This window comes from Lagenorhynchus albirostris, chromosome 9 (genome assembly GCF_949774975.1).
Source record: "Lagenorhynchus albirostris chromosome 9, mLagAlb1.1, whole genome shotgun sequence".
NCBI lineage: Eukaryota > Metazoa > Chordata > Mammalia > Artiodactyla > Delphinidae > Lagenorhynchus > Lagenorhynchus albirostris.
Genome location: NC_083103.1, coordinates 9,976,192 through 10,111,705, shown reverse-complemented (window position 1 = coordinate 10,111,705; position 135,514 = coordinate 9,976,192). Strand labels below are relative to the sequence as shown.

At 50.9% G+C, this 135,514-nt stretch overlaps 6 protein-coding genes across 18 annotated transcripts in view; 3 read left to right on the top strand and 3 right to left on the bottom strand.

The window, feature by feature from the left end:
- LOC132526124 (pregnancy-associated glycoprotein 2-like) overlaps window positions 1-8,277 on the top strand; it is a 22,272-nt gene extending 13,995 nt beyond the window's left edge. Inside the window, exons 4-11 of the mRNA XM_060159982.1 lie at window positions 566-716; window positions 1,671-1,788; window positions 1,888-2,006; window positions 3,192-3,385; window positions 4,756-4,872; window positions 6,342-6,483; window positions 6,571-6,669; window positions 8,125-8,277. Coding sequence (XP_060015965.1) covers window positions 566-716; window positions 1,671-1,788; window positions 1,888-2,006; window positions 3,192-3,385; window positions 4,756-4,872; window positions 6,342-6,483; window positions 6,571-6,669; window positions 8,125-8,277 — 1,093 coding nt within the window. The remainder of the gene's footprint in view (window positions 1-565; window positions 717-1,670; window positions 1,789-1,887; window positions 2,007-3,191; window positions 3,386-4,755; window positions 4,873-6,341; window positions 6,484-6,570; window positions 6,670-8,124) is intronic.
- Window positions 8,278-31,042: 22,765 nt separating this feature from the next.
- Window positions 31,043-39,607, top strand: LOC132525137 (pepsin A-4-like). Its single transcript, XM_060157661.1, has 9 exons — window positions 31,043-31,098; window positions 31,538-31,697; window positions 33,649-33,766; window positions 34,232-34,350; window positions 35,050-35,249; window positions 36,770-36,886; window positions 38,038-38,182; window positions 38,276-38,374; window positions 39,458-39,607. Exons 1-9 carry the CDS (start codon window positions 31,043-31,045, stop codon window positions 39,605-39,607), a joined length of 1,164 nt encoding a protein of 387 aa, XP_060013644.1.
- A 7,440-nt stretch (window positions 39,608-47,047) lies between these two features.
- VWCE (von Willebrand factor C and EGF domains) lies at window positions 47,048-77,450 on the bottom strand. Its single transcript, XM_060157660.1, has 20 exons — window positions 77,341-77,450; window positions 74,273-74,367; window positions 74,062-74,151; window positions 73,603-73,731; window positions 69,838-69,954; window positions 67,168-67,284; window positions 66,144-66,272; window positions 64,045-64,487; window positions 63,869-63,962; window positions 62,559-62,641; window positions 60,802-60,889; window positions 58,954-59,039; window positions 57,288-57,405; window positions 56,606-56,691; window positions 55,170-55,266; window positions 53,493-53,575; window positions 52,347-52,437; window positions 52,182-52,264; window positions 51,731-51,821; window positions 47,048-47,813 (listed from the first exon to the last, which is right to left on the bottom strand). The coding sequence occupies exons 1-20, from the start codon at window positions 77,448-77,450 to the stop codon at window positions 47,182-47,184; spliced, it is 2,862 nt and encodes a 953-aa protein (XP_060013643.1). The 3' UTR covers window positions 47,048-47,181.
- A 3,847-nt stretch (window positions 77,451-81,297) lies between these two features.
- DDB1 (damage specific DNA binding protein 1) lies at window positions 81,298-113,103 on the bottom strand. The gene is made up of 27 exons (XM_060159019.1): window positions 112,886-113,103; window positions 111,556-111,704; window positions 110,390-110,506; window positions 109,834-110,055; window positions 107,419-107,533; window positions 106,481-106,578; window positions 105,315-105,473; window positions 104,615-104,698; window positions 103,888-104,004; window positions 103,181-103,283; window positions 99,459-99,534; window positions 99,255-99,363; window positions 95,971-96,149; window positions 95,711-95,874; window positions 95,525-95,632; window positions 95,157-95,364; window positions 94,264-94,359; window positions 94,044-94,155; window positions 92,395-92,518; window positions 91,924-92,088; window positions 91,105-91,199; window positions 85,536-85,706; window positions 85,121-85,230; window positions 84,696-84,865; window positions 84,398-84,500; window positions 82,737-82,860; window positions 81,298-82,146 (listed from the first exon to the last, which is right to left on the bottom strand). The coding sequence occupies exons 1-27, from the start codon at window positions 112,944-112,946 to the stop codon at window positions 82,063-82,065; spliced, it is 3,423 nt and encodes a 1,140-aa protein (XP_060015002.1). The 5' UTR covers window positions 112,947-113,103; the 3' UTR covers window positions 81,298-82,062.
- Window positions 113,104-113,212: 109 nt separating this feature from the next.
- TKFC (triokinase and FMN cyclase) lies at window positions 113,213-124,949 on the top strand. Of its 8 annotated transcripts, none has more exons than XM_060159023.1 (19): window positions 113,213-113,544; window positions 114,701-114,816; window positions 115,636-115,810; window positions 116,788-116,977; window positions 117,935-118,045; window positions 118,120-118,301; window positions 119,588-119,666; window positions 119,944-120,033; window positions 120,809-120,843; window positions 120,920-121,004; window positions 121,097-121,186; window positions 121,718-121,834; window positions 122,174-122,293; window positions 122,466-122,603; window positions 123,377-123,483; window positions 123,588-123,691; window positions 123,804-123,837; window positions 123,941-124,027; window positions 124,387-124,949. In XM_060159023.1, exons 3-19 carry the CDS (start codon window positions 115,730-115,732, stop codon window positions 124,546-124,548), a joined length of 1,812 nt encoding a protein of 603 aa, XP_060015006.1. In that variant the 5' UTR covers window positions 113,213-113,544; window positions 114,701-114,816; window positions 115,636-115,729; the 3' UTR covers window positions 124,549-124,949. The 8 variants fall into 8 exon arrangements, with proteins under 8 accessions (XP_060015006.1, XP_060015005.1, XP_060015004.1 ...); XM_060159022.1 differs by having other exon boundaries at window positions 115,292-115,810; XM_060159021.1 differs by having other exon boundaries at window positions 115,156-115,810.
- A 1,268-nt stretch (window positions 124,950-126,217) lies between these two features.
- LOC132525755 (lysosomal membrane ascorbate-dependent ferrireductase CYB561A3) overlaps window positions 126,218-135,514 on the bottom strand; it is an 11,280-nt gene continuing 1,983 nt past the window's right edge. For 2 of the 6 annotated variants that reach the window (XM_060159030.1, XM_060159029.1), the window contains 6 exons: window positions 134,700-134,807; window positions 132,980-133,178; window positions 130,012-130,220; window positions 129,203-129,357; window positions 128,319-128,475; window positions 126,218-127,158 (listed from right to left, as the gene is read on the bottom strand). In XM_060159030.1, the coding sequence (XP_060015013.1) occupies window positions 127,123-127,158; window positions 128,319-128,475; window positions 129,203-129,357; window positions 130,012-130,220; window positions 132,980-133,163 (741 nt within the window). In that variant the 5' untranslated portion in view covers window positions 133,164-133,178; window positions 134,700-134,807 and the 3' untranslated portion in view covers window positions 126,218-127,122. Of the gene's footprint in view, window positions 127,618-128,318; window positions 128,476-129,202; window positions 129,358-130,011; window positions 130,221-132,979; window positions 133,179-134,699; window positions 134,808-135,514 lie in introns of all 6 variants that reach the window. The other 4 variants (XM_060159032.1, XM_060159031.1, XM_060159034.1 and 1 more) reach the window with 3 other exon arrangements.

Genomic DNA, 135,514 nt, shown 5'->3' with positions numbered 1-135,514 from the left:
ACCCCTCTCTTCTGCTGGAGCCCTGGAGAAAGATCTGGAAGGCTACTTCTAGGCTGATTTACCTCTAACAAGCAGTGTGACCACAGCCAAGTCACAAACTCCCTGCATTTCAAATTCCTCCCCTGTAAAAAGAGGGTAATGATCCCCCTTCGGACTCCTTCCCAGAACTTCTTAGAAAAAGATACAGTGGGATGGCAATAGCAATGGGAAGGGCTGTCATTGTGGACACTTCTTACATATCAGGCACATTATATACATCATCTCACTTAATACCCAGAGCATTCTATACGGACGATAGGAGTTATATTCTACCTTTTTACCTACCGAGGGGGAAACTGAGACTCCAAATGGTCATATGGCTTACCCAAATTAAACAACAGAACCTGTATTCAAACCTAGGCATTTGCCATCGCCTTTGCATAGCGTCCTGATATGAGAGGACACTCATAAAAATGCTTGGACTATACACAGTGCCATTACAATGCAAGGTATGACAGTCGTACTATAACACAGACAGCTGATTGCTGACCCTTCTTTGTTTCCTTTTCCCAATGCTCGGTGAAAGAATCCCGCTAACAAAGATGAAGACCATGCGAGAAACCCTCAGGGAAAAAAACTTGCTGACAAACTTCCTGTTGAGGAACAATGACGACAGGTCCCAGAATGTCGCCCATGACCCAAAATTGTCTCTTCATCCCCTGAGGAACTACCTGGATGTGAGTGTGTTGGGTGGATGGCACTCTACAGCGCCCCCTGGTGCTCTGGCCTGGCACTGGGGTTCATCTGGAGGCGCCAGGCGGTGTGGTGGGGCTAGGGCTCCTGCAGGAAGCAGAAACACTGGGGAATACGGACCCCATTCCCAGAGAAGAGGGCACTCTCATCCTCAACTCTTGGTCGGTGGTAACTGGGCTCGGCAATGACCAGGTGGCAGGTAAACACCCATTTCTTGCCAAAGATATGTCATTAGTTTGAGGGAGATTGTTCCCCCTGAACTAAGTGAGCCACTGAGTTACAGATGAAAGGTGAGCCATGTCTGATCGAAAGATAAAGCCAACTGCAAATCAAGATTGAAACCCCAGGCGGACAAAGTTCAGCCTCCGCAGATCCAAGGACACCAGTAAAAAGTTACTGAGCCCCTATGGCCTGTGACGCCATAAAAATCTAACACTATGGTTATTGTTATTGATTTTTAAAAAGGTCTCGTCTCTTCCTCAAGAATGCATAGGACAGCCTGAGCGATAGGCAAAGAGTAAATACATGTCAAATAAAAGCGTGGTGGTGATAGGACATGGTCTGAGTTCAGAGGAGGTGGCCTGGGGTGACCTAGGAGGGCCAACTGGAGAAAGAAACAGGCTGGGCCTTAAAGGGGGGACTGGAGAGCTTCTCAAATGAACGCACCAGGACTCGCCTGCAGGCCAGTGCTTAAGACTCTGCGCTCCCACTGCAGGGGGACCGGATTCGATCCCTGGTCAGGGAACTAAGAGCCCGCATGGAGGAAAAGAAAGAAAAAAATCAAATGAAGGCACCGGTGTGAGCAGAGGCTGTGAGGTGGGGCGGTTGGAAAGTGATCTCAGGAGACACGGGACACCTCGAGGGAAGCAGTACTCTGGGAATCGAGGGCGGCCAGGGCAGCCAGGTCTGACCACACCACCCCTCCCCGGCCCCTGTAGCTAGCCTATGTCGGCAACATCAGCATTGGAACGCCCCCTCAGCAGTTCAAGGTCGTCTTTGACACCGGCTCAGCTGACTTGTGGGTGCCTTCCACCTACTGCGACAGTGTCCCCTGCTGTGAGTACCTGCCCCCCCCTCCCGCCCATCTTGTACTCCCCCTCCCACCCCCTTCTCCGTCCTTGGCACCTGACGGACACACATCTCTTGTGTCCGCAGACACACACAATGTCTTCAACCCTCACGTGTCCACCACCTTCCGGCTCTCGGGCTTCCCCGTCGACCTCACCTACGGCTCCGGGAGGATCATTGGATTTCTTGGCTACGACACTGTTCGGGTAACTGGAAACCAGAAGCCGAGTCAGGGCTGGCCCTGGGAGCAACCGCAGCTTACAAAACAGATGCAGGCCCAACTGGGAGGGCCCGTCTTTCCCAAAGTCCCCTAGTGGCTGGCCGCCCACCCCACAGTGTTGTGTCCCTGGGGAGACAGTGTCCCTGCTGACACACAAACTCCCAGAATGGCTGACCCAGAGAGTGGCTTGAGGTGTGGGTTTGCAGCTCCTTTGCCCATGAGCAGCTCAAGGTTCCTTTTGCTGGGAGCAGGGAGAGAGGGGAAAAAAGCACCCACTCTTATATCCTCAGGCTGTGCCAGGTACTTTCACGGTAATAACTCGTTTACTCCTGCAGCAACCCCACATAGCAAGTGCTATGATTAGCTCCACTAGACAGATGAGGGAACCGAGGTGCAGAAAGCCAGGGCCTTGCCAAGGTCAGGCATCAGGTAAACGGTGAAGCTGGGCTGGCCAGTCAGGATTCATCAGGTGTGCGGTACCTGGGGAGAGGATAAAACTGATCTTGGGCGGTTGCGGGGAACTGAGGGCTTCGGGAATCCAGACAGGGAAAGCAGGGGGCCACAGACGTGGGAAGGGCCTGATAAATGGGGGTCCACAAGAGGGGGCCTTTGAGAGCCTAGTGGAAACTATAGCCTGCATCCCCCAAAGGGCCTGAGTATTCTCTCTCTCTCACACACACGCAGACGCACATCCCCAAAGCGTGTTTCCCAGGCAGAATTTTCATAAGCACCCTGGCAGCGACATTGTAAAATGGGCTTCTGTCTGCCTAGGCAGATGCAGAATCCACAATGCATTGCGATGAATTCAGTCCATTTCTGTCATCACATCATAGTGACGCCGAAGAGAAGACTATCCTGCTCTCTACTCATTCTGTCCTCCAGTCGGAACCATTTGGTGCTGTTGAGTCCCTGTTTTTCCACCTGCACAGGAAGCATGTGGCCAATTTCGCTCACTTCACATGGTGTTTGCAGGATGGGCAGGTGTTGGTTCAAAGCCACAGCCAGCACAAATGGAACCCAAATTCCAGTCGCAGCTTGGTCTAACTATCTGAGGTCAACACAGGGCACAGCCAGGCCACAGTTCTCTGCGGTGCTCGTGGCATCTCCATCCCAGCCCAGTCCCAGCCCCACTTCCCAAACCTTTATGTGGGAACACTCTCCTCTCCCACAGATCGGGAAACTTGTCGATGTGGTCCAGCCGTTTGCCCTGAGCAAGGCGCAGTTTGGGTTGGAGCATGCACCCTTTGATGGCATCCTGGGCTTGGGCTACCGCAGCCTCGCCATCCAAGGGACCACCCCTGTCTTCGACAACCTGAAGAGACGAGGCGTCATTTCTCAGTCTGTCTTTGCCTTCTACTTGAGCACGTAAGTCTGAACTGCACAAGCCCTCTCTCTAAGTCAGCTGTAAGATGCTTTCAGTTGCATGAAAAGTTGTAGCCCAGCTGATCCAGAAGTTTCCTGAGAGACAGTCTAGCCCGGGATAACTATGGCCCCAGGGCCACATCTGGCCCTGCCACTGGTTTTTGTAAATAAAGTTTTATGAGAACACAAGCATGCTCATGGGCTCAGGGGCAGCAGCTTGGTCCAGGGGGTGTGAAGGGAAGAGGGAGAGCAGTGGAAGATATCAGGATACAGGTTGGAGGAAAAGGCAACAGGATGTGCTGATGGATTTCATATGGGAGGAAGGAGAGGGATGGTGGGAATGTTTCCTCCTCACTAACAGTTTACCCGGAGCCCAGAAGCAGCTACACAATTCGCAGGTGCCAGCGCGACATGGAAACGTGGGACGTCTTGTTCAGACAGTATTAGGAGGGGCCTCCCTGGTGGCGCAGTGGCTGGGAGTCCGCCTGCCGATGCGGGGGACGCGGGTTCGTGCCCCGGTCCGGGAGGATCCCACGTGCCGCGGAGCGGCTGGGCCCGTGAGCCACGGCCGCTGAGCCTGCGCGTCCGGAGCCTGTGCTCCGCAACGGGAGAGGCCACGGCAGTGAGAGGCCCGCGTACCGAAAAAAAATAAAAAATAAAAAAAGTATTAGGGGGCTTCCCTGGTGGCGCAGTGGTTGAGAGTCCGCCTGCCAATGCGGGGGACGCGGGTTCGTGCCCCGGTCCGGGAGGATCCCACGTGCCGCGGAGCGGCTGGGCCCGTGAGCCACGGCCGCTGAGCCTGCGCGTCCGGAGCCTGTGCTCCGCAACGGGAGAGGCCACGGCAGTGAGAGGCCCGCGTACCGCAAAAAAAAAAAAAAAAAAAAAGTATTGGGAATTTCAAGACAGGGATAGCAGAGGCTCAGGGCCCTGCTGCGTGTGAGGCCCCATGGGTGGCACAGGTCACACACGCTGGTGAAGCCAACCCTGGGTGAGCCTGAGCCCACACCCTTGGCGCCCTCGAGCCTCGGCTTTTCTGAACAATGACAGGCAAGGCGAGGGGGCAGCCAGGCCCCTCCGGCACGGTGTCCTCTGAGGGTATCTCTGAGCACTCTGGTTGCTGGAGGGGACCGGGCCCTCTTCAGAAGGGTGGGTGGTCGGAGCCCAGCCAGGCTGCCCAGCTTCGAACCCCTTCTGTGCCACTCACTAGTCGGTGACCCACCTCGGACAGGTCCTCAATCCCTCCGGGCCTCAATTTCCGTCTCTGTAAAATGGGGACCCTAATAGTGCCAAGGATGGGTGGAGAAGCACAGCCCTCAGACAGTGCCTGCCGTTATTCTGCTACAACGAGCCCTCCCTCTTCCTTCTCTCCTCAGCCAGAAGGAGAATGGCAGCATTGTGATGTTAGGCGGGGTGGACAACAGATACCATAAAGGAAAGCTCCAGTGGATACCAGTGTCCCGACCCCACTACTGGCAGATAACCATGAACCGGTAAGCCCCTCCCTCTGAGGGCCCCCCCAAGTGATGCTCCCACACGTGCACACGGACACATGCAGACACACAAAGAAACGCACAGACGCACAGTCACACACACAGACATACGCTCCACACCCAAAGACACACGTGTAAGCACACGCACAGGCACACAGATACACACAAAAACACACACAGATACACACGCCACCCACGGGTTCATAATCACCCCAGGCCCCTGACCAGGGCTCTGACCAGGGTCCTGAACAGGGTTCAGAGAGACCTGTGCAGCCCAAGAGGGCTGCACCCACCACGCTGGAAGGCAGGGAGCACGGTTTGAAGACCCTAAAGTGCAGTGAAAAGAGGATGAGGGAGGATTTCACCAGCCTGAACAGGGTTGTGATAAGTTGACCAACTGTCTAGGGCTACCCGGGACCCAGGGAGCTGTCACTACACAAAACTACCAGTTTCAAAACAGGGAAAGTCCTGGACAAACCAGGAAAACTGGTTTCCTGAGGGAGAAACTCCCCAGCAGTGGAGAGAGGTTGGCTGCATTCTTGAGACCTGAAAGCAACTCATACAAAGAGACACTCGCCCCACCCATAGCCACCCCCCATCCCGGGCACACAGTGGGGCAGGGGCTGTGACAGAGAGAATCAGGAAGCCGGGATCCAGGAGTGGTCTGAGAACAAGGGGCAGTAATTGACGGGATTCTCAGTGATACCCTCAGACAGAAGCTTCCGTGTCCTTTGGAGGCCCCTGGGCTAGCTCAGGCATCGCCTGGCCGGGGGCCTCAGTGTCTGAGCTGTGTGAGTGGGCCATGCTGGGAGACAACCTCTCCCAAGGCAGCCTGTGTCTCCGACACCCCTACTCTCAGCATCTGCTGCCCCGGAGAACCTCCATCTTCACCGTGTGGGTTGACCCGTTATCGGTCACACAGCACATACAGGGCTCTGGTTGTTCCTCATCCACTTTTTCATTCATTCATTCATTCAACAAACATACGTTGTGCATCCGCTGTGTGCTAGGCACTTGAGAGAGGCACTGAGGCTACAACTTGCCCTTACATCTAGTAAGGCAGACGTACATGAAACGAGTCACACACATAATAATGAATTTCCACTTCGGTACATGCTAGTAATGAGGAACTCTACAGAGTGACCAGGACAGGAGCCTGATCTAGTCTGGGGGGGAGGACTTCCCTGAAAAAATGACAAGTAAGCTGGAACCTGGAAGATGAGGAGAAATTAGCTAGACAAAGGGGATGGGGGTCTTCTAGGAAGGGCGAGCAGCACATGCCAAGGCCCTGAGGCACCAAAGAGCCTGATGCACTCAGGAGCTGAAAGGAAGTCAGCGAAGGTTAGGCGACCAGAGCAAAGGCAAACAGAGGCAGGGCGTGAGCTGAAGGGAGACAGTCAGGGAGGGGGCAGTCGTGGGGGGAGACTTCACAGTGATCCTGGTGTCCACTCTGTCCCACTGTCTCTCAGCATCACCATAAACGGTGTGGCTTTTGGTTGTTGCCGCGGCTGCCAGGCCATTTTGGATACCGGGACCTCGTTCCTATTTGGCCCAAGTAGAGTGATCACCGCCATCCGAAGGCTCATCGGCGCCCGCCTTGTCGATAACGAGGTGAAGGGTCACGCCACAGGGTCACTCCGGGGCTCTCCACGCACCAGGGATCACCTGGGCCAACCTCTCTCCCTCTTTCTCTAACAGTATGCGGTTTCATGTAGCTATGTGGCTCGCCTGCCTACAATCATCTTCAGCATCAACGGCAACGACTACCCAGTGCCCCCTCAAGCCTACATCAGAAAGGTGAAGGGCCAACCCTGGTGGAATTGCAGGAACCCTTGGGCTCCTGCTTGCAGGAGGGGGCCCTCTGCAGGCCAAGCCACACCATTGCAGATGCCACGGAGCCCCTGTGGCTGGGCCAGTGCCTCCCACAAAACCAACCACTTGAGAGTAAGGGGCAGTCTGGGACTTCCATCATCCTGAAATAAATGGAACACTGCCCCGTGCTGGCCTGGTGCGAGGCACAAGGAGAAGGGAACACTAAGGGCCTCTGCCCTCAAGGAGCTTCAGTTCAACCTGAGCCCTCAGATAGATGAACACGGAAAGTCAGCTCTAGCAATCCCTGCAATAGGCCAAGGGACAAGTGGGGTGGGTGGGCACAGTCTCAGTGTGTTGTCCCACCATAATGGTTAACGGTCTCCCTCCCACCTCGAAGGTGTCCTGCTTTGGATGACAAATTACATGGCGACCCTCGTCCTCGCCTGCGACTTCCCCTTGCTAAGCCCCAGTTCCCACTCTGTGAGTTGGGGTACCAGACCCCTCTGTGGGGAGGCTGCATGCTCCCGTGAATTAAGGGTGCACAGTGACCGCACGGCCCTTGCACAGGGTTGAGGCTTAATGTCAGTTCCCTGTGGGAGTTCAGAGGAGGCTGATGGCCTCAAAGAAGGCTTTGAGGAAGAAAGGGAATGTCAGTCATTCTAAACCCCCACCCTCATGGAGGCACGAGGAGGCCTGCATGGGTCCAGGCGAAGCTACACTGGACCCCATGCAAATGGCACCCCCAGGGGCTGAGCCGAGGGGTGCCGGGCGCAGATTAGAGTGATGAGGGCTGTACACAAGGGGAGCACCAGGGTGAGTCACCCAACCCGGCCTGGAGTGGCCAGGGAGGGCGAGCGTGGGGCCAGGAAGCCTTCCTAGAGGGGCTGAGCGCAGTCTCTAAGAACGGGTCGGGTCTTGGGGAAGAGGGAGAAGCAAAGGCATTCCCTGCAGAGGAAACGGAGAGCAGGGTCAGAAGGAAGGAGGGGAATTACAGGCCATCCTTGCTCTTTTTAACATTTTATTCAAGCATAGTTGATATACAGTGTTTTGTTAATTTCTGCTGTACAGCAAACTGACTCTGTTATACATGTGTTTGTATCCTTTTTCTTCTTCTTTTCCACTAGTTGATCACGGGAGCTTGAATAGAGCTCCCTGGGCTCTACAGCAGGGCCTTGTCGTTCACCCATCCTCTCTATAGTGCTTTGCATCTGCTCATCCCAAACTCCCGTCCTCCCCTCCCCCAGCCCCTCTCCCTCATGGCAACCACATGCCTTGGCCGTTCTTGGGCTTGGATGGGCACCCCACTTCCGCAGCTGCTGAGAGAGCCACTTGGTTCTTACCAAAGGAGGGAGATAAAACCGAGAAGCTGCCGGCTCCGGATGCCGAGAGGGTGGCAGGTAAGGGCTCAGGCTGACTGCTGTGCATTTCCGTCTCCCCCAGAGCCTTCGGGGCAAATGCCTCAGCACCTTGGCAGCGGGCACAGAGAGCATGAGCCGCTCGGAGACCTGGATCCTGGGCGACGTCTTCCTGAGGCTGTATTTCTCGGTTTACGATCGGGGAAACAACAGGGTTGGCCTGGCTCCCGCAGTGTAAAGGCTGGGGCCGCTTCAGCAGTCAGGCCCCCTCCAAACACACACTCACTCACACGTAGGGCACTCCCACCCAGGGATGGCGGTGGACTGTGGTGCTCTGCAAAGCCCCATTCTCAGCAAAGAATAAAAGTTTCCATTCTCAACGGTGCTTAGACAAATGGGTGCCTCTCTTTGGGTCGGGGAGGTGCATCATGATCGGGCAGGATCTGAACCACAAGTGAGAGGAGCCCAACTCCAAGTGGCTTCAAGGAAAGGGGAGACTTACTGGAAGGACACTGGGGATCCGGGACACAGGAACCACAGCAGATGCGAAGATCTCAGTGACTCGACCCAAGGAATCAGAAGCCATCAGCTCCCTCTTTCTCTCCCTCACTCTTTCCCGTCTCTCATCTTTGATTCTCTTAGCCTGACAACTTTCTTCCCTCACACTTCTACACATATATCCCTATCGCGTCTAATCCCTAAGGAAAGAAGCTCAGAAAAACCTCAGGATACCAAGGAGGGCTCTGATTGGGCCACCTCAGATCACGTGTCCAGCCCTGGAGCAACCATCCTGGCGGGGGGCTTGGGGGTACTATGATTGGCTTTACTTGATCACGTGGCCCTGCCCAACGTGATTGACAGTCTCCTCCAGCACCACGTGACTGCAGCTGGGGCGAGGCAGGCCCCAAGGAAGTGTCCGCGAGTGTTCTAGACAGTGGAAGAGTTTGTGATGGCCCCCACCAACTCCGCCCCCTCCTCTTTCAGAGGGATGGTAACGGGTAATAAAAATACCTTCTACCCTTCCCATCTCACAGGACCTTTGGCAGTGGCCTGCTCCAGGGGGGTTCTGGGTGAGGCCCTTCAAGCTGAGACGGTTCCCGTTTGTCCCCCCACCCCAGTCACCAGCTCTCTGCCACCCACACCTGCAGTGTCCTTTCCAGTCCCACTTCCCAAGTGATGGGCCGTGTGGATCCCTGAGCCATGCCCGCCCCTCCAGGGCCCAGCATGCTCCTTCCCTTGGCCTCCAAGGCTGCTGGTGAGGATGCCACGCATGCAAAGGGGCCCCAGGGCGCACTAAGCCTTCAGCGTTTCTCAGCTTCCTCCAGGGGCAGAGCTACAAACCACTGGTTCGAGCTGCTATGGTTTGGCACATTTGGAGTGGAAGCATCACTTCTTCCCACCTGGAAGCAGAGGCCCAGGCTGGGGACAGCAGGGGTCAGAGGTGGAGGGAGACCCACGTGAGAGAAGGAGCAGGGAAGAATAAACAAGGTGGAAAACACACCCCACGCAATGCACGGTATGGGCCTTTACTCGGGCAAGACAAATCAGCGAAAGGGACGACGCCCTTCCTTCCTCATCTCTCCATTCAGGACAAATTTACTGAGCACCTACTATGTGCCAGGTGCTGGGGTGGACCCCAGGGATAGAGGGCTGGGTTAGGAACCCGCCACCGATTCATGGAGACACATAAAGAGACAACCCCCAATGGGAAGGGCCAGATGGAGAAAGCAACACAGGTGTGGGTAGGGGGCCAGAGGAGTGAGGGGCTTCCTCTTCAGGGACCAGGGAAAGGCTGCAGTCAGGCGAGAGGGGGGCATTCACTTCAGTCTTGTCACCCCACCCTGAAACACACCCCTAAGCCTTGCAGTTACCTTCTCTGTGCACACCTGCTGTACGTCCACGGTTCCGTGTGCCTGGTCCCTCTGGGGTGGCCCTGGATTATGATCGGCTTGAGGGGGATGAAAGAGGACTGGTTGCAGAGCTGACAAAGGGGGAAAAGGTGAGAGCAGAAATGGCATTTTTTTTAAACAGCAAATGTCATGCATGGGCTTAATGGAGACTCAAGTGAACAGTTTGTCAAACTCATTTTCCAAGTGGTCTTCATGGAACCATAAGCAATGTCTCTGTTGGGGAGAAACTACCAATAAGAGTAAGAATAATAGCTCTGGTTAATTACATACGCATTTCACTGTCTGCCCATGAGCCCCTGTGGGGCATGACCCCCATCGTACAGATGAAGGAAGTCTCCCCCAATCTTGTGGCTCCAGCAGTGGTCACAGGCACATCGAAGGCCCTCAGTAAATACATGCTGAGTAAATGAATGGATGAATTAGTAGATGCTTCCACGAGAACGCACTGCTGCATCATGTCGGGACACACACGGTGTCAGCGTGGCTTACTGCCGTAATATCAAGCAGAAAGAGTCAGGCTTTGCCTCCCTAGATGAGCCTAAGGCCAGGGCTGGAGCTGTGTGGGTTAATGAGCCCACTGTTCCTGAGGCTCTATATTTGTAGCCTGTGCTACCAACATGAGGAGAAATTCTGATCTCCATCAACTTTTTTTTTTTTTTGACCAAGCTGCATGGCACATGGCATCTTAGTTCCCTGACAATGGATCAAACCCACATTGCCTGCCTTGGAAGTGTGGACTCTTAACCACTGAACCGCCAAGGGAAGTCCCAAAGTCTGATCTTCGAAGCAACAATCTTCCCCCACCTTCCACTTTTATCCTTTACCCAATGCAGACCAAAGAGATTTATAGCCACCGGTGAGGAAAAGGTAGAAAAAACAGGGAAAGATAGATCCTAAACACTTCTTGAAAGACTGTAAGTTGGTACAATCTTTTTGGAATGACTTGTTCTTAAAATATGTATAGTCTCGTCCCAGTAATTTTGCTTCTAAGGTTTATGCTAAAGCGATGATCAGAAGCACCTGCAAACATAAATAAGCAGGATGTAGTCCTCAGAGTCTCCTACAAAAGGGAAAATCTGGGACATCCCAGGCCCAGTAAACATAAAGTGTCCACAGCATAGATAGGTCATCATGCAACCAACCGCCTTAAAATTGTGTTTCAGCAGAACATTTAATGTTATGAGAAATCATTCCAATATGACATTGAGAGAAAAGAACAGAATACAAAACAGCATGATCCCAGGTTTGCTAAGCACACGGAAGACAATGCGGCGTACTCGCCAGGCACGTACATCCTGGAGCTTTTCTCCTGGGTTCAAATCCCACCTCTGACCCTTACCAGTCATGTGACCTTGCTAAGTTCATCTCTGGACATCAGTTTCCTATTCTGTAAATTTGGGATAAGCTCAGTTCCTCCCTCACTAATCATCAAGAAAATGCAAATCAAATGACAATGAGATACCATCTCCCATCAGTTAGGATGGTCATTATCAAAAAACAGAAGATAACAAGTGTTGAAGAGGATGTGGAACCCTGTACACTGTTGGCGGGGATGTAAAATGGTGTAGCCGCTGGAAAACAGAATGGAGGTTCCTCAAAAACTTAAAAAGAGAATTACTGTTTGATCCAGCAATCCCACTTCTGGGTATGTATTCCAAAAAGTTAACACCATGATCTCAAAGGGATATTTGTCCTGTCATGTACGTTGCAACATCATTCACAATAGCCAAGATGCAGAAACAACTTAGCTCCATCAACAGTTGAATGGATAAAGGAAATGTGGTAGAGATATACAATGGAATATTATTGAGGCTTTAAAAAAGAAGGAAATCTTGCCATTTTCAACCACATAGATGAAACTTGAGGATGTTATGCTAAGTGAGATAAGCAGGACAAACCCAGAAGGACGAATACAGTATGATTCCACCCATATAAGTTATCTAAAATAGTCAAACTCGTAGAAGCAGAGAGTAAAATGATGGTTGTCAGGGGTCAGGGAGGGGGAAAATGTGCAGTTGCTATTCATCTGATACGAAGTTTCAGTTACACAAGCTGAGTAAGTTCTAGAGATCTGCTGTACGGCTCGGTGCTTATCGTTAACAATACTGTATTGTGCACTTGACATTTCGTTAAGATAGTAGATCTCATGTTAAATGTTATTACTACAATAAATAAATAAACACATAAATCCTTTTAAAAAATGAATAGTCCTTTTTTTAAATCAGAGAAATGCAATTTATTTATTTTATTTTTATAAATTCATTCCTTTATGTACTTATTTATGGCTGTGTTGGGTCTTCCTTGCTGCACATGGGCTTTCTCTAGTTGTGGTGAGTGGGGACTACTCTTCGTTGTGGTGCACGGGCTTCTCATTGCAGTGGCTTCTCTTGTTGGAGAGTACGGGCCCTAGGCACACGGGCTTCAGTAGTTATGGCACATGGGCTCAGTAGTTGTGGCTCGCGGGCTCTAGAGCACAGGCTCAGTAGTTGTGGCACACAGGCTTAGTTGCTCCGCGGCATGTGGGATCTTCCTGGACCAGGGCTTGAACCCGTGTCCCCTGCATTGGCAGGCAGATTCTTAACCACTGCGCCACCAGGGAAGCCTTGAATAGTCTTTTCTAATTGGAGGGAAGGGAGTAGAGTTTTACTGCCAATATGTGCAGAGTTTCTTTCTGGGGTGTTGAAAATGTTCTAAATTTAAATCATGATGATGGACGTACAACTTCATGAATATATGAAAAACCACTAAACTGTACACCTTAAATGGTAGAAATTATGATATTTGAAATACAACTCAATCAGACAGATATATAGATATACGGGAAAGAATAGTCCCTAACCCTTCTAGAGCTATAGTGAGGATTACATTAATATCTATAGAAAACCTTTAGGACAGTGCCTGACACACAGTAGCATGAGCTGTTTGTTATTCTTTCACTCGTACCCCAGAGAAGGACCAAATGTGTGTAACACTGGTTACACAAAGATGGTAGCAATATGGGCAGTTTTTCCCCTTATCTTATGCTTGTCTTAGGTTTTTCAGGAATGGCGTTTAAGATCAGGGGAAAGCTGAGCATTATTCTATAAAAGACAGCGGCTTCGGACAAAGAGAGGACCTTCTCTTTGCTGGAGTTGCCTGAGGGAGCAAATTGATTCCCATAGAAAAAGCATCCTGGAACGGGTGGTGAAGCACTGACATCTAGTGGCCAAGATGGATATTGCAGGCACATTCCGCATGGTCTTACCACTCTGCCGGGGGACCTGCCCATTGTTTCCAACTACTGATACTTGTAAGGGCTATTTAGCAACATGAAACCACTGTCACATCAACTCTCCCACATTTAGACCTGATAATCACACTTTGACAAATGGATTCCAAATATATATATTTAGCTATAAATATTGTCCCAGGGATTTGATTTATACCAGTAAAAGTTGGAAACCACCCTAGATTCTAACATCAGGGAAATTATCACCCAGAAGGAATCGGCTCCTGGCTCTTAAAGTGATGAGTGTGGACTATGGCCACAGATTTGCAGCCTGAATCCCGGGTCACAAACACACTTACACTCCCTTCCTCACCTCCTTCAGATCTATAGGCAAATGACCCCTCCTCTATCTAAAATGTCAACCTTCCCTGTCCCCTCCCTTGCTTTCACTTTCCTCCCACATCACCATTTCACACACTATATCATTTATTTTTTATTTATTTATTATTTTTTTTTTTGTGGTACGTGGGCCTCTCACTGTTGTGGCCTCTCCCGTTGCGGAGCACAGGCTCTGGATGCGCAGGCTCAGCGGCCATGGCTCACGGGCCCAGCCGCTCCGCGGCACGTGGGATCTTCCCAGACCGGGGCACAAACGCGTGTCCCCTGCATCGGCAGGTGAACTCTCAACCATTGCGACACCAGGGAAGCCCTATCATTTATTTCTTTATCTTTGATTATCTGTGTCCTTCCCTGGAGTATAAACTCATGAGGGCAGGGATTTGGGTTTGTCTTGATCCTTCATGAATCTCCAGTGCCTCAACTAGAGCCTGGGACACCATAGATGGTCAATAAATATTTTGGTGACAAATTTATGTGAAATCAATGTTAAGGAAACACCATGTCATTGGCTCGTGCTGAGTACAACTCTGCAAAAGCAAGAGGTATAAACATTGCCAACTGTATCAGTCTGCATAGGCCGATACCAGATACCACAGACTGGGTGCCTTAAACAGCAGACATTTATGTCCTCACAGTTCTGGAGGCTGGAAGTCCGAGATCAGGGTGTCTGCAGGGTTGTTTCTTCTAAGGTCTCTCTCATTGGCATGTAGACAGCAGTCTTCTCCCTGTGTTTTCATAGGGTGTTTCCTCCGTGCGTGTCTGTGTCTTAATCTCCTCTTCTTATGACACCTGTCAGATTGGATTAGGGTCCACCCTGGTGACCTCATTTAATCTTAATCATCTCTACCTCCAAATACAGTCATTCAGAAGTACTGGGGGTTAGGACGTCAACAAATGGATTTGTTGGGGGTTGGGGGACATGATTCAGCCGATAACACCAATAAACACACAAAAAAAAACCTGGGACGTGTCAAGAGAATACAGGAGTCAGCTTAAGGGACTCCCGTGGGCCAGATATGGGAAATTTAAGCATGAAAATAAATAATGATAATAATGGATTATGACTAAAACAAGAACCTGTGAGTCCATACCGATAAATAAATATAAACAGATAAATAAACAAATAAATAAGATGAAAGGAAATCTCTTCCTTACCAAAGAATGACAATGTGAAAAATGTATGGACTTCCTTGGAGGTCCAGTGGTTAAGACTCCATGCTTCCACTGAAGGGGGCATGGGCTTGATCCCTGGTCAGAGAACTAAGATCCCACATGCTGCACGGCACAGCCAAAATAAATAAATAACTGAAATGTAAAAGAAACAACAGGAAATTACAACTCTACAAGCATCATTTCAATCATTGATTCAGGCAGAAATCCTCAATGGTTGCTTAAACTTCGGGTGAAGATTAAATGGGCCACAGGTTACTTATACATTCTCATAGCATCTCCCTGCTGAATACCTTCATAATCACAGCCCAATAACTGCAGTGGAGAAGTTTGGTGGGAGACACCACCTTCACCAAGTAATCAAAGTTAATGTCACCAGTAAAGGGACAAATCATGTGCCTCCTGATATGATGCACTGAGAAGGACACAGCATTGCTTCTATGATATTCCTGCTAAAAAACACATAACCTGAATCTAACGGTAAGACAACATCAAACAACCCCAAATCAGGCGACGTTCTACAAAACTGGCCTGCACTTTTCAAAACTGTCAGCATCAGGAACAAATGCAGGCTGAGGAGCCATTCCAGACTGAAGGGGTGTGAAGTGACGAGATGACCAAAAATAATATGTGACCCTGGGTAAAACCCTGGAGCTGAAAAATCACTAAAAGGGGCAATCTTAGGACAATTGACGGAATCTGAACATTGCCACGTATTAGATAATAGTGTTGCATCGGTGTTAAGTTTCCCGAATCTATGGTTCTGTAAGCAAATGTCTTTGTTCTTTGGAGAATCACACTAAAGATCAGGAGGAAAGGTCATGATGTCTACAACGGACTCAGATTATCTGAGCAAAATGTAGTAACTGTGTGTGTGTGTGTGTGTGTGTGTGTGTGTGTGTGTGTGCGCGCGCAGAGACAGAGTAAATATGGTAAAATGTCAATAATGGGTGAATCTGGGTGAAGTATATATGGGAGTTTGTGGCCCTTTTCTTGTAGTTTTTCCGTAGATTTGTAATATTTTCAAAACAAAAAGTTTTTTTTAGGCACGTCCCTGGAGGCCCAGTGGTTAAGACTCCACGCTGCCACTGCAGAGGGCACAGGTTCGATCCCTGGTCGGGGAACTAGGATCCTGCATGCCACGCAGTATGGCCAAAAAACTTAAAAAAATAAAAAGTTTTTCTAAAATTTTAGATGTTTCCTGCCAACAAAAAGATAATGAAGGGAATATTCAAAAAAGAAAAGATTTACCTTAACAGAAAGACAAATACCATATGATATCACTTATATGTGGAATCTAAAAGACAACACAAGTGAACCTATCCACAAAACAGAAACAGACTCACAGGCACAGAGACTTTTGGTTGCCGAAGGGGAGGGGGGTGGGGGAGGGAAGGACTGGGAGTGTGGGATTAGCAGATGCCAACTATTATATATGGGATGGATAAACAACAAGGTCCTACTGTACAGCACAGGGGACCTATTCAATACCTGTGATAAACCATAATGGAAAATAATATGAAAAAGAATATATATATATATATATATATGGGCCACTTTGCTGTACAGCAGAAATTAACACAACATTGTAAATCAACTACTTGTCAAGAAAAAATTTTTAATTTAAAAATTAAAAAAGAAAAATGGCTTACCTTAGGAAGGGGAAGTTATGAATGATTTCATCTCTCATAATGTTGTTCTAGTGCTTTGATCATAACAAGGTCACATTTCTTTCCTTCCCACAACAGAAGTGAGGAGAGAAGGGCCCTACATTTTTCTGTTGCCGACTATGGACCTATTTCATTCTATCAATGACCCAACAGGCTAGGTTTTAATGCCCATTTTAGAACTGAGGACCGTGAGGCTCACAGAAAGGTCACTCAAGGTCACTGACAAGGAGGCAGGAGCTGAACCAAGGCCCGACCCCTGTTTATCAGCTCCGTCTTTACATTCTCCACGCTCTGGGCCAGGCCGGAGCAGGTGCTGCCATGAAAGGCTGGGAAGACCCTGTCCCTGTCCTGGGTTCACAGTCTACCGCGTGTGGTCAGGCCACAAGTTCTTAGCGCTGGGGGACAGGACAGCAGAGAGGGATGGTGCTAAAACCTAAGGGAGATGGGAGCTACCAGGGGCCCTTTTTTTTCCTCGGCCTCCAGATTTTTTCTCAGGGATCTGCCCTGCTCAGAGCCCAGGAGGCTGCCCACAGGCCCCTAGGGTGGGCCTAGAAGCCCTAGCGGAGATCGGAAGGTGGGGAGGGCACAGACACTCACTGCTGTGCTCTGTGATCCCAGGGCCTGCATCCCTCTGCCTTCAGAACGCCAGGTTCTGGGACTTCCCTGGTGGTTCAGTGGTTAAGACTCCACGCTCCCAATGCAGGGGGCCTGGGTTTTATCCCTGCTCGGGGAACTAGATCCCACGTGCCGCCACTAAGACCCGGCGCAGCCAAATAAATATATAGATATTCAAGAGCCCCAGGTTCTGGTGGTGCTGCTTCCTCCCTGGCCTCTCCCCACTCCCAGTGCCGCTGGCTCCTGTGCCTCCCAGCATCCCTCTTTGGGGTCAGCCTGCTCCCCACCCCTGTACACAGCCCCTCCCTAAGCCTTTTCAATCAAACCTCTGGGTGGCCATCTGCTTCCTGCAAGGACTCTGACCCCTATACGAGGTGAGGAGAGAGAAGCGCATTCAGAGGAAACAGCACGCGTCCAGGCCCAGAGGCCAGGGAGGGTGCCGCCCACTAGAGGTCAGATGGCCCAGGCTGACCTACGGGAAGACTGGAAGGCAAGCTGTCCCAGCCCAAGTCACAGCTCTCAGCACTGAACTGGGACTGTGACACCTCCCCTCCCCACCCCTGCCCGTATGACCCCTTGGTAGCGGTCTGCCTACAGCCTTACCTGAGCCAACCATGGGGACCGTGGCCTGGGCCAAAGGGGCCAGAGGAGGCAGGCCTAGGGCTCCAGTCCCCATAACACAGGTCCGCCTCCCGCTGCGAAAACTTGCGAGGCTGCTGTTGCCTGTACACCAGCAATGTGATTTCGGAGCCTCCAGCCAGTCTCGGAACCCTCCTCTACCTTTCCTAGCGGTCCGAAGCTCATTCCACAGGGTCAGCTGGTGTGTTTGATGCTCAACCATTAGCCCAACGTGTGCCAAGTCCAGATCCCTGTGAAAATGTGATTCCCCCTGGGGGATTTTAACTTCCAATCCAAACATTATTAAGAGAGATCAAATGCCTCCTCCTCCATGGCGGCCTCCTGGATGCACCCTGGAAGTGAGCTCCTTTTTCTAAATGCCCCATAGCACTTTGTCTCTTTTCAGTATCCTGCTCTAGTTAACTATGACTGTCATTTTCTGTCTTACAATGATTTTAAAATGGGTCTTATTCCTCCCATTCAGATGTGAACCCATTAAGAGTAAAATTCACAGCTGATTCACCTCTGTTGAGCCCCACCCACCAGCAGGCATATGCCTCGCCCGTGGAATGAATGAATGAAGGAAGAGGTGAACAAGGCAAAGGCATCATGAGGTGTCTGGGTGCTCAGGAACCCAGCCACGGCGGGTGGTGCAAGGCAGGCAGGAGGGCATGAGAAGATGGCAAAACCTTCCGCTGCAACTGCGGCCTCATCCACCAAGTCAGCCAAGGCGTGAAGTCGCCTGAAGCTGCTGCCGCCGCAGGCCCTTTGGGCGGGGAGGGCCGGGTCCCCCGGCTGCTTAAAGAATGGTTTTGTCCATCTGGAGCAGGAACGCATTAAATACACCCCTCCACACCCCCGTCACACCCAGCTCCCTCCGCTGTAACCAAACATGATAAAGATACCAGTCAGAAGCCAGGACCCAGGTCATCGCAAGAAAGAACAGGGCCTCCATCAAATCAGATTGGATCAGAAAATGCACAGAGGACCGGGTCCAGAGCTGTGCTCACCGGGGAGCAATGTGGCGTTAGAGATATGGAGAACAAAGCAGATGGGGGCCGGTGGGGCGAGACCCATTATCAGCAGAACGAACCTTGACCTCTGTCCCCAAGTGGGGTTCACCCAGGCCACCATCTCCAGTAGGTTCGTGCTGCAGCCCTGGGCAGGTCCAGCTCAGAGGAGGCACGATGAGGAGGAGTGAGGGGCTGCGAGGGGCAGCAGGGGCCTTCCGAGAATCCCTTTGTCCCTGCTGTGGGACTTTAAGCCAATTCCTTGGTTACGCTCCAGTTCTCAGGAATTTTCCGTACCCTGGTTAATAACTCCATCCCCCGCCAGCCCACTCCCAGGTTCCAAACATTTCCTTGTCTGCTTCCAGTTAACCCTTGCTCGGACCAGTTTCAAATTTCTGCCTCCCCCAAGGCCTTCTCTTGCATTTCACCCAAAGCAAATGTCAGAACCCTATCTGAAGGCCAACCAGCCTGGTCATGGGAGGTTGGGGTTAAGGCTCTGGCTATGCCTTTCCCTTCCCTGGACTCTGCGTGGGTATATTCCTGCCCCAGGAACTACTGCCTCCTCTCTGCTTCCTGCCTGTCCTCAAGAGCTTGGACCACAGTGCCCCGCGCCCCCCTAGTCAAGGACCCACAGAGTTGGGGTTATCAAAGCCCAGGATGGCTCTCACTCCCCATGATCCTTGCCCCTGAAGGTGAGCAGGCTCCTGCTGTCCCCAGGGGGAAACTCATTCATTCATTCATTCATTCACTTAATTAATCTGTATGGATTATCTATTCTGCACCAGCTGCTAGATGGCATCTCAGCCTCTGCTTACATACCTCTCACAGAGCAGAGCTCACTACCTGTATGTCGCCTTATCCACGGTCAACAACTCTATTTGCTCAAGGCTGGACCCCAGGGATGGGCTTTGGGAGCTCTGAAATTGGGCGTGTATGTGTGTGTGTGTGTGTGTGTGTGTGTGTGTGCGCGCGTGTGTGTGTGTGTGTGTCTTCCTGGGATGCCACATTCTAAGAGGCAGCAAAAGAGGCACAAGTGTGGACTCAGGAACCAGACAGCCTGGGTTTGAACCCCAGCTCTGCCCCCTGCCAGCTGTGTAACCCTTTAACAAGTTACTGAACCTCTCTGGATCCCATCATTAAAACCGGAGTACCTACTTCCTAGCGTTGTTGAAATGAGACTTAATTCACATCACACGGGTGCCTTTATAGATGTTAGCCATTATCGTGCTCCCGGGCACCTATGCCTTACTGCCACTGGCTCTCATCTGCCTCCTTGCCCTGGTGACTTGTCTGGGTGGAAGGGGCTTTGTTCCATCTGCCCCAGGGAGATGGACTGCGCTGGGGTTTTCAAACTGTGTTCCTTTGATTCCCAAGTTCCCATAGAGACGTCTTGTGGGGCTGGTGGGTCTTCATCCCCTCCACTGCCTGAGCAACTCCGTTGTCCTCCTTTTTCTATAACGGCATCACGTGCACGTAATGTTTTAGGAGAAGATATTTTGCTCCTAACAAATTAAATTTCTGTTGTAAAACTCCTACAAATTGTAATAAAAGACAAACACCCTAATTTTTTTGATGGGCAGAAGACTTGAGCAGATACTTCCTAAAAGAAGACATACAAAGAGCCGATAGGCACGTGACAAGGTGCTCAACGTTACTATTCATCAGGAAATGCAAATCAAAACTGCAAGAGGATACCTCCTTATACCCACTAGAACAGACGTGGAGCAGGTGGAACCTTCATATGCTGCTGGTGGGGGTACAAAATGATAGAACTTTGGAAAACTGTTTAGCAGTTCCTGCTAAAGCTAAACATCTGCCTACCCTGTGCTCCAACAGTCCCACTCCTGGGTCTATACCCAACAGAAATGCATGCACACGTTCACAAAAAGGCATGTACTAGAATGTTCATAGCAGCACTATTCCTAAGAACTCCACACTGGAAGCTACCCAAATGCCCATCAACTAGAGGAGAGATAAATATAGTGTATATTTACACAGTGGAAAAATATATACAGCAGTGAAAATAACCGATCTGTACCTATACACAATACTGGTGTGTATCCCACAAACATAATTTTGAGCAAACAAGCTGGACACACAAGCATGCTTGCTACGTGGTGCCGTTTATCTAAGGTACAAAAATAGGCCAAAGTAATCTTTGCTGTTTGAAGTTAGAGCAGTGATTACACTTGGTTCTGGGGCCTGGGTTTGTAACTGGAAGGGAGCCTGGGGGAGCTTTGGGGGTACTTGTAACATTCTGTTTCTTGATCTGGATAGCGGTTACATGGATATATTTGTGGAAATTCATCAAGCTATTCCCTATGACATGCATTGTTCTGTGTGCATATTGTATTTTAAGTTTAAAAAATAATGATGTAAACTTTTAAGGAATCACTTGGAAAATACATGAACACTTAGTTTTTCTTTTAAAATCAGGTTGCACTAGCCAGTTGGAGACACAGCCCCACCCACCAGCAGGCATGCTGCCTTGAGACCCTCTGAGCCTACAGCCACCCTGGGACACAGCCCTGTCCACCTGAGGGGTCAGGACCTGGCCCTGCACACCAGTATGCTAGGACTAGCCCCAGGACCCCCAGGGCCCTGCAGCCAGAGACCCTGGGACCCAGCTTTGCCCACCAGTGAGCCAGCATTAGCCCCTGGACCCCCTGGGCTTCAGCTCCACCCACCAGCAGGCTGACGCCAGCCCTGGAACCCCCTGACCTTATAGGCAGAAACTCCAAGACCCAGCTTCACCCACCAAGACCCAGCTTCACCCACCACTGGGCTGGCATTAGCCCCAGGCCCCAGCCTCACCTACCAGTGGGTGGGTACCAGCCCTAGCATCCCCTGGGCCTTGACCCTGCCCACCAGTTCTGGGACACCTTGGGTCCCTCAACCAGCTGCCCCAGGATCCAGCCCCACCCACCAGCGGGCTGATATCAGCTCTGGGACCCCCAGGCCCCTGCCACCAGAGACCCAGGAACCTGGCTCTGACCACCAGCAGGCCAGCACTGGCCCTGGGACCTCCAGGGCCCTGCAACCAGCAGCTTTGTGACCTGGCCCCGCCTACCAGGGGCCAGCAGTCTCTGCACAAGGCAGGGCCAGGCAACCAACTAGACTGGGGGCCATCCACACCTATCAGACCACCCACAGTGGTCAGCTCACCACAACAGAAGGACCCACACAGCCCAATTACAGGGCATCCCTAGAGCATATAACTCTGGGACTATAGGGCAGTGCACTGCTGGGACGCATAGGACGTCTTCAACAGATGGCCACTTCTCCAAAGTTGGAAAATGTAACCAACCTACCAAATACATAGAAATAAAAATAGCAAATTAGGCCAAATGAAGAGACAGAAGAATACATTCCAAACAAAGGAACAAGATAAAGCCCCAGAAGAAGAACTAAGTGAAGAGGAGATAGGCAACCTACCCAGTAAAGAGTTCAAAGTAATGATCATAATGATAATCAAAGAAACTGAGAGAAGATTGGATGAACAGACTGAGAAGTTAGACGTTTGTAGCAAAGAGTTAGAAAATATAAAGAAGAACCAAACAGAGATGAAGAATTCAATAACTGAAATGAAAACTACACGAGAAGGAATCAACAGTAAATGTTACAGAGGAGCAGATCAGTGAGCTGGAAGACAGAGTAGTGGAAATCACGGAAGCTTAACAGAAAAAAAGAATGAAAAGAAATGAGGAGGGACTTCCCTGGGGTGCAGTGGTTAAGAATCCGCCTGCCAATGCAGGGGACACGGGTTCAAGCCCTGGTCTGGGAAGATCCCACATGCCGCAGAGCAACTAAGCCCATGCACCTAGAGCCCGTGCTCCGCAACAAGAGAAGCCACCGCAGTGAGAAGCCCACACACTGCAACAAAGAGTAGCCCCTGCTCGCCGCAACTAGAGAAAGCCCACATGCAGCAACGAACACCCAACGCAGCCAAAAATAAATAAATAATAAAAAATTTTAAATAAATAAGGAGAGTTAAAGGGACAATATCAAGTACACTAATATTCCCATTATAGGGGTCCCAGAAGGAGAAGAGAGAGAGAAAGGGGCAGAGAACATATTTAAAGACATAATAGGGACTTCCCTGGTGGGTAGTGGTCAATAATCTGCCTGCCAATGCAGAGGACACCGGTTTGATCCCTGGTTCTGGAAGATCCCACATGCGGAGCAATTAAGCCTGTGTGCCACAACTACTGAGCCCGTGCACCACAGCTACTGAAGCTTGCATGCCCTAGAGCCCGCGTGCCATGACAGCTGACCCCATACACCACAACTACTGAAGCCTGTGCACTCTAGGGCCCACATGCTGGAACTACTGAGCCTGTGTGTTGCAACTACTGAAGCCTGTGCGCTTAGAACCCATGCTCCGCAACAAGAGAAGCCACAGCAATGAGAAGCCCACACACCACAATGAAGAGTAGCCTCCGCTTGCTGCAACTAGAGGAAGCCTGTGCACAGCTCCGAAGACCCAACGCAGACAAAAAAAAAAAAAAAATTCAAAAGAAAAAAAAGGCATAATAGCTGAAAACTTCCTTAACCTGGCAAAGGAAACAGTCATCCAAGTCCAGGAAGCACAGAGAGTCTCAAACAGAATCAACCCAAAGAGGACCACACCAATACACACTGTAATTAAAATGTCAAAGATTGAAGATAAAGAGAGAACATGAAAAGCAGCAAAGGAAAAGCAACAACTTAACATACAAGGGAACTCCCATAAGGCTATCAACTGAGATTTCAGCAGAAACTCTGCGGCAGAAGGGAGTGGTATGATATATTTCAAGTGATGGAAGGGGAGAACCTACAACCAAGAATATTCTACTTGGTAAGGCTTTCATTCAGATTTGATGGGGAGATCAAAAGTTTTACAGACAAGCTAGAGCTAAGAGAGTTCAACGCCACCAAACCAGCTTTACAAGAAATGCTAAAGGGACTTCTCTAAGTGAAAAAGAAAAGGCCACAACTAGAAACATGAAAATTACACAAGGAAAAATCTCATTGGTAAAGGCATTTATACAGTAAAGGTAGTACGTCAATCACATTTAAAACTAGTAGGAAGGTTAAAAGACAAAAGTAATAAAATCATCTATAGCTGCAATAAGTGATTAAGGGATACACAAAACAAAAAGATGTAACGTATGATGTCAAAAACCGTAGACACGTGGTGGGGAGTAAAATGCATGGTTGTTAAAATGCATTTGAACTTAAGAAATTAGTAAATAGATGCACCCCTATGTTCACTTCAGCATTATTTACAATCACCAAGATATGGAAGCAATCTAAGGGACCATCAATAGACAAATGGATAAAGAAGATGTGACATATATAAATTTGCAATATATATACACACACACACATACAATGGAATGTTACTCCACTATAAAAAAGAAGGAAATCTTGCCATTTGCAACAACATGGACAGACCTAGAGGGTATTATACTTAGTGAAATAAGTGAAACAGAGACAGACAAATATTGTATGATTTCATTTATATGTGGAATCTAAAAAATGAAACAAATGAACAAACATAACAAAACAGAAGTAGAGTCATAGATACAGAGAACAAACAGGTAGTCACCAGACAGGAGCAGGGTGGGAGAAGGAAAGATACAGGTGAAAGAGATTAACAGGTACAAGCTTCCAGTTACAAAATAAATGAGTCACAGGTGTGAAATGTACAGTGTGGGAAATACAGTCAATAATTATATAATATATTTGTATGGTGACATATTGTAACCAGACTTATTGCGTTGATCATTTTGAAATGTATAGAAATACCAAAGCACCCTGTGTAACAGGAAATAACATAGTGCTGTAGATCAATTATACTTCAAAAACAAAGACACAAACTCATAGAAAAAGAGATCAGATTTGCGGTTATCAGAGGTGGGATTAGGGGAAGGGAGACTTGGATGAAGGCCCTCAAAAGGTACAAACTTCCAGTTATAAGATAAATAAGTACTAAGGATGTAATGTACAACTTGATAAATTTAATTAGCACTGCTGTATGTTATATATGAAAGCTGTTAACAGAGTAAATCCCAAGAGTTCTCATCACGAGAAAACTAATTTTTTTCTATTTCTTGAATTTTCTATCTATATGAGAAAATGGATGTTCACTAAGCTTATCGTGGTCATCGTTTCGTGATGTATGTAAGTCAGGTCATTATGCTGTACACCTTACACTTACACGGGGCTGTATGTCAATGACATCTCAATAAAACTGGAATATAAATAAATAAATATCAGGTTGTAAAACCATGTGTACGGTATTGTGTGGCCTCATTTTTGTAAGTAAGTAAATATATTCATTGACAACATTAATGGTGGATAGCTCTGGGTAGTGGAGTTGAGTCATTTAAAAATTTTTATTAACCTCTAAATATCTGCAATGAACATACATTATTTGCAATAAATGGGCCCCAAAATGTTCTTAATTAAAATTTTCATTTTTAAAGCCTGGAGAAACTCCACACATCTGGGACTGGGGAGTGGAAAAATGCTCTCTGTATTGTTGGATGACCACGTGCCTGGGGTGAGACCCTGACTGAAAGATCCCAGGGGACCAGCCATCCCAAGGCCTCTCAGACCCGCTCAGAAACACTTGTCATGCTTAATATTCCATGCCAGGCTTGCCATAATTCACTTCTTTAGATTTCCTTCCACTGCTTGATTTGCTATGTGCACGGAACATTTCTGAACACCTGTGCCCTTGGCAGGGGGTACCATGCATTAGCAGTGCAGTTCGCAAGGCCCCTCAAAGCCAAGTGTCAGGTAAGGCTAATGGCAAAGCAAATGTTGCCATCTAATCTCCCTGCCAAGCCAGTCTGGCACGAGATTACGTGGTTTCCCTGCTGGCGGCCACGGATCAGCCCTGGCTGACATCAGACTTCATGGAGAATGCTCAGTCCTAGAGTCAGGATTCCACCTTCCCTCCCAAGAGCTCCTCTGGGGACTGGATAGGATGGCTTCTCTGAGTGCCCCTGGGCTGTGATGGGCGGCAGGCATCACGGAATGTCCACTGTACACTCGAACCAACGGACAGAAACCAGGTGGATGTGTGTGGCCACAGAGCCCGGCCCGGGACCAGAGCCTCCCAAGACCAGAGCCTTCTAAGACCCGGGTTCCAGTCCTGCCTGTGTCACTACTTAGCTGTGTGAACCTGCACTGATCACTTAACTCTTCTGAACTGTGTCAATGGGGATAATGCAGGAATAATACGTTTTCAAAAGAGCACGTATCTCAAAGCACTCAGAAAAGCATGAAGAGCCACAGAAATGCAGTCCTGGCTGTACTGATGGGGGTTTGCAGATAAGCAGACCAATGATGTCAACTCCCTCCTTCGCAGGTCACTTGTATTGCCTGAGCAGAAAACCACCTTGCAGAACACTGAAATGGCCCCCAAATGGAGAAAAGCATGAGGCAGACAGGTGGACCTCTGTGGAATTTTCTAGGAGGTTTCTAGCCCTGTATTAGCTTTCCATTGCTGGTGACAAATTAACACAAACTTAGCAACTTAAAACACCTCACATTTATTATCTCAGCGTTTTTGTGGGTCAGGAATCCAACTCACATTTATTATCTCAGTGTCTTTGTGAGTCAGGAATCCAGGCCTTGTTTGGCTGCAGGGCCTCCTCTGTTTTAGGGCCTCTGATAAGGCTGCAGTCAAGGTGTCAGCCAGGGATGTGGTATCATCCGAAGCTCGAATGGAGAAGGTCATCTTCTAGGCTCACAGGGTCATTGGCAAGATTCAGTTTCTTGGGGGTTGTCAGACTGGGGCCGTCAGTTCCTTGCTGGCTGGAGGCTGGAGGTCACCCTCCATTCCTTGCCATGTGGGCCTCCTCATGGGGCAGTTTGCTTATTCAGAGCCAGCAAGGGAGAAAGTCTACACGAAGAGTCTGCTGGCAAGACCCAAGTAACAATCTCACATAATGTAATCACAAAAGTGACACCCCATCCGCTTTGCCATATCCTATTGACGAGAAGCAAGTCATAGGTCTTACGTACGTTCAAGGGGAGGGGATTACAAGAGGCATGAATACCAGGAGGTGAGGATAATTGGGGGCCATCACAGAGTCAACCATGTATTGGGAATTGGTGACATCAAGCGTGTCAGCCTCCCACTTATGAAGTTTTCCCCAAACTTCAGTATCTTCACCAGTCCCATTAGGGCTTCCCATTAGTGTGATCCAAAGGCTTCTCCAGGTGGAAAGGAAAGGGGCCTCCCCCTCTGTCCTCTCCTGACCTGACCTCAGACTCCTTGAAGGCATGGCCTAGTTCCATCTTCCTCGTGGATGCACCCCCAGCAACTAGCACATGCATACCCAGGAGAGAGCAGGTACAAAATAAACACGTGTTGAATGAACGTGTGCATGTGTCCTGCAGGTTACTGCCTGAGGAGTCTGCTTGGGAGTCTGCTTCCCAAATGTATTTCTCCTCTATCCAAAATTCCCATGTGGGTCCCACAGACAAGCAGTTCCCCACAAACCGTTGCCTCATCTTGGGCTCCAAGCACTGCAAGCCAGCTCCAGGGTGCGCAGGGGAGCGTCCCTCCTAGATGGACTCTGGTCACCCCACCCTGACCGCCTGGATAGAATGAAAGAGCCCTTCTGGATGGCCCAGCGACCAGGGGTCTGAGAAGTATTCACAGTCCCCACCCAGCTCCTTGGAGCTTTGCCTCAGCCTGCCAACCTTGTCACCCCTGCCATAAGACACGGAGCGTGGACAGATTTCACTCGTGGTTCAAAGGACCAAAATGGAAGCAGGGATGATGACTGGTTGTTCTTTTCTTTTTCGTTTTCTTTAGTCGGATTACATCATTTTACTTGAAATGAGTCCAGTGTGTCCACTCCGAGGCCTCCACAGCCTTGGGCAGAGCCTAGGACACAATTTTGCCTTCGCTCCTACTGTGTGGCCATCAGTGGCTGAGCACTTCACCTGCTGTAAAGTCAGGTGTGTCTGGGCTATTGTCACCGAGTGAAATTTACCTCTTCAGGTGTTCAATCTAGAGATAGACTATTTTTATCCCCCCACAAAGTTCCCCCATCCCCCCTTGTAGTCAGTCTCCTACTCTGACCCCAGCCCCTAGAAACCACTGGCCTGTTTTCTGTTCCCATTATTTTGCCTTTTCCAGAATGGCATATAAATAGAATCCTACAAACGTAGCCTTTGCGACTGGCCTCTTTCACTCAGCATAACACCCATGAGATTCATCCCGTAGTTCATCTGTTTCTGTGGCTGACGGTCCCCCATCGTTGGCCATACACTGCTCACTTATCCAGGGACCAGCTGAAGGACATCAAGTTGTTTCCAGTTTGGGGCAATTATGAAAAAACCTGTTATAAACATTTGGGTCCAGGTCTTTGTGGGGACATATGTTTTTCATTTCTTTTCAGTAAATACCAAGAAGGGGGAGTTTCTGGGCCAAATGGTAGGTACATGTTGACTTTATAAGAAACTGCTAAAAAGAAAATAAATTAAATAATTTTTAAAATAAATAAAACATTTTATATATATATATATATATATATATATTTTTTTTTTTTTTTTTTTTTTTTTTTTTGCGGTACACAGGCCTCTCACTGCTGTGGCCTGTCCCGTTGCGGAGCACAGGCTCCGGACGCGCAGGCTCAGCGGTCATGGCTCACGGGCCCAGCCGCTCCGCGGCATGTGGGATCTTCCCAGACCGGGGCACGAACCCGCGTCCCCCGCATCGGCAGGCGGACTCTCAACCACTGCGCCACCAGGGAAGCCCCATAAAAAATAAAAATATTTAAAAAAAGAAACTGCTACACTGTTCTCCAAAGTGGCCGTACCACCTCGCCTTCCCGCCTGCAGTAGAGAAAAGCTCTACTTGCCCAGCATTCTCGTCAGCACTCTTCATTTTAGCCGCTGTATGTGGATGGCTGGCGAGCGCTCTGTGCTTAACCCTCACAATTCCATGGAACTGATGGTACTATTTATCTCCCTTTTACTGATGAGAAAACTGAGTCTCTCAGAGATTGGATCACCAGTCCCGGGCCTTGCAGCTATTCAGAGGCAGCGCTGGGCTTCAAACCCAGACCCTGGAGCCAAGGCTCTTCCTGAGATTTTCCCACAGCCTCCAGTACATCTCAGTCCATGGGTACATAAGGGAGCAGGCACAGGGAGTGACAGAGACCCGCATTCAAGCCCCCCTTCAACCACTTCTTACCTCTGTCACCTCAGGCAAGTGGTGCAACTTCTCTGGCCCTCAGTTTCCTCATCTGTAAAATGGGGATAATAACGTCACTTACCACAATGAGCTAAGAGTAGTGGTCAGTGAATCTAAGCTCCCCTGTCTCCCCTCACTGCCAGGGAAGAGAAACACGTGAACGATGTTGTTCTGTGTCAGTTACTGCAACGGCTGGCTAATGGCGGAAACCGCCAATTACAAAATCATGAGCCTCCTCTGAGCACGTTCCCAAATCGCTCTTCACGAAGCCGAGTTTACAGGGGATTAATTAAAATGCTATGTTGAACACTTGACGCACCATATAACTTACTGAGGGAGATGAGAGATGAATAAAACACCCGTAATGTTCTTCATGGTTCATGCCCCACATCTCAATCCTGAGGGTTCCTTGCCTCACCCTACTCCACCCAACCTCAGTTGCCTCCATTTCTAAGTTGGAAAGTATGCAGATCCTCCTTTATTTTTTTTTAAAGTATCATGAACAATTTCATATATGCATAACATATATATAAAGCGTAAAGAATCATGATGATGCCCAGCGTGAGACACCATGTACCTCTGAAGGCCCCAGAGAGCCCCCAGCACATGCCCCTCCCTTCACCCTCCAGGAGGGACCCTTGAGCCAGGCTTTCCATCTGCTGCTCCCAAGGCCTAGGCAGGCATCTTTAGGACCATCAGCTCCTCCACAGAAGGGCTGAGATCCGCCCAAATAGCGTAGATCAAAGGAGAAATGCTCGAGGGGGAGGAAAAGAGAGCAGAGAGAAAGCAGGCATCAAAAGATGTGAAAATGGAAAACACGGGTCAAGGATCCGCATTTGGGGCACAAAGGTGTCTTAACGGGTGAGTTCGAAATGCAAATATGCTTCGTACTAAACACCAGTGGTCCCAAACTTGATCCACACTCCCCACCCCTCCGTACTCATCCAGAAGCACTGGGGGAAATTTGGAGCTTTTATAGAATCTGTGTCTCCCAATGTTGGAGAAACCAGGGGTGGCCCAGGGAACATGATCTCAGAACAAACTCCGCAGACAGGTCTCGCCACCTACTGGCGACCTCCCTCCTGCATACCCGCCTCTGCCACAATTCCTGAATAGAAGTTCTCACTCCACTTTGTCCACTGAATAAACCCCACAAAGGGAAGAATCCATTGGGTTGGAAAGCAGGGGGCATGGGTTCGATCCCTGGTGAGGGAACTAAGATCCTACATGCCATGTGGCACAGCCAAAAAAAAAGAGAGAGAGAGAGACAGAGAACTTTTCTAAGTCATTCACACCCTAGTATGAATTTTCCCAGATTGCTTTGCTAACTGCAGCTGATTCAGCCAAGTTTTAAGCACGGGGCACCTGGGAGTCAGACCCAGATGGGGTCTCAAATGTGGAGGCTTTGAGTAACTGAGAGGGTAGGAGAGGAGCAGTAGGAAGAAAGGGGGCGCAGAAAGTGAGGGGCACAGATTCCAAAGACGAACTCGGCCTGTTTCAAGTTTGCTTCCTCCAGGAAAAGAAGCATTCTTCCACTCCCTCTCCACTCCATCCCCTTCCTCTGTACTGTACACACCACTTCCCCAAGACTCAGCCCAATAGCCATGAGAAGCAAGAGCAAAATAAGGCCCATAGGCTAGTGAGACATCCAGCAACCCCATATAACGACATTTCCATGGGGAAATGTGTCCTGAGTCCCAAACTACGGACCTATGAACGTGCTTGAGGAAGGCAGCTTCAGGGACACGGCCTATCGCTGAAAGGACAGCTGCTCTCCGAGAATCCCAGCTGTCTGTCCCATCAGGACACATCGGGGTGCCTGGAGCTCCTCTGACATGTGTTCACTGTTAAGTGCACTTTGGACCAATTTCGTCAAAATATTCGACTTGTCAAGTTTGGATGCATTCTATTATTTAAGAAATAAGCCACCACCTCGCCGCTTGCTTTCTACAGGGCCATCCCAACCCAGGATGCGGTTACAGTGGAAAGCTACTCAACTGGAAACTTCCCAGAACATGGCTCAGGGCAGGGACAATCTTATCAGGAAACTTTCTGTTTGGGGTGAGGGTAAAGAGTGACGTTTAGCGGCTGATAAGGCCATGCCTGAGGACTTGGACTGTATATAAGGAGCGGCTCCTTCCTGCTGCTGTATCGCTTCCCATCTTCCCACCTCTGGAGTCTTGGGAGCCAGGAAGAACCATGAAGTGGTTGCTTCTCCTCACCTTGATAGCGCTCTCCGAGTGCACCTCCTACAAGTGAGTCTGGGGGACGCTCTGCACGAACAGCAGCTTCCCAGGGGCTATTTCCCTTTGCTGCCCTTCCCACTGCCTTTCTTTCCTCCCGTATTTCTCCTCTTCCCTCTTCCCTTCCTCCTCTCTCTTCGACCGTCCCAAGCCTCCCCTCTCTGCTCATCTGGGGACACAGCATGGCAGACGTGGTCAACAGCCCAGACCCTCCAGTCCAGCCCGGGCTGGGTCCGCAGCTCCAGCACTGGGCCGGGTGACTTTGGGCAACCACGTACCCTCTCTGCATTCCTGTGCCCCAAATGGGAGCACCTCCCCTCTCGACTTCCTTCTTCCGCTCTTGAGCCAGCTTTGTTTTCCTTCCAGGCCTTCCACGGCACCCCATGAGCAGGCCCCTTGGTTAATTACTCTTCTTCCTCCAAACCATCTGTTTGCAAATGCTCCGCCACAGGGTCCCGCTCACCAGAAAGAAGTCCTTGAGGCAGAAACTGATCGAGAATGGCAAGCTGAAGGACTTTCTGCAGAATCACCAGTACAACATAGGCAGCAAGTACTTTCCCTCGGAGGCCACCACCTTGATGTCCGACCAGCCCCTTCAGAACTTCCTGGATGTGAGTGTGTGGGCAGGCAGTGGGTCAGCTCCAAGGACTTGGCCCAGTGGAGAGAAGGGGGTCCCAGGAGTCTGGGAAGATGGGCCAGCGCTCCAAACCCCCAGGCAGCAGTAAGCCAGGGATCTGCTCCCTGGATCTCAGAGGCCCAGGGAGGGCAGGAAAACTCACAGTCAGAGCTGTTGCTCTCGTTCATTCATTCATTCGTTCATCCAGTGCTTACATGGATGGAGCACCTTCTATGTGTCCGGCACTGTGCTGGGCCCAGAGAAGCAGCAGTGAATGAACCTCAGGGAGCCCACAATCTAGTAGGAGAGCCTCACAAAACATAACAAGTATGACCAGGCTGAGGCCAGGCAGTGACCGTGACACACTGAGTGTGCTGCAGGTGGGCAGGGACACCTCTCTGGAGCGATGAAGAGACAGCGGGGGTTCCAAGAGGACAGGAGAGGGTCCCAGAGAGTGGGACAACTTGCACTAGACCCTGTGACACTGGGGAGCAGAGTGTATTTGAGGAAAGGAAGCCAGTGTCCATTTTCAAAGCGAGGTCTGCGGGGGTCAGTGGGTGGAGCCAGACCAGAGTCTGGGATAAGGGTCTGCAGCCTAACTGCCACCGCATCATTTTAACTAGGGAATTTCAGGACGATCCCTTTGACTCTTCTGTTTGGGACGCAAATCCCTTCAGTAGAGAGTGTGTCCCCTGTGTGGAGGCCAAGGTTAGGAAGCAACGCTGCCTCTCGTTAAGAGCTTAGCCTGTGAGATTTGCCAGACCTGGAGCAAATCTAGGGTCTAAAGCTTCTGAGCCATGGGACCTTGGGCAAGTCATTTAAGTTCTCTGAGTGAGACTCAGCTTCCTCGCCTGTAAGACAGAACCATTACTATCTACCGTCAGAGGCTTGTTTCAAGTAATTCATGCAATAATGTAGGTGTGGGTTTTTTTTGCTTATTTGTTTGTTTGTGGAGTGCTTAGCACAGGGCCTGGCCCTTGGTAAGAGCTTGTTCAAAGCTTGATAAATTGAGCCCCTTTGTTCACTTGACAAATATTTATGAAGCGCCTACCCTGTGTCAGAGGCTCTGCCAGGAGCTGGGGAAACAATGGTGACTGAGCAAAGATCCTGGAGCTCATATTCTAGAGGACAAATAAGAGACAAACAAATAAGAATGTAAGATAATTCCAGGTAATGACAAATGCCACAAAGAAAAATTAATTAATTAGAGTAAGGGGAAGAAGAAGAAGGGGACAGGGGCGAATTTAGACATAGTAGTCAGGGAGGGCCTCTTGGTGCAGGTGACATTTGACTAGAGCACGGAAGGACTGATGAGAAGATCTAGAGTAAACATTTTCCTAGCACAAGGGATAGCAAGTGCAAAGGCCCTGGGATGGGAATGAGCTGGTCATCAAAGAGCCACATCAGCGTGGCTGGGACAGAGCTGGCAAGGGAGAGACTGCAGCCACTAAGAGTAAAAAGCCTGAGGACACCCTTTCTTGAAACCCATTGCACGCACCTAGATTTAGGAATAAGGTATCTCAAGGGGTCTCCGCCTTTAGGTGGGTGACTTGTTTATCTCCCCTTCAACAACTTAACGAAAAAGCGCTTAAGCATTTACTCGGCTGGGTGCTGTCAGGTTCCACGCCCGTCCGAGAGTGTACATTCTCTAGGATGGCAAGACTGAGACACTCGAGGCAAGAGGGGACAGCACATTATTATTGGGCGTTAACGAGGCTTGGGAGAGAACAGTCAGTGGGTGACAGGAGAGCAATAGGGGAAGACTTCAAGGAGCAGGGGGGACCAGGCTGGGCCTTAAAGGATGGATACACTGGAGAGAGAGACAAAGGCAAGGAGGCCAGTAAAGAGGAAGGCGGGAGGGGGCCAAGATGACCCAGAGACAGTCCCCGGGGAGGCCAGGCTGCGGAGTCCCCCGTCACTGAGCTATGCTGTCCCCACCCTGGCAGATGGAGTACTTCGGCACCATCAGCATTGGAACCCCCGCCCAGGACTTCACCGTCATCTTTGACACTGGCTCCTCCAACCTGTGGGTGCCCTCCGTCTACTGCTCCAGTGTTGCCTGCAGTGAGTGCCCCCCTGCCCTCTCTGGGCCCCCAGCACCAAGTCACCTGGGAGCCCTGAACACTCAGGGGCCTCAAATAGGTCCGATTTCAAGCCTGCCGGAGTCACTCAGGGACCCACTCAACAGGCACTCACTGAGCGCTTACCATGTGCCAAGCACTAGGCTTAGGTGCCCTGGGAGGTGAAGGGGCGAATCACACGTGGTTCCAGCCCGCAGAAATTTCAGTCCAACGGCAGAGAGAGTGTGAAGCTGCACGTCACCATGGGCAGCCGTGGGCCTGCTCCACTCGGCGTTCACCTGGGGGGTCCTCAGGAGGGCCTTCAGTCAGTGAGGTGGTTAGCCAGATGAGTTCACTTTCTCCTCCAAAGCCCCGCCCAGGACCAAGGCACCCACCAAGGAAGACGCCCCCAGCCCGTGACTCTGGCTCAGCTTTTGAAGTTTGACAATGTCTCTTCTTGCCCTCACAGCCAACCACAACCGCTTCAACCCTAAAAAGTCCTCCACCTTCAAGAGCACCAGCGAGACGGTCTCCATTGCCTATGGTACCGGCAGCATGACAGGCATCCTTGGATACGACACAGTCCAGGTGAGCCCCCGCTGGCCAGCACCTCATCCTGCCCGGCCCTGGGGCCAGCTTCCAGGGACGGCACACGGCCCCCCGAACCAGCTCATTCAAGCAACACGGGTCTCGGTGATCCCAAAAGTAACCTGATTAGGGCACGCGGAAAGTGGCAGAGACACCACAGATGTTTCTAGCGGAGGAGCAGCAGGGGTAAGGGGGTGGGTGCCTGGAGCCAGAAGCCATCCTCAGAGTCACCCAAGCTGAATGCTATGGAGGGGGCAGCGAGAAGGGAGAAAGTGCCTCAGTTCTCTTTTAGCACCTCCTCTTCTTCCTCCTCCCCCCAACCCACAGCCCCCTCGAGTCACAAAATCTCCACAAGCACCCTCATTTTCCAGGGCACAGCAGGGGTCAAGGGCTCTGATTTGCCTGGGGTCTGCTTTGCACCCGATCCTCAGAAACACAAACACACGGTGATCATCTTTTCCGCAGCAAATTCTCACACCAAGTTGCAGACGGTGCCCATCTGGAGATCAGCCTCGACTGTCACCTCCAGTGGAACAACAAGCATTCCCAGGGATAATCCCTCTCCTCTCCTTCCAGCCTGATGCCCCAGAAGCCAAGTCCTACACGAAATGAACCAGGGATGCTCTGGGCCCGGGGCTGGCAGCCCGCAGTGCTCAGTCGGCACAAGCTGGTTATGAACACCTTGGTTTCCCCACCCAGGTTGCAGGCATCTCTGACACCAACCAGATCTTTGGCCTGAGTAAGACAGAGCCCGGCTCCTTCCTGTACTACGCTCCCTTCGACGGCATCCTGGGCCTGGCCTACCCCAGCATCTCCTCCTCCGGGGCCACCCCTGTTTTTGACAACATGTGGAACCAGGGTCTGGTTTCCCAAGACCTCTTCTCCGTCTACCTGAGCAAGTAAGTTAGGCAAGGAAGTTGCGGTCACCTGGTCCAGCAGGGGGCTGTCGAAGGCTGGGTGGGCTGGAGAGAGTCTTGGCAAGCCGGGGATCGGAAAGGTCAATGCCTAAGGCTCTCTAAGGTATATCTTTGGAGAGAATGGTGCCAAAGTCCTCTCTGATGAACCATCTTCATTCGTCTTATTTTACTAGTGAGAGTCTTTGTCACCTTGCCTCACACAAGTGAGATATCATTAGCCATTTGCTCTCCTGAAGACCACCGTTTAAAGTGAATCCACTTAAAATTGGGGCCAAAAGTCCATAGCAAAAAATGAAAAGAAGATTTGATTGGGACTTACATCTTGAACAGTGAAACTTTTAAATGATGAAAGCAAGTTTCTTTCATTAGTTAACAAAATCTAGGTTCCAGGTGTGACTATGAGTTAATTCTAAGAATAAGGCATAACAAAGTCTTGATTTTGTCTGAGTAGAAGTTTATGCCAGAATGTCTGAGGGTGTGTCCTCGACTTTCCCAAGACACTCGACTTTCCTCTGACATTCACGTCCTTCTCTTTTGAAGCGATTTGTCACCATCGATGTGCTTCCCTTTAGTTACTGACCTGCTCTCATCTCCTTGTGTCACAGGTGCTGTCAGATGTTTATAGGGGAGGCAGGGTGGGGTTAGGTGAGCTGGGGTCACGTTCTGTCCGTGTCCATTTCTTCAGTGATTAATTTCTTATTGTCACCTACGTTTGTTTCCCTATCTAACGGAAAACCGCAGAGATTTAGACAATGAATATTCCAGTAACCAGGACTCCTGCAGTTTACGGCGGGAGGGCCCTTTTATCCTTTTTTCCTCTTGGCCACTTGATATTCAAGTTTCAGCTCTTAAACATAATCTGCTTTTATGGGCACTTAGATATGTCACACGGGGCCGACTAGAACAGAGTTTCTCAATCTCAGCACTATTGACATCTTTGGACCAGATGACTCCTTGCTGTTGGGGGCTGTCCTGGGATGTCTGGCAGTCTCCCCGGCCTCTACCTACTAGACGCCAGGGGCTCCCCCGACCCCCACCCAATCATGGCAATCAAAAACACCTCCAGACGTTGGCAAACCATGAACTACTCTATCAAGGCCTTAAGAGCAGACACTGTCATTCATTCATTTCTCTTGAGGTCCCCACAGCAATGAGGGAGAGTATTTGGTGGAAACCACACAACCCTTCGGAACCAGAAAGACCTGGGTTCTAATCTTGGTTTTGCGGCTCCCTGGCTGTGTGACCTAGGGCACGTTGCCTCACCTCTCTGAGCCTCAGTTTCCTCACTGTAAAATAGAAATAATAATAACAATAGTGACTATGGCATGGATCTTGGTGTGAGGATTACAGGAAGCCCTGTGGGTCGTACACTCTGCATGGCTCCTGGCAAGAGTCCGATCAAGAGTAGCTCTTAGAATGCCCACAGTTTATATGTTCAGTCGAATGAGTGAATGAATGAGTGAACAACTGAACTCCTGCCTCTTCCCCTCCACTTTCCATAGAGATGATGAGAGCGGCAGCGTGGTGCAGTTCGGTGGCATCGATTCTTCTTACTACACGGGAACCCTGAACTGGGTGCCTGTTTCTTATGAGGGTTATTGGCAGATCACCGTGGACAGGTGAGGTCACCATGGATGGGCGATATCCTGGCATGGGCCCCAGACCCCATTTCTTTACAGACTCATAGTTAACTAAGAATTCCAGGATCCCCCTGGAACAGGCGGCACAGGGAAACGTGCTCCAGGAAGAGAAGGCGGAAGTTGGCCGAGCCAGAGAGACCCTGACAAGGGCACGTCACGGGAGGAAGAGTGCTGTCAGGAACCCCCAGACACTCTGCAAGGATGAGACAGCCACTCCCCTTCTGAACAGGGAGGCAGGACACTCTACCAGCATCCCTGGGGAGAGGGGAGGACCCCCCTGTCCATACATCTCGGCCTTTAGGGTGCCTGTCACTTTTGGTCTAGGATCAGGGCAAAACGGCAGAGAAGTTGTTTCAAACCATTTCCTCCCACTTTCCCCTTCAAATCCTGTCTGCCCCCAGGCAGCCTCACCCTCTGGCTGCTCTGCCCCCAGCTGGCCTCCTAGGGTGACCCATCGCCCAGGTTTGCCCAGGAGTGAGCAGTCTCTCGGGATGCCGGTCTTTCGGTACTAAAACCAAGACAGTCCTAGGCAAACTGGGACACGCTGGTCACCCTACGTCTGCCCCAGCCATGCTAACATCCCATCAGTTCCTCAAACTCCCACCCCTGCTCCCCTTGGGTCTAGAACAGGGCAGTCAGGGCTGGACTTACCTGGCCATCACTCCAGTGTCTCCATCACTCCCCACCCTGTGTCCCCTCTACCTGTGACGCCCTCCTCCAACTCCTCACTCCCTAGCAACCTCTGGGCGTCTGCTTCCCTGAGAAGCCTTCCCGGGTTGCTGCACACTGCCGCCCTCACCCTGGCTTGTGTTCCCGTTCCCTTGCCGTGCGCTCTGCCCAGCCCGCTCAACTTATCTTTCCAGCCAGAGTGGAAGCTCCCTGCAGTCAGATACCGTGCACCCATCTTGTCTGGCTTTGCATCTCCCGTGCCTAACACAGAGTAGGCACTCCGTAAATATTTGTGGAACACGCGAATGCATAGAATGAATGAGTGTGTGAATGAGAGAAGCTGAAATGTTATGCATCGGCCAATGGATGGGGAAGAGGGACCCTCCAGGGTCACCTGGTGCCTCCTTGGGAGACGTACCCCCTGGGGGCTCCGGGGACCCTGACTTGCATCTCAACCTCAGCATCACCATGTCTGGAGAGCCCATCGCTTGCATGTCTGGCTGCCAGGCCATCGTTGACACCGGTACCTCTCTGCTGTCCGGCCCGACCAATGCCATTGCCAACATCCAGAGCTACATTGGAGCCAGCGAGGGTCCCTACGGCAGCGTAAGTCCAGTGCTGACCGCCCTGTTCTAGACCCAGACGGTGGACCTGCCACACAGGAGGGATGAAAGCCTTTCTAATCCTCACTCTTTCCAGATGGTGATCAGCTGCTCCGCCATCGACAGCCTTCCCGACATCGTCTTCACAATCAACGGTGTCCAGTACCCTGTTCCCGCAAAGGCCTACGTCCTGCAGGTAAGGGGGTTCTGCAGGTAAGGGGGCTCTGAGCCTTCCACCTAGCTGTGTCTGCACAGAACGTGGCCACATACTCCCCCTTGGCACAAGGGCAAGTGCACTTCCACACGCTGGAGCTAACATCTGCTCTGGACAGCCTCCGGAGAAAAAGAACACTTCAAAAATAAATGCATGAATGAGAATTGGGATGCAACACCCCCAGGGGGAAAAAGCAAGGCAAGGGCTGATGGCGTGAAAAGAGGATTTTTAGTGGGACACCAGAGTCCAAGCTCTGGGTCTCAATTACTAGCCCGTAGATACTGAGCAAGTTACAACCTTCCTTAGCCTCAGTTTCCTCATCTAAAAGCTAGAGCTTTCCCCCACGCTCAGGGTGTGGTTCGGGTAATCACGCGAGATTGGCCACATCAAAGCTACGAAGGGTTGGGCAGATAGAAAGCACAGCTTCCACAGGGTAAGGGCTTATGATGCTCCTACTGCCTCTACCACATAAAAATCTTTAGGCAGAGGAGCCACAGGAAAATTCTGCCTTCGAGTTTTGCCCAGTGGGTCGATGTTATTCAGCAAGAAATAGGGAGGCCCAGGCCCCTCCCCCGGGGATGCTGATTAATTAGGAGGGGGTGGGGCCTGAGCCATGGTGGGAGGTGGGGCCCGGGGTGGGTGGGTGGGGTCAAAGCTCCACAGGTGATTCTAATACAAGCCAAGGTTGCTGGCCCAGTGACTCAGTGAATGAAAAGGACTAACAGCTGATCCGGTTTGCCACTGGTCAGGATCAGAATAATGAGAAAAGCCTGCGTCACCAGGGCTTCCAAAATCCTCCCCGGCAGCTGAGTTCTCCCTAAAGCCCTTAGCTGCGATGCTGACGTCAGGGTGTATGCATCTGCCGGAAACCCTGGATAATGTCTGGTAATCCCTGGGAACCAAGAGTGCAGTAAGCCGCTTATACAGGCAGACGCCAGGCCAGGGAGAGCCAGGAGGCTCCTCCTTGCACGTACCTGGCAGGGGACCACGGCCCTGGATGCTCACACCCCAGCGCCTGTCACTGCTGGGTCTGTGTCCCAGCTCCAGTTTCATTCTTTCCTCCAGAACCAGGGAAGCTGCATGAGCGGATTCCAGGGCATGAACATCCCCACCTTCTCCGGAGAGCTCTGGATCTTGGGTGACATCTTCATCCGCCAGTACTACACTGTCTTTGACAGGGCCAACAACCAGGTCGGCCTGGCTCCCGTGGCCTGAGCCCGAGTCTTTCCGGCCACTTCCCAGGAAGATCCCGCCCTAGTTTCTGTCCCTGTTTGTTCTTCGATGTAGATAATTCTCCTGATTGTTCTTCCTCCGGGATCGTGGAGGTGGAATCTTGGCCCTGTTCCCTGTCACACCAATAACGTAGAATAAATCATAACCTCCTGGAAAGTGCTTTATGAGGTTGCGTCTCTTTGTCAGTGTTCCCCTTTACATCACTGGGGTCAGAATGCCAGGGCAGGGGGACAGAACGGACCACATCCATTTGGACAGCACCAAACACAGTGACAGTGGCAGCACGCTCTTTGTAACAGAGCCGGCAAGATGAATGGGCCTCGGTTGGGCCAGCTGGGAGCATCATATAAAGAGTTGGGGACGAGAAATGCCAGGCCCGTTGCCTCCTCATAGAAGAGAGCACCTGAGTTCTTGGTTGAGGGAGTAACTTCTTATTTTTCCCAAAGCCAAGAAGAGATAAGGAGAAAAGGAAAAAGATTAAGAAGAGGGGCCCACTGATGGGTGACTTCCTAAGTAGGGCAGGCAGGGTAGGAATGACCGTGAGACATGGGCCAGAGTGGTAAGAGAAGCTGACACCCCAAAACCTACCAGGCTGTTCTGTGATGAGTTGGTTGATGCAGACTAACCCTTGGGAGCCCCTCCATACTCTGGGTGCAAGACACCAAGCTGATCCGTTTCCCCATTGGTGATTGAAAGAGGATGGTTTTCCATTCCCCAAGGAGAGGTTGAGAGAGGGAGCTGACACGCCGTCAGCAAACCTGCCCTAGAAAGGTAGCCAGGAAACATCTAGAGCAGCAGTTCTCAGAATGGGTTTTGGTAGCAAAATGTTCAATGAAAAAGTTTCAAAGTAAGTATGCAACAGGCTACATTCTAGGCCCTTCTTCAAGGTTCACAAGGCACAGTTCCCAATCAAAGGCTCTGAGAACTCCTGCCGCAAAGCGATCTGTTTCACTTTGACTCAGTTCAGCTTGATCTCAGTTCCTCTTCTGCTGGTCAACCTATTCCAGCCCTGTGCTCCTCGGCGTGCACGTTGGAAGAATTCCCATAGCGCCTGCTTCTGCTGGGTTCCAGGCTGTCCGCTGGAGATACCGGCCTGAGCGCTGGAGCTGGGCCTCCCTGCTGAGGCGGACTGACTTCCGGGTGCCCAGAACAAGATGGCTTTAGGAACTCTTGTCACATCATCCCCCAATTTGTAATTTGTCACATAAATACAAGATATTAGGCTCAAGGAAGGGTGAGGTGAGCTCTTCCTACCCAATGCCCCAGGTCTTCCCAATGTCACTTATACCCTATCTAGCTGCACAATCTTTTTAAATCATAAATTTGATCACAACCCTCCCTTGCTTCAAACCTTTCATTAATGCTCTGCAATTGCACTTGGAATAAGACATTATATCTTTGGTGTGGCTTCAAGGCCCTGCATGCTCTGGTCCCCATGGACCTTCCCTGTGTCACCTTAATCCCTCTTACCCTGAGCTCCCACCTCCCTGGCCTTCGCCCACCTCCACAAATACCCAAGTTCTTCCCCACCTCCAGGCCTTTGCACACACTGTTCCCTTTGCTTGCTGTTCCCTTTTTCTTGACCTGCTAACTCCTAGCATCCTGCAGGTGTCAGCTTACATATCAATTCCCTGTGAAGCCCTCCCTGACCACCCTCTCATGGGGTGGTCCTGCTTTCCTTTATGGCACTGGGCACAGCTGGAGATGATGACTCAGTGGGAGTGTTTGTGTCAGATCCACCAAGGCAGAGACTGTGATCATTTAACTGTTGAAGCCCCAGCAGCAAGAGCAGGGCCTGGCACATTGGAGGTGCTCAATAGATATTTGCTGACTGAGTGAAGGATTCAAAAAAAATTTTTTTTTTTGACTGCACCGCGCAGCTTGTGGGATCTTAGTTCCCTGACAAGGGATCGAACCTGTGCCCTCAGCAGTGAAAGCATGGAGCCCTGACCACTGGACCTCCAGGGAATTCCCTCAAGATAACTTTTTAAAAGGAAACAACTAGGATAAGATGAAAGAGTGGATCTGATTTGAGAGAGGCCATGGTTAAGACCACAGATGGGGGACTTCCCTGGTGGCTCAGTGGTTAAGAACCCGCCTGCCAATGCAGGGGACACAGGTTCAAGCCCTGGTCTGGGAAGATTCCACATGCTTCAGAGCAACTAAGCCCGTGTGCCACAACTACTGAAGCCCGCATGCCTAGAGCCCATGTTCCACAACAGGAGAAGCCACCACAATGAGAAGCCCGCGCACCGCAACAAAGAGTAGCCCCTGGTCTCCGCAACTAGAGAAAAGCCCACGCGCAGCAACAAAGACCCAATGCAGCCAAAAATTAATTAATTGATTTTTTTTTTTAAAAAAGACCACAGATGGGTACACTGTCACCCCCACTCACATTCTGTCCTAGTCATACTTGGTCATGGGACCAGCAGGTGGATTCTCAGGCTTCTGGGGATGAATTCCATGATGTCCTGGCTCTTTGCTGTGTTTGTGTTTCTGCTGTTTCCCCGAGCACCTCCCGTGCCCCAGGCAGTGTTCTAGGCTCCAGGGATGCACCATCCCCTCCCCCGACCCCGTGTTCCCCCTTCTCAGCCCCTCAACCCTGGGATTCTTGGATCCAGACAGAATCTAAAAAGAATCCCCATCAGACAGCTCATTTATACTAGAAAACCGCACGCTAGCATATCTGATCTGACACTTCGCTCCACAAGGTAAGGTGGATTCACATTCCTTCTCTACGGTCTCAGGCCTCTTCCCCACCCATCTTTCCCCATTTCCTGAGGGCCTTGGGGGTCTAAGCTCAGTTCAATCCATCTTTTCCACTCATAGTTGTCCAGGAGTGGTTTTAGTGTTTTTTGGTTTTTGGTTTTTGGGGGTTTTTTGCTGCACCACACAGCTTGCAAGATCTTAGTTCCCCAACCAGGGATCGAACCCCGGCCCACGGCAATGAAAGCGCCGAGTCCTAAGCACTGGACCGCCGGGGAATTCCCCAGGAGTGTTATTTTCTTTTTCTTTTTTTTTTTTTTTTTGGGTACGCGGGCCTCTCACCGTTGTGGCCTCTCCCGTTGCCGAGCACAGGCTCCGGACGTGCAGGCTCAGCAGCCATGGTTCACGGGCCCAGCCTCTCCGCGGCATGTGGGATCTTCCCGGACCGGGGCACCAACCCGTGTCCCCTGCATCGGCAGGCGGACTCTGAACCACTGCGCCACCAGGGAAGCCCCCCAGGAGCGTTATTTTCATCTCATATGTCTCTGCTCTGATCTGTGGAACCCAGGCCCTCCCGAACATGGACTCTTGCACATCGCTGGAGGGGGCATCCATGGGTACACCCCCTAAGGAGCGCCATTTGGCACTATCCATCTAAACGAGAAACGTGTTTACCTTTCGGCCCAGTAACTTCACTTCTGGGAATTTATCTTAAACATAGACTTGCACACGTGCAAAATGATGTAAGGCCGAGGTTACTCTTCGTAGCATCTTTTGTAAGAGCAAGATTTGAAGCGACCCAAATGTCCGCCCCCAGGGGATGGTTCAATGACTTCTGCTGCGTGCGCACAGGAGCCTCTGCGCAGTTGTAAAGAGCAAGGAAATGAGGATGCTCGTGAAGGACTGGGACAGAAAGATCTTGAGAAGAGACCGTTAGGTGTAAAACCACAAACTGAAACACAGGTGATAGCAGAGCCTCGGCTATTTTATCTTTGAATTATAAAGAAAATACAATTTGCTTGCACATACGTAAAGAAACAGAGAAAGGGTACCCAAGAACCAGACACCACAAAAGTGGTGGGGAGGGAAGGGGGAGCCTTGGTGGATGTGGGGTTGGGGAGACTCCTCACTAAAACACTTTTATATATCTTTATTTCTAGTGATGGGATGTACTACACATTCAAAATAAGTTAATGAAAGGCATTTTTAAACCTCTGAAAGTTTATCCTAACTTGAAACCTACTGTAGTTGTCCTCAAGCCCGTTTATCTGATAAACTCCAAAAGCAGGTCTCTTGAACCGGGTCCGATCATTTGGCCTGTCGGGAATTTCCTAGGTCCCGTGAAACTGACCCTGTGGAACAGGCTCCAGCCCACCGTCCCCGTCCTCTACTGCAGGGGTCCCCAATCCCTGGACCACGGACCGTAGCGCACGGCAGGAGGCGAGCGGCAGGCAAGAAAGCGAAGCCTCATCTTCCGCTTCCCATCACTCCCCGTTGCTCCCGTCACCGCCTGAACCAACCCTCCGCTACCCCGCGGAAAAACCGTCTTCCACGAAACCGGTCCCTGGTGCCAAACTGCTGGGGACCACTGCTCTCGTGCTTCCTAGAACCCGACATATGGACTCCTAGCTAGGGGGAAATGCAGGGTGTACTTCCCCAAGAACAAACAGCCCGCACACACACACCTGCTTGTCGGAACCCAGGCTGCTAAGAATTCAGACCAGCTCATGCATTCGTTAAAAGCACTCTGTGCCCGGGAATTCCCTGGTGGTCCAGCGGTTAGGACTTGGTGCTTTCACTGCCATGAACCAGAATTCGATCCCTGGTCAGGGAACTAAGATCCTGCAAGCCGAGTGGTGTGGCAAAAAGAAAAAAAGCACTCTGTGCCCATCTAGGGTCTTGAAGGTGGTCTTCTGGCCTCCTGGTGCCAGTCAGTGCTGGGCAGGGGGCGTCACGCTGGGGCTTATCGCCAGCAGAACACGTTCTTGCCAAGTTGGGTCCCACCAAGGCCTCCCAACATGTCACAATGGCACTGACTACCCACGGGGTGGGGGGTCGGGGGGGTGGGGAGAGGGGCAGGAGGAGAGCTCCGAGCTCCCCTCAATGGTCCTGAGAAGGGCCTGCGGTGACCACGGTGTGGTGAGAGCCCTGGCCCAGCCACGGGGTGCTCTGGAGGCAGCCCCTGCACCTCCTCTCCAACCCCATGCCCCAGGTCTTCTTATGCCCAGAGCGAGCAGACAGGAGGCAGGCATGATCCTTGGGTGAGGCCAGCTGGACATGCTGGAGAGCCAACAGGAGCCCATGAGCAAGAGAGGGACAAGAGTGGCGTCCTCAGGCCTTCGGGGGACAATTCCGAGGTGTGTGCTCCATGACCTCCCAGAGGGTCCGCAGGAGGAAGGGGTGCAAGTTGCCCGTGGCAGGGACCCACTCTTTAACCAAAGCTGATTGGTTTTCTTCCCTTCTCTGTCTCCCTTCGCCCTCCCTCACCGTGCTCTCTGGGTTCACCTTCCGGGGCAGCGACTCTCACCCAAATCTCTCTCTCTCTCCGGGTCTGCCCTTGGGGAGCTCAAACTAAGATACGGCGGTCTTGGCACCTTGAATAAACTGCAGCCATCAAGTGTCTCTCTGCAACTCCAACGGAACAAGCCAACCAAATGCAACTTGAAGGGGAAAAGCTCAGACTGGGAGTCCAAAGCCCAGAGCCCTCCTCCCAGATCAGCCTTCCTAGTCTGTGCAACCTTCGGACACTCTCCTGACCTCTCTGGGCTTCTGCGGTCTCAGCTGTAAGCGGGGAATGGGAGTGTCTCAGATAGTCATGTTTTTATACTTGGACCGACTTGAGGGAAGTGTCTACAGCTGTCCTCCCACCCCCCACCCCTCAGCCTCTTTTTTTTTTTTTTTTTTTTTTTTATGGCCGTGCCGCGTTGCTTGCAGGATCTCGGTTCCCCGACCAGGGATTGAACCCAGGCTCTGGCAGTGAGAGTGCGGAGTCCTAATCACTAGGCCACCAGGGAACTCCCCACCCCAGCCTTTTATTTTTTTTAATGTTCAAAATGAACACTATTTACCTGAGTTCTGTGGAGAGGGGAGACTAGTATTAAAACCTGAATTGCATCCTTTGTTGAACAGAGGGATAGCGGTGAGAAAATTGGCACTGACGCTGAGCCTCTACCATGTCGAGAGCTGGCTTGTGTGAGGAGCAGAGCCAATCAGTGTTCTACACTTTCATCCTGAAGTTAGATCCCAAGTGGCATCATGAAGCTGGGTGGGCTGCACAAGGTCACAAGCACAAAGCCCCGAGACTTATGGAGTCTGTATTATATGCTGTCATCTCAACTCCATGAGGAAGGACTGCTGTGATCCCATTATACAGATGAGGGAACCGAGACCTAAGGTCTCACAGCTAGTCACAGCAAGTAGGGCTCAAACAGGGGCTTCATGGCACCCCAGCCCTCATCCAACCACACCCTTTGTGTCTTAACTGGTCTCTAAGTAAGATGGTCTCTAAGTCCTTTGCATCCCTAAAGTCTTTGGTTTTCATGCTCCTAATTCCAAATTCATTATTCCTGCCATCCTGCTTGGATTAGGACCCCTCCCTACACTGACACCTGGGGCGGATAACCCAGATGGCCTTTGCAGCCAGTGCCCCCTGGGGACACTCCCCGCTGGGATACATGGTGAGCATCAGGGCAGAGAAGAGGCAAGGGGAGGATGGCCTGGGCCAGTGTAGGCGCGGGTTACTCTGCAGCCCCCTTGGGTTTCAGGGATAGCAAGTTGGTGACACGGTGACAGCATAGCTCTCTGTCTTCCACCCCCATCTCACTTTCCCCCATCAATGCTAGCACTGTCCTCTTTCCAGCTGTCATGGAAACTGGGCCACACCGTCCAGATGCCCCCTTCAGGACAGACGCATTTGTTACCCCAGCCGCAGGGAAGGTTGCTGACTGACAGCTCTCAGCCACCAGCCCTCACAGGGAACTGCCTTGGCTGACACCCCTTTCCTGGGCCCGCTTCCCACAGACAGAATTACTGGCCAACATGGGGGCACAAAGCCCTGTCCCCTTGTCCCAACTCGGGCTGACTCTGAAGGCCAGCCCAGCCTCAGAGCTCCACAGGGGGTTGGCTGAGACCGTGCCACTGCCGGGCCCCACCCCTGCCTCCTGCTTGCCTCCCTCGGCCCACAGATGTTAAAGCTAAGCACAGGCCCTAAGACTCCACCTGCCTACTATTCCCTCCCGGGGAACCCATCCGTCTTTTCCGGCCCCTCACTTCAGAAGTCTCCTAGCATCACAGGCCACCAGGTACTTACCTAAGACCCCTCCCCATCTAGCCCCAGGTCTCTGCAGGCTTTTCTCCTGAGCTGGGGGTTGAGGTGGGCACTAGCTCATCACCTGTGGGCTTGCAGTGACGTTTTCCCGCCTTTCCAAAGGCGAGAAGTGAATGAGCAGGGCAGCCTGGGGGAGACCGAGACAGATTTTAATCAGGAAACCTCGGGTGAGGACACATGACAGCTGGTGGCACAATCTCAGTGGAATCCCAGGCCCCTCGGACCCTCCTGCTCCAGAGGAGGGACTCAGCTGCCCCAACCTTTCTCAGAAGACAGGCGGCCCACGCAGTCCAGGGAGGATGCTGACGGTGGAGAACGTGTTGCTGGAGTCTCACAACACATCCCAGATGCTTCTTGGGAGCAAGGCTACATCGGGCCCTGAGGGTTTTCCATCCCCGCCAGGGGTCCTGAAGGAGTCGGCAGCCTCACTGGCCCCCAGAGCCACCCTGCAAGCTCCCAGGGCCTCTGGCAGAGCCTTCTCTGTCTGGCGTCTCCCGGGCACGGCCCTGCAACGGAGTCCTGCTTACACTGTGGACTCCTCCTGTGAGGGCCCCATGGTGGGCTCCTGGGGGCCAGGGCTGGCCGTGGCTGCAAGGGCTGCAGAGAGTCTGGAGGCGGCTGGAGAGAGCCTGCGAGGCCTGAGGATAGTGACGGGGGCCTCTGAGGGGCTGGGGCCCATCGTGGAAAGGGCTGAGGCTCTACGCCGGATGGTGGCAGGCAGAGAAGGCTGTCTGGATGCTGTGTGGGCCCCGGAGGCCGAGGACGAGGGCTCTGGAGTAACAGGAGGTGGCCCGGGAGCCCCGGGAGAGGCCGGAGGTAGAGAGGAGGCTCCTGGAGGGATTGAAGGCCCTGGTGAGGGCCAAGGGGGCTGGGAGGCCCCGGGCTCCCCTGGGAACATGCCCCCTGGCCCCAAAGGGGGTGAGGGTAAGGCCTGGGCTCCTGAGGGGCTCACGGGTATAGTCTGCATGTCAGACAGGTTTGTTCTCAGGAGGAGCTGGAGGAGCTGCAGCGCTGGCCTCCGAGGTGACACCGCTGGGGGCCCCGGGCAGGAGCTGCAGTTGAGCAGGGCCTCAGGGTCTCCACGGGGGGTCCGGGCCACTTTGCTGAGCTCAACGTCTCCACGAGGGGAGAGACCCCGGCTTTCTTCCAGGGAATCTAGAGAGGGGGCGGGGCAAGAAGATGCACAATGGTTCTCCCCTACGACTGAGGCAGGTCTGGGATGAGCTGCACCGAGGACAGTGCCCCAGTTCTGGCCCTTAAGGGTCCCTGTGCACCGGCCGTTGGGGTTGGGGGATCCCGCCGGCTCCTGTCTCCAGGAAAGGGAAGACCCAAAAGGAACCATGAGCAGAGAGAGACAGTTCACCAAGGCACTGGCTGCGTGACCTTGTACGAGGCACATAACACCCCTGGGCCTCCATTTCCCCATCTGTAAAATGGGCATCATAATAACAGTGATGACCACACAGGCCACGCAATGAGGACTGAATGAAACGGAGCCTGAGCGGTCTCAGCCTAAACCCAAATGTAAACTCTGGACTTTGGGTGACAATCACGTGTCAGAGTCGGTTCATTGATTGTAGCAAATGTACCATCTGGTGGGGGATGTTGACAGCAGGGGGCGCTGTGCGTGGGGCGGGGGCAGGGGGATTCGGGGAGCTGTCTGTACCTTCTGCTCGATTTTGCTGTGAACCTAAAAATGCTTTTAAAAAAAAAAGTCTATTGAAAAAATTTGCTTTTAAGTCTCAGCCCGGAGGCCAGTGCATCATAAGGGCTTAATCCATGGCGGGAGAACAAGGGAAGGAAGGAAGAATATTGGAGAAAGGTATGATCAGGGAGGAGACGGAGGCTGGTAAACACATTACAAACTGGAATGATTACATTTTAAAAATCATCAAAAGATAACCTATAACTTTTTTAAAAATTGTGAATCACCCTGCTGTACACCTGAAAGTTATATAATATTGTACATCAAATATACCTCAATTGAAATATATATATAAACCATCAAAAGGATAATCACAAAAACCACTTTACCAAAAACCACTGAATTGTGTAATTTGAGCGTATGACTTACAGCGTGTGTGAATCATATCTCAAGAAAGCTGTTCTTTTTTTTTTTAATTATCAAAAGGAAACAATTCACCTCGTATTTCAGTAAAAAGCATTTCTTCTTAAAACAAGTTCGCACATGGTGAACGCAGCTGAGGCAGGTGCCCCAGGAGAAGGAGGTGGGCTCTGCATCTCATCTCTTTGGGCCTCAGTTTCCCCATCAGGAGGCAGGAGAGCAGAATGGGAACGAGCATGGGGTGAGGAATCAGAGAGACCTGGCCCTGAGTCCGACGACACTACCACCTAGAACGTGGCCTTAAAGTCAGAAACTTGGGAATTCCCTGGCTGCCCAGTGGTTAGGACTTGGCACTTCCACTGCATGGGGCCCGGGTTCCATCCCTGGTTGGGGAACTAAGATCCCATAAGCTGTGCGGCACGGCCAAAAAAAATTTTTAAATAAATAAATTCTTTTTAAAAAGACAGAAACTTAACTTCTCTGAGCCTCCATTTCCCCATCTGCAAAATGGAGACAATAAGAGCACCCATGCATAAACATTCCTGGGGCATTTAAATGAGACAATACAGGTAAAAGGCTCCAGACACTGCCTGGCACCTTAGCTAACGATTAGTCTCTAGAAAGCAGGGGAATAGTATCCCTCAGCTTGCAGAGGGTTTTGTGCTGGTTAAGGTCCAATCTATAATCACTCAACAGTTCCCAACATAATGACTATATGGGATCAGGATGTTTCCAGCCCCAGCAGTCCTGACAGCCTCTCTCCATCCACAGAACTGAAGAGCTGCCCTAAATACAGGATGTCCTCTTCAAAAGGTCAAAGGAGTTAAAGAGGTATTTTATACAAGAGGAAATTCAGGCCACAAATCCGTGGAAAAATTCACTGTCTTCCTGGAAGTTTAAAAAATGTACAATAGCCACCGGTAAGGTACTTTACGGACATGTTAACCTGGAAAAATTAAATTCAAAACACACAGTGTAGAGTTGGTGGGCATATGGGGCACCAGCTACGTCTCTGTAAGTTTCCCCTTTCTCTAGGACCCCATCTGGTAACCTGCTGTCATGCCCTAGGAGTCACCAAACCACTCCCGACACCCTGTGACCTAGTTACTGCACCTATTAACCACAGGGTCTGAATGCAACTCACAAAATTTGAAAACAAAAGTTGTCTGACCAAAGATTTTTCACAGTGGGTCCACTATGGATAGAAAAAAAAAAAAAAAAAAAGAAGAGGAAAAAAGAAACCACCTAAATGTCAACCAAAAAGGGAAGGGGTAAGCAAACCATAGTATTTGGGAGCGTTTTTAAATGGCCAGCTGTGGGCTACATCAATATTTTGAAACTGTGTGTTACAGTAGGTTGTCCATGTCCTGTTTATACCTCTGCAAAAAGATCCACATGAACAAATACTCATGATAGAGAGAGACGAACAGATGTGAATCATTTTCAGGAGTCAATGTAGCGGAGTAGCTAAAAGCATTGACTCTGGGCTCAACTCCTGGTTCTACTGCCAACCAGCTGTGTGACCTTGAGCACCTCACTTCACCTCTCTGTGCCTCAGTTTCCTCAGCTGGAAAATGGGGATGCTAATAGTATCTATCACAAAGAGTTGCTGTGAAAATGAAATAAGACGTATGAAAACAAACAGATGGCCAACAGGGACGTGAAAAGATGCTCAACATCACTAATCATCACAGAAATGCAAATCAAAACCACAATGAGTTACCACCTCACAGCTGTCAGAATGGCTATCATCACAAAGACAAGACACAGCAACTGTTGGTAAGGAAGTAGAGAAAAGGGAACCCTCGTGCACTGTTGGTGGGAATGTAAACTGGTGTAGCCACGGTGGAAAACAGTATGGAGGTTTCTCAAAAAACTAAAAATAGAACTACCATATGATCCAGCAATTCCACTACCGGGTATATATCCAAAAAAAATGAAAACACTAATTCAAAAAGATATATGCACCCCAAGGTTCATTGCAGCATTATTTACAATAGCCATGACATGGGGACAACCTAAGTGTCGATCGACAGATAAAGATGGATAAGTATGTGGTGTGTATATATATATACGCAATGGAATATTATTCAACCACAAAAAAGAATGAAACCTTACCATTTGCAATAACGTGGATGGGCCTAGAGGGTATTATGCTAAATGAATAAATCAGAGAAAGATAAATACCATATGATCTCACTTATATGTGGAATCGTTTTTTTTAAAAAAAAAACTGAGCACACAGATATTGAGAACAGGTTGGTGGTTGCCCGAGGTGGGAGGAGAGGGGTGGGCAAAATGGCTGAAGGGTCAAAAGGCACAAATTTTCAGTTACAAAATAAATAAGTCATTGGGATATAATGTACAGCATGGTGACTATTGTTAATAATACTGTATTGAAATACTATACCTGAAAGTCGCTAAGAGATCAGATCATAGAAGTTCTCATCACAGGAAAAAAATATTTTGTAACTATGTGGGGTGACAGATGTTAACTAGACTTACTGTGGTGATCATTTTGCAATATATACAAATTTGAATCTTTATGTTGTACACCTGAAACCAATATAATGTTACATGTCAATTACACCACAATTAAAAAAAAGAAATAACATTCAATACATGATGTTCCCTGACACATAATGGATACTCAATACATACTAGCAATTATTCTTCTGCAAAGTTGATTCAGTTCCTAAATTCTAATTTTATAAAAGGAAGAAAGCAGAGGGAGAGATTCAGAAAGGAGGAAATGAAGAAGAAAAAGGAACAGTAAACAGACTCGTCAGACAGCACGGCGCATTGTGGCATAGCACTGACGAGGGTCAGCCAGCGCAGGCTTGGGCCTGGGCACACCACGTGCTGGCTGTGTGACCTGGAGCAGGCCACGTTCCCTCTCTGAGCCTGGGTTTCTCACATCCAGCCCTGTACAAGTTCTGTGTTTCTGGGCAGAAAAGCAAAGTGGAAAAGGACGGTGGTGAGGCTCCAGGATGCAGAGGCCACTTACCTGGACAGAAGGAGCAGCAGTCCCTGGGGGGCGTGGAGGGGTCCGAGCAGGCCTGCTGGCAGGGTGTCTTCTCGCAGCTCACCTCTCCCAGCTGGGGAAGCAGAAGGAGACACGTGAGGAAGCCCGGAGCATCTCACCCCTCCACAGCAGTGCCCTCAAGGACATATTACACCAGCAGTTGGACCCACGGAAAGATCTGGGGCAGAAGCTGCAGGGCCTGACCCTCACCTGAACAACAGGTGAAGCCAAACACAGTGGGGCTGCCTTAAGGAAACAACAAAGGTAGAGGACACCATCAAATCCGAAGGTATCCCCGCAGGTAACTGAAGTTGAAGAATGGCAGGCGGAAGACGGGCGTACACTGGCTAAGGGGCTCCAAGTTTCACAAAGGGACAAAAGGCTAGAAGCAGCCCCTGGCCCAGCAGGTCCAGGGTCCCCAGGCCCAGCTCACCTGGCATATGCACTGGGTACAGGGCTCATCGTCCAAGGTGAACACCTGGCCGTTCCCCACCTTCCTCCCCTCGTAGTTGCAGTCTGCAGGGGCAGAGGAGACAGGGGCCGTGAGAGCCAAGGCCCACTCAGGAGCCTTGCACGAGGGGTGGCTGGTCCCACTCACCTCGGCACACTGGACAGCACTCCCCGTCAGGGTGGAAAGGGTAGGAGCAGGTGATGGGGCAGTCCACGGGCGAGCAGGCCACCGAACCCAGCTGCAGGACACAGAAAACACTGAAGGCCCTTTGTTCTGGGGGGCTGATGGGTCACTCGTGAAGGACACATCACATAGCCATTAAGTGCCCATCGGAACCATCAACGTCAGGTGAGAGGTCCATGGTGAGGTAACAGACTGAGGTAGAGTCTGTCCTCCCACTAGAACACAAGCCCCCCGGGCCCAGCCTTGTCCTCAGAGCTCAACTGTCAACAGCTACCTGTCAAACAAATCCATGAACTTCCCAGGAAAGCTGAGCACCAAAAACTTAGGGGGAAGGACCCAGAAGCCAAAGCTCCCCAAAGCACATGGCTGTGAACGAACAGGGCCACTCAGAGGCCAGAGATGTTCACCCCAAGTTGCTCGATCTTTCTGCAGACCCATCCCTTTTCACCCACCGCCAGCAAAGAGGCCCCATAGGCATGAAACACTTCTAGCATGACAAGCAATAAGGACTTATTTTGTCCATTTTCCAAATACTAAGTGACATTCCTGTCATTTAGACTGAGAGGCAGTATGGCTTAGGGGTAAAAGTGTGCTGTCTGAAGCAGACTCAGGAGACTAGAATTGATTCTCGGCACTCCACTTGACTAGTTGCGGGCTCCCTGTGCCGGCTGTCTCACCTAGCAGCTGGGGATGGAGGTACCCACCTCATGGGATTCCCCGTGAATTAACAGGTCGTGCTGAGATCAGGGACCGGCACATGGCAGGGGCTCGAGAATGTGAGCATATTAAAGATTCCGTCCAGAGTCCTGGGTTTGTGTTCCTCACCTCCACTCTCAGGGAGAATCCCTGGGCCATATTTTATACCGTAAGGCCCCCAAGACCCTCCCTGGTCACCCAGAAGCAGAGGACTTTTGCCAGGCAGGGTTAAAAGTATTTCTCTGGCCCTGGGTAAAGAATCACCCCAGGCAGGGCTGAAGGAAGCCGGCTTTCACCATGATCCAGAAGTGACCATTCTCTTGGAGGTCTCTGGATTTTGCCTGCAGGGTTCAGGAGCTGGTGGCTATTTCTGGGGAGTTTCCGCAGACAGGGGTCGGGTCTGGGTGGTCGTACCAGGCAGATGCAGCTCAGACACGGGTCCAGCACGGACGGGAAGGTCTGGTTATTGTAGAAGATTCTACCTGTGTAGGTGCAGCCTGCCAGAGAGAGCATGTGGTGAGGGCCAGCCAGGGGACGGCTGGCCTTTGCCAGGAAGAAAGTCCAAGGTGTTTCTAGGCAGCAAAGGTCAGGCGAATGGCCTCTCTAGACACTTGCCCAGGGGGTTGGGGAAGGGACAGAACATATGTCTGGATTGGGTGCTGACTTGTTTCTCGCTGGATTCAGCAAAGGGATCATAGTGTCTTCACTTCAAGGTTCTCCCCCAGGGAAGGGAGCCGTTCCTCCCACCCCCTCACTTGGCAGGATCAGGATGAGGGACCCGGAGACTCAACCTGGGTGCCAGGCACCACGGCCATCCTCTCTGCTCCTCTCCACTCAGTCGAATCCCAAACCCCTCCTTCCAGGAGGCTCCCCTACAGCTCCGCTCTCTGCTTCCCGAAGCCCACAGAGGCCCCATCTGAGTGCTGCCACCTCGATGATATTTATCACATACTGGTACATATAAAAGCAGGTGATGGCGGGCTTCCCTGGTGGCACAGTGGTTAAGAATCCGCCTGCCAATGCAGGGGGCACGGGTTCAAGACCTGGTCCAGGAAGATCCCACATGCCATGGAGCAACTAAGCCCGAGCACCACAACTACTGAGCCTGCACTCTAGAGCCCGCGAGCCACAACTACTGAGCCCACATGCCACAACTACTGAAGCCCACGCACCTAGAGCCCATGCTCTACAACAAGAGAAGCCACCGCAATGAGAAGCCTGCGCACTGCAATGAAGAGTGGCCCCCGCTCGCTGCAACTAGAGGAAGACCGCGCACAGCAACAAGGACCCAGTGCAGCTAAAATTAAAAAATAAATAAATAAATGTATTAAAAAAAAAAAAAAAGCAGGTGATGGGACAGTAGAGAAACATTTTATAAGAAAAAATATATAAGGAATTCCCTGGCAGTCCAGTGGTTAGGACTCCACACTTTCACTGCCAAGGGTGCGGGTTCCATCCCTAGTCAGGGAGCTAAGATCCCCCAAGCCGTGTGGCTCGGCCAAAAAGGAAGAAAAAAGATATAACATACAACTATGATATGCTATGTATCTATGACATGATAGATATATAGACATAGATGTATGTTACAGATACGTTATAGAGATAGATGTTATATCACAAAAAGAGACTAGGAAGATAAAACCATGAAGTTAACAGTGATAATGGGTCCTTTTTAATTTTTTTCTTTGCTTTCTGTATTTTCTAAATGTTCTATAATAAAATATCACTCTTGAAATAATGGAAAAGGTGAAAATTACTATTAACACATAAAGGATCACTTTAATTTCCTCTCCCTGTTCTCTAATTGTCTCACAGGTATGTTCCTTTATCACCCCACCTAGGCTGCAAGCTCTGCATATCTTCATATCTGCTTCCAGCACCCAGACGGGGCCTCCCTTGAGCAAACTGCTTTCCGTTCCTGAGCCTCAGTTTCCTAATCTCTAAAATGGGGTTGCCCCATGGGGTTGTTGCGAGGATAAGCAGAGATGAAGCATGTGTGGTGCTTTGCACAGAGAAGCCTGATACAGGGTGTCCCCAGATGTGGGGGCCAGGGGTGCTATGCCATCCCCGGCCCCCCAGGCAGGGCCTTACCTGCCGAACAGTCAGGGCAGCACTGCCCGGGGATCCGAATCGGGTGAGGGCAGGAGTCCACACAGTCTGTCCTCTTGCAGCTCACTGAACCATCTGCCTGAAGGGAGGAAGAACTTCACCAAGACCCCACCTGCCACGCCAGTCCCCACCTCCCCACCCCACAGGCCCCCAAAAGAAAGGACGGTGCTGCAAACTGGCCGGAGCCTGACCTAAGAGGCGCCATGATGCAGCTGGGAAGCGGCAGGGCTTCCCCCCAAAGAGGACTGGCTACTTGGGAAAGGGGGTGTGAGCCTTCCAGAGAAAAGCCTTCCCATATCCCAGAGCTGGGGTTTTGGTCTCCTCGGCTTCCCGTCCCTTCCCCGCAGCAGCCAAGGCTGCACCACAACCTCATCCAAACTCTTCTCAGAGTTTCCCTGAAACCCTGGCTCACCCCAAATCTATGGAGTCCAATAAAATCCTATTTTTATAGAAAGCTATTCCACCGGAAATGTCTTTCAGAAGATGAAAGCGCCATATCCAGTTTCTTTTTTTTTTTTCGTAAGAAGTTGAAGTTTTGTGTTATTTCCTTGTAATGTGAGTGCCCTAGATCAGTCCTGAAGGAGAAAAAGGGCAGCGGATGTACTCTGCTCCCCACTCTGATTCCAATGAAACGTTTCCAAGTTTTCTAAGGGTCTAAGGCTTTTTTAACAAATGGTGCATCAAAGGGACTTGAAGGTCGCGCTTCTCACGCGCTCACGTGCACGCGAGTCACCGGGGGATTAAAATGCAGATTCTGCGTCCGAGCCCTGGGCAGCCTTGAGGTTCTACCTAGGCTCCCCTGGTGACGCCAACGACACAGCCAGTGCAGGAACCTCATTTTGAGAAATAAAGCTCTAAGCTCAAGCGACTAAAAGCTCTCTTAAAGTAGAAAGGAAAGCCGACCGTACTTAAACGTGAGCTAAAACGATCACGTTTCTCGGTAAATAGCTGTGTTTGCATGTCTGTCAATCTGACTCTCAAAACTCACGCACCCTCACCCGCTTCTGATGAGGTGAGGTCACGTGACTCACATTAATGGAGGAAGCCTCGCAATTTCACAGAAAAGGCCTTAACTGCTAGGCCTCGGGCTGCCCAGCTCCCTCTGTTATCCGTGCCCCGCGAAAACCTGCTCCTGGGAATCCTATTTCCAGCTCCTTAGGCCAGCAGCTCCCCGCACGTGCACAGTGGGTCACACAGCACTCTTACGACAGACAGACTGCCAAGCTCTGTCATCCTGAAAATCTACCGAGGACAGAAGAACCTGGATCCCAGCCCCTTCTGTAAAAACGGGATGTGATAGCATGGAAGCGAGACTGGGACAGGCCTGAGGTGGCCCCGCTTCTGCAGGGGCAGGGATGCCCGGCCCGGGACGGGGAAGGGCGGGGGAAGCAGCTGAAGGCGCGCAGGTTGTCATTCACCTGGCAGATGCATAACTCACAGGGGTCACCGGGAGACCAGATCTGTCCGACCGGAAACTCAACCCCGTTGTCGTCCAGAGAGCAGCCTGGCCAGGGGACAGCGGGGGAGAAAGGACGAGTGGGCAGAAGTGCCGAGGAGGGTCCTGAATGCCCGCGGGACCTACAGCGCCACCCAGCAAGGACAGACAGACACCTCTGCTCACTCACACTGAGTCCACGCAGCCACCCACTGGGCCCAGAGCTGCCTGCTGCTGCCGCCTGGCTCCCTCAGTTAGTGAGTTTTCCTGCCTAACAAGAGCCTGGTACACACAGGCACGCTCACACAAACGTCCACGTCCACACACACCCACAAACACAGCCATTCACACACACAGAAACCACTCCCACACAGACACACGCACACAGATACAACAGACACACAACAAAAACACACGGACACACACACTCAAAAACACACACACAGACACCACTCACACACAAACACGCAGACACATGTACACAAGCTCACACACAGATGTCACTCACATACAAACTTAAAGCACACACACAGACACACACAACACACACAGAGAGCACTCACACGCACACACACAGTCTCAGCGGGAGAAGCTCAGCCTCCCCCGGCTCGGGCATCCAGGCCTGTGTTGGGTACAGCCTGGGATGCAGGGCTAAGCGGCCTCACCTGTCATGGGTGCGGGTTCCCTGCAGGTGAAGCAGCACTGCCCAGGGCCCAGCCACCACTCCTCACGGGGGCAATCCAGTTCTGGACATGGCGTGAAGGAACATTCCACCTCCCCGTTCTGGAAGAGAGCCAGGGGGCACAAACCAGTGAGGGCCAAAAAGGAGGCTGGCAGGCTGCCATCATCCCCCTAAAAGTGACAGATCTCGGGCTTCCCTGGTGGCGCAGTGGTTGAGAGTCCGCCGGCCGATGCAGGGGACACAGGTTCGTGCCCCGGTCCGGGAAGATCCCACATGCCACGGAGCGGCTAGGCCCGTGAGCCATGGCCGCTGAGCCTGCGCGTCCGGAGCCTGTGCTCCGCAGCGGGAGAGGCCACAACAGTGAGAGGCCCGCGTACAGCAAAAAAAAAAAAAAAAAAAAAAAAAAAAAGTGACAGATCTCCAGGGAGCAAGAGTGGAAGGAACGGTGAGTCCTTCCCTGGGGGCTGGGGTGAGTCTGGGAGAGGGTCCCAGGAATACGGCGGCTGCGTGGCTGCTGGGTCCCCGGCTGCCCTAGCTTAAGCCTCCAGAACCTCTTCCCCTCACCTCTGCAATAGCTTTCTGCTCTCACTCCAATCCACTCTCACCTGCAGCCAGAGAACTTTCTCAGGCACCAGTCCGATCACAACACTCCACCACTTCAAACCCTGGGCAGCTCGCCAAGTCCAAACCCTCTGCCTGGCTGGCAAAGCCCTTCACGACTGAGACTGACGCACAGGCTGTCGCCGCCCCCTCGCAGACCCCCTCCCCTAAGCACGGCCCCTTGGCTGATGAAGGTCACGTCCTCCAGGCGCCTGGATGGTTCGTTCACCCCCACTCCCCAGGGAGCAAGGAAGTACCTACAACCACCTGATGCTGGGGGCAGAAGAACCCAGCTCCCTGGCCTCTTGACACACCCACCTCTGCGGTGCCACTCACGCTCCAGAGCTCCCCGTGGCATCAGCCCGAGACCCCCTTCTCGTGGCCCCTCCCCCTGCCTGACCTGCTTCCCCAGCCAGTCTCTCCCGCGAGCACTCCTTCAGAAAACCACTTACGCGAGAAGCCCACCCCAGGCCCTGTTCTTGGAACTCAGCCCAAACAGGATCCCCGCCTCAGCCGCATTTCCAGTCCCTCTCGCAGCCCGGGCTCCAGCCGGAATGCACACCCCCAGGCCTTAGAACATGCCCTCTCCCGCCTCCCGCCTTCTGTTCACGCAGTGCCTTCTGCCGGGCACACCTGTCTCAGCTCCTCACCGGGCTGTCCTAGTTATCCTTCAGGTCTCAGCTTAGCATCCCTCCCTCCAAGTAGGCTTCCCTGAAGCCCACAGTCTGGTTAAGAGCCCCGCTCCCCTGTCCATTGCCCACCTAGCTGTGGGCCCCGACAGAGGGGGCTGGGGCTGTCTTGTGCTCAACTGCGTCCCCAGCACCCAGCATTGTCCCAGGCACACAGTAGGTGCTCTATAAATAGCAATGCTGAAGGACGAACTTCAAGGAGACTGCGGGAAGGCCTTGGTGAATGCTAAGGCCCCTTTAGTCTCTTTCTCGCCTCAGTTTCCCTTTTGCTGCATGGCAGCTCCTCTTCTCCTGGTCAAGGCATCCTGAGAGTGTCGTGTGCCCTGCCCCTCCCCAGCACCCACCCACTCAGCCCCCTACCTGGCAGACACAGGTGGTACACTCGTCACCACCACCACTGAACACAGCCCCGTCTGCATACCACTGGCCATGGAAATAGCATCTCACTGCGGAGGAGAAAGGAAGAGGCAGCTCAAGGTCTTTGGGCAGCTAAAGAAAAGGGGGAGCAAATGGGTGGGGGGGTCTCTGGGAAGAAAACACACCCCCACAATACTCCATGGCACACCCACACCCAAGAGCCCAATCGCTGCTCCCCTCCAAACCCTCACCTAAAGGTACACCAGTAGTTAAAAATTGACAGAGAGGGACTTCTCTGGCCATCCAGTGGTTAAGACTCTGAGCTCCCAATGCAGGGGGAACGGGTTCAATCCCTGCTCAGGGAACTAAGATCCCACATGCCTAACGGTGCGGCCAAAAAAAAAAAAAAAAACTGACAGAGAATGAACCACATGCAAAATAAGGTCCTTAACCAAGAAGGATGGGAAGCCCGGAATAACTAAAGAGTAAGAGAAAAGAAGAAATGAGAAAAGATGGCCCCAGACACCTACAGGAAGGTCTGGGAATGCTGCCAGCCCCTGGAGGCAGGGAGGATTCAGTGAGAGCCTCTCATCTGAAGATTCCCCCATCCCTGCTGGTAAAAACAACCTTAAAAACCTGCCGGGGGCTTCCCTGGTGACGCACTGGTTGAGAGTCCACCTGCCGATGCAGGGGACACGGGTTTGTGCCCCGGTCCGGGAGGATCCCACATGCTGCGGAGCAGCTGGGCCCGTGAGCCATGGCCGCTGAGCCTGCGCGTCCGGAGCCTGTGCTCCGCAATGGGAGAGGCCACAGCAGTGAGAGGCCCGCGTACCGCAAAAAAAAAAAAAAAAAAAAAAAAAAACCTGCCGGGGCCCACCTAGCTTTAATCAGAGGGCACTGGGTTCAAATCCCAGCCACACACCTCACTACGGGCAAGATACTTAAACTCTCCTAAGCCTCAGTTTTCTCATCTGTAGAATGGAATTAACAATTCCTACCTCACAGGGAGTATATTGCCTGTTCAAAAAATGTTTTAACTAAAACTAATATAACATTCGGGACTTCCCTGGTGGTCCAGTGGTTAAGACTCTGTGCTTCCAATGCATGGGCGCAGGTTCAATCCCTGGTCGGGGAACTAAGATCTCACATGCCGTGCAGCGTGGCAAAAATAAATAAATAAATAAAATTAAAATAGCATTCAAAAGTCAAGGGAAAAATAGTATTTAATAAGAACACTAGCTTTGAAATCAGGTAAGCTTGAGTTCAAGCTCTGCTCCTTTACTCACTGGTGTGTCTTTGGACAGTGATGACCTCTCTGAGCCTCAGTTTCCTCATCTATAAAATGGGGCTATGAATAGTACTCCCTCAGGGCTGCACCACACAGATTCAATGAGATCAGGACTGGCAAGGGCCCCACAGAACAACGGCCCAGAGCCAGCAGTGACGGCCATGAGGTCATCTCAGGAAAGAGAACCACATTTTAACAAAAGACTAACTCATTAGTGGGGCAGGGGAGACACCCTCCCAGTCTCGGGACAGAGCCACGCCAAGGGTGGACCCAAACCCCTTCCTGTCTGTGTTAAAGGCACCAACCCCAGCAGGGGGCAGGCTGGGCCGTGAGCCCAATCTAGCATCCAAACCACTATGCACACAGTAGGTGCTCAATTAAAACGGGCACTTTGAAATGCTTCATTTGATCTGAGTTTCTAAAGCAGAAATCAATCTCCTTCCTCTCTCCTCCACTCACCACCCCCCCAAAAAAAACATACTCGAAAGACACCGCTCCACCCCCGTCATTTTTTACAAAAAAGCTAAATTCACCCTGTCCTCTCCCCACAAAGAGTCCCTTACCTGGCACACAAGTACAGCAATCCGACTTCAGGGAGGCCTGACAGGGGCCGGGAGGACACTCGGGGGAGATGCAGGACACATTTCCAGCCTGAGGAGGTGAGAGGTGGTGCAGGTGGGGGAGGGTAGACCGTCAGACCCAACAGAACCAGCTTGTTCCCTATTTCACACCACCCTCAGGATTCCTGTCCCACATGAAAGCCTCCTAAAGGAAGTTATCCTGGGACTTCCCTGGTGGTCCAGTGGTTAAGACTCCACACTCCCAATGCAGGGGGCCCCAGTTCGATCCCTGGTCAGGGCTACATCCCGCATGCCACAACGAAGTTCCCGCATGCCACAAGTAAGACCCGGTGCAGCCAAATAAATAAATATTAAAAAAATAAATAAAAGGGAAGCCATCCAAGACCTTTAAATGCCACCATGGTCACACAAGGATACGGTGCTGGGATGTATTATGGTGTAGTTTCCAACATCCCCCTTTCCAAGACGAGGAGCAGACCAGACAGCAGAGCACGCTGCCTTCCTCATGAAAATGGACGAGCCTAGCCTCCCATGGCACTGCCCCCCATGGCATTGCCCCCACCATGGCATTCCCTCCCATGGCATACAGAAGCTCCGGAAGGATGCTGAGAAGTGGAGAACAGAGGTTCCTCCACCAGAGACACCTTACCGTGCATCTGAGTTTTGAACCAAGTGACTAATACTGGCCAAGGAGTTAAATTTAAAACTCAATTTTTAAAAATTGAAGTTAAGACAAAAAAGCCCCCGGCTTTGGAGTCAGCCAGACCTGAGGTCCAGGGTCTGCCCCTCCAAGTCGTGTGACTTTGGGCAGAGTATGTCACCTCTCTGAGCCTCCGTCTCCCTATCTGTGAGATGAGCTGGAAAGGGCACCTCTGCTGGGGTTGCTGAGGATTGAGTGAAATGTGATCAGGCACGAAAAGGCTTGGCCACTTCACAAGCGTGGCGCACAGGAAGGGCTCAAAAATGGTGGCGGTAGCGATCTACGTGCCCCCGCCCCTTTACATTGCAGCTTCCGCCATCACTGCCAGACCGGGGCTGCTTTTAAAGATGAGAGGCAGTGAGGGCTGGTGGGCAGAGCCTGGGCTTTGGATGCAGAAAGGCCACGGCTCAAATCCCAGCTCTGCCACCTCCCAGCCTCAGTCTTTCCACCTGTAGAATGGGGACTGTAAAGCCGACCCAGAAGAGCCACCAGGAGCCTCGGGGGAGGAACTAGATGGAAAATACCAAGCCCCTGCCTGGTATGCACCGGGTGCTCACGATGCAATCCAAGGGACAGCCTCTGGCTGGGTCTGGCACACGGTAGGAACTTAATAACTATTCTTGGAAGAGTGAATTTGCCTCAAGCAAAATACTCTTAACAAGCCGAGTCTGGTAACGAGCCTTCTCCCTCCCAACGCGGCTACCTTTATTGTGCCGGCAAATATTTTGCCTGGAGAGAAAAACGGCCTCCCTGGTAGGAAGTTTCCGAGGGAGTTGCATCCCCTCCCCTTCCTAGACAGATGGACCCTGTTTGCATGTTGGCTCTTTTCTGCTCAGCAAAACCTCCCTGACTCCACACACTACGGGTTTCCCATCCCCCACGCTTTTAAATTCCACAGCTTGCGACCAAAATCCACAACCTGAGAACTCTCCCTCCATTCAACGAGCTCACCTTTAACATCCGGTCTTTCCCCCTTCCTCTAAAACCCCCAAAGGTTAAGAAAACACCCACGAGGCTTCAGGGATCTTGTGATGCTCACCAGACAGACACAGACAGTGCAGTTCTGGTTGGGAGGTGAAAACACGTCCCCTTCAGCCCGGATGACGCCACTGTGAAAACAGCCTTTGAAAGACAAACAGGAGTGGAGGCATCAGACCTCTTAAAGTAGAGGAAGCTTGAGGTCTCATTACTTTTCCAGGCATAATGTACCTGGAACCTTCTCTCACTGGCTCGGATGCCCCAGGAGTGACAGATCTAGGTACTCAGGACGGTGTGGTCCCAAGACCCCTGGAGAACTACAGGAGACACCCACACAGGGTGCCCTGGGAGGGTCCCATTTATGTCTGATAAACCCAGAACTGTGTTGAAAGCATGGCATTTTATTGCCATAAGACAGGAAAGGCAGCCAGACAGCCCCAGGTGCCAAACCTGGCCTGTCACCTGAGTGGCTTTGGACCTGGATGTGTCACTCAACCTCTCTGGGACTCAACTGTCTTTACTGTAAAATGGAAATACCACCACATGCCCTGCAGGGACTTGGAAGGATGTACAACCTCAGATGTAATGTACACAGCAATTTACACTCAGGGCTTAGTACACAGTAGGGACACAGTAAAAAATCACAATTATCATTAAGAAAATCAGCAAGTTGCATTTTCATTTTAACCCTTAGGAAGATTTTTTCACTGCTGCTTAAAGTGCAGCAACCTCAACACCTTACCACCAGGAGCTTCATAGAAATATAGCTGCTCAGGCCCCTCCCCACATCTACTGAATGAGAATCTGCATTTTAACAGGATTCCCAGCGATTCACATGCAGGGTGAGTGTTAAGGAGCTCTGCTGAAGGACTTGGTAAGATTCGAGGTCTTTATCCTAACAGCAATGGGAAGCAAATGAAAAATTGTCAGCAGATTGTGGGAGGGAATCAGAACAGGGGTAGAATTTATAAACGATTACTCCTCCTGCAGTAGGAGGGGGACAGGGGCAGGGGAGGGGACTGCAGGGTGGGTCTGGAGAAACTTGCTGAATGAAGGAATAAATGAAAGAACGAAGCTCCAAAAGGATCCCCGGAAGGTCAAAAGTTCCCCTTGAGAGCACAGACCAGTGGTTCTCAAAGTGTGGTCCCTGAAGCAGCAGCGTCAACATCACCTGGGAACTTGTTAGAAATGCAAATTCCCGGGCCTTACCCAGCACCTGCTAAATCAGAAGCTCTGGGGGCTAGGCCCAGGGATCACCCTTCAGGTGACACACGGAAGTCGGAGAACAGCCTTTCAGCTGCAGAAAGGCTAGGAAAGGGAAGAGGCAGTACCATGTGAGAAACTCACAGCCTTCCCCAGACCAGCTCCCACCTGTACACAATGGACAGCATCCCCCATCTCCGGAGGGAATCGGGTGAGAACAAGCAGCTTCACACGTCACCTTTTCACAGGTCACCTCCCCATCCTAGAAGCAGAAACTGGAGTTCCAGCCACCACAACGCCCCAGACACCAGACCAGGGAAGCCCGGGGGACCCCTCACACCCACCTCGCACCAGCACTGGGAACAGCCAGGCTCTGTCCAGCGGCTCCCGGACTCATGCATGGCTCCCAGGTGCCAACAGGCAGAGGGCCCTGGCGCCAGCTGTGTGGCCTCAGGGCCCCTGGGCAAGGAAGGGGTCACCACCACCTTCTCCTGGATTCGTGAGGGAGGTCTGAAGGTCCCCAACGGAGAGGGACTAGGCACTGGGGTGGCCACTGGGGCAGACAGCAGCTGCGTCAGGGCAGAAGCAGAGGACGTGGGTAGTGCAGGTGTGGGAGATGGCAGTCGTGTGGTCCTGACTCCAGTTGCGGGCCCTGGAGCCCCAGAAGGAGGGCTGTGCCCTGGGGAGAGGGCGGGCCGGCCTGCCTCTGGAAGCAGCAGTAGCATCTTAGGGGGGTGCTGCAGGGGCTGCAGGATGGCAGATGGGGCCAGCACGGCTTTGGGGAAAGCTGAAACGGAAACACAGAGGTGTCTGCAGGGAGGCAGCAGGGGCAGGAGGCGAGATTCGAGGGGCATGGACTCAGGCCTACCACCACATATCACTGAATGTGTCTGGGCCAGTTTCCTCAACAACATGATAGATCTAATACCACCAGGTCAACCTCAAACTAATGGGGCTGCGGTGACGATCAGGGGAGAAGATTGATGAAAAAGTACCACGAGCAGCCCGAAGTCACACGCTGGCGATGCGGGAGGTCCAGCTGCTTCATATGCAGCAAAATCAGAGTCTTCTCCCTTCCCTTCCTCGCTGGCCGCAAAGGAGACTCGGGTTTTCCTGAACCACGCAGACCTTCTCTAAGCCCTCAGGGATCCGACCTGGGAGTGACCCTTCCCTACTCCTGACAAGTCAGGAGTGTGTCCCCTACTCTCCCATCCAGCTGTGGCTTCCCAGGAGGAGATGCAGAGGCTCACGGGGAGGAAGGGCCCAGGGTCCTCTCTGGGCCCATGGCAGACAGGCCAGCTTCCAAGAGGATGCCTCCCCTGAGACACACACACTCAAACACACACACACGTAGGAACAGTGCACATTTTCCCTGCAGATGGACAGCAACTGCCCAACAGTCTGAAAGACAGAAAGAGAGAGAGAGAGGGTGGGGCTTCCCTGGTGGCGCAGTGGTTGAGAGTCCGCCTGCCGATGCAGGGGACACGGGTTCGTGCCCCGGTCCGGGAAGATCCCACATGCTGCGGAGCGGCTGGGCCCGTGAGCCATGGCCGCTGAGCCTGCGCGTCCGGAGCCTGTGCTCCGCAACGGGAGAGGCCACAGCAGTGAGAGGCCCGCGTACCGCAAAAAAAAAACAAACAAAAAAACAAGAGGGCGGCGAAGGAGGCAGATGAGGGGCAAGGGTGAGAGATAGGAAAAAGGAAGAGAGTCACAAATCAGAGTGAGACGGGGAGAAAACTGGTTGGGCTGGGAGGGGGAAACGGGGTGGCTGAGCTCAGACCATCATGGGCGATTACACGATGGAAAATTGGCCCTGGATTAGAAAGAATGCCTTCGGTACTGACACATTACATGGACGTTTACAGGCATGCTGTTAACTCATGGCAGAGATATGACACCACACTGTCCAAAGTGTCCCCGTGAGCCCAGGTTACTGGGACTCCTATGTCACAGGCTCCTCTATCATTGTTTTTTGGTGGTTTTTTTTTTTTCCTTTTACTTTTTGGGGGGAAACAGTAGGGCTGGCGAAACAGTGAAAGGAAAATAAAAGAGTGGATAAAGAGGGCTTCCCTGGTGGCGCAGTGGTTGAGAGTCCGCCTGCCGATGCAGGGGACACGGGTTTGTGCCCCGGTCCGGGAAGATCCCACATGCCGCGGAGCGGCTGGGCCCGTGAGCCACGGCCACTGAGCCTGCACGTCCGGAGCCTGTGCTCCGCAACGGGAGAGGCCACAACAGTGAGAGGCCCGCGTACCGCAAAAAAAAAAAAAAAAGAATGGGTAAAGAAGTGGAAGGAGACAGAAAGGATGAAAGGGGGACGTTGGAAATAACAAACGAAATGAACTGAAAAAAAATTCAGGGGGAAGGAAGGGGGTCCGGTCTGGGAGGGTGGGGCCTGGGGCCCGGAGGCGGGGCCCAGTGCCGGGTGGCGGGGCCCAGCGCTCACCTTCACAGGACACTCGGTCAGCTCGGAGCCTGAAGCCAGGTCGGCAGGTGCACAGGAAGCTGCCCACGGTGTTATGGCAAGAATGGTGACAGACTCGCCTCTCCAGTGGCCTCCGACACTCGTTTACATCTGCGGGAGAGCCTCGCTACCGACGGCTGCCTTATCGGGGCTACCGAGTCCTTCTTCCCCCATCCCTTACCCCAAAAGGCTGGGGGAGTCTCCCTGCCATGTTCTTATGGGGCCCTTCCCTGCCCCAGGGTGCCAGTGTGACTCCGATGTCTGGGAATGGGGCTGAAGTCCAGCGCTAGTCTCCTTGGAAGGTTCACACATCCAGCAGGCATTTAATGAATGCACCAGTGACTCATACCCCAGCACTGTGCAGCAATGATTAAGTGCTGGCTGGTGGGGATGGGCTCCACTGGGAATCTCACCTCCCAACCTTCCACCAACCCACTGTTGGGCATCAGGTGCTACGGGCCCTTCTGAAAAAAGAGTCTCAAAAATGACCACACTGCTCAGGGCAGGCTCCAGGACAAACACCCAACTCTGCTAGAACAAGGTCTTTTCTCAGGCCCATGGGATCCCACCTTCAACCCATGAGCCGAGCTCAAGCCAAACATGCCAATCCCTTTCTGGAAATTTCTGCCATGGGCTGAGAAAACAGGGGTCTCCTTCTAAAGCAGAGGAACCAAGACATAATGCGCTTTATTTACCAAGGGGAGCTAAGGCAGCCAAGAAAATGGGTGAGCAGAGAGGAATCCTTGGGGTGTATCTGGGAGAGGGCGGAAGAGGAACATAACAGGATGAAAGTGGCATGTGGCCAGGAAAAGTCCGAGACGGGGTCTTCCATTAGGAGCCACGCCAACCCCAGGGAAAGGCAGGCTCTGAGCAAAGGCTCAAGCGCTTGCCGGCTCCAGGGAACCAGGAGGTCCAGACTGTTGACCTTTCCCTGTCCCTGGGCTCGCCCTGTCCGTCTTCCTGATTGGCAGCCTAAGTGTGAAGACAGCAGGGTCCCCTGCCTTACCTACACAGGAGTGCCGGTTGCCGTGCAGATGGAAGCCAGTTCTACAGGAACACCTGTAGCTGCCAATGCTGTTTTTACATCTCTGCTGGCAGGGGGTCCCAAGGCATTCATCAGTGTCTGGAAGGGAACAGGACACAGCTGGAGCTCATTTCCCCGTGGAGTTTTGGAAATAGGTGGTCCTCTCTACCTACCTCTCTCATCACTATCTCCTACCCGACTCGTAACCCCTCTCCTTCTCACCACCCACATTCAGTCTATCAACTCCTAAGTCCTCCCTGGACCAGCCCACTTCTCTCCACCCTCACTGCCATACCCTAGCCCAGATGCCCTGGGCTTTGTCTCTGGCCTAGAGGATAACAACAGCCTTGTGTGTCTCTCTGCCCCTCCTGTGCTCCTCCCAAGCCACCCTCTACAGAGCCCCCAGGATGTTCTGACCAAAGGGCACCTCTGATCAGGCCACTTTCTGCTTAAACTCCCTCCAAGGCTCCCACAAGCACCAATGCAGCACCACGAGTCCTGGGCTGCCTTTCCCACCTCTCTCCTTGCCCCTCACCTTTACTCTGGCCCAAATTCTTGCCATCTTCCAAAGGCACCATACTCTTGTGGCCCTCCCCCTTTGCCCATGTTCTCCTAACTGCTTGGAATACCTTCCCGTCTTGTCTGGCTGGAAAACTCCTACTCATACCTCAAAACTCAGCTTCTATACTACCTCCTCTGTCAAAGCTTCCCCAAGCCATTGTTTGAAATTGGGAAAAAGCTGGAAATGATCTGCATGTTCATCAGTAAGAGAAGAGTTAGTAAACTACGGGATATCTGCACTGCGAAGTACCAGGTAGTAGCTGAAAAGGATAAAGCAAGTCTATTGACCCTGATGTGAAGAGATTTTCATGACAGATTGTTGAAGGGAAAAAAGCAGGCAGAAGAATGACTGGGTTCACATTGAAGCCCTAATGTGATCTTGAGAAAGTTAACTTCTTTAAGCCTCAGTATTCCTACCAGGAAAATGGAAATAAACAGTACCAACTTCATAGGACAATTTTGAGGACAAAATTGAGAAAATGCATGTTAAATGCTTAGCATGGTGCCAGGAATACAGGAGTTCAACAACTGTAAGCCACCCATCTCTTATCGTCATCTCTCCGTAAGTGCACGTGTGTATACGTACACATACTGGGGAGAGGCAGGCAGGGCACTCATCAGATTGATAACTAAGTGCCATGGATGAACTGCGTTCCCTCCAAATTCATAAATGGAAGCCCTAACCCCCAATGTGATGATATTAGGAGGTGGGGCCTTTGGGACATAATTAGGTTTGGATGAGGTCTTGAGGGTGGGGCTCTCACGATGGGATTACTGCCCTTAGAAGAAGAGCCATGAGAGAGCTTGCTCTCTCTCTGCCTTGTGAGGACACAAAGAGAAGGTAGCTGTCTGCAAGGCAGGAAGAGAGCCCTCACCAGTAACTGAGTGGGCCAACACTATGATCTTGTACTTCCCAGCCTCCAGAACTGTGAGAATACATTTTTGTTGTTTAAGCCACCCAGTTCGTGCTATTTTGTTATAGCAGCCCAAGCAGATACTAAGACACCAGGGCTATTCTCTAGGGAGCATAGAGGTTGGGCGTGGGAGAGATGGCCTGGGGCTAGGGCCATGACTTTTAAAACTTTTAAAGAGCTTCCCTCGTGGCACAGTGGTTGAGAGTCCACCTGCCGATGCAGGGGACACGGGTTCGTGCCCCGGTCCGGGAGGATCCCACATGCCACAGAGCGGCTGGGCCCGTGAGCCATGGCCGCTGAGCCTGCGCGTCCGGAGCCCGTGCTCCGCAACGGGAGAGGCCACAACAGTGAGAGGCCCGCGTATCGAAGAAAAAAAAAAAACTTTTAAAATAATTTATGAAAATTTCAAACACCCAGAAAATGATACCACAGTATCAAGGGGAGCTTCTGTCTTAGCTGCCTTGTTAAAGAGAGAATGTTTCCTGACATAATTTCTGTAAATAAAAATCATTTTTAAGGAATGAGTCATTATTTTAAAAGGTCTCGCTCATCCTGTTCACTTAGGAGAAAAGATTCCTTCTCTCCCCTGGGTTCCCACAGCACTTAGCCCCTCGACCCAACCGCATTGTTCTTCCCCTCCCGCCAGACTGGGGGTGGGGGGAGTGGGGAGGTCGCTGGGGGGCAGGATGTTTTCTTCTTGGCTGTGTGTCTCCAGAGGCCGGCCCAGCACCCCGACAGGTGGCTGAGGTGACTCTGTCGCAGCTCGGCTCTCCCACAGAGCCCCCGGGACGTGTCACCCGCCCCCTCAGCCTTCCCCCAGCTCAGTGGCCTCCTCCTTCTGGTTAGTCTCAGCCTCTCCCTCACCCCCACCACCCCCCTACCCTACAGTGATGGCAGCAGCAGTTTCTCCTGAGTCGTGGTCCAGAGCAAAGGCCCTGGCATCAGACGCGCCCGCATGCAAGCCGACTGCTTCTGCCCCCACTGACAGAACGGCCTTGGGCAAGCCTCATCCAGGAAGTGAGGATGAGAACAGCATCTCCCTCAGAGGGCTGTGGTGAAGCTGAAACGCAATCATGCCTGGAGAACACGCGTTGGGCCTGGCAGGGCCGTGAGTTTAGCATCAGAGCCTAGCGACGGTGGCGACGGCACCATCATTACCCCTTCCAGAGCCACTCACCTTGGCAGCTGTGGCGGTCAGCAGACAGCTGCATGCCCGGCCCACACTCGCACACGAACCCGCCTTCCGTGTTCACGCAGTGGCCCTCACAAGAGGAGCTTAAACATTCATCGACGTCTGGGGAGCGAGGAAACACTCTTGCATAGCTCACGCTGAACGTGGTTGGGTGTGGGGAGAATATGCACCCCACGAGGACCCTGTGCCCACACGGGGCCTGCCCTCAGCAGGGTGGAACCCACCCCCACCCCAGGAAGAAAGAAGGCACCGGGTAAGTCATACAGCTTTAGGGATGCCCCCAGAAAGAAGAGGCCGAAGGGCCAGGTCTCTTTCTGACCCACGCAGAACAGACAACGGAGAGGCTGGCTGAGCCAGAACTGTTTCCAGTGGTCCCACCTGCAGGGCAACCCCAAAAGGGCAGGGGGAAAGGGCAGGAAGGCTGGTTAAGTTCCCTTAAATGCTTATTGAGCACCGCCTGCATGCAGCAGACCTGGAAGGGGGCTGCCGAGAACACAAATGTCACTAAGGCACAGCGCTGACTCTCCAGATGGCTGCAGCCTGAGAACGTAGGAGCCACAACACACAACCACGACACACACCCACGAGAGGCCGGCATGCGGCCGGCGGTATGCGCCCTACCAGGGACCGCCCGGCCACGGCAGGTGTGTGCTGGAAGGGAGGTGGGCTGAGAGGACCAGGAGGCATCAGGAGGGGGGCCCATAGAGCGCAGAGTGTCCGAGAAGCTTCCGGGAAGCACAGGGACCGCCGGGAGCCCAGTCTGGCTGAAGCTCAGGTTCCCGCCGGGGCAGCGTGAGGCCGAGCTGGAGAGGTGGTGGGTAAAGGCTCAGCGATAGAGCGCAAAGGAGTCCCGAAGCTTCTGTCCGGGGTGGGGTGACTGGATCCAAGTAGTGCTTTAGGGAGGTTCAGGCCTGAGCGGGGAGGGGGCTGGGAGACAGATCTCCCCAGCCGGCTTCATGGCAGCCCTTCCTATCTCAGAACCATGAGGACCTACGAGGTCAGCTCCGCCCACTCCAGTCTACTCTGCCCACTTGAGCCTCCCTCCCACCCCCGGCCCCCATGCCTGCTGGTCACCTCCGTTCTTTCTTGCTCTTCCCACAGCAGGTACCTTTGGGACCACACCCACCGCTTCTAAGAAGCCCACCTTGATTCACCCGATCCCACTGGGCCCCTTGTGATGGTGGCCAGGGCCCCACTTCCCTGCACTTGCTTTGACATTGGTCTCTGGCTTTTCCTTGGTCTAGTTTGCCTCTGCAATGAGAAGTGTGTCTGGAAAGTACTTCAACCTTCTGGAAGGGGTGCGGGGGGGGGGGGGAGGCGAGCACCAAAACTCCTTCATGGGACCCTTGACCCAATAGTTCTCTTTCTGGGAATAGTCAGAGGGGCTGACAAGAAGCCTCTTTATCGCAGCATTATTTGTAGCAGTGAAACACTGCAGACAAGCTAAGGATGGATAGCACAGAACTGGGTACTTAGATTATAGCAACTACATCTGCAGCCGTTCAAAATGATGTTGTATGCTGAGCAGCAAGGACTGTCATCCTGCCCTGCCCCCCGGGCTTCCATCCCCACCCCGGGCCCAACTACCCTCCCTTCCTGCCCGACCAGATCCAGCCGCAGGTCCCACCACTCCATTACCAAGAGCTCATGCCACCCAGTTCCTGCATGCTGGAGGAGCCCAAGCCAAAGAGGGGGAGAAGGTCGTGGCCCCGGAAAAGTTCTCATTTCAAGGCACACCTGCGAACCCACACAGGTGAGAAACCTGACCACTGTGACTGGGACGGCCATGGGTGGAAATCTGCCCACTCAGATGAACTGACCAGGCACTACGGCAAACACACAGGGCACCGCCCCTTCCAGTGCCATTAGTGCGACCGGGCATTTTCGAGGTCAGACCACCTCGCCTTACACATGAAGAGGCACTTTAAAATCCCCAAACAGTGGATATGACCCACACTGGCAGATGAGAATTCAGTACTTTTTACCTTTCACACTGTCTTCCCGGTGAGGGGAAGAACCCAGTTGGAAAGCACTACAATCATGGTCAAGTTCCCAACAAGTCAACTTGTGAATGGATAACCAGGAGACATGAGGAAACCAAATGACAAAGAACAGATGGGGTCTGTGACTGGATCTTCTATCATTCCAATTCTAAATCCAACTTGAATATATATTCCTGGACTTAAAAAACGCCAAGGGGGTGACTGGAAGTTGTGGATATCAGGGTATAAATTAGATCCCTGAGCTGGGGGGAGGGAAGACCAGAATCCCTTGAATTGTTTCTATGCAATATAAGCATAAAGATCACCTCGTATTCTCTTTGCCTTCTAAAAGCCATTATTACGATCTTAGAAGAAGAGGAAGAAATTCAGGTACAGAAAATGTGTTTTAATAGCCTACACGATGGTGCTTGGTGAGCCTTGGTTCTAAAGGTACCAATGAGGCCAAAGTTCTCAAACTGCTGCATACTTTGACAAGGAAAATCTATTTTTGTCTTCCGATCTACATTTATGACCTAAGTCAGGTAAATACACATGGTTTACTTTAACCTTTTTATGCAGACAGTCTGTTAGGCACTGTGGTTTCAGATGTGCAATAATTTGTACGATGGTTTATTCCCAAGTGTGCCTTAAGCAGAACAAATGTTTTTTTCTATACAGTTCCTTGCCTTAATAAATACGTTAATATAAATTTAAGCAAACATCTATTTTGCATATTTGTAAACGATAAAGTAAAAAAGTGAACATTTTGTGGAGTTTGTATTTTGCATGCTCAAGGTGAGAATTAAGTTTTAAATAAACCTATAATATTTTATCTGAAAAAAAAATGATGCTATAAGGACTATTTCCTACTTGCAAGACAAAGTTAAGCAAGAAAAATAATGAACGAAAACTATAGATAAGGTATGATCCCAGTTTTATAAAACAGACAGATGGGCACGCCTGACACACATATACCCACAGTCATACACTCTCACAAACACCTACACACCCAGGGGACAGGGCAGGGAAAAAAATAACTTCATTTTCTAACAAATATCTCTGGGTAGGGACTTCTGGGACAGGTTTATTTTCACCTTTCTACCCTTCTTTTACTTTCCAGATGTTCCAAAAGAAGTTATTTTTTACTTTTACATTCAGGGGAAGAAAGGTTATTTTTACAGAATCCAAATTAAAAAAGGCTTTCAAGCTCTCCGGAAAGATAGGTAAGAAACTGGTCACGGTGGCTGCCTCTGGGGACAGTAACAGACTGTGCACAGGGAATTTTTTAAATGCTGAACCAATAATACTTTTACAAAATAACTACTGAGTTTCTCTTGGCTCATCTTTCAAATGTCACTTTCCTGAGGGAGGCTTTCTGCGGTCATGCCCACCTCCAGTCCGGTTCCCTGTGCCCCTGTGGGCCCTGGCACTGTGCACTCCACAGGTGATGGCCCCATTATGGGGGGGGACTGTCATTGTCCTTACTTGTCTCCCTGCCTCACATTCTGAAGCAACATAAGAGCAGGGACTGCCCTCGTAACCCCAGCCCCAGCTCAGTCCCCGGTCCACGAGGTGTGCTCAATAAGTATTTGTGAGATAGCAAAAGGAGCATATTTCTTGTGTTTGCCTGCCTGCCTGCTCACTCTTAAACTTCAGAGCTGCTCGTGGCTCAGCTTTGCTCAGGCATCTCTCCGGAGACCGTCCTGGGAGGACAGGGAAGGGACCTCATTCCCGCCCGCCCCCTCCCCGCTGCTCCCATGCCTCTCACCGGTACACCTGATGCCGATAGCTGTCTCTGTCATCGAGAAGCCCACGGGACACACTCGGGCCACCTCCTGACAGCCACCATGGTTACAGGTGAGGTCACAGCCGTACTCCCCACAGGGTCCATGGGCTTCTGAAACAGGCACCGCACCTGTGAGCATGCGCCACTTCACAGTCCCAGCCGCCCCCGCCTTCCCCGGCTCCTCCTAAATTCTGCTGGGAAGGGGGCTCTGGAGGCAAACAGGCCTGAGTTTAAATTCAGCTCTGCCACTTACTGGCCATGTAACCCTGGGCGAGACACTAGCTTCTGTGCCTCAGTTTCATCATCTATAAAATGGGAATGAGAATGCCTACCTAATAGGGTTGTCTGAAAATGATATGCTAGGGCACAACTGCCCAGTGCCTGGCACATTCTCAGTGTAAATAGAGTTCTTCCCGTCAGCCATTGCCCGCCCCCAGTTACCTGGGCAGGTGGGCCCTTGCTCTCCATCCTGGCAGGAGCAGACATTGGGAGCGATGCAGATGCCACTCCCGCAGCCAAAGGAGCAGAGGGCTGAGAGGATAAAGACAGGTGAGGGATTGGGGACTGGGGCCCCCAATCTGTCCCTCAGGCAAGCCCAGGGAATGAGCGCCCTGCTGTGGAGGATGTTTGGGGCATGGGGACAGGCACTTACGAAGGGTGCAGTGTCCACTGCCCATGGAGGGCGCCCAGCCAGGGCAGCAGCCACTCCCGAACCCCGAGAGGCAGACGTGGGGGCCCAGCCGGCGTCTGCAAGAGAGGAGAGAGCACCTTCCACATTCTGTACCAAGGGGAGGATTCATCTACTGGGCAGTGAAAGCCTCCCAGCCAGTCAGTATGTCAGTCAACAAACAGTTCTGGAGACCTCCTCCACCCCCCACTCCTCGGGAGGACAATGGGAAGTTTCCATAGAAAAATGACTCAGACAGTCAGTCCCTTCTGGAGGCAGGACAAAGACAAAGGTATAAGAGAACAGACACTAGTCTCCTACAGATGCCTGCCACGTGGACACAGAGCAAAGAGGGTCTAAGAGCTGAGGATAGAAGACCGCAGTGGATGAAGAGCCGCAGGGATGGCTACCTCAGGGCCTTTGCACTTGCAGTCCCCTCTGTCAGGAACGTTCTTCCCCAGACACACACAGCTCCCCCACTCCTGTAAAAGGTCTCTCTGCTTATGTCACCTTCTCAGAGAGGCCCTACTTGTCCACCCGTACCTTGCTTTATTCTGCTTCATAACACTTGCTTCCTGGGACATTAAATTACTTATTAGTTTGTTGATTTGTTCATTGCCTGGCTCCCCTACCGCTCCCTGAGGACAGGGGCTTCATCTTTTTTCTTCAACTCCGCAGCAAGGGCAGCGCCTGGCACATCATAGGTGCTTAATAAATGGCTGTTGAGGGAAAGGTTGAGAAGGGAAGCCAACAGTAAAGAGAAAGGGGGGAACTGGAGAGAAGTCATTCCCCAGGTGACATCTCTGGGATGGGGGAGGGGGCATCAGTGAGCTGCCCAAAGGAGTGAAGGGGAATCCAGTGTGCTCGAGGCTGGGTGAGGCAGTCCAGCCGTGAACAAGCCACTTTCCCCACCTTCAAGGGGCGGACAAGGAACCAGGTGTAACAACATAGCAGGACAAGTGCCAGAATATACAGGCTACGGAGGCCCAAGGAGCTCAGGGGAGGTTTCCTAGGCTGAGGCTGGAGAGAGAGTAGGAGCAGCCGGTGAGAATGGAGGAATGTTCTAGACAGGAGCTGCATGTGCACGGGCCTGGAGGGGGACAGAGACAATGACTAGAACTGGTTCTGGGATGGGATGGGCAGAGGATGATGAATCCAGCCAGGTCTGAACTGGGAATCCTGCTGCAAAAGAATAGGGACAAGAAAACCCTTCCCAGGGACTTCCGTGGTGGTACAGTGGTTAAGAATCCACCTGCCCATGCAGGGGACACGGGTTCGAGCCCTGGTCCGGGAACATCCCACATGCCACGGAGCAACCAAGCCTGTGGGCCACAACTACTGAGCCCGCGTGCCACAACTACTGAAGCCCAAGCACCTTGAGCCAGTGCTCTGCAACAAGAGAAGCCACCGCAGTGAGAAGCCCGCGCACCGCAACGAAGAGTAGCCCCCGCTCACCACAACTAGAGAAAGCCCGCGCGCAGCAACAAAGACCCAGCGCAGCCAAAAATTAATTAATTTAAAAAAAAAGAAAACCCGGGCTTCCCTGGTGGCGCAGTGGTTGAGAGTCCTCCTGCCGATGCAGGGGACGCGGATTCGTGCCCCGGTCCGGGAGGATCTCACGTGCAGCGGAGCGGCTGGGCTCGTGAGCCATGGCCGCTGAGCCTGCGCGTCCGGAGCCTGTGCTCCGCGGCGGGAGAGGCCACAGCGGTGAGAGGTCCGCGTACCGCAAAAAAAAAAAAGAAAAAAAAAGAAAAGAAAACCCTTCCCAACTGTGTTCTATAGAGCACCCATGATGTGCCAGGCACGGCAGCAGGCACTGGGGACGTGAATGGAAAGACCCAGTCTGCTCTGCGGGAGAATAATCTATGTCAAAAGTGACAAATATTCTAGAAAGGGAAACTCAGGGCACATGGCAAAACAGAAACGTCTGCAGAAAACTGTCCCTGGAGCCTCCAAGAGCCTTTTCGCTCTCTGAAGTCATCACAGAAGAAGGGGCCCTGGAAGTGGGTGGGGGATGTCTCACCTGCTGCCCTCGCTGGAGCGATTAGGGCAGCAGCTTGGGAAGGAGAAGCCGGCAGCTCCTGCTCCTCAGATGGGGCTCTCAAAGGGACAGGGGTGCCACCAAAGCGGCAGATGGAAGGATTCCCGGGAGGCTGGTGGAGCCTCACCCTCAGGTGGGCAGGGGCCGAGCGCCCGCCAGAGCGCCCGCCAGAGCGCCCCAAGGAACCTAGGGCAGGCGGTGACGGGGAGACAGGTGGCAGGCAGGAAGGCTCTGACACGCCGCGGAGCCGGGCCGATCTGAGCAGGAACTGGCGGTGGCTGCGGAACACACGTGCGAGTTGCGAGCCTGGCGGGGCCGCCCCCCCGCGCGCCTCCGAGGCCGTGGCCGTGGGCCAGGCCGCCCGCTGAGACCGTGTTCCCTAGCTCGGAGCATCACGCACACACGCGCTCGGCCCACGGCGGCCCCGCCTCCGCCGGGAGGAGACGCTAGGGGAGGGCGACATCAATCGGGAAAGCAAAGGGGCAAAACACCCAACCCCCGCCCGCGCGCACACACAGGCGGAAACCGAAACATAACCCAAAGAGACCCCGGCGGCTACAAGGTCCACGGCGTGCTCAGAGCCTGTACACAGGGAAAGCCCCCAGCCTCAGAGCGGCCAGAGCCGCGGGGCAGGCCAGGCACTGCCTAGGCAGAGCCACGGGCACGTTCGGGAGCGAAAGCCAGCCAGTCCGGAGACCAGGTTGCACGTCCCGGGGTCCCTTCGCCAGGAGTCGGGGCTCCACGGGACTCAGTGCGGCTCACCTAGCGCCTGGATCTCCGTTCCCCCCGCCAGATCCCAATCAGGACAGCCCCGGCCAGGGGCGCAGAACGGGCACCCGCCCAGAGCACAAGCTGCTGTCCCTTTGTCCGGACCTCCTGGGCTGCGCCCGCGCGCGGACAGTGGCCCAGGGGGGCGCCCCGACCCGCAGCTCCGGGACGCCCCTCCGCGCCTCCCCGCACCGCGCCGGTAGCGCTCCCGCGGAGGGGCAGGGGAGGGGCGCGGGGCGCTTACCTCTCGGCCCCGAAGTGCCCGGGCGTCTTCCTCCCGGTGTAGCCACGGGCCGGGGTCCCCGGCAGCAGGAGCGCGACGCAGGCGGCCCGGAGGAGCAATCCGGCCCACATGACCGGCGGCGGCGGGTCCCCCCGGCTCGGCTAGGCTCCGGCGCCGAGCGCGGGGGAGGGGGCTGCCGGCCCTCGCCCCTCCTCCTGGCGCCGCGGGGAGCGAACCAGCGAGCCCCGAGCTGGCACGCGGAGCCGAGCAGGGGGGCTGGGGACTCCGAGAGGAGGGGCACGGGGCCGCGAGGAGACTCGGCGGACGGCTGGGCGGGGGGTCTCTGGCACCTCGGAACGAAACACACAAAAGGCAAAGGCGCCCGCCCGCCGGTGGCCATCAGGGGAGGCGCGAGCCCGGGGCGGGGGCAAAGATCAGGGACCCCTGGGGGCGGGGTTTCGTCCTCGGCCCACACCCCCGGCCCGGGTTTGGGAGTCGGCTTCCTGCGAAGGGCTAATGGGCGTCAGACTGAGGCCCGGGGAGGAAAGAGACTCCGGGAACAAGGCTGGAGCAGGAGGCTGCGCCCCCCGGGCATTGCTGGTCTAGGTAGATCCCGAGATGACTGTGTTGTACAAGGTGGGACGCTGGGTCGTTTCGCTGCTGAGCACTTCTAGGCCGGCCCCCAGCCTGCCAACAGGTCTGCACCCTAACCCTGGGTGCGCCGGTCAGTGGGTCCACCTGCTCCCTGGTCAGGGGGCACTAGACAGTCTGGAACCCACAGATTCCTCTTTGTCCCCTTCTGCAGCTGCCTCAGGCCACAGTCAGAAATGGTAGGCAGGGAAGTGGTGAGCAGGTGGCGGATGAAAATCAGGACCATCCAGCTGGGAGAAAGCTGAAAGGTTGACTAAATCCTACCTTCAGCTCTGTGTAGGAACCTTCCCTAGCCGCCCAGACCCCATCAGTCAAGCTTTGGCTTAAACACTTCCAGGGACGAAGACCTATCAAAAGGCAGCCCAATCCAATTTTGAGTAACTCCATTTGTTAGGAAGTGTTTTTTCTTCCCAGTTCCTTTGGTTCTACCTCTGCAGTTCCCACTGGGTACCTCAGCCTGTCACTAAAGTCCTTAACACTGGTGGCCACAAATGAACATGGTGTGCCAACAGTGGTCTGGACTCTTGCCTCCTTCCTTCCAGATGCCATACTTCTAACAACACAGTCTAATATTACCTGGCTTTTTTGGCAACCCCATGATGCTGTTAGTTCATAACAAAGTTTACAGTAAAGGGAAGCCTCAGATGCTTTTTGTTGTCATGTCTTTTGTTATTAAACACAAGCTACTAAGCCGATTTCCTTACCTGAACCTGTGTGGTTGAGTTTTTGCAGATGTTCACTTTAGGGCTGTTATCTCACCTTGTTAGTTTTGACCCATCTAAGTAACACATTTTCAACAAGTAGGTTGCCAAAATACTCTGTATCGTGAGATGAATGCTACTTCCATATTTATGTCCTTTCTGAATCCTAAGGACCCTTAGGCCGTCTTTCCTTTTTGTCTCAAACATCCAAAGGTGCACTTTCCCCCTCTGCCGTTCAGACTGCATTCCTCACTGTCACTTACAAAGTACTTCAATGCCCACCTTCAAGGTCCAGAGTCAGAAATCTAGCCCTGAATTATTCAATAGGGATAAACAAAGCCCTTCCTTCACTTGAGCCCGCAAAATCTATCGCACCACTGCCCTTATCATTCCTACCTAGACCACCACTCAATGTCAAATAAGTGCCCATTCTTCCTGGCCCTAAAAGCTACCCACAAGTTCTTAACACATTTACACGGGACAAGGCTCCTTTTACACACCTGTCACTCCTTCTGCCATCTTCTCTCACACTTCCGCACACCTCGGCTTTCTCCATTCTAAACTCGACTACTTTAGGGTGCCCCAACCCCTCCATAGCTCATCCCTGTAACTCTGGCAGGCTTTGCTCCATATTGGTCAGTGGGCAGCTGCAATGACTGAGATGCAAGTTTGTGCTTAAAGAAAATCCTCATCTACCCTCAGCAGGAGGAGCTCAGGACATTTAAGACTAAATTCCTACCAGTGAATTTTGAAAGAAACTTCCTCAACAGCCCCTGACATTTCTTTCATTTCCCATTTCTTTGACCTACGGCATTCACCTTGCTCCTCACATCGTTTGCGTCTTTAGTTTGGTTTTCACCATTTTCTGCTTTTCTTGTCTTTTGGTTTGTTTGCCCTTGAGGCTTCTCAAAGTTTGGACCCTGAGAGTCGCTCACTTAATATCATTCATCTTCAAGGACCAGTTTGGGCACTTATTAGTTCCTCAGTGTTTCCTCCCCAGTTCTGTGGCTTGTGGCTTCTCAGTTACAATAGGGACCCTCCACCGAGGGCGGAGGATTCAAGTTGTTGTTGGCTGTAGAAAGAAGGCCTCTGGCTTGTGACCCTTCCAAATGGTCATGTGATGAGTCAGTGTTTCTATTATTCTCCCAAAGGTCCATTCGTGCAGAGGCCTGGAGTGAGGCGAGCTCATCAGCGCCTACATGGAAAGGAGCCATTCCAGCTGGCTGTAGCAACGCTCCAAAGGCAAACTTTCACCCTGGGAGAGGTGATTAATGGTTTTAAGAGGGATGTGGGAGTGTGGCAGTAGAGCATCAGTCTCCAAAGGACTGCTGGAATTCAGTCCGGAGTGAATATACCCAGGATTGTAGGAAACAAAAAACTACAAGGACTCCAGTTTCCAGAGTCAAGACTGAAGCCACTGGTTAAGTAATAACCTTCTACTGAACGTACCAGGTCTCCGTGGCTGCAGGTCAGACCACTGAAAAGCATCAGAATCATAATCCCACCACATTCTGTTTTTCTGACCTTGGCACCTTATAGTCAATCCTCCCATCTAGGATTACATTTTTTAAATCATCACAATCTGGAGGCCGTTGCTTGCCTGCCTCACTAAAGCTGGTCTCTGGCATGGGGGCAGCCTTTTCAATTCAAACCATGACTTGAAGAATTCAAATCACAGTGTTGAGTTTCAAGTTCAAACTGTGGTTTTTGAGAGATGATTATTTTTTCCCCTAAGACCCTTATCCTCCACCCTCAGAAACCCCAGGAGAGTAAGGGGAAAAGAACCGTAAAGAAACACAAGGAATGCTTCCAGGGAAGGAAACTTACTCCGGAAGACCCCCAAAGCAGAGATGCTTCCTTGCTCTTTTCCTTTTAAGCTAGAATCTCTCAAAACCACAGTTTGAACTTGAAACCACAATTTTCCTGACACTGTATCAAAGGCTGGTCTTAAAGGAGCCAGCCAATATGCCTGGGATCAACCCTGCTCCACTGTTGGGACAGAGCAGCCTTTATTCCCACTGGATCACTGGTGGAAATATGGGCCCAGACACTCTGACCCACTGAGCTGAAAGAAGACAGGCTCTGTGTGCTGGATAGAAGGGTGAACCCCAAATGTGCCCTTCTCCTGTATTTTCAAACCTAAGGCACCAAAGGTTTACTCAATTAAACCAGGAGAAATAAAATCAGAATCCAAAGCCCATTGTGGCAACAGGAAGCTGGGCAGTGCGTGAGGAGCAGTGCCTGGGGGGCTAGTTGGCTGAATGTTCCATATACAACTGGCTGTAAAATGACGTAAGGAAAGGCAGGCCTAGCAACCCCCAGGCCCCGCACATTACTAGCACAGGCACCTGGGAATCAAACGATGACTACAGAGTCAAGGGCAACCAAAGACCACTGAATTTCAAAAACCTGACATCCACCATCCTTGGGATCCCACCAAGAGCGATCACCTGACAAAGGAGATGTACAGACGACAGTTCGCTACTTGAAAGGAGCGTTCCAGCAGCAAGGACAAGGGACTGCTGCAGTGGCTGTGAAGGAGGGAATGGAGCTTGCAGTAAACTGGGCACAGAGTGACTGGGATGCTGGAGAGCCGAGCAGGGGAAGAAAAGCAGAAACAAATGGATCCTTCTTAGACTCTACTTTATTAGGTAAAACTCAGAAACTAACCACCAATTCACGTCTCCCCACCTCCTTCCCTCTGAGGAAGGCAGTTCCCCAGAGACAAAAAGGCTGTGGCTTGGAGATCATCCACCATCTGCAGGTTTTCTACTCAAGCAGCCCACTGTCTGGTGGTCAGCCCTCCAGACCAAAGCTCTCAGAGGCAAGAGAAGAAAGCAAAGGAAGCTCTCATTTCAAAGACGACGAACCCCTCCCGCCCCTCCTCCCTGCTACCCACAACCTCCCCACACCCCCAACCTAAATAAAAAGATAGTGAGGACAATGCATGAGTGTGGGAGACACACACACACACACACACACACACACACACACACACACACACACACACACACACACACACACACACACACACACAAACACACACACACACACACACCTTTCAGCCAAAGAGCTGCAAAACTGCTCCCTGGAAGGAGGACAACTGGCTACACCAATCAAGGCTTGGTGGCCCAAGGTGATGGCTGGAATCATGTGAGACTGGTAAAAATCCAGGGAGAAAATATTTCACCTTCAGTCCTTTCCCAGGTCTCCAGCGAACTGGTTTTAGTTCTACAAAATCCCTGTTTCCACACAGGTAGGCCGTGGATTCTAGGGCAGCTGGCCTAGGGAAAGATTTCCCATAGCCAAGAGACAACGGCAGGGGAGGAGGAGGAGAGCAGGAGGGCAAAGCCTTCAGAGAGGGCCTGGGAAAGGGGATTCCTGCCCTCGGCTAATGGATCCGAGTTAACTCCTCCACAACCTTGATCAGGTCATCCGCAGTGGCTTCTCGCTTCATTCCACTGCCATCGTCATACTGCAACGAGGAAGGGGCAGGAGGAGAGGCTGTGAGGGCTGAGAGGGTGCTCTCCCTCCCCTGAGGAAGGGGATGCCCACCACAAGGGAGGCGCCCCATTCTACCACTGTCATGGCAGGGACGAAGGACTCACAGTCGGAAGCCCACACCTCTCCTTGGGGGTTCAGGTCAGCAAGGTCTGTTGACAGCGAAGCTGCCCAGAGCCTGCCACCCAGTATATACTTCCCCAGAGGCACCATGTCCAGTGAGCAATGCCCCAAACCCAAGCGCCATGGAAACTTCTCTTCCCTACAGGATCCTGACCCTGCCCCCTTCCTACGGGTCTGCCAGAGATCCCAGACATGCCCAAATGTGCCCTCATTGCTAAAGTTACAGTGTTTGCTGCCTGACGGGGGAACCCACGAGCCTCAGCTTTATCTCCTTGCCCTTGGACCCCACCTTCCCGCGTGGGTAGAAGAAAACTTGAAAAGGGCCATTAGCACGTGGGGACCGAGGGAGGGGAGGCCCCGGAGTTCTGCCGGCCTCCTGGTATGCCCGGCCCTGCAAGGGACTTGAGAAACTGGCCCAGGGCTAAACCCTGAGCAGCTCACCTGCAGGTTTGCCACAACCTCCTGCATCTTGGGCCGGCTGATGTCCAGGAAGCTCTCAATCAAGTCCCCATCGATGAAGCCTGTGGCTGGTTCTGTCTTCCGTTCAGTATGAAAGGATCTCCAGGTGGACAGGTGAGTTAAGGAAAGTGCCAATTATCTGGAAATAAGTACCCTTACTATGAGTCACCCCCACCTCTGCACAAGACCACAATCTAAAACTATCACCAGGATAAACAGGAAACATTTTCAACTAAAAGTCACATGGCCTTTGGGACAGTGTTAGAATTTCAAAGACCTATAAGCTATTACCTCATCCAATGGTTCTTAACTGGAGTAATCGTCAAAATAACATTAAAAAAATACAGGGAATTCCCTGGTGGTCCAGTGGTTAGGACTCTGCACTTTCAATGCCAAGGGCATGTGTTCGATCCCTGGTTGGGGAACTAAGATCCCGCAAGCCGTGCAGCGAGGCCAAAACAAATTTAAAAATAAAAAAATACAGATTAAAACAAAATACAGATATGACTCTTAGTTCAGAGCCTGGACGTGTATGGATGGTTTTTTCTTTTTTTTTTTTTACAAGTGCTCCATGTGAACTGGATGCTTGCCTGGGAAGAACCACTCTTTAGGTCTAGCCTTGACCTTCACAGATTAATAAACTGAGGCTCGGGACTTCCCTGGCGGCGCAGTGGTTAAGAATCCTCCTGCCAATGCAGGGGACATGGGTTCAAGCTCTGGTCCGGGAAGATCCCACATGCCGCGGAGCAACTACGCCCGTGCGCCACAACTACTGAGCCGGCGCTCTACAGTCCACAAGCCACAACCACTGAGCCTGCGAGCCACAACTACTGAAGCCCACATGCCTAGAGCCCGTGCTCTGCAACGAGAAGCCACCGCAATGAGAAGCCCGCGCACCGCAACAAAGAGTAGTCCCCATTCACCACAACTAGAGAAAGCTCGTGCACAGCAACGAAGACCCAATGCAACCAAAAATAAACAAACAAACAAACAGAGGCTCAGTAAGACAAGAGATGTGCCAAAAGTCCTGCGGGTTATGGCAAAAACCAACCCATCAGCCTCCCTCCTCCCTCACGGACTCATAGCAGGAGCCCCTCACCCCTCGCCCCTCCCGCCTCCCACCCCCCGCCTCCCTCGGGCTCCTTGTCTCTCTCCCATAATAAACAAACTTCCAGCAGTACTTGGATCCTAAGTGTCCCACGGGGGCTGATCCTTGGGCTTCTGGAGCTTGCACATTCTTTGCTTTTCCCCTCTTCCGTTAGCCTCTCTAGTGAGGGTCCTCAGACACTACCGCCTCCAACAAGATCTCTGAAAGGACGTTCTGAAGTTGTGATCTAAACTTACATTTGACAAGCAACACCAGAAAGGCCAGAGGCAGACACATTTCAGGAACAAAAATGTACATTTTCAAGATGAACCAGTGAAGCTGGGTGATAAGTACATGGGGATTCAATACACTGTTCTCTCCACTACTGTGTGTTTGAAATTTTCCATAAGGTTTTTTAAAAGCCTGTTCCCCACGGGAACCTAGTCAAGACATTTCCTAAACGGACAGCAGTTTCCAGAGGCTGCTTAGGGTAATGTAGCTCTCTGCCTGGGTCAGGACGTGCTTCCTAGCAAGGGGGCACCTCTGGGAAGGATATAAGGAGTGTTCAATCTTGCCCACACTTTTGATGACTTTATTGAGTCGATTCTGCATGTCCAACAAGAGGTTGTACCAGCTCTCTGACAGTGAGGTCACCAGGCCTGAGGAAGCAAAGGGAACAGGGAGCTGCAGAGCGGGCACTGCCCACCAAGGGCAGACCAGGCAGCAGCACGAGGAAGGAAGAGCTGGCCACAGGCTCCTCCGCGAAACCCTGCTCTCCCTCGTCCCCCAAAACGGGAACGCTGCTCTCAGGAAGGAGGCCTGCACGGGGTGCGCCCCACAGAGGTCACCCTTACCAATCATGCCGTTGACCGTGCCGAAGAGCACCGAGCCCTGGGTAGGGGTGGAGGTCTCGCCCAGATTCTGCATGACCAGAGAGCCGTGGCAAAAGACGTTGACAAACTCGCCTAAGTGGAAGAGCCCAACCTCCTGGAGGTGCTGCCGCTCCTCGTCAGTGGTGGCAGCGCTGCAAGGCAATGCGAGAAACTCACTACCCAGACTTCTGTCCCCGCGACGGGGCCCCGACAAGGACTGCGTGCAGCGGACAGATTCCCCGGTGAGCCCACCCGCTCCACAGCAGAGGATCCAGCCTGAAGAGCTCATCTCTGTGGCCTGCCTGCCTCATGGAAACCCTAACCCTCTGTGAAGAGGAGCACCGGAGCCTGAGAGAGGACCCAGCGTCCTCATTCCCCACAGACCATACCCACAGCTGGTCACTCACCTATCCTTCTGACACACAAACAAGTTAAAGGCATTTTCAGCCCCCAGGAAATTGTCATCATCCAAGATTTCCACAGCACTCATCCAGTTGGGGTTAAAGTCTCGAGCAATCTTAAAAAAGACAAGGTACAAAAGGAAACACAATCAGCAGTTTGCATGGAAGCCATTGCTGAGACTTGGCCAAGAGCCTGCCCTGCCCCGTGTTTAACCACCACCCCTTCAGAGAGATTCTCCCCACAGTCTGGCCAACTCAGCCTAGAAATGGAGCCTACTCAGAGCTGTTGGCGGTTTCTAAGAACACTTAATGGACACAGAATGTAGACATTTCTGCCCTCACTGGGCTTGATTATCCCTCACCACCAAGAAACACCCGCGGGGTCGCAGCTTAAGGGAGCAGTCTGTCCCCGCCCCACTACCTCTTCGAAGTTGCCCTCCATTGGCTTGTAGGCCAGCAGCAGCACCGAGCGCATCAGGTCGCCCACCAGGATGAAGTCGCCCTTGGTCTTCAGGTACAGGGCCATGATGTTGTTGTAGTGGTTGCACTCGGTGCGGAGCTCCTTCTCCGTCGTCCACTCGTAAAGCCGCACCTGGCACGGGCATTGCACTTCTGTCAACTCGAGGGGCCCGAACCCTCCTTAAGCCTCCATCTGCAGCATCATTTACCCAAGTGCAATGTGGGGTGTGGAGTGCTTTGGTGTGGAACTTGCATGAACGTTTTTAATTTCAGTATTATGTATTTATGAAAAATGAAAATAGAATGAGCCCATGAAACTAATAATACAAAGTTTTCCTTTATGTAAGAAAATGAGTCAGGGTAAAGAAAAACATTAAGTAAACATTAATGCAAGTAATACTATGCATGTGACAAAAGATGGTTTTGTGACTGAAGTCTGGTAACTGACCTACAGAAATCGCTCTGGAAAAAGAGGATCCATCTCCAATTTCCTGATCAGAAAGGAACAAGACCACCTCCCAACCAACTGCCTCTTCTAACCCCTTCTCAAAACTCATACATCCCTTGCACCTTTTGACATGAACCCGATGAGCAAAGAAAACAGCGTGGCGAAGTCCAACAGAAGCTAAAGGACTCTAAAGCACTGGAGTCTGTGGCCACCCTCCACCCAAAGGGAAAAAAATACCCCTTTTTTCTTCTCCACTGCAGTGTTTCTTCAGTTACAACTACAGCTCCAAAAGAATGAAGATGCTTTAGAATCAGCAGACAGATAAACAGATACTCGGCACAGCCCAGCCCTGGCAGACCCTTCAGGGTCCAGGCAGCCCCACCCATGGCCTCTGCACATGCAGACACTCTGGACAGAATATATTAAGCCACGATTTCTCGAGATGTGTCCAAAGGACCCTAGCTCCACAGGTATGCACTCCAAGAGTCATTTGTAATAATTACAAGGGCTACCACACCTCCATCGGCAGGGTCAAGGGAGCCCAGAACACCCCAGACTGGGGTAAGCCCAGCCTGACTGGGCCTCCAGTCCTCCAAGAGTGGAGTAAAGTAGAGGCCAAGAGTTCCACACGCTCCTGGGAACACACCCCACACGCCCCTCTTCATACTCCCAGCCTCCCTTTCTGCCGTGGAGATAGTCAGGAACAAGGTCAGACACCACCAAAATCCAAGACTCCCACTCTCAACCCAACAGGTCCTAGATCCCCACTGTCTAATATGGTAGCCACTAGCCACATGGCTACAAATACCTGAAATGTGGCAAGCCCAAATTGAGATGTGCTTTAAGTGTAAACCACACACGAGATGTGGAAGTCTTGGTATGAAAAACATGTAAAATTATCTCACTAATAATTTTTTATATTGATTACATGTTGAAATAATACTTTAGATGTACTGGGTTAAATAAAATATATTACTAAAATTAATTTCACCTACTTTGAACTTTTATTCATGTGGCTACTAGACAGTTTAAAATTACACATGGGGCTCCTGTATTTCTATTACACAGCAACGGACGTCTTATAATCTGACCCCTCCCAATTCCTGCATCTGTTCACTGTACCCTCTGGAATACATGGTCACTAGTCAACAGGCAGCCTGCTCTCTAGCCGATCCCTTGTCAGTCTAACTGAAATGTGGATCTTTCAAAAGGGCTCTGTGGCCCTCTCAACTTGGCTATTCTCTCTCCCACTGTCCCTCATACCACTGGGACTACAGGGAGGACAGCCTTCCATGCATCCTGCCTGCCTCCTAAACATGCCAGTTCTCAAGTTCACACCACCAGACAACTACCCCACTGTCACATCTCCACCCCCACGCCATCACTCTCTCATAACATAACACCCCAGTAATTCTTGGTGACTTTAATATTCACAGAGAAGATCCTTCCAATACCCTGATCTCTGTCCTTTTCTGACCCTCCTCTTCCCCACGTATCTTGTCCATTCCTATGGTCACCCCTCAAGAGCCTGTCATTAAAAATAACTCCAGAATCTTTTGTCCCCAGTTTCACTGCTTCTCAGATGCCCAGAGTCCATCACCACAATCCTTGTCTTACGGATTCTCCACTCCCTTGCCCCTCTCTCCCTCGATCATGCTCACCCAACAAAAACAGACTTCGGTAAAATTAATTTTCAACTACAAGCTGAGGAAAAACCACCAACCAGCATGACTGGTCTCATTTTAAATTCATACCTCCTCCACTCTCCTCAAAACTCTAATACCATGGGCTTCCCTGGTGGTGCAGTGGTTAAGAATCCACCTGCGATTGCAGGGGACACAAGTTCAAGTCCTGGTCCGGGAAGATCCCACATGCCGTGGAGCAACTAAGCCCGTGCGCCACAACTGCTGAGCCTGAGCTCTAGAGCCCATGAGCCACAACTACTGAAGCCCAGGCACCTAGAGCCCATGTTCCGCAACAAGAGAAGCCACCGCAATGAGAAGCCCACGCGCCGCAACGAAGAGTAGCCCTCGCTCGCCACAACTAGAGAAAGCCCACATGTAGCAATGAAGACCCAACACAGCCAAAACTAACTAACTAAATAAATAAAAACTCTAATACCTCCTCTTCCAGCCTTCCTCTCAGCTACTTCACAGAAGACGGACACAACCAAAGGAGGATTTCCACCTGCTTAAACCACCTGTGCATCAGAGCCCCTTAGCTACTCAACACATGGCTCCAGCAACTCTCCTTTAATGGACCATTGCCATCAGCTAGAAATGTGCAGCAGTATTTCCTAACTTAAAAAATTAAAAACTCTCCTGTGCTGACATTCCCCTGTAGCTACCCCATTACTCTCTTCTTTATTGCAAAACTCCTGGGAAGGGTTTCCTGATCCTAGTTGTCCTCGCCTCCTCGCCCTGGTTGAACCCTCTCCGGTCAGGTTCCATCCCCACCACTCAACCAAAAGAGCTAAACCAATGGCCATTTCTCGATCCTTATGTTATCTGACCCACCGACAGCACCTGCAGTTTATCACTTCCCTCCTGCTTCAAATACTTTCTTTCCATGGCTTCCAGAACACTTTTCTTGGTTCCTCTCCTACTTCACTAGGCACCTCCTCTCTGTTTGGCTGGATCTTCCTTCTCGTCCCAACTTTGAAAGGCTGGAGGGCCCCAGGGCTCAGTCTTCAGATCTCTCCTCTACCCACTCTCAGCAGGTAGGTGATCTCAGGTGATCTCCGCCACTCTCAGCTTTACATGCCACCTAGTAACTGCCACACTAGTATCTTCAATCTGCTTCTTGCTAGAACCCATACCTCTCTCATCCACCTACCTACCTGACATCTCCACTGAGATGACTACTGAAACTTAGCATTTTCAAAACCAAACCTCTGGTTTCCCCACTGCAACATAAGAAGAAATATACATTTGGTCTCTGCCCCCAGTTCCTGACAGAAAGCTCCTAAAACCTTTGTAATTTCCTAATAGGAATGTTTTACGCAGAGCTCCTAAATCCTTTGGAATTTCCTAGGTGATAGGAGTCTTTCGTTCTAATGATGCAATTCTTGGTGGCTCCTGGATAGCTACAGGATGGGGGCTGGTCACCAGAAAGACAAAGCCATGAACAGAAGCTTGGAACTTTCAGCCCCACCCCCATTCTCCAGGGAAGAAAGAGGGGCTGGAGACTGATTTAATGATGGATCATGCCTATATACAGAAGCCTCTATAAAAATCTCTAAACTATGGGGTTCAGAGAGTTCTTGGGTTGGTGAATACAGCCACATACTGGGACGGTAGTGCATTCCAACTCCACGAAGACAGAAGTTCCTGCCCGCAGGACCCTTTTGGACCTTGCCTTACGCACCTCTCCATCTGGCTATTAATTTGTATCCTTTATAAAATCCTTTGTAATATGCCACCAAATATAAGTAAACATTTCAAATTTTGTGAGCCCTTCCAACAAATTATCAAACCTAAGGGGGGGTGGGGAATTTGGGGAACCCCTGACTTTGTACCAAGTCAGACAGAAGTTTGGGGACCACTACTTGGGACTGGGGTTTGAAGTAAGGACAGTCTTGTGGGACTGAGCCCTTAAACCTGTGAGGTCTGACACTAACTCTGGGTGGCTAATGTCAGAATTCAATTAAATGATAGGACGCCTGGTTGGAAAACTGGTTGGTATAGGGATTAAAAACCCCATACATATGGTGTCAGAAGTGTTGTGAGTAAAGAACAGTTTTCCTTTCCCCTCCAAACCTGCTCCACTCACAATCTCCCCACATCAGTACAGAGCAACACCATCCTTGTTACTCAGGCCAAAACTCTTGGCCCTTTATTCCCTTCTCACGCCTCATCTTCAATCCATCACCAGAGCCCCTCAATACTAACATCTGCAGAATCTGACTACCCTTCACCTCCTCTATCAGCACCCTGCCCCCAGCAACCATCAATTGCTATCTGGATCATCACCAGAGCCTCCTAACTGATCTCACTGCCTCTACTCTTGGTCCCCTACGACCTTTCCCAGGATGCGCAATGAGCTTTTCGAAATATAACTACAGTCATGTCACTCATTCGCTTGAACCCTCTAGAGGTCTCCATCACCCTCAGAGTAAAACCCAAAGTCCTTACACACTCGGCCTATCAGGTTCCGCAAGTGCTGGCCCTCCGCTGCCTCTCAGACTCATCTCCCGTCACCCAGCAGCGCCCACCCGTGCAGAGTGCAGGCAGGCTGGCCCCGGACTCCTGGCATTTGTCTTCTCCCAGACCGAGACATGGCTTGCTCCCTCCCTTCCTTTAGGAACCTGCCCGAATGCCACTGTATAAACAAGACCCTCCTGACCACGTGACAAAACAGTGCCACCTCCCATGCTTGCTCTGGTACTCCTTCAGCTTTTTGTCCCGTTTTTATTTCTCACCATGTATTTCTCATCGTCCTGGGTACACATATGTATTCTATTTGCTCACTGGCCCCGAAGGCTAGCTCTTTGTCCATTTCATCTACTGCTACATCCCAACTACCAAAACAGTGCCTGGTATACTGCAAGTGTTCAGTTAATATTTCTTGAATGAATGTCGATTTAAAGTATTTAAATAGTCTCTCTACTCTTGATCTTCTCAGAACCTGTAATATGATAAGATGCACCGTGAAGCTTCTAAGAAGAGGATACAGGATACAGCAGTTCCCAAATGCATTTGACCATGAAACTCATTTTTTTTTGCAAGGGAGGAGGTGGGGTCATGCCGGAAGCGAAGTGGCATATTTCACAGGCCTAGTATTTCAGGGACGTACTCAGGATAATGCGGTTTGGCTCATTTTGTTCCACAGATGAAATATTCATAGCTCTTACCCCTTTCTCAATTCCCGCAGCGCTTAGGATGATGTGATCGGGCTTCACATAACCAAACCTGCTGTCTGGTCCAACCCCAGCTCCCCATATTCCCAACCCCATCCTCCATACTCACTACTTTGTTATCCTTAAAATCGTGATACACGTGCAGCTTCAGGAAATACAAGGGAAACATGTTCTGTGGACAATGGTGTGAGGCCTAAGGCATGACACCAGTGGGAGGGGCCTCACCGTGCTGTTGATGCTGGCTAACAACTTCCCGTTAAATTCCACCATAGAGTACACAGCCCCTTTCACCTCCTTTTCAGCCACAGTCTGTAGTTTTCCTAGGAGAAAAAAGATACTCTTAAGTCTCCTTTATGAGCCCATACTTTAACTAATCAAAAGAATCCCATGCTTCCCCTCTGGCTCTAATTCCTGCCCCCAAAACCACTCATCTGAAAGCAGGAAATACAGAGTCAGTACACACTGGGGTTAACCACCACTGAAGTGTGAACCCCAAATGTGCAGTGATTCTACACAGCATTCAGGTTGTGCCTCCCACCCTGAGACTCCAGATCTCTCCCTCAAGATGGAGACCAAATTCCATCTCAGCCATCTATTCTGAGATTTCGGGGCTGACGGCTAGTCTTTAGAACCATCTTGAGTAGGGGAGATGGGAAAAGATGTAGAAATGAACTCAAAGTGCTGACGCTGGGAAGAGGACCTTAAAGGCTGAGCAGCCAAGTGGGAAACACACCTAGGATTCCTACTAGGATTCCTAACTCGCGTTCTGGTCGGCATGTTCTCTTATTCATAGTTCACCTCTCCCCATTTTCCCTTCCTTTCAAAGAGTGAAAAAGGAAGAAACACGTGCTAGATTTTATTTGTGCCTCTGCTCACATACTCCAAAACTCATTCAGATCATCAAGAGCTTAAGAGAAACATCATGAGTCTCACGTCACAGCAATTAACCCAAGTTCTTCTGCGTAACTGAGACTGAAACCTAAAAGGGTCTGCTTACATTCCCAGTTCCAAATCTCTCAAAAGCCGGAGACTGTGTCCGCTTACCATCTGAATACTGAAAGACCACAATACGACCCTGCTTGGGCTCCGCCTCTTCAGGGTACACCATGGCCGTGCCCACGATGAAGTACGTGTTGGGGTCTTTGCCCAACCTGCAGGAGACCAGGCTGAGGGCATACTCGTTCTGCAGGAACTGGTGGGCGTGGAGCACTAGAAGGGAGGAGAAGAGACGCGACTGGCTGACAACCCCCACGCAAGCACGCTTCTGTACTTGTGAGGCCCACAGCTCAGCTCGAAGTAGATCTGCCTCCTGCTATTCCTGTCTCCTCACCAACCTATTCTGACCTGAGGAGGCCCAGCACTCTGGACTCACGGCCAACTCAGAGGCCCCACCCCTTTCTGCTCCTCCTAGGATGGTCTGCCAGTGTCCATCAAATTCTGGAATACAGCAGAGCCCAGAAGAGCCTAGCTTAGGGAGGATGTAGGTACAAAATGACAGAAAGAGCTCATCTGCACCTTCAAAGGTGTGCTGGTCAATGATAAGGAGGTTATGCACCTCCACCTCTTCTCCAAAGGAGGTCTCGTGAGGGGCTGTGCTGCTGGAGAACAGCTTGCTGGAGCTGACGCTGCTGGACAGGGCCTGGGAACAGAGAGAACACACATCACCCCTCTCAAAAGCAGAACGGGTGCTGGGAACAACAGTGTGAGCATCAGGCAGGATCAGGGAACAGTGGCTGAGTCTGAACGAGGAAACCTTAAGGCTGGCCGCTTGCATGGAGCCTAAAGAACAGAGGGCTTCAAGGAGGACTCAGGGACCAAGGCTAAGGATCCACATTCCATATGGTATTGACACAGCATCCAAAACACCGCCAGAACATAAGAGCATTAAAGAGCACTAAAACAGGGATGCTACGACATCAAGAAAGCTAACGAGAAACTCAGGCGACCTAGTAAAGTGACAGGCTTCCACCTCTCTCAATGGGAGGAGCAGGAGAGCACTGCAAATAAAAAGAAAAATGTAAAGACCTTCTACTCTGGATTAAGGGAAGAAGCCATACCACAGATGTCTGCGAGCAAGGAAGGCAGAGAATACGTGGAATAAAACGATCAGCTAACATCTCCATTGGGTCTGTGATGTGCGGCTCCATATTGTCCCACTATTATCATTTTGCAGATGAGAAAACTGAAGTTGCCCAAGGTCACGCAGCTAGCAATAAACTTTGGAGTCAGTTCTGTCAGACTCCAAATGCCATGCTCTTACCTATTATACTGCACTGTTACCCATACCCTGCACAAAGCACCCAAACTGATGTTAAGAGAAAAGGAATTATTCATCAGGCAAGGCTACCAAGTAGCAATATCACTGACAGCCACGCTTACTCAAAGTTCTTCTCAAGCCTCTAATGAGGGGGCCAAATCCAGCTCACTGCCTGTTTTTATAAAGTTTTATTGGGGATTTCCCTGGTGGCGCAGTGGTTAAGACTCCGTGCTCCCAATGCAAGGGGCCTGGGTTTGATCCCTGGTCAGGGAACTAGATCCTACACGCATGCCTCAACTAAGGAGCCGGTAAGCCGCAACCAAAGGAGCCCTCAAACCGCAACTAAGGGGCCTGCCTGCCACAACTAAGACCCAGGGCAACCAAATAAATAATTTTTTTTTTTTTTTTATAAATAAAGTTTTGGGACTTCCCTCGTGGCACAGTGGTTAAGAATCCGCCTGACAATGCAGGGGACACGGGTTTGATCCCTGGTCCGGAAAGATCCCACATGCCGCGGAAGAACTAAGCCCGTGTGCCACAACGACTGAGCCTGCGCTCTAGAGCCTATGCTCCGCAACAAGAGAAGCCACCGCAATGAGAAGCCCGTGCACTGCAACGAAGAGTAGCCCCCGCCCACCTCAGCTAAAGAAAGCCCGTGCACAGCAGTGAAGACCCAATGCAGCCAAAAATAAATTAATTTAATTTTTTTCTTAAATAAATAATAAAGTTTTATTGGAACCCAGCTATGCCCACCTGTTGTCTATGGTTGCCTTTGTAATGGCAGACAGAGTTGAGTAGTTGTGACTGAGATCATATGACCTGCAAAGCCAGAACTATTTACTAGCTGAGCCTTTACAGAACAGTTTGCCCCGCTCTCACACCATCTTTCTTTGTCCACTGCCCTCACCTGGGTGCTGGCGCTGGGCCTCAGAGCAGTTGTGCCGCCACTCGTGTCCTGGACTTCAATACGGCTGGAGAGGACCCCGAAGCACTGGGACACCTCCTGGTAGCAGATCTTCCTGTAGAACAAGTACAGAGCAACAGGGCCCCCTCAGGAGAAGTCTGAGGTGCTCCACACCAACCCCCAGGGCACCCCTGCCCCCGCAGCTCCCCTACCCTGCCCTCACCTGGGAGATTCATAGAGGGGAACCGTACGAATATGCAGCTTCTGTATCTCGTCAATGGTGCCAATGGTGAGGGTGCTGTTGTTGGCCAGTGCCAGGCTGGAAAGAAGGTTCTGGGTTTAGAGTGAGTAGACCCAAGGAAGGAAAGGATTCTACGAGGCAACTCCACAAGGGGAAGGAAAACAAGGCAGAATTACACTAGCTTACCCCAGGGTAGTGGTTCTCAACTGACTCTATGCTAAATCACACCTGGGAAACATGCCTGGTCCCGCCCCTGAGATTTTCCTATTTAATTGGTCTGGTTGGGCCTAGGCTGAGATTTTTAACAACTAACTATTTAATACTAAAGCATTCGAATATAGAACAGTGATGCTCAAACTATCAAACCATGCTGGCATCAGAATCAGCTGGGAGGCTTGTTAAACTAGACTGCTGGGTCCAACCCTGGAGTTTTTGATTCAGTGGATCCGCGGGTGAGGCCTGAGAATTTACATTCCTAATGCGTTCCCAGGTAGTGCTGTGGCTATGAGGAGCCACACTTTGAGAATCGCTGCTCCAGGGGAATACATAAAGATCTCTGCATCAGGGGTTCTGAAACTTGACTAATCATTTGAATCGCCTACGAGGTTTTCTAAAAATATAGATTCAGATCTAGGGCTCAACCCTAGATCCACCAAATCAAACTCTAAGAAGGATTCAAAAACAATTCTGTACATTTAAAAAGGCTTCCAAGGTGTTTCTACTGCATAGCCAAGATTTGCAAACCTCTGCTCTATACTCCCATCTCAGCTGGTCACGGACTTTGTCATTAGGAAAAGGCTGGAGGGGAGGGTCTAAGGAAAACAACACGATGTCCTCACTCCTGGCTCTCGCTGAGGAAAGACAAAGAGGCTCACCTGTCAGGGTAGCCATCTGAGTTGAGGGGACACATGTAGTTCACCTCCTTGAGGTTGACATTGGAGAAGACCAATTTGTGGTTGCTGCTGTAGATGACAGTGGGGCGGTCAGAGCAAGCAAAGACGTTGGTGGTAGAAAGAGAACGGAAAGTCCTCAATACGGTGGGCTGGGTGCCCAGAGTCACCTTCTTACGGTCGCTCAACAGGCCTACAGAAAGAACGGCATCCAGAGAAAAAAGGAAAGAAACGAAACAGGACACACAGCTGGATTGTGAAGCTTCAAAAGCAGCACCCTGAGGCTAAGAACTCTGCCAACTCCAATACTCCAGATTTTCCGAAGAGCCCCTCACTCGAGGTGCTAGTCTCACCTGTCTCAGTGTTGAGCCCAAAGTAGAAAAGCGCCCCATCTCCCAAGGCACAAAGGAGGTAGTGGCTACTCTCAAAGGTGGTCATCAGGATAGAACGAGGAATGATCTCTGTGGGAAAGAGGTACATTAAGTTCTTGTTCCAAATTCTGATTCTGATCCCAACCCAGGTCCTTAAAAGAAACACACCTCCACCCAGCATCTCTTTGTGCAGTAGCTCAAAAGAGGGCAGCTTCGCGATTCGGGCTGAGATGTCTGTCCAGAGACCAATAGCACAAAGAGGGGACATTCCACTGCTGTCCCCTAAAGGGGTGATGTCCAAGCAGGCCACTTCGTGTTCCATCTCTGTGTGGCTGAACAAGGAAGAATATGTCAGAGGAACGAATCCAAGGATCAAAGAAGCCCCAGAGAACAGGGAGGACAAAAAGAGCAGACAGATAAACACACACCTGATCTGTCGGAGCTCCTGAGGATGGATCTGCAGGTAGTAGAGGGCCCTTCCCACGGCTACTACTACCTGGCTGCTATTGCAGGAGGCCACACTGATGTTCTTGCCCTGAGGCTCCTTCCACTCACTGACGAGAGCTTTGGGGTCTTGAGAGACCAACCTCACAGATGCTGAAGTGATCTAGAGAAAGAAGAGCAATGTCTCCAAGCCCCTGCAGGGATCTAAACAGGGGTGAGAAGGTGGTAAATGCTGCCCTGGTGGAACCCTAAGAATAAGCTCCTCTGCCACATAGATATATTTTTCCAAAGTTCTGCAATGATTAATTACATGAAGATGTCATTTTTAGCTGAAGCCCTGAAGAAGACTGGCTTCAAGCAGCTTACAGCTTACATACCTACAGGCAGAAAAAGAGAAGGCCTGTTTCACTCTGAGTAAGGCTTGGGTAACACAACCTATGCAAAGGTATCGACGGAGTAAATAAGACCTGCAACTACAAGTCTAGCTGTTTTTCTCAACCCAAAAATCAGGTCTCTAAAATATCCAAGTTCTGGGAATTCCCCGGCGGCCCAGTGGTTAGGGCTCCGCGCTTTCACTGCCGAGGGCGCAGGTTCAATCCCTGGTCAGGGAACTAAGATCCTGCAAGCCACGCGGCACAGCCAAAAAATAAATAAATAAAATATCCAAAATATACAAGTTCTTTACTATGTATGAATACATCTTATACATTTATTTCATCATTGAAATAAAACAAAAAGCAGGCTGATAACACTATTATGTATCAATACACCTTACTTATCAAAATTGAGTTTCTACTTAAAGAGGAAAGCCCTTTAGAATTATAAACACTATGGGGGATGCAGAAACACTACAAGCTGTTATTCATACTAATGAACTACAATGGGATTACATAATACTTCAAAGGGTTATTAGTCTTTCCATTTGGTAAAGAAGCCCATCATTGTAGAGAACAAACGTATGGACACCAAGGGGGGAAAGTGGCGGGGGGGTGGGTGGTGGTGGGATGAACTGGGAGATCTGGGTTGACATATATACAATAATATGTATAAAATAGATAACTAATAAGAACCTGCTGTATAAAAAAATAAATAAAATAAAATTCAAAAAAAGAAGACATCACTATAAAGTTATAAACAAGCCTCAAAAAAAAAAAGTATATGAAAAGGCACATTTAGAGGGTTAGAAAGAAAGTTAGAAAAGAGGGAAGTGGACAGCTCAGGAAGGACACATCTCAAGAAAGAGGCAGCAGCTACTGGAATGTGCGCCCAATTTAGTAGGAGGGGTCATATCAGGCAGCCTGCAGTGAAGACAGGAGAAGGAAGAGAGCCAGTGTAGACAGACGTTTTTGATTCCAGAATCTAGATGAAGACGGAGATAGGGCAATAGCTGGAGGGAAGTTCTGGGGTCTAGAAGGTATTTTTTTAAGGCCAGCAAGGTTTACGTGTAATTCAAAGCTAGAGGAGCCAAAGGGGGAGGGGTGGTTGTCTTCAAGCCCCAGGGCAGGGTCTAGAGGACCAAGGACAGGGTCTAGAGGACCAAGGACAGGGTGTGATGCCGAGCCGAGGCTGCAGGATCACAGCTCGGAGAAAGGAAAGGCTCTAGTTTGGGAGAGATCAGAAAGCAGAACTCTGGTTTCATACACAGAAAATGTGGTCCTTTTGATGGCTGAACAAAGGTGTTTCAGAAGCTTCAATGGGGAAGACTAAAGATTTTAATAAAAAACCTAATATTGCCCTTGAGAAAAAAGAGAAGAAATCCATCATTAGTAATAATTGGGCTGGTATAAAATAGGAAATCAGCTTTTGAAGGGTCTGGTCTAGTGTAAATTACAAAACCAGGGCAGCAGCATAATTCTGAAAATCAAAAAAAAAAAACAGGAAAGCCCTTTAACAAGAGATATGTGAGCTGGGGCCAGTATTCAGGCCACCAGTTAGAAAACACTGGCAAAGCGATGAGTCAGTAACTGGGCACTTCCCACATTTGTTCAACAAACTGACAGAAGCTTCCCTCTGGTTTTTACCAAACCCACCACTGCCTGTTGCCTAAAAGGAAGACCAAGAGAATAAAAAGATAAAGACAGTTCAATAGTCCTCAGGCCCTCAAGTGCTATACCTGCCACAGGCAAATCACTGACTCTGCTCAGTGTGGAGAACGGCTCAAAAGGTGAGGAGGGTGTGCAAAAAACCAAGAGCATCACGGTCACTCCAAACTTAAAAAGACTGCCAGGCATTGAGAGGTGCGAAGAAATCAGGCTCTCACAGCTAACAAAAGTGCCAAAAGGCTATATGCCCCCCATATCACAGAAAGATTTAAGATAAGGATCTGAACAGAGTTAGAACTCTGGTTATAATAATTAGCGCCCTGAAAGTGCTCCCAAAAGTCATATATGGATGGTAGCCTATGACTAGTTTTTTTCCTTCTTTGTGCTTTTCAGTATTCTCCAAATAAGTATATACTACTATTATAACACGGGGGAAAAATGTGTCTCAGAAGACAGGATATAATTAGTGTGAAAACAATATCCCCCTGCCCACCCTCAAAAAATATATATATAATGATCCCATCCATAAAAGAAAATGTGAATAAACACAATATACACTCATCCCTCAGTATCCGCAGGTGACTGGTTCCAGGATCCCCCAGCCGATACCAAAATCCGCAGATGCTCAATCAAGTCCCTTATATAAAACGGAACAATAATTGCTTATAAACTACTCACATCCTTAAGTGTATTTTAAATCATCTCTAGATTATAATACCTAATATAATGTAAATGCTATGTAAATAATTGTAAATACAGTGTAAATGATATGTAAATAGCTGCTGGTGCACAGCAAATTCAAGTTTTGCTTTTTGAACTTTCTGAAGTTTTTTTCCCCCATTTTTTTTTTTCAGCCATGCCACTTGGCTTGCAGGATCTTAGTTCCCTAACCAGGGATGGAAGTGAAAATGCCAAGTCCTAACCACTGGACCACCAGGGAATTCCCATCCCAAATATTTCTGATCCAAACCCACAGATACAAAGGGCCAACCGTATATACATTTGCAAAGAAAAATTAAAGCTAAAGGGAACAACTCCAAAGTTAAGAGTTAATTAAACTGCTCTCAGTAGTGGGTGATTAGGTAATTTCAGTTTTTTCCCTAGCCTTTTTATATTACTTTTAGAGTAATATAAATAACTGACTTCCAAAAATCCGGTAGTGCTCTGTACTGCACTCTAGGTCAAATTCAAGTGTAAACGAGGCCCGCCCTTTTCTCCGTTACTACCTGGATGAGTTGCTGATGAGCCACATTGCCACAGAAGAAAGTCTGCTGATCGTCCACAAAACCCATCAGTTCAGTTTCTTCCACTTCCTCTCCGTTTAACATGAGAACTCTGCAGCAGAATGGAAGGCCAGGGTCAGCCAGACCAGCTGCCCCACCTTGCAACCTTCACCTGAGCACCTGGAGCTGGCACCAGACTCATCTTACCTTGTCTGGCCCACAAAAGAGAGCACCAAAGTGTCATCAGTCTCCCGATTAGGATCAGACCGCAGGGGCCATAAGCCTGGAACAAAGATCAAAGATTAAGAGGCACAGCACAGACCAACACTCCGCTCCCACAATCTAAGGAAGGAGCAGCCTAACCCCACGGGAAGAGCAAGAAATTTGGTGTCAGTCCTGAGATAAAATACCCACTCTGTTCCTCCCTAGCTTTAAGACTCTGAAGAAGTTAGATATTTTTAAAGCTGTTTGAGCCTGATATTTTTCAGTTTTTCATTTGATTTTGGATGGGATAATTCATCTCCATGACTCAAAGTCAAAATTTGTTTTTTATTTTTTAATTTTTTTTAATTTATTTTATTTTTGGCTGTGTTGGGTCTTCGTTGCTGCACATGGGCTTTCTCTAGTTATGTCAAGCCGGGGCTACTCTTTGTTGCAGTGCACGAGCTTCTCACTGCAGTGGCTTCTCTTGTTGCGGAGCTTGGGCTCTAGGCGCAGGGGCTTCAGTAGTTGTGGCACATGGGCTCAGTAGTTGTGGCTCGCGGGCTCTAGAGTGCAGGCTCAGTAGCTGTGGTACATGGGTTTAGTTGCTCCACAGCATGTGGGATCTTCCCAGACCAGGGCTCGAACCTGTGTCCCCTGTATTGGCAGGCAGATTCTTAACCACTGAACCACCAGGGAAGTCCCAAAATTTATTTTTTAAATATTTAACACAGAAGTCTCACCCCTATACCTCTCCTTCCAACCTAGCCCCCAAATAAGTAAACAATAATAGTTTATCCTTCCAATTCTTTTTAATTTAGGAAAATAGGTAAACACTGTGTTGCAAGCCAATATATACAATAGCCTATCACAAACTGTCTGCACCTTGTTTTTTCATCTAATATATGCCTGGGCCTTTATCATAACAGAATAGTTTCTTGTTTTTGACATCTGCACAGTATTTAATTGTATGGATGTAACAGTTTATTAGTTAGTTCCCACTGATGGACCCTTTTTCAGTATATTGCCACAATATACAACGCCACAATGAGTAAACTTGTATTTATGTCACTTTATACGTATAAAGGTCTATGGGCTAGATGCCCAGAATTGGGCTTGCGGGGCAAATCACTAGATGCAGTTGTAGTTTCTGCAGACATTTTCAGTGAGCACGCTCATTTTCTCACAGCCTCACCAACACAATGTGTTGTCAAAACTTCGACTTTGGCATCTGGTAAAGTATAGTATCACTATTTTGTTTTGATCTGCACTTCTCTTATTATAAGTTAGGCTTGTTACCTGTCCATCCATGTACTTTGCTAATTTGGGGGCAGGAAATTTCGTGGTCTTTCTAGAAATTTTTTATGAATTAAGAGAGATTAGGCCTTTGCCTATAAGATGAACTACAAACGTTTTTATCTAATTTGCCATTTCTTCTAACTTAGCTTACAGTGTTTTGTTTTTGCCATGCAGAAGTGTTTTATTTTTATGCTGATAGTTTATTAATCTTTCTTTTTGGCTTCTGTACTTTTGAGTCATTGTTTGACTATCCTCACTCCAAAATTAGAAAAGAATTCACCACCTTTTTCTTTTAGTTTTTGTATGGCTTCATATTTTTACATTAAGTCTTTGATCCATTTAGATTCTAGCAAGGTATACACTGAGCAGTATGGATCCACGCTTACCTTTTCCCAAATGACTCCAGTTATCCCAACACCATTTATTCAAAAGAATTATCTTTACCTCACTGACCTGAGATACCACCACTATTGTACACTAAACTCCCACATACAGTTGTGTCTATTTCGGGACATCTGAGTCTGCCCATGGGACTCTTGCCTATTCGTGCACCAAAACCAAACTTTTAATTTCTAAGGTTTAATAGTACGTTTTTATATCTGGTAACTAGGCCCGTCTCATTGCTCTTTAAGTTTTCCTAGCTTTTCTTTTCTTTTTTTTTTTTTTTTTTGCGGTACGTGGGCCTCTCACTGTTGTGGCCTCTCCCGTTGCGGAGCACAGACTCCGGACGCGCAGGCCCAGCGGCCATGGCTCACGGGCCCAGCCGCTCCGCGGCATGTGGGATCTTCCCGGACCGAGGCACGAACCCGTGTCCCCTGCATCGGCAGGCGGACTCTCAACCACTGTGCCACCAGGGAAGCCCTTCCTAGCTTTTCTTGCTGCTTCTGTTTCCCATTTGGTCTTTGACTTGCCCAGGCCAAAGAAAAAAAAACCTATTGATATTTTTATTGAAATACATTAATATAAAAATCAGAGAGAAAAAGCTTTATAATGTTAACTTATAAGACCTTGGCATGTCTTTTTCATTTGATCAATCTATCCTTTTAATCCTTTAAGAGTATCTTAAAGTTTTCCTTACATAGATTTTGCACAATTCTTGTTAAACTTATTCCTTGGTATTTTACCGTTTTATTCCTATTGTAAATTGTCTCTTTCCCTCTACTATACCTTCTAATTGTGTTTTTACATGAAAACTACTGATTTCAGAACATTAATTTTATATCCTACCTTAATGAATTCTTATTGCCTGTTAGCTTTTCAGTTGATTCTCTTGAGTTTTGTAGTTTTATGATCTCTTCCTAATTCATAAACCTCTATTTTTTTATTAATATGTTCTCATCCTCTTACTTTTTTTTTTTTTTTTTTTTCCGGTACACAGGCCTCTCACTGCTGTGGCCTCTCCCGTTGCGGAGCACAGGCTCCGGACGCGCAGGCTCAATGGCCATGGCTCACGGGCCCAGCCGCTCCGCGGCACGTGGGATCCTCCCAGACCGGGGCACGAACCCGTGTCCCCTGCATCGGCAGGCGGACTCTCAACCACTGCGTCACCAGGGAAGCCCTCATCCTCTTACTTTTTTATATTCTGTATTTTTTTTTTTAAGATGTGCCTCCTATATACTACTTTGAATTAATTTTTGCCTTATGATCCAATCTGATCATCTTTTTCTTATAACAGGTGAGTTTAGCCCATTTGTTTACTGGTACCAGATATCTGATATATGAGTTACTCATACAGATGTTTGATATCAGTTCTGTCATATTATTTTAGGTTATGTTTACTGTTTGTATATTATAAAAGTCTTTCACTACGTAGTCTTTCTTTGATCTTTTCGACTATTATGTTCTCTTGGAATTTACAAAGATCTGTACTTTTGTTCTAGAAGTTACCTTTACATGTACATCTTTCTATGAAATTCTCAGTCTCCTCTCTCTTTACGGATTCTATCAGTTCCCTTATATAAACAACATTAAATTTCACTTGTAATCTTTCTTCCACCATTCCTCTACTCCATTATCCAAGTTTTTTTTTTTTTTTTTGCGGTATGCGGGCCTCTCACTGTTGTGGCCTCTCCCGTTGCGGAGCACAGGGTCCGGACGCGCAGGCTCAGAGGCCATGGCTCACGGTCCCAGCCGCTCCGCGGCATGTGGGATCCTCCCAGACCGGGGCACGAACCCGCGTCCCCTGCATCGGCAGGCGGACTCTCAACCACTGCGCCACCAGGGAAGCCCCATTATCCAATTTCGGTCAATATTCTCTTTAAGTTTACTTTGGAACTTTTCAATATATTTAAGCTTCTACCGCTTATTTGGCATTATGAATTTTTTGACTCTTCTTTTGATCTGCTCCCCCCTGGAAGTGTCTTCATGACATGTGATGAGGCCAAAGTCACTCAAGTAAGATCTGCATCCTATGTCCACCAAAAGGATACCTTTGATGCCTGGCAAGTCAATGCTGGCATGCTCGTGGATTCCAATTCCATTCCGGATGATCCGCAAAGAGCCTTCCTTGAAAGCCCCAGAGCAAGTGACCAGCTGCAAGTAGAAAAAAGGTTTCTAAATAACCCGCTCCAGACTGGGGCAACTAGACTGATGCTCAGAAAGTAAACAAGCTATACCTAAAACCAAGGACCCTTTGTTGTGGAGCTAGGTTTGAGGATGCAGACTTAGCAGAGGTTGATCTCCAAAGTCTCCCAAATTTATCAAGCAGACAGGATATCCTAGTCCAAGAAGCAAAAGGTTCCTACCACTATTCCTAGCAAGCTTGTTTCCACCCTGGGAACCTAGTTTACTGGAAAGAGCACAGGATCTGAAGGCAGACACACCTGCCATTTAGTAGTTATGTAACCTTGGACAAGTTGCTTAATCCTTCTCAGCCTTAAGTTTCCTCACTTCTGAAATGGCCAAGAATCCCTATCTAACACAGAGCTTGTGTGATTATAGATAATGTATGTAGACTGCCTGGCAGACCAAGATAGGCACTCAATAAATGGTAGTTATCCTCACATCATTGGAAATTAGTGAGTGAGGCTCTTAAAAGTTATCTGCAATGCACACTCCCCATTCTAGCTAAGCAGACCCAGGAGGACACCGTTTGAGTGGGCATACCAACTATCCCTTTCCAGGATGACCCCCTTACCTGTCCCTGCCCCTGCCTCTCCAGGTCCACCACACACATGTCCACAATGGGTCCTAAATTGGTAAAGGTTTCCATGGCCACTACATAGGAGCCTTGTTCATTGCTGTCAACATTGAGCTGAAAAAGAAAGAACAATGCTAGTCCTAGAATGCTCCAGACCCACCCTAAAGAGAGAGTTATCATCCAAAAGAAACTCAACCCTACTAGATCTTCTCATGTTCTAAGAAGATCTTATGCTCTTACGGATGCTTCTTATGCTCTACTGGATGCTTCTAGAAGGGAACTGCTAAGGAATATGGTTATCCTACAGGTGACCCACTAACCAGCCAGGGATTTCTAATCTGGCATCCCATGGATGCATTTCAGAGGAACAGCTGGAAATTAATGTAAAACGTTTGCATGCATTCTTCTGCAGAGAAGGTTCAAATTCTCATATTCTAGAGGGGATCAAATACATTAGACTATGACCTATTTGAAGGTAGAAGCTAGCTCTTGTTCATCATTGTACCCACAGTACCTAGCACCTTGCCTGGCACATTTGTTGAATGAACATTTAGGACAAAGAGCTAGTCAGGGTAGGATGCTAAATCAACCAAGTAGAAAGGTGGATAGCAGGCATATGGATGAACTGAAGAAACTCTGAGAGGTACTAAACACAGAAAGAACTTAATGAAGAAGCAGTGAAGACTGCAAAAAAGAAGCCAGAAAGAAGAAAATGTCTTCTCACCTTCACAAGCTGGGAGTCACCAAGGCGAGACCCGACAAACACAACACCGTTATCAAGGTATGTCAAGCACTCAGCAATAGAGGTCTAAAAGAAAATCAAGGGCATGAAAGACATGAGAATGGACTTCACGTGGGATCCAGACACCGTCCTACCCACCTCTCAGACATGTGCTGAGAAAAATCACACCTGCAGTCACGATTCCCAAAACAATTCTCCATTTCAAATCCCCAGGTCACACTCAACGATCATTCCTAAATCTCTGAAGTTTGTGACTCTTCATTTATCACATTCCTATAGTCAGAAAAATCAACGATTTGTCTTGCAGGTGCCTGCTCCAAATGATCATTTTAATCCCAACAGCTCCAGTCTCCTCAAAATAGCTAGAGACCTCTAAAATTGCTGCATTGTTCTTAACAATACTTTTGTAGAACGTCCTCCCATAACTGAGTATCAGCCTTAGATTAACCTTTAATTCTACAGTGTATCCTTTTTGTTTCTCTTTTTTTTTAATACTTGAGGTAGTACCCCACTGCCTGTGAGATTCTCTAGAATCTACTCATTCAAAAACCAACTTCCACAGCAGGACTGAGCATTTGTTGTTGGGTGTTAAGTAATATAATTCCCAGGTGCAGTTTGGGACCACACATCTGGGGTCACGAGGCACCTAGGAGAAATGTAGAAGAGTAGGGACAGGGCCTACCTCCCCAAGGAGTTCCACTCGGAGATCCTTGAGGGTTACGGTGCCATCCATCTGTTCCTCCTTCTCCAAAAGCAGCATGAAGAGCCGGCCTTCCATGTCTCCCAGCAGATAGCGGGAGCCATTGGGGTCCACGCGATTGTGACACACAATTGTGCTTTGCTGCCAAGAGGGAAGACACAGTCATTAGAGATAAAGCATCCTCCACAACCAGAGAATAAAGCCTAGCAGACCATTCCCTTTACCAAACCCAGCCACTTCACGAGCAAGGAATCCACTCAGCTCACGTTACATGTGTGATCAAAACTGAGAACGTTTTATTTATTTATTTTTTTTTTTTTGAGGACGTTTTATTTTTGTTTGTTTTTTGGTTTTGTTTTTTTTGTGGTACGCGGCCCTCTCACTGTTGTGGCCTCTCCCGTTGCTGAGCACAGGCTCCGGACGCGCAAGCCCAGCAGCCATGGCTCACGGGCCCAGCCGCTCCGCGGCATGCGGGATCCTCCTGGACCAGGGCACGAACCCGCGTCCCCTGCATCGGCAGGCGGACTCTCAACCGCTGCGCCACCAGGGAAGCCCCCAGGACGTTTTATTTTGAAGACAATGTTCTGAGGAGCTCAACATACTTTAAATGTTTACTCACATATTATTTTACTGGAAAACAAATACATAAAAGAGGAAGCAGCTGTAAGTATTGACTGGACTATGCATGCTACCACAGATTTCGTTATTTATCCTCAAAAAAAAAAATTAAATTAAATTAAATTAAATTAAATTAAGCTTTTAAGCCTTCATTTCTATGACTTGAAATTTGAAATTTTTTGTGACTAATTTTTTAAGTCTATATATAGTATTCACTATATTATTTTACCTGATTTGAGCTCTAAAAACATTAACATTCATTAGAATTCCTGAAATTTTTCCTTTCTTCAAATTGCCCCAGTGAATGGAAAGGATAAACCAAATTCCGATTATTTCTCTCCCTTAGTTAGCAAGCAAGCTCTTTGAAAGCAACACCAAGCCAATCTCTTTGTATTCCCAATGACCAACACAACATCTTATATACATAGTGAATAATGTGACATACCTCTGAATCCCCTTCTGACAAATGGTGGGGAAAAGAAGGGGGGGAACAAACAGAAAGAAGAAAAAGGAAAGAGAATGCTGCTCACCTTAATGATGGGAGGGGCAATCGCCAGATATTTGTCACCGTTGTGATAGGTGATTGATTCCTGTCCAATGATTATGGCGCCCCCAAAAGGCTCTGGGACTGCAGGAGAAAGAGTAGCATTAAAATGCTCAGCATTTGGGACCTGCCAAACCCTGAGGCAGCAAGGGCACTGATCCAGTGATCTCTGAGGCAAACTTGAAGATAATCATTTTTTAGACATCAAAGTCCATGGAATATGATAAGCTTTTTCTGAGATTACTGTCTTAGAAATTGTAGGCTGCCCACTCTGTACTCCTGGTCGTACTTTTATTGCCACTCTTTCGGAGTCTCTGAGATGTTTTTCCTTGTTCCTTAGTTTCATTTCCCCCATTATCAGGGCTACCATATAGAAGAGCCAATTTGCACTTAAGAGTTTTAAAACTTCTCTACTAGGTGAAACACACAACAGTGCTGGGGGAAGAATATAGGATAAAGAGCAAAGATGCCTGGATTCCAGCCTAGGCTTTGTCAGTGAGGCACAGGCATGGGCAAGTCCCTCGGCCTTGTTTCCTCATCTATGAAATAAAGGAGCCAGATAAAATAAGCTCTATTGGTCCCCTTCAGTTTTTTTTAATTTTTGCCCAACAATAAAATAATGAGACTAACTTCCATATGCCACTCTGCAAATCAATCTCATTGTTTTAGTTAACCCCACCACCCCAAATAAAGGAAAGTTATACTTTTGGGGGAAGGGTAAAAAACAAGACAATCCCAAAGACAAAAATGCAAAAAACAAACGCAAGCACATTTACAGATAGGAGACATAAGGGAGGGCTGAACAATGCATGTGCTCAACAGCACTGGAGTGCTGACATGAAGGGCAGAGAAGGTGAGGAAGGAGCAATAGGGAACTGGCCCAGAAGTGGGGCAGAGGCAAATTTCCTAAATCCCCCAACAAACCTGCAATCACCATGGAAGCTTCAGCTTCTACGTTTTCCTGTTTCCAAGGGCCCTTATTGAACTCCTTCTCTCGGAGAGACACCTCATAGGTTTTTACGTGCCGCCCCTGAGGGTCCTAGGTGAGGAAAGGTAGAACCGTTAGTCCCTACGAAGGGTGCCCTGGGCTGGAGAGGGGCCCTGAAAGGAACAGCATCTGACACTCCTGTCATGCCAGCCTTCCCAACCTTATCCATCAGCATGCTAACGGCCACCAGCTGAGCTTCTGATAGTCTGGGTAGACTGTGACTGAGGCTAACTGTTTCTAAGAACTGAACCAACAAAGAGATATTTAAAAATTAGAAAAATGAACTTGTCACGCTGTACTAACCACTACAGAGATATAATGTACATATGTGTACATTTGTGAATGTACATGTACATATATAAGATATATATATTCTCTGGTCCTTATCTTCAAGGAACTTATAAAATATCTAAAGAGGAAAAACACATTGAGAAGTGAAACACATCTCACAAATTTTTAAAATTTGTTTGTTACAAATGAGAACCTACTGTATAGCACAGGGAACTCTACTCAATGCTCTGTGGTGACATAAATGGGAAGGAAATCCAAAAAAGAGAGGATATATGTACACGTATAGCTGATTCACTGTGCCATACAGTAGAAACTAACACAACATTGTAAAGCAACTATACTCCAACAAAAATTTTTTTTTAATAAAATAAAAATCAATTACAGTCTAAAACAAAGCTCCGTTTGATACAATTCTCAGATGCATTCTGATAGGGTAACGGTAAAGAACAGAGCGTGCTGCTCCTCTAAAGTTAGTTGAAACCTCCAATCCTGACATTGTCAACACCATCTTCCCCTCCTTTTTTTGAATCATGACTCACTTCAGACCTGGAGCTATCAAAGACACCTTTAAGAGACTAAAAGAGCCGGCATGGGGCCAGTGGAGGGTGGCCTCATCAAAGGCCAGACCAAGCTCTAAGAAGTTATGGAAGGAATCCGACAGTGTGTTCAGGGCAGGGCCCACATCTTCATCATTGTTACAGCTCCTGAAGCACTCTGCATGACTACCTTTCACATGGATTTTCCTTTTTTTTTTTTTTTTTTTAAATTTTGGGCATACCACGTGGCTTGACGGATCTCTGTTCCCCTACCAGATATTGAACCCGGGCCACAGCAGTGAAAGCACTGAATCCTAACCACTAGACCACCAAGGAGCTCCCTCACGTGGTATTTTTCAAATTGACCTTTGGGCACAAAACAGGAGAAAAAATCATTTTTAGTTGATGAAAAGATTTTCCTATCAATGATTAGGGGTAAGACTCAACTTCACCATAAATTCAAGCTGGGGTTTGGATTTGGGCCTCTGAGACACACATATGGAAATGAAGCTCATTCACAACCCACAGCCCTGAGGCTGCACAGAGTCAGCCTTGAATAACCAACATCAATGTTTTAATGACCTGATATTTACAAAACTGAAGAAGTGAGAGAGATTCCAAGTTATTATTTCAGACCTGATATTTAATGTATTGTAAATGAGATTAAACAAAATCTCCTAAGCTGGTTTCAACCTATTCAAATAAACTTTATATCAACCAGCCTCAAAACTACAGCACTTACTGTGACACTAAGAAATATACAAAAATACATCAGTATTTCCAAAACTTAACACAGTGTTTAAAAAGTGTTTACATGCCCACACCCAGTACTTAGACTTGGACTAAGCTTTCTTCCATCATTTATTCAACCACATGCTAGTGAAATAACCTCATACTGTATGGCCCTTTCTTAAAAGGCTGAGATATCACCAAGATACAAGCATATTAGTCTGGTGCTCTGCCACCCTGCCCCCACCCCACACCCCCTCAACAGATCTAGCCCAGAGAACAGCTGCCCAGGATCAGCTCTACAAAAGTTTTAGGCACAGACTAAAATAGAAGTCAAGAGCCAGCGGTCACCAGAAAGTGAGTGCTGATCAAAATGCACCTCTTCTTGGAAGACACATAAGGCATCCCCAAGACATTTTCTCATTGCTTGTAAGGGAATTTCCAGATCATTTCTTTAGAGCTAAGTTTTAATAATCCCCTAGCATGCCAGCAAGAGACAAAGTATAAACTGGGTCACCCTATAAAATCTCCAAGGCCCACAACCAGAGTGTAATCTCAGGATTAAAGCCTGCAACAGGCCCCAGACTGCTTCCTGCCTCCACGATAAGTACTTCTTCTCTCAAGGTGCAACCAAAACCTGACACATATTAATTATATCACTCAAAACATTTCAGGACAAATACATTAAACACTTCTACCTGCCCTACCATGACGTCCAGACATTCTGACTGGCAAAAATGGACTCCCACTGTGCCAAACCATACAGCTTCTCCCTCTCTCCTCCTGCTCCAGTACCTGGTAGACAAAGCAGATGGTAGGTGCTTGGCAACCATATAGGAACTTGACGTCAATAACATGCAACTCCTCCAGGCGGATGTTAAAGGCCTTGAGCTCTTTATTGTCCCGGTCTAGTGGAATAACCTTGAAAAGGCCATCATAGAGTCGCAGGCCAATCATTCGGCACTCAGGGTCAATGATGCCAATAATGCCTGTCTCTGAGGGGCGGCCAATTCGGTCCTGAGAAATAAAACTGGGGTTAGGAAAGAACCTCAAACACCTAGAGTAACAGAAAACGCTGCGCACCACCTTCCCAGGGTGATTTTAAGAGTGGCAGTAAAACTAGTGGCGTCTTCTTGACATGTCAGGACGCCCAAATGTCAGTGTACGCCTTTTTGCAAAACACTGAATCTCAGTGAATTATTACCTTCTCCCTTGGACTCTGAGTAAACTGCAGAAGTCCTTAGTGTTTTCTCCTTGTTTCTCTGATCACAGAGAGAGAGAGCTGCCCCAGCAGTACAATGTTCTTCACCAAATCATGACAACCCTACCTGGAAAACTCTCATCACCTCACCTGGACATTGCCATGAGCTCGCGTTATGATGTCAATGCTCTCGCCACTCTGCTTATACTCCAAGATGCAGGCATTGTACTTAGCTGTCAGGATAAACAGTAGGTCCTTGCTCTCCCCCTGGAAACCAACATCATACTATCAAAAGAGGTTTGTTTTGAAAACAGGAATACTTGTCTAGCCTTTAATCATCCTTTAAGCATATTAAATTCTTCAAGAATTTTCTTTTCTCCCTGAAAAAACCCACGGTAAGTATGTAACACACATTAGTTACGCACACACCCTAAGGGTGTGTACAGAAAGGCCAGAACTGAAGCTGGTAAACATCTAGTCCACTTTCATGATTCTTCATCTCTGCTCTACATATAACGTATTCATCTAGTTCCACGTCAGCTAATCTCAATTACTCCATTCAAATTCTGAAAGATGAATGTAATGCCTCCTCTAATCCCCTCCAAGTACTTGGACAAAGAAAAAAAAAAGTGAACAAAGGAAGCTGAAGTGCATCTATAAAGTCTCTCTTACTTATTAACACAGACCCCAACAAAGTGAGTATTTTGTTCAAAGGGTTATAATTTAAATTTTGAACCCACTGCTTCCCCATCAGCTTCACTTACAGATAGAAACGGTCGAATTATAATAACAATAATAATTTGGTGATGTGTTAACAGTGAATGCTTGTTATGTGCTACGTCCTGTTATTAAATCACTTAATCCTGACAATAACCCAGAGGACTGGATACTGTTATCCCCATTTTGCAGATGGGGAAACAAAGCTCTGAAAGGTTAGATGACAACCAAAATTAGATTTAATAAGGAATAAAGCCAGTACTGCCCTAACTCTAGAGCCTACTCTCTGAATCACTATGATGACCCACAGGATGGTGACCCACATTTCAAACTGCTTTAATAGTCCCTTCTAAAAAGTCAACTTGATTAAAAAAAAAGTCAACTTGATAAATTTTTCCCTAGCAAATCTCTCCTTCTATTTCTTGGAAGCTTTTTAAATTAGAATATAAATTGAAATCTGCCATTCAAAAAGAGAAGAGTTTCTCTCCTAAGCCTTATTGCACCCATCCTAAGCAAGCAGTGACGTAAAACAACGTAAACCCGACTACAACTAACAGTTCTCCCTTTGTTGCTGGGCCCAACCAACCCAGAGCACTTACCTTGGGCCTGAAAAGCTCCATGACAGCAATCTTCCCATACATGCCCACCTCCTTGACGGGTCGAAGCCCCTCAGCAGTGACCACATAGATCTCTAATCTCGTATTTTTGGCAATCAACAGGTTCAAGTCTTCAGCTGAAGTAAAGTGTCCTGAAAGAACAGATCCTCTAATCTTTGAAGCCAAAGCACTATCTAAGTGATCCTATCACTTCTACCTAAAACCTCCTGAATTCTCGATTTACTGCACGTATTTCTCCGGTTCCCTCCATTCACTCCCTTCTCACCAAATCCTCAGAGTCTCACTTCACACATTCAAGAACGCTACTTCCCTCATCAGATTAAGATACTGGACTGGGCCTAAGAGCAGCAAGCATGTCCTTCAACTGCCAATGACTGTGAAAACCCTTCAGATGGCTCTGTGCCCTCGAATTTCACTTTTCCTATCGCAGTGGCCGACTCATACTCTAATTAAGGGATGCTGGAGAAAGTGTTTCTTCCTATTCAGTCCAAATTCGAATTTTCACTAAATCTTTACCAAACAGACTAGATCAAACGAAGAGAATTCTCAGAGCTTTACCTTAAAACCTTGTTTTGTTTGCACCTCTTGCCCTCCCAGCAGTCTACCGAAACCCCATCCACACTCCTTCATAGCCTCCAACTCTCCAACAACAGTTTTCCTTCGGAATCATGATTCGGATTTACATAAAAATACAAGTTTGAGAGCTTCATATTCTGTTGAGAACTTGGTTCAAGATGATTATTGCTGGGTTCTGGACATCTGCGTCCTTAACAATTCTTGCATAAACAAACAAGGCAAACCCAGCACTGGGCTGGGCCATTCCAAACCCTCTTCTCCAACAGCTCCCTCTTGTAAACAACAGCCCCAGGCAAAGCGGACTCCTTCCTCTCTTTCGGGTGAGTACGGACATTCCTCACATCCCTCCACCTCCTGCACCTCCCAGGCTCCTGCCCCAAAGTCGCCATCATCACCGCCCCTTCCCCCCTAACCACACGCGGCCAATCTCGCGGCCCAAGCAACACCGCACAAACAACTCACATTCCACTCTCTGTCCCACTGGGCGCGTCCTGTCCTCGAGGCCAAGTGACCTCCGAGAACGAAAGGGGACCCTCAAGAGCAGCTTTTACTCCCCCAAAGGCGCGTGTTGAGACAGCTTCTTTTAAGCCGTGGGCTGTGGGAGGTCCCTCGGCCGCCAGCGCCTTCCATTCCCTGGGCCCGGTCCTGGCGGCAACCCGGGGTCCGCGGGCTTCCCTAGGCCTCGGTTCCCCCCAGCTCCCTCCCTCACCGGGGTCTCCTGCCCTGGCAGCCTCACCGGTCACGCAGCCGTTCACGGCGGTGGGCTTCTGTGCCGTTACCACGTAGTTGTACGACATGTCGAGGCCTGGGGCAGCCCAGCGGGACTCAGGCGAAACGAAAAAAAGACGGACACGAGCAAAGAGACAGGGAGCCCCCACCCGCGCGCGGCGAACTCCACGGCCGCTGTCTCCGCCCCAGAGACACGTTGCAGGCCAGAGCGGCCGGGGCGCGGGGCATCACGGGACGGGCTCACCTGGCCTCTTGGAGGACTCAAGGCGCCGAGGCGGCCAACCAAGGGAGGCCCCGCCCCCAGAGGCCCCGCCCATCTCCTACCGCCCGAGCTTGGAGTACCCGGATGAGGGCACCCTGTCGGGTCTTTGGGAAGCAGCGGCGGTTCCCGAGGTGGTGGACGCTGGGGAGAGCTGGTCGCGGAGGTGCACCGACGCCGCCTCCTCCTCCTCCTCCTCCTCCTCCTCCTCCTCCTCCGGAGCTGACCCGCCGACCTCATCCCTAGTCCGCGCCCCTCGCCCGTTCCCAGACCCCGTCCACTCCATCTTCCTTGCTCCAGGAGCCTTCGGGGTTGTTCCCCCTTCTGGAACCGGAAGGTACTGCAGAGGCCTAGAGAGAGGGGAGGAAGGTGACATCAATTTGTGCACCTCGCAGACTAGAACCGAGGTTTGTATCTCCTTTCCCCTAGCTTTCCCAGTACCTCTAAACCCAACCCTGCCCTGACCCTAGATTGACCGATCACTCCGCTTCACCTGGCATGCGCGGGGGGAGGCACTTAGGCTCTCCCCTCTCCCCTTTGAACTTTGTGTTTGTGTTTGAGACTTTGTGTTTCAAGGGCCAAGCAGGCCACTTGCCCAGCACAGTTAGTCCCCCCGTGGCTGTGCAAATTCTGACCTCAAACACAAAACCAAAAATTCCCTGGTGAGAACCTTAGGGACCCAGGAAAGCAGTCAGCCCTGCAACTTCCAGGCCGCTCCACATCAGACAGGCCCTGCAAGGACTAGGAGGAGAGCCACGTGGTTTGAAGCACCTGCTGCAAGGCCACAGAGGAGGCAGCCCCCATTTTACAGATGAGGAAGCTGAGCCTCAGGGGAACTGGTTTACCCAAGATCCGCCAGTAAGAGACAGAGCTAGGTGCCGAGGCAGGTGTGGATTCTTTCCACTGCAGACACATGCAGTGAGCCCAAGACCCTGGATGACTCCAAGACGCCTCTGAACCTGACTGAACCGAAAGGAGCTAAAATGTCGTTGCGGTTTACTGTGTGGTTTTACGCATCTGGGACTTTCTGCCTTGCTTTAGAGGCATTGAATTATCAGTAGAAAGAACACGGGATTTGTAGAAAAACTAAACATAGGTTTGAGTCCTGGCTCCTAACAGTATGACCTTGGACACATCACCAGAGCTCTCTGGGTCGGTTTCCCAAAAGCAAAATGGAGTCAGACTCAGCCGTCACCTTCCTGGTGTGGTCCCAACACTGACAAGAGCAAGCGTGTGAAGATCTTTATGAATGTATTCACTGCATGCGAGGCCTGTGTAATAGATAAGTTACTCTGTGGGTAACTTTGCCCCTTGGTGATAAGGTGGGCACCACTCGTGAGCGTAAGGCAGCTGTGTGCCCAACGTGGATCAGTGTTCTGGCAGCCAGGTGCAGGCATGAACCTTGGTCAACCCCATGCTCTTCTCCATCCCCAGCTCACATTCTAGAGTTTGGACTTGGGTCAAAGTCTGGGGCAGCTCCCTAATTACTAGGGCCCTGAAAGCACGATTGTGACAGAAGGCTGCAAGCGCCTGCAGCAGCTCACGCTGTTACCCCGCTTGCAGATACTGCTTGTCACCTTCACTGTGCTCAGGCCCGGTAGCACCCACGGGATTGCCCGTCCTACGGCAGCTCGGTGCAAAGGTGTGAACTCAACTTCCTTCAGAGCCTCCCCACCATGGTGAGTCCCCTGAGGGCCAGCGCAGAGGAAGGGCACTCTGGTCTTGGGGCAGTAGGGGTGCCAGCCCTGGGCATGTTGGAGTTCCTTGCTCCCTGACCAAGAGATGCTACTGCCTCCTGAGGTTAAGAGAGAGGGTCATCCTCCGTCTCAGGGCCTGACTTCCCTTCATTTCCCAGCTGGGCCCAGCCAGGCCTGTGGCTGCAGCTTCTGAGTCCCTCCAGGGCCCATCTGCCCCTGGTCTGGGTCATGCCTTTAGATTAGAACATTAACAGTTGTCTACTCTGTAATAGACAGTACCAGTCACAGGAGTCGTGAAGAAGGACCTGGTGCCTCTTCCAGAGCCTTGGGCATGTGTGGGCTTGTGGGATCTACACTCACTGCAGGAGGCTCAGCATGCCCCTGGGCATGCCCCAGGCCCATTCTAGAACTGATCTGGAGGAAAACAGGCCTGGGCAGACCTGGGTTCAAATTTCAGCCTACCACCAACCAGCCATGTGACGTTCTACCAAAGACTTGACCTCTCTGAGCCTCTTTCCTCATCTGCAGTTTAAAAGGTGAGATGTTGATCAGACCAAGATCCTAGGGGCCTCCCATAGTTGCCTGGTCGACTTTTCTTTCTTTTTCCATCCCCTCAGGCCACTGGGAACCAAGGATGGCACCGGACCCCAAGCCCTCCTCTAGCTCTGGTTCGGAAATGGTTGCAAATCCCAGGCAGGATAGACTGTCAGGGATGGCAAGGGAGCACGTTCTTGGAGGGTGGTGGTGCTGGAGACTGGGCTTGGAATTGAGACCCACTCTCGACTTCATTGCGTATTCCAGTCCCTGGCAGGCTCTGAGAGCCACAAGCCCGTGCCCTTCCTAGGACAGGACCTCTGCCACTCTCAGCCTCCCTTCAGCCCCTGGGGAGAGCAGCATGATAAGGCCAAAATGGAACCAGCTTTGGAGCCAGGTGGACCCGGTCACTTGCTGGCTGTGTGACCTTGGGCAAAGTCATGTAAATCTGCCTGTTTCTTCACTGGGCTAATTTTCCTCCATAGGGTTGTTGGAAGATTAAACGAGATGTGCTTAAAAGCACTTAGAACAAGGAGTGGCTCACAGTCACTGCTCTGGCCCCCGCCAGACCCAGGAAAGGCCAAAGTTTGCATGAAGGAATGGGGTTCTGGCAGGCTTGGGGAAGGGGCCTCCGGGAAAGCTCAGCTGCAGGCTTCCCCCAGGCCACCAGGCAATGCTGGTAGCCTGGCCCTCTCTGACCCTATTGGGCACCAGTTTCACTGTTTGGGACAAAGGCGGGAGCGGCACACAGTCTACAGACCTCATTCAGCTAGCTCCAGCTTTTCAGAGCTGGTTGAAGAAGGGAGTAGCTCCTTTGCATTCAGTTTTTTGCTATATAGCGGGCATATACTCTAGTTATTAAATCCCTATTTTGCAGAGGAAGCAGATGGGTGTGGGCCCTGTCTGGCCCCCTCCCCTGGCACAGGAGCGCCAACCTGGGGCTTCTCCTCCTTTGACAGAAGGCTGTTGGGCCCCAGTTTTAAATTTTATTTTACTTTATTTATTTTATTTTATGTTTTTGCCGCACCGTGCGGCATGCAGGATCTTAGTTCCCTGACCAGGGATTGAACCCACGGCCCCTGCAGTGGAAGCTCGGAGTCTTACCCACTGGACCGCCAGGGAAGTCCCCCAACTTCATTAATTTTTTTATACTCGGAACTCCAGTTACCCAATTTTCGTTGTATCAAAGTCATTCTGCAGGATAAATTTAAGCCATAAATTAGTTACTGAATAAGAAGTTGCAAAATAAGAAATCATGGGAACATCCACCTTATAAAAAGATGCCTAATTCAAGGAACCACTGTTGCCTGGAGTTCCTGGGTGGGTGTGGGCTGGGCTGTGAGTCATAGCAACGTGGCTGGGCAGGATGGGGCAACCCTGCCAACTCTACCAGAACCTCGTCCCACTCCTCTCCCACAGACCTCCAAGAAGCTAGTGAACTCGGTGGCAGGCTGTGCTGATGACGCCCTCGCTGGCCTGGTGGCCTGCAACCCCAACCTGCAGCTCCTGCAAGGCCACCGTGTGGCCCTCCGCTCTGACCTGGATAGTCTCAAGGGCCAGGTGGCACTACTGTCGGGTGGGGGCTCTGGCCATGAGCCCGCCCATGCCGGTGAGCACCCTGGGCCAGAGGTGGCAGTGGGCTCTGGGCAGAGTGGACGGGGGGCTCCTGGGAGATCTTTGGTGCTGTTAGGAGGTTCAGGACAGAGCCTGGCCCAGAGTCAGGAGCCCAGTCCTGGCTCTGGCTCGCCCACTCCCTTGAGCTGTGATCTGGGGCCAGTCGTGGCTTCTCTCTGTGCCTCAGTCTCTACATCAAAGCACAAGGTGGGGCCAAATGACCTCTCAGGCCTTTCCAGCTCTGATAGTCGGTGATTTCGTGAATCCTCCTGGCCTCCCAGGCCCAGCTGACCTGCCGTCCCCTCCTCCATGAAGCCTGCCTGACTTTTCCAGCCTAGCGCAGTATTCCTCTTCCCACCGTGCATTTTCATATTCAACATGGACAGTCCTGGATTGTTTCCTGTTTAGTGCCAGGCATGTGAACTCTCCATGAGAGCTTGGGGATGGGGGCATGGGGAGGGGTAGGGACCAGGCTTTGTATCCTCTGTATCTTTCCTGTTTCTCTCTGGCAAATTCATCCATCCACTCAGCAAACATTCATGAGCACCTGTTGTGTGCCTGGCACTGTCTGGCCACTAGGGGCGCAAAAGTGACCCAGACAGGCAAGGTGCCTGCCCTCATGGAGCTTCTATTCTCCTTTGGGGAGACAGAAACCAGGTAAACACATAAGTGAAAGAGATCATTCCAGAGCACATAAGTGAGGTAGTGAAGACAGGAGAGCAGGCTAAAGGGACAGCAAGTAGCTGGACATGGGTGAGTGACTACTTCAGTTGGGAGGTCGGGGAAGGCCTCTCCAAGGAGGTGATAGATCTGGGGAGAGCAGCGCAGGTACTCTTCTACACCAAGTGCACAGTAGGGCTCACCAAACCATGAAGCCCAGGAGCGTGGGGAGCCCCAGGGATTGCAGGCACAGGTCCCCACCCAACATCCTCTCCCCACCTCTCTGTCTCAGGTTTCATAGGGAAGGGGATGCTGACAGGGGTCATTGCGGGAGCCGTGTTCACCTCCCCTGCAGTGGGCAGCATCCTGGCGGCCATCAGGGCGGTGGCCCAGGCGGGCACAGGTAAGCCTGGCATGCGGGAGGGGCCGCTGTGGGGAGCGCGAGTGCTGATGGGGCCCTACCGACTGCTCCCGCAGTGGGGACCCTCCTCATCGTGAAGAACTACACTGGGGATCGGCTCAACTTTGGCCTGGCCCGGGAGCAGGCCCGGGCGGAGGGCATCCCTGTGGAGATGGTGGTCATCGGGGATGACAGCGCCTTCACCGTCCTGAAGAAGGCAGGCAGGCGTGGGCTTTGTGGCACAGTGCTCATACACAAGGTGAGGGTCCCCTCCTGGGACACCACTGGCCAGCCCGTCCCAGCCCTCTCTCTCCAGGCAGCACCTGGTGCTGGACCTTTCCAGCCATCTATCCCACCACCCCAGGAAGCCACTCCTTCCGCAGCGCTCCCTGATTCAGGAGGGCCCCACCGTCCCCAAAACCATGTCCGCCTGGATCCAGGCATTCATCGTCCCGGCCCCTTCCCTGCCCTTCCCCACCTGCAGCCATCGCCCCGTCCTGGTGACCCTGCTCCCCAGCGCCTCCAAACGCACATCCTCCTCCAAGCCCTGCCCTTCGTGTCTCAGCCTCGCTTCGGTGCTCATCTGCTCGCGCCCAGGTGGCTGCGGCTGCCTCCTCAGCCGGCTCCCCTGCCTGCTTCCTGCCCGCCCCCCAGTCCCTTCCCCACACCACCCCACAGGTGTCTTTCAAAAATGTGTATCTGACCAGGTTGTTCCCCTACAGAAAGCCCCCCAGGGCTCCCAGAGTCAACCCAGGCTCCTCGGTCAGGCGCCCACCACACTCGTGCCCCTCCTCCCTCAAGTTCCTCTCCCATCATCCCTGTGGTCCCCTCATGCTCCATTAACACCAGTTCTCTGTACCACTGGGCTATGGCTCACCTTTGGGGCCTTGCTGCTGCTGAGTCGTTGGCCTCGAAAATCCTTTCCCTGTCCAACCCCCCTTTGGCCTGGCTGTGTCCTACTATTCTGTGGAGGCGCACCTCTGACGTCTCTCTCTCTGGGAGGTTTTCCCTCCCACCACACCAAGCACGCTATGGCCCCCTCCTCAGTGTTCCCATAACACCTGTCCATCATCGGATTTGCCACCTCGCGTGAAATGTTCAGTTTGTGTTGTCTCTTTCCCCAACCCCTTCCCAGACCGAGTTCCTTCAAGGTAGGGACTGTGACTTAGACACCTTTGTTCCCCTTTTCAGCATATACTAGACGCTTGGCAAAAAAGTGGGTAGGTGGGTGAAGTGAGCCACGGTGTATATGCCATGGAGAAAAAACTGTAGGCTAGGAATTGGGAAACTAGCCACCAACTGACTGTGTGACCCTGGACAAATCATCTCCCCTCTCTGGGCCCATCCCTCCATTTGTAAAGTTCCTCTGGCTCTGGGATTCTTGAATATTCCTGGCAGGTGCCCTAAGTGTGGCGGGCCAGGTTGATGTGGCAGGACGAAGAGATTGCCTGTTCCCAAATAGAAATTCAGCTCCAGCCTGTCCTCTGCCCTCTAGTGGTACAGTGACTCCTTTCCCGTTGGGGGCCTATCTCTGTGTGGGTGCAGGTGGCGGGTGCCCTGGCTGAGGCAGGTGCGGGGCTGGAGGAGATCACAGATCGGGTGAGCGAGGTCGCCAAGGCCGTGGGTGAGTGCCGGCCCAGGGCTCGGGGAGGAGGCGGGGGAGGTCGAGGCCCCCCCTTGGACCAGGAGCAGGTTCCCAAGTCACTCCCCAGGGGCTGAGGGAGGGTCTCCCTGCGGGAGCTCCTGAGAACAGCAGCCTTGGGTCCCCAGAGCCAGGTTTCTCTTCCATCACTGAGATGAAGCGTCTGACAGCTTGTCTCGGTGAAGAGGCTTCCGAGGCATTGCTGCTGCCTGACGCCGAGAGCACAGCGCTCGTCCCTTTCATACCTCATTTCTCTTAGGAACCCTGGGAGTGAGCTTGTCCTCCTGCAGTGTGCCGGGTTCCAAACCCACCTTTGAGCTCTCAGCCGATGAGGTGGAGCTGGGCCTGGGTAAGCTTGTGACCTCCGCCCCCTCCCCGGTCCAGCCATGCCTGCTCCCTGGGTTTTTCCCTGTCTTCTGCCCTGGGAGCCATGTACCTGGTCCTTCTGCTCACGTGGAGCCATCCCTTAGGGGGTCTTAGTATTTTTAAGTGGGTGCATGAGGCCCTTCTGGCCCAACGTGCCTGATTTCTACCAGCTTTGCCCTCCACACGCAGGGCTCTGGCCACAGGGGCTCTGTGCCTTGCCCACCTCCTTGCCTGTGCTCCCACCATTCTCAGGTACCCCTGCCCCTGCCAAGATGCAGCCCCTCTTTCAAGAGCCGTTCAGAGGCCACCCCAGCTGCAAAACCTTCCCTCTTCCTCTCCTGTGCTTCCCAAGTGATGGGCAGAGGCCTCAGCTGGCCTCTGTGACTGCCTGTAGTTAAGCTACTTAACTAGTTAAAAGTTAAGGGGACTTCCCTGGCGGTCCAGTGGTTAGCACTCCACGCTTCCAATGCAGGGGCCGCGGGTTCGATCCCTGGTCGGGGAACTAGGATCCCACATGCTGCACGGGGCAGCAAAAAAAAAAAAAAATTAGAAAAAAAAAAAAAGTAAAGTTCTGGCTCTCTCCACCACCAAGCCAGAGACGGTGTATTTTTCATTATCTTGTCGGTTTCCCCCCAGCCCGCACTCCCCACGTCCACGTGCCTAGCCTGGTGCTGAGCACTTAGAAAATCCTTGACCAGACCACACTGAGCGAATCCCCAGGCCCCGAGCAGGTCAGCAGTGCTTGCATCTACCCACAGGGATCCACGGGGAGGCTGGCGTGCACCGGATAAAGGTATGTGGACTTCCCGGTGAAGGTTGGCCCAAGACCAAGGCCCCCAACGCAGCTCACTCCCGGCTCCCTCTGACAGATGGCAACCGCCGACGAGATTGTGGCGCTCATGCTGGACCACATGACGAGCTCCTCCAACGTGTCCCACGTGCCTGTGCGGTCCGGTGAGGGGGCTGTCACACTGTCTCCCAGCCTTTCCTCCCCCTCTGGGAATGGGGCCCAGAGAGTCTCACCTAGGTGTCGTGTCTGCCCACAGGCTCCTCAGTGGTGCTGATGGTCAACAACCTGGGTGGCCTGTCATTCCTGGAACTGGGCATCGTAGCCGACGCCGCCGTCCGCTCTCTGGGTGAGCCCCACACTGAAGGGGACCTCCTGACCCCCAGAGCTTCTTCCTTCCAACCCTTTGAAGCTGGATGTAAGAAAAGCAGCTGAGATAGGGTCTTGCAATGGTCCAGAGCATGGGCTGTACGCGTTTGTCAAGCCCGAGTTAGACAACGGTCCCTCTGCCACTTACTTGCTGGGTGCCTTGAGCCTGTTTCCTTGTCTGTAAAGAGGGGGTAATAATAGTCCCTGCCTTATAGGGTTGTTGTGCGGATGAAATGGGATTAAACGTTATGTAACACACTTAACACAGTACTTGGGACGTGGTAAGAACGCAGTAACTGAGACTACTTATCTGCCGCTGTAGAAGGGACACCTCCAGGGAATGTGGTCATTCAGGGCGTCACTGAGGGATGCCCCAAGGAAATCTGACCTCAGAGCCCCAACTCCCAAAGTTCTTGTTTTTCTCTTACTCTATTTCTTTCTCTGATGCTCTGGGGGTAAGTGCCCGTCCTTCCCTCCTTTTCTCACACACTTCCACGCTCTGGTACTGCAGAGGGCCGAGGAGTGAAGATTGCTCGTGCCCTGGTGGGCACCTTCATGTCAGCCCTGGATATGCCTGGCATTTCTCTCACTCTTCTGCTGGTGGATGAGCCCCTCCTGAAACTGATAGGTGAGACCTGGAAGCTGGGGTCAGCGAAGCCAGGGGCCCTTGGAGCTGCAAGGAGCCAAGGGGACTTGGAGAGACCCCATCAGGGCTGACCATGACAATCAGGACCCTGTGGGGAGGCCCTTTCTGGCTTCCCCAGCCTTCTCCAGCTCTCACTTGACTGTGAAGGAGTGGGTATTAGGATCCTCCCCCGGGGACCCTCCCCTCTCCCTTGTACACAGTAGGCACTCAATACTTGCTTGTTGCGGTGGAGGGGACGGGGCCACCAGGTGGGGAGTCCAGGCCCCACTTGATCCCTGGCCGGCCAGCCTGTCTCTCAGAGAGTCATCCTGCTGTCCCTAGATGCTGAGACCACCGCCTCGGCCTGGCCTAACGTGGCCAAGGTCTCGGTGACTGGGCGGAAGCGGTCCCGGGCTGCCCCCGCCAAGCCCCTGGAGGCCTCTGATTCCACTGCTGCAGGAGGTACAAGCCATGCTGTTGGGGAAGGTGGCCCCGGGCTTTGGCCTGAGGCCTAAAGGGTGCAGGGAGTGCAGAGGGGCGTGGAGGGCCCCTGGCGCCCATACCTCCCACATGGGTCACGTTTGGCTGTGAGAAGGGCCGGGCAGGCCTCCTTCCCACTGTCCTCCGTCTCCAGGCGCAGCCTCGAAGCAGATGGTGCTTGTGTTGGAGCGGGTGTGCGCCACCCTTCTGGGCCTGGAAGAACGTCTGAACGCCCTGGACCGCGCTGCCGGCGACGGGGACTGTGGGACCACCCACAGCTGCGCTGCCAGAGGTTGGTGCCAGGAACCACCTGGGGCAGCAGAGGGGGTGGTGTGGCACACTGATGGTGACATTTTGGCATTTCATGAACCAGAAGGATTTCAAAAACATCTGGAGTGCTCACGTGGGGTTGGCAACTTTTATTTTGCCAAGAGAGGTCGTTCACAAAACCTAGCATCCCTTTCACCTGTTTTCATAAAGGGACACTTCTAACACTACAAATGTAGGAAGGTTGTTATCGCAGAATAAAATGTAATATTTTACAGTGAATACAAACTTTAGATTATTCTAAAGGGAAACTCATTCTGTTCTTATTTTTCTTAGCCGAACCAGACTAGGGAAAAGTTCTTAATTATCCAGCATCGTTGAATCAAGAAAAAAGTATTTAGTGCCAACCACAGGTCAGGTGCTGCCCTCGACTCTATGGATAAAATAGCGAGCAAAGCAGATTAAAATCACTGCCCTCGTGGCTTATGTTGTGGTAGGAGAGACAAACCACGATCAAGGTAAATCAGTAAAAGACAAAAAAAAAAAAGAAGCAGGGACGCGAGGAAGCATCATCACCTGCTGGGTGACCGTCGAGGTCCCTGTCCCTGACCTGTTCCCAGCCCTCTCCAGACTGCAGCGGGATATAGAGGGACTCTGGGAGTCTCTTCATGTTGGTTCCCTCAGCCCCTCCCAGCACCCATTCCTTCCGGCTGGCAGCGAGGCCTGGGTACTTGGTTGGAATCCAGGCAGATGGCAGGGTGGGTCTCTGAATTCCTCACCATCTCTCTCTGCCTTCAGCGATTCAGGGGTGGCTGAAGGAGGGCCCACCCCCTGCCAGCCCTGCCCAGCTACTCTCCAAATTGGCCCTCCTGCTACTGGAGAAGATGGGAGGCTCATCTGGGGCGGTGAGTGCCGGCAGCCCCCGGGGGCAGAGGGCTGACATGGACGGGTCCTGGGTTGGCTGAGGCCTGGGCCAGCCCCGTGTGCTCAGCATCCTGGCCCTCCCCAGCTCTATGGCCTTTTCCTGACTGCAGCGGCCCAGCCGCTCAAGGCCAAGACTGACCTTCCAGCCTGGTCCGCTGCCATGGATGCCGGCCTGGAGGCCATGCAGAAGTGAGCCAGGGACCTGGGCCTTAGACGGGGGTGGGCTCCGGGAGGTGGTTGATGCCACCCACCCCCAAAGTGATTCCCTGCAGGGAGCCTCATTTGTTCTCTTCCCTGCCAGGTATGGAAAGGCTGCCCCAGGGGATAGGACTATGGTATGTATCTGGCCCAGCCCTTCCCCCTTTTGAGCGTAGAAGCCCTGAAGGCCACCCTCAGTGGCAGGGCCTGTCCTCAGCCCCTCTCCTTCACCTTGTCCAGCTGGATTCTCTGTGGGCAGCAGGACAGGAGCTCCAAGCCTGGAAGAGCCCAGGGGCTAATCTCCAAATCCTGAGCAAGGCAGTCAAGGTGAGTGAGGCTGGGCCCAGCCACCCAGGGAGGCAGACTGAGAACCACCAGGCTCCCATCTCCATGCGGCCTTGAACAAGTTGACATCCTTTCTGTACCTCAGTTTTCTTCTTTACAAATGGAGGACAGCACCTGCCTCAGAGGGTTGCTGTGGGACGGAAAAGATATGTAGGGCGCCCACACAGGGTCTGGGACATAGCAGGCCCTTGGTGAATGGTGGCCCCTTGCCTTGCTAGCAGTGTGTGGGATGTGACCTCTCCACCCTGGTGTCAGTGCTGGGACAGAAGGGGCCGGGGTCCATGGCAGGAAGGAAGCCTGGTGGCTGCTTCTTGAACCTGCTCCACACCCCCACCCCTCAGAGTGCAGAAGCCGCAGCCGAGGCCACCAGGAACATGGAAGCTGGAGCTGGACGAGCCAGTTACATCAGCTCCGCGCGCCTGGATCAGCCAGACCCCGGGGCGGTGGCGGCCGCGGCCATTCTCCGTGCTATCCTGGAGGTCTTGCAGAGCCAGGAGGCATGAATGCCTCGCCGGGCCTCAGGGCCTCACTCACTGCTATGCCCAGCCGCTGCTGTCACTTACTTGTACCTTAGAACTGTCGCCCTCCCACGCCTCTCGCCCTCGGGCCCTGTCTTCTGAGTTCAGTAGGAACTCCTCAACCAGCCTGCAGAATTCCTCCACTGTAGAAACTGCAGGCCCAGAGTGGGTCACTGACCTTTCCCTCTTCAGGGAAGGGGGAGTCCTAGGGTCACCCGGCTCTGCCCCCAGCCAGTTCTGAGCTTCGATGATAAGGCTTTTCCCTAGGTGGCAGCACAATGTTTAACTGGCAACTCTCATTTGGTTTTAAGACTCCCTGTGAAAGGTCTTCTGCACCTGAACTGAGTGTGAAAAAGCAAGCCAATAAACCACATTGAAGCAAAAGAGCTGCTGCTTCCTCTAAGGGACCTTTATCCAAGCGTGTGAACAAGTGGGCCCACTACCGCCCCCGACTAAGACCTCACCCCACCACTGAAATGCTCATCTCCCATCTCCTACCGCCTGAGACCCAAAGGCAGGGTCTGTGCAGCTGGGCCAAGTCCACTGGGATCCCCATTCCTGTGCTTCCAGTGCACACACCACACCTGATGGGTGTGCTTTTCTCAGCACTAAACTAACAGAATTCACTGATTCTTCAGGAATCAAATGGGCAAGTGGGTCTCCAAAAGGAAAAGAAATCACCATATTCTAAGGCTCAGCGGTAGGACAGAAACTGCCCAGGCCAGCCCATGGGTCTCTCTAGAGCCATCACTGATGGCCCCTGGGAGAGCACGAGGGGCTGCTGAGTCTACGTGGTGTGTGGTGGAGACCGCACAGCGCACACCTGGCCCATACTTGGCGCAGGGGGGCAGTTAAAGGCACTGGCATGGATTGACTTTAGACATGGATGTGACTTTGAATCCTGGTTCTGCTTCAGACTAGCTACATAAACTCAGGCCTATTATTTAGCCTCTTAGAATCTGTAAAATCCGAACGGTGCCCACCTCATGGGCACGTGGAAAGGATTCAAATGAACTGGTGAAGATAATGGCCTCAGCAGTCCAGGGGCTTACTCACTGGGAGTTACCCGTATCACCGATACGTGCATCCAACCCCTTGAGTCGTCTGCTCTGCCACCAGGTGGCCTCAGCTCATCACACTTGGAAGGGGGCCACCACTTACTTTGCCCAAACTTGGCTGCAGGCTTCCTCAGCCCCTCGGCTTCCCTATTTCTGCCCAGGGTCCCCTGTCCATCAGCCACACCACAGGTCCCTGAGCACAAGGCACAGTTATCAGTGTGCACAGATGCACACACCCAGCAGCTGGGAAGGAAACTGGCATCAGACACCTGGGCTGTGGATCCCAACTCTGCCACTTCCTGGCTGCGTGACCTTGGGACAAGTCACTTACCCTTTTTGAGTGTCGTGTTTCAGACTATGAAATAGGAAACATCTCCTTCCTTGTAAGATAATCAAGTGCTCAAGGGCCATTCACTAGTAAAGACACGCTCACGAACCAGGAGTCACATGTGATTCTAAGAAGACAGTCATGCGGTTCTCTGGTGTCTTCAGGTCTGCCCATTTCCGGGTCTGAGGGTCAGAACTAGCCCGAGGCTTTTGCAAGTTGCCCAGAGCTCAGTTAACCACAGTGTCATTTCAGCAGAGAAGGCTTTGATTCTTGAAAACACATTTAATGAAAATCAAGCTTCATAAGTGAAATGCCTACCCATGTGCAAAGAGGGGGAGCTGGTCCTATGACCAAGGTGCCCGGCAGTCATCCCAGTGGCTTCTGAGGGCTTCAGCCACTTGAGAAGTTCTGTCATGGTCCTCCTGCCAGCATCTGGCCACGTGGGGTGGGGTGGACAGTCAGCCTCATGGCCCCTGCCAGGGGGTAAGGCCCACTCGGGACCCCAGGTGTCGTCATGCTGCTCGTCACCTAAGCACAGCAGTATGGAGCCTGGGACCTGGCAGGGCCTGTTTGGAGAGGGCAGTGCCAACACTTAGGAGAGGAGCAAGACGCCACCACAGTCTCGTTGGAAGAGTGGCGGCACATTCTGGCATCACACCCGAGACTGGGTGTGCCACGCACGTAGCTATCGTGGGGGCAAGTGAGGCACTTGGACGCTCAGTGAGGAACGCCTCTGGAGGTGGCCTAGCTCCCAGGGCTCTGCTGGGTACAATGCACCATGACTCTGGCATGTTTCATGGCAAGCTGGAGAGTGAAAATAGCTGAGCAAGTGCCCTGCCGAGAGAGCAAGGTTCAACCTGCCCGGGGACAGGCAGGCAAGCCTGGACCCGATGAGGGAAAGGAAAGGAGGCTCGAGGCACCCCTGCTACTCCTCCGTGGGACAGGCTGTTCTTGGGAGAGCAGGTTACCAGGGCTCATAAGGCTGTCCGACAGCACATCAGTCATAGGGAAGGGCTGGGATCCAGGCCCCAGTTGCAGCAGCAGCTAGAAGGGCACATACAACGCACGCAGAAACAGAATGCAGCAACGGGAAACAACAGCAATGGGCAGCCAGCTCCTCAGCTTCTCCTCTGCAGAAGCAGCTCTGCCATTCTCCCCTGTCCTTCCATCGCGTCACCGTGTTCCCGCCCAGCCTCGTGTCCAGATGGGCTGGATGGAGGTAACAGAGCAGATGAAGCCTGGCCCGGCGCAGCGGCCTAAACTTCAAGGGAAAGCTGAGGAAGCATCGGCTCCCTCACTTTTCACGGTACGGACTGCACTTGATTCCCAGGTCATCTGAGCTCTCGGGGTTCTCTGCCACATCCCTAGGGGTGTGAGGGGAAATGAGCCTGACTTCACGCGAGCAGGAGCGGCGTGAGCAGCCAGGGCAAGGAGGGCCTGGGGTAAACGAACGACCTGAGAAGTCAATGCCAGGAAGAGGTGGAGAAGCCAAAGCCACCAAGGAAAGCATGTGGGCAGCAAGCTGTAGAGAGAGCAGGTCCACCACAGAGACGAGGGGAGACTGGACGAGAGCCCCGCGGAGAGCAGAGCTTCTGAAGGAGTCCAGACCGCACCACCAACCACTCCTGGCAGCGCCTTCCTGCCTCACTCCCCGCCGTGCAACAGGGCCTGGAAAGACAGGCAGATGTACACAGGTTAATGGCATAACGTCAAAATGGCCCCTGACCTGCAGGAGTCACGCCAGGCCTGAGATGCTCAGACCCCAACCTGCAGGGCGAGTCCCAGCCCACGCCACCACACCTTTCAGAGAAGCTCCAAAGCCCCTCAGCCAATACACACCCCACCTCACCATGTCCCTCAGGTGCCTGCGTGGCCAAGAACAGGCAAAACGTGCTGCAAGCACTCAAACCGTCACCAAGCAGCCGCTAGATACGCTCCCATCCCACTAGATGAGCCCTAAAGCCGGAGAAGTATAGATACGCTCCCATCCCACTAGACGAGCCCTAAAGCCGGAGAAGTAGAAATTACCGTACACCCTCATCATGCGCAAGCCCGTCCTCGGAGAAGACAAGGCTACACTTCCCCTCGTGAAACCACAGCAATCTGGGGAGGGGAGTAACCCCCACCCTCTCCCAGCGGACAGGCCCCCAGGAGCCTGAGCCCGAGCAGCTGCGCTTGCTGCAACGGCCAGGAGGTGCTGGGCTGCCACTGGTGCGCCCCGTCAGCCAGCCTAACCCCACCTTCAAGCACCTTGGTTTCCCACCACGTTACTGGGTTGGTCTTCCTGGCAAAGCCCAAGTCTTTACTGGGTGACCCTTCCCTAGACCCGGCCCTACCCCAACCTGGAATGGGAGACCAAAACCCCATACCTGTCTTTCGGCCTGCATCCCCAGCTCTGGGCGTTTCCAAGACGAAGCCAGCAGGATATAGAGCACCAGCAGCCCGAAGACCACCACCAGCATCCCAGAGCAGTTGGCAAAGACAGCCTCACTGGGCAGCCTGGAGTATGAGTTGGTGCCGTTTCTCCTGAGGATGACGAAACAATGTGGGCGCTCAAGAAACTTTTCTACCTGCTTTTGCCCAATGCGAGACTCAGTGCCACTAACAGAGGATAAGAAAAGCTTCCCAGGACCTGCTGTGACCTGGAATATTAACATACTTTCCAAGTCTCTGCCATGACAAGTGTCTGCAGAATGCTTTTTCCCTGTGAGGAAGCTAAAGCTCCCAGACATGAAATGAACTTGTCCAGTTACATAACTAGGAAATGGCACAGCCAAGATCTATACCCAGGTCTGACCTCAAATCTTGTTTGCTTTTCACTGCACCCCCACTACTTCAAAGAACGGAGAATGGGAGTGGTTAGGCATGCACCCTCTAGTCCTAACACAAAGCTCTGCCACTTACTGGCTGTGTGCCCTTAGGTGCATTACTAACCTCTCTGTGCCTCTGTTCCCTAATGTATAAGTGGCAATGACAACAAATGTTGTAGGGCAGTTAGAGGATTAAATTTAAGATGTTTAGAATAGTTTCTGCCACAGAGTAGGTTCTAAATCACTTTGATGCTGGGTATTTGCTGACCAGTTTACCAATCTCAGCCTAAAGAAAGACCGATTCCATTAACCTTCCAGATCAGGAACAAGCCCCATCCCAAAAGCTTCCCTCCCTTGGATGGGTCCTATGATCATCGAGTGCATCTTCTGAAGACCCTGTTCCTCCCCCTCCACCTTAGAGTTGGGGGCGCCGTCCCACTCACAGACTGGAGAAAAGCTTCTCATTAATGCCGGAAATGACAGATGCAATGGCCAGAGAGAGGATGGAAGCTCCAAAGAAGACGTGGATGGGTTTAAGGAGGCTGCGCAGCCGCACGGACGCCCAGGGCAGCAGGAAGACTGCAAAGCCCAAGAACCACTGTGGACACAGGAAGTACTTGATTGTACTGTGTGTGACCAAAGGCACGCCAGGTCATCCCACCCACCAGTGCCTCCTACCCATCAGTGAACCCTTGCCCTTATCTCCCAGCTCAAACCTCCCACCAGGCATTGCCCCAGCACCACACCTAGCCTCCTCACTGGGGTCTGTTTGTCTTACACAAAGGAATGTAGGAATGTTACCTACATGAAATGCTTAGCTATCCCCAGTCTCCTGCAAACCCAGCCATCCTTGTTTGTCTCTGCTTCCTTCCTGTCCTGGCTCACAAAACTCATTTGTACAGGGCTGACATCAGAATACGGATACTACTTCTAGAATTGCTTCTGGTTCACAGAAAGCGGGGAGAGAAGAGGGCAGAAAAGATGATTTAGAGTCAGTGCGGTGCGTGCTGTGACAGAGTTAGCTTAGAGCGCTCCAGCACCACAGGTGGGCCGTGTGAGGGGTAAGAGCTGGAACAGGGTGAATTCGGGAACCACCAATCTCCCACAGCCCTTCAAACTGCCGATTCTACAGGATGTGCCCTGCAAGGCCGTCTCCAGGCAGTAAGCAGAGGGATATTTGGTGCTGATGCAAGTGAAGCCCCAACGAGAGCTGGCAGCTGTGGGAATCCAAAGGCGAACAGAGAGTACCCACCTGACAGGTGAAGAGGAAGACGGTGGTGATGCCCAGCCAGCTGTGCAGGGAGTAGAGATTGGGGATCTTTCTACGGCTGTGAAAGTCAAAGACGGCATGCAGCCCCAGTACAGTCAGGATGAAGGCCAGCAGGTGCATGGCTGCGTGGCCGAATTTCCAGGGCAGCTTGGGCCCTACCCATGACTGGGGCAGGCGGTAGACCAGTGATGCTGTAGGAGAGAGAGCAGTCCCTGGGCTCGGCCTCTTCCCCTGTGCTCACCCGTGCATTAGGGGAATTACCCTGATGTGATCCCAGACAGCCTCCCAACAAAAGAAGGAAATGCTAGGACATCAGTATCAACTCCTCAGCATCTTCCATCCTTGCATCATTTCTGGTATAGCCATCAACCATGAAGCGGGGAGACAAGGACCATGACAAAAGGGAGAAGCCAGAGGAGGGACAAGCTAGGAGTCTGGGATCAGCAGATACGAACTACTCTACATAAAATAAACAGTGGGTCCCTACTGCAGAGCACAGGGAGCCATATTCAGTATCTTGTAATAAGCTATACTGGAAAGAAATCTGAAAATATATACATATATATGTGTATATACATATATATACACACACACACATATATATATCTCTGAATCACTTTGCTGTACACCAGAAAACACAACTCTGTAAATCAACTATACTTCAATTTAAAAAAGGGGGGGGTGGGTAGAACAGGTTTCATGGACTTGCCATTCTGTCATAACAATAATAAATGCCACTTGTATGCAGTTTTACAGGTTGAAAAGCAATGTCACATCCATTATTTCATCTAACTGAATGAATTCTCACAACTGAAGTGAGTTGTCAAGGACACAGGCTTTAAGGTTAGATAACCGAGGTCCAACTCCAGGTTCTTCCTCTCAGCTATTTGGCATCTTCCTAAATCTCAGTTTCCTCATCTGTAAAATGGAGGCAACAATAGAGCCCGCCTCACAAGCTTCCTGTAAGAACAAAAGTGAGAGGATATATCCAAAGTACACGGGGTAAGCTGCTATTATCATCGTCATTATTCCCATTTTACAAGTGGCAAAAATGAGACTCACCTGGGCCCCAAGGCCTGCCTCTGAATGCACGGGGCAAGGGGTCTGGCAGGAGTAAGGAGACCCCTCAGGTACGGCCCCGACTGTGTCACGGAGGCTCCAGCCCCCGCTCCCTAGAGCAAGGGCTGGCAGGCTGCTGCTCACAGGCCAGGTGCAGCCCGCTGCCGATTTTCGTGAATAAAGTGTTTTTACTCCATATGGCTAAACGTCATTTATTGAAAAGAACATCTTGTCCCACAGCTCTGCAGAGCCACCTTTCCTCACTTGTCTATTCACTTATCACTACCACACTTTTTTTTTAATTGGAATACAGTTGATTTACAATGTTGTATTAGTTCCAGGTGTACAGCGAAGTGAGTCAGTTATACATTTATATATATCCACTCTTTTTTAGATTCTTTTCCCATATAGGCCATTACAGAGTATTGAGCAGAGTTCCCTGTGCTATACAGTAGGTCCCACGCTGTCTTAATTACAGTAGCTTTATAATAAACCTGAATAGACGGGAGAGTAAGCCCTCCAACTTTGCTCTTTTTCAAAACCACCTTGACTAATCTTGGCCCTTTGCATTTCAAGATAATTCAGTCTGATTGTCAATTTTCACAAAAATAAGCACTGAGACCTTGGGGTTGAAATTAACCTACAAAACTATTTCAGGAGAATTTACATCTTTACAATGTTTAGTCTCCCAATCCACTTACACAGTAGTATATCCCTCCATTTATTTAGGGCTTCTTTAATTTCAATACAGTTTTATATTTTTCTCTGTAGAAACATTATATGGCTTTTGTCAGATTTATGCCTAGGTAATTAATGCTTATGGATGCTATTATCAAATTATATTTGATATTAAATAATACTTTAAATAACATTAATTTTAAAATTTGTACTTATTTTTTCCCAGTTTTATTGAGATATAACTGACATACAGCACTGCATAAGTTTGTGTAGAGCATAATGGTCTGCCTTACATACATCATGGAATGATTACCACAATAAGTTTAGTGAACATCCATCTTCTTATATAGATACAAAATTTTAAAAATAGACAAAAACTTTTTTCTTGTGATGACAACTCTTTGGATTTACTCTCTTAACAGCTTTCATATATAACATACAGCAGGGTTAACTGTATTTATCATGTTGTACATTACATCCCTAGTACTTATTTATCTTAAAACTGGAGGTTGGTACCTTTTGACTGCCTTCATCCAATTCCCCTTCCCCCCACCCCTGGTAACCATAAATCTGCTGTCTTTTACTATGAGTTTGTTTGTTTTTGGAGTATAATTGACCTACAGCACTATGTTACTTCCTGTTACAAAACACAGTCATTCAATATTTCTGTACATTTCAAAATGATCACCATGATAGGTCTAGCTATGATCATCACCATACAAAGATATTACATAATTACTGGCCACATTCCCTACACTGTACCTGTGCCTCATTTGTTTTGCAACTGGAAGTCCATACCTCTTGCTCTCCCTCACCTATTTCTCTCCCCACCCCCACCACTATAAATAAAGTTTTATCAGAACACAGCTACACGTTTCCGTGTTGTCTCTGGCTGCTCTCACAACACAGTAGCAGAGCTGAGTAGTCGCAGCATAGATCATAGGGCTTGCAAGGCCTAAAATATTTACTGTCTGGCCTTTAACAGAAAAAGGTCGCCAACCCCCGTCCAAGAGTATCCATGCAGCTACCCTTCTCAGATGCTCCCGTTCGCACGACTTCTTCCTCCACATGACACCTGGGCCCAAAAACAACCCACCCCACCCCACCCCCATAGCCCTGAACCCGACAGTAACAAAGGCCAGGATGGAGAGGGACAGCGCTGCCCTGTACGAGCCCGGGCCACACCATGTCTCCTCTGCTGACCTGTACTCACCAGCACTGTAGACCACCACCATGCCCGTAACCATGAGCACCGGGTGCCAGTTGAACATGAGGATGGTACCATCCCAGGCGAAGCCACCTTGCCAGTACGATATCCAATAGATGGTGGAGAGGATGCACATCAAGCCCAGGGAGCACAGCGCCAAGACGGACAGATAAAACCATCCCATAGCCATTCTGATCAAGCACTCCTAGAGAAAGCGGAAATCACACGTCCCTGTTGGCTCAGGTGCACCCCACACGCAGGCTAAAGGAGGTAACACTGACCTTGCTCTTGGCCAGAAGGGTGGTTCCCCTGCTATCAGCCTGGGCACTGTCCCATGAAGCCTTGATGGCTGGGTGAACCCAATCTCTGGTTATGAACAATGAGTGAGGCCCCGCCCCAGCACCTGGCAGCATACAGTGCAGCCAGCTTGGGCCTAGGGCTGGCCCTGGAGAGAGGTCTCTGCTGCGGCTCGATGCCAAGGCTCTAGATCCAGAGCCCTAGGATGCACCTCCCCTCACAGGACCAGAAGGTAAAGAATTATAACCCCACTCCCCATGAAAAGAAAGGACAGAAATCAAAATCCAGGCTAGATCACACAAATGCCCAGGGCTTCAGTTCTAACGTAAGGAGGCAAAAATCACAATCTTCACACTACTATTAGGCCACTTGGGAGAAAGTGCTATAGGATCCCACTTCTGCAGCAAAGTTCTTCCCCAGACTGTGACCTCTATGGGCTAATCCTCCCACTGGGAGGTAAGGTGGGGTCTTCAGAGTCCCCATTCGCCACACCTTTAATTGAGCAAAAGCCCCCAGCTGTCTCCAGACCTGAAACTTCTGCTTTCTCTTCTCTGGGGAAAGTCCAGAGGAGAAAAGAGGAAGCAAGAACTCATGATCTAGAAAGCAAGAGTTTATCTTGAGGTTCCCACGTGTACCTGATAAACTTAGAAACCAACCCGGGTTTCAGGCATGGTGAATGCCTAGCCCCCTAAGCAGCTGCTCTTAAAATTTATTTATTTATTTATTTTTGGCTGTTTTGGGTCTTCGTTTCTGTGCGAGGGCTTTCTCCAGATACGGCAAGCGGAGGCCACTCTTCATCACGGTGCGCGGGCCTCTCACTATCGCGGCCTCTCCAGACGCGCAGGCTCAGTAGTTGTGGCTCACGGGCCCAGTTGCTCCGCAGCATGTGGGATCTTCCCAGACCAGGGCTCGAACCCGTGTCCCCCGCACTGGCAGGCAGATTCTCAACCACTGCACCACCAGGGAAGCCCAGCAGCTGCTCTTAAAAGCCAGGCTGGGCTTCCCTGGTGGCGCAGTGGTTGAGAGTCCACCTGCCGATGCAGGGGACGCGGGTTCGTGCCCCGGTCCGGGAAGATCCCACATGCCGCGGAGCGGCTGGTCCCGTGAGCCATGGCCGCTGAGCCTGCGCGTCTGGAGCCTGTGCTCTGCAACGGGAGAGGCCACAGCAGTGAGAAGCCCGCGTACAGCAAAAAAAAAAAAAAAAAACAGGCAAGTGGGCGTGAGTTGGCAGGCAGTCTGCAAAGCCACAGGACACCCCTGCTTTCAGCATGGGCACAGCTCTCAAGGCAGGCACACTGCCCCGTGGACTCAGGCCAAGAAGCTGACACAGTGGCTTCCTGCAGTTGAGGTCCCTCAATCTGAACCAGCTAACAGAGAAGAGGCCCCTAAAATCAAGAACTCCCAAGAAGATAAAACACTTGACCCTCACCTTTATACCTACTGGCAGGCTGACAGAGTGGTGGCCTGGACTCCAATTCTTATGCTCTGAGGCTCCTTAAGCAACTCACTTAACATTTGTAGGACTCAGTCTTCTCATCTGAAAGAAAACCATGGCAATAGGATATAACTTACTGAAAGGCAGCTCTGAGCAGACACCACACCAGAACGTTACACACATGATCCCATCTACTCATCTTGACAACCCCGTGTGGAGTTATCCCCATTTTATAGATGAGGAAACTAAGGCTCAGACAGACTAAATAGGACCCAGTAAGTGGGCAGGGAGTTTCAAACCCTTGTCTATTCGGTTTCAAAGCCCATGTTTTTAATTTGACCACAGGTTGTCAGAGAGTCGAGAAAATGTATGTAAGGACATTGTGAGAGTACAGTATTATAATTTTCTTAGTATTGTTACAGCATTTCATCCTAACGACTAACAAAAGCCTCAAGCTCATGGCCCCCCTGGCTGCCCAGGCCTCTCAGTGCCCCCATTCCATGTCGTGCCAGCTGTCTCCATGCCAGGTGTCCACCTAGCCACAAACAGATGCTAGCTGTCACAAAGAGATCCAAGGTGGCAGTAATCTCTGAGAAAGTAAGATCTGAGGTCTGGGGCAACAATAAGCTTCCAGGAGGTTGGAGAGAGAAAACCATGCCACCTGATTTCTAGAAGCTTTCTACCTTAGCTACTGAGCTCAGAGATTTGCTACCCAGCCTCAAGAGTTATCCCCTTAGTTCCTGTAAGGGCAGCAGAAGTTTCAGGTCACCAGAGGTTCAATCATCCCCCCAGTGAAGTGTCAGCACAAA

Bases quoted from the DNA above. Each gene is read 5' to 3' on its own strand.
- TKFC (XM_060159023.1), top strand. From the start codon at position 115,730: ATGATAAGGCCAAAATGGAACCAGCTTTGGAGCCAGGTGGACCCGGTC. The intron at 121,005-121,096 runs GTGAGGGGGCTG...GTCTGCCCACAG, and splicing joins CCACGTGCCTGTGCGGTCCG to GCTCCTCAGTGGTGCTGATG. The intron at 124,028-124,386 runs GTGAGTGAGGCT...CCCACCCCTCAG, and splicing joins TCCTGAGCAAGGCAGTCAAG to AGTGCAGAAGCCGCAGCCGA.
- DDB1 (XM_060159019.1), bottom strand. From the start codon at position 112,946: ATGTCGTACAACTACGTGGTAACGGCACAGAAGCCCACCGCCGTGAAC. The intron at 105,474-106,480 runs GTGAGCAGCATT...CCCTCTTGGCAG, and splicing joins TTGCCCCTCCCATCATTAAG to CAAAGCACAATTGTGTGTCA. The intron at 82,861-84,397 runs ATATCCTTCCCA...TCACCTGTCCAC, and splicing joins GGCAAGATTGAACACTCCTT to CTGGAGATCCTTTCATACTG.
- LOC132525137 (XM_060157661.1), top strand. From the start codon at position 31,043: ATGAAGTGGTTGCTTCTCCTCACCTTGATAGCGCTCTCCGAGTGCACC. The intron at 35,250-36,769 runs GTAAGTTAGGCA...CACTTTCCATAG, and splicing joins TTCTCCGTCTACCTGAGCAA to AGATGATGAGAGCGGCAGCG. The intron at 38,375-39,457 runs GTAAGGGGGTTC...TCTTTCCTCCAG, and splicing joins CAAAGGCCTACGTCCTGCAG to AACCAGGGAAGCTGCATGAG.
- VWCE (XM_060157660.1), bottom strand. From the start codon at position 77,450: ATGTGGGCCGGATTGCTCCTCCGGGCCGCCTGCGTCGCGCTCCTGCTG. The intron at 73,732-74,061 runs GTAACTGGGGGC...TGCCTGTTTCAG, and splicing joins GCAAGGGCCCACCTGCCCAG to AAGCCCATGGACCCTGTGGG. The intron at 64,488-66,143 runs GTGAGCGCTGGG...TTTCCGTTTCAG, and splicing joins TGACCGAGTGTCCTGTGAAG to CTTTCCCCAAAGCCGTGCTG.